General features: G+C 45.1%; 1 protein-coding gene and 2 pseudogenes across 1 annotated transcript; 2 read left to right on the top strand and 1 right to left on the bottom strand.

Annotated features, from left to right (window-relative positions):
• The first annotated feature begins 64,150 nt into the window (after positions 1-64,150).
• On the top strand, positions 64,151-100,403 carry LOC134366638 (H(+)/Cl(-) exchange transporter 4-like). The gene is given in 12 exon segments (XM_063082991.1): positions 64,151-64,288; positions 66,820-66,919; positions 73,068-73,256; positions 75,962-76,083; positions 81,056-81,261; position 81,293; positions 81,383-81,463; positions 89,332-89,764; positions 89,767-89,876; positions 92,545-92,731; positions 93,677-94,075; positions 100,183-100,403. Coding segments are annotated over 12 exon segments (2,175 nt in total). The 5' UTR covers positions 64,151-64,162.
• Positions 100,404-100,627: 224 nt separating this feature from the next.
• On the bottom strand, positions 100,628-129,716 carry LOC134367779 (G-protein coupled receptor 143-like; annotated as a pseudogene).
• On the top strand, positions 115,050-115,295 carry LOC134367739 (cytochrome c oxidase subunit 6B1-like; annotated as a pseudogene).
• Positions 129,717-144,179: the final 14,463 nt, after the last annotated feature.

The raw sequence follows: 144,179 nt of genomic DNA, 5'->3' as shown, positions 1-144,179 counted from the left end.
CTGTGGTGGGGCTGTCCTGTACATTGTAGAACAATTAGCAGCACCTATGGCCTCTGTGTACTAGATGCCGAGAGAGCCAGCCCCCACTTGTAACAACACGAAATATCTCCCAATGTTGCCAAATACCTTCTGGCGGGCAAAATCCACACACCCACCCCAGTTGAGACCCACTGGCATAGAGCAACCAAGACTTCAACAGGACGTACTGAAAGGGTCACATCCCTTGAGTCAAAACGAGGAGTGGCCACCCCAACAAAATGGGGACTCTGACGGCTTGCAAGGAGGGACTGCTCTTGAGAACTGTAGAAAATATTTTTAAAAATTCAGTGAAATACAGAAATACAAAATGATCATTATCAAGAAATAAAACCTGTCTCTACACACATAATTACATTCAGGAAACATTTATTGGGGACCTACTGTATGAGAGGTACTCTGTAGACAAAGAATGAAATCCAAATGAGTGCAAGGAAAGGAGATGACTTAAATTTTGTTTGTTTGTGTGGCGGCTGGCCCATAGGGGGATCCAAACCCTGAGCTTGGGGTTACCAGCACCATGCTAAATTTTAAAAACTTACAAATAACCGGATATCTGCTTGGCTCCCTCATTCTCCAATTTCCTTTTTTAAAACTTTTTATTCTGAAATAATTATAGATTCAGTGGAAGTTGTAAAGAAATATACAGACAGGTCCCTGGGACATTTCCAGATTTGGCAAATCTATAGAGATGGAAAGCAGATGAGTGGCTGCTAGGGGCCGGGGAGGAGATGGGGAATGAGTGCTGATGGACAGGGAATTTCTTTCAGGGATGATGAAAATTAGACAGTGGTGATGGTCACACAACCTGGGAAATATACCAAAACCCACTAAAGTGTACACCCTTAAATGGTAAATTTTATAGTACATGAACGATATCTCAATTTTTTAAGACAGGGATAACTTTCAGGGCAAATCCAGTTGACGCCACACTCCGAGAGGAAGTGGCAGAAAAGCACGTCGCCTGCTGTGGCTCTGTGCTTTCCTGGCCGTGTTCCGGGAGGCCCACAAAGGCCACGTCCGTGGTGGCAAGTGCTGTCTCTCCTGCTGGCCCTGAGTCTGGTGCACAGGAGCTGCTCGGACATCTCCCACCTGCCTCAAAGACCCACCCAGGGACACCGCAAGGCTGGTCGCCTGCAGGTTGGCACAGCCAGCTCCCCCTCCTCATCCTCAACATCAACATTGCCCCTCCTCCTTCTCACTCTCCCTTCGCCGCTTCCACTTTAAAGAAATAAAAAGAATACTCCCCGAATGGAAAGTGCTGGAGATCACACAGCACCATTATCGGCCTTTCCAGATTTCCTTGCTCCGGATTTCTAGACTTTCTGAGCAGAGGCAGGAGCAATCCTCAAAAGGCTAGGGGCATCTCAAGCAGCCTGACACCTCCTGTGCATGCATTCAGAAGGCCGGGCCAGCTGTCTAGGCTGCTGCAGATGGCTGAAGTGTGCTGCTCCTGTTCCACTGCACATGTAGACACTCTTGACAGTCAGTAAGTGCCTATTAATCAATGGTATGCTAGGAACTGAAGAATGCATTCGCACTAATATATGGTCCCAGTTTCACATAGTGGTTCAGGGCTTTTCATGTGAGCATATTTAACGTCCATTCTTCATGGAAACACAGCAATGCTGCCTCCATCGTCTTGCCCTCTGTTGCGCAGTATCTCAGAAGCTGACAATCTGCTTGACACAAATTTGGCTGCTAAAGATCAATCATCGTACCCAGGTAGACAGAGGTAGCTCAGAGATTCTCAATCAGGAAATACTGCCCCCAGGGGACATTTGGCAAAGTCTGGAGTCATTTTTGATTGTCAGAACTTGGCAGGGGGAGGGGGGAGTTGCTACCTGCCTCTAGATCGAGTAGGCAGAGGCCAGGGAAGCAGCTAAACACCCCATGCCACACAGAACAGTCCCCACAATAAGGAATTACGTTGCCCCCAAAATCACCAGTGCTGAGGTTGAGAAACCCTGGTCTAAAGTAACACTTTGCTGCTTTGGATTCCTTTTAGAACACTGCCCATCAGGAATACAGTAACTTGAATAACTCAACATGTTTCTCTATGTAACCAAGTTATTGAACACACAAAACAATAACAACAAACAACGAAGACCTCTGAGTGGGGTCCCTCGAAGGCCTTCCGGGTGGCCCCGGTGTGTCTCAGCTACTCCGAAGGTGTTAGCAAGGTCCCTTTAACCCCGTCCTGATCCCACCTGCCTGCGTCCAAGCATTGGTTAAGTCCTCCGCACCTCTCGTTTCCTTCACGATTTCCCTGAGGCTGTCCCTGCCTTTTCTAGCCCTAGCACCCCTCATCTCTCCAGCTCAGGCCCATCACCATCCAAGAAAACCTCCAGTAGTTTGCAACTGGCTTCTTCTCTCAGAAATCCAACCTGCGCAACACCCGTATTTGGTGAACTCATCAGCTGTGACTCCGTGTGTCGCATGTGACATGAGTCCCAGCGGAAGTGATTCTGCATGCTCAGTCCACAAGAAATGAGGACCCACTAGTGGTACTGTGAGCAGCCAGGGAGAGAAAATGGATGTAAAATGCTGAGCACAGTACCTGCCTAGGCATGTAAGGTCAGCTGTTGCAGCTGTTATCAATGACAAGAAACTGACCAGATGCTTCCATGCTCACTGGGAAAACAATGCATGGGGGTATGTTAGTTTCCTACTGATGCTGTAACAAATTGCCACAAATTGAGTGGCTTAAAAAAACACAAATTTAGACTTTGCCCTCGGCAGAAGAGGCTGCCTCACTTACAGGCAACAGCTTTGAAGTTTGGAGAAGGAAAAAAACTGTTTCTTAGCTGCAAAAGCGAGTATCTAAACAGGGAACACGGCGCCAGGGCTGCTGCGGATGCAGACAGGGTCCCGGAGGTGGGGGCTGCGCTGAAGGCGACCAGCTGCCTATTCAGGATTCGAGGTTTCAGGTCGGCATAAAAGAAGGTTTCTGGGAACGCCCAAGCCACGCTGTGGGACCGACAGAACAGCCCAAGGCAGCAGTGGCCGAGAACGGGGAAGGTGACAAACCAGAGGCAGAGAGTGAGCGCCCGACTTGGCACAGCCCTGTGAGTGACCCCTGGCCCAGCCCTGTTCGGGGGGCTGACGCCCACCCAGCTTCTGCCTGCATCACCGGTTCACTCACCGCCCCAGGGCAGCCTCCATTTTCCCAGGTGCTGGCAGATCCGGCCCGGCTCTGCTTGGTTCTTCACTGAGTCTTCCCACTTGCTTGGCCTGGCGCAGGGCTTCCGGGGGCCTGTGGGCCTGCTCCCCTTCTGAATCTCTCCGTGGTTCTCTGGTGGGGCTGGTGGCGTGGGGCATCCCCGGCCAGTGTTGGGAGGGCAAGGAAGTATGGGCGGGCCGACTGTCACTTCACCACACCGTAGACTCCGTCACCGGTAAACTCCCTGTTACTGTGAGGCAGATACCATCTCTGCATCCACCTGTTCAGAAAAACGCCTACCCAATTTCTGGTTGGGAACAGTATGGTAGGAGAGTTCCCAAGTTCGCTTGAACCTGCCGGAGAGCTGGCTGCAGGCGGGAGCTAGACTCGATCCATACTGGGGGGATACAAAGGTGAATAAATCCTGAGAAAGATCTACAGAGTGCTACAAAGGCACCCAGAGCGACCGGTCATCTGTGCCTACCAGAAACCTGGTAGAATTCCTGGGAGAGGCGGTGTCGCGCAGGGTCTTGAAAGCCCAGCTGATAAACGAGCGTTGCAGAAGACACATTCCAGCCCAGCCCAGTGCACACAGACTGGGGAGACGTGCGGCCAGGGAGGCGGAGACTCGACAGAAACCACACACCCTGTGCGGTCGCCACTGCACGATCCAACAGCCTGGGCCAGAGCACACGGAACAGGGAGAAGTCCTGCAGGGGAAGTGAAAGCTCAACAGGGATCACACACCCTGTTGTACGTGATCCAGCAGCCCAGCAGAGTCCAAGCTGACCAGAAAGGTGGCTCCCCCGAGAGGCCCAAGATCCGAGGCAACCATACACACAAGGCACGAGAGGCCAACTGAGCAGCCACGGAGGTAGCCATACGAAATTGGCAACCACAGCAACATCTTAGTGAGTCAATAGTCTCAAACCGGTGGACTGTGAAACCCCCTGCCACAATGAATAAACATAAAAAAAAATACCAGAAATACAAAAAATCAAGAAAGTACACCACGAAAAGTTAATAAATCTCAAACTCTAGATCCGATAGAACAAGAAGCCCTTGAAATGACTGACAAGGAATTTTGAGTGGTAATTCTAAGGAAACTGAATGAGATAGAAGAAAACTCCACTAGACATCATGATGAAATGAGGAAAAGTATACAGGACCTGAAAGAGGAAATGTACAAGGAAATCAATGTCCTGAAAAAAAATGTAGCAGAACTTGCTGAACTGAAGAAGTTATTCAGTGAAATAAAAAACACAACGGAGAGTTTAACCAGCAGGCTTGTCGAAGTTGAAGAGAGAACCTCTGAACTTGAAGATGGGCTGTTTGAAATAACACAAGCAGACAAAAAGAAAGAAAAAAGAATCAAGGACATTGAAGAAAATCTGAGAGAGATATCAGACAACCTTAAACACTCAAATATCCAAGTCATGGGTATTCCAGAAGAGGAGGAAAATGGAGATTCCATTGAAAACATATTCAACAAAATAGTGGCAGGAAACTTCCCAGGTATAGGAAAAATCACAGATCTTCAGATCCAGAAAGCTCAACGATCTCCAAACATATTCAACCCAAAAAGGCCTTCTCCAAGACATGTCATAGTCAAATTGGCAAAACTCAGAGACAAAGAGAGAATCTTAAAAGCTGCAAGAGAGAAGCGTCAAATCACCTATAAGGGAGCCCCAATCAGGCTAACATCAGACTTTTCATCACAAACCCTAAAAGCTAGAAAGGAATGGGATGATATATTCAAAATACTAAAAGACAAAGATTGCTAGCCTAGAATACTCTCCTCTATAAGGCTATACTTCTGAAATGAAGGGCAAATAGTATATTTCTCAGACAAACAAAAACTGCGGGAGTTCACTACCAGATGACCCCCTTACGAGAAATCCTCAAGGGAGTACTGGGTTGGTTCCTGAAAAATAACTACCACTGCCATAAAAACCCAAGAAAAATCAAAACCCACTACTATAATAAAAATGGCATTCATGAAGAGAAAACAAGCAAACAAAAACGCTATCCAAAACCTAAGGAACCAACAAACAGAGAAACCAAACAGTAAATCAGAAAGCAAGGAACACAAGACACCTAAGACAACCAAACAACCAATAAAATGCTAGGAATAACTCAACACCTTTTAATAAAAACCCTTAATGAAAAAGGCTTAAATTCCCCAATCAAAAGACACAGACTGGCTGACTGGATTAAAAAGGAGGACCCAACTATATGCTGCCTACAAGAGACAACATCACCCATAAAGATTCACATAGACTAAAAGTGAAAGATGAAAAAAGATTTACCATGCAAACAGAAAAGGAAAACGAGCTGGAGTAGCTATTCTTATATCTGACAGAATAGACTTTAAACTAAAAACCATAAAAAGAGACAATGAGGGACACTACTTAATGATAAAAGGACTGATCCATCAAGAAGACATAACAATCATAAATATGTATGCACCCAATGTTGGAGCAGCCAGATTTATAAAACAAACTCTATTAGGCCTAAAGAAGGAAATAGACACTAATACCATAATAGCAGGGGACCTGAACACCCCACTGTCAATATTAGACAGATCATCTAGGCAAAGAATCAGTAGAAAAACACAACATATAAACAAGACTCTAGACCAATTGGAATTGGCAGATATCTACAGAACATTCCATCCAACAACCTCAGAATATTCATTCTTCTCATCAGCACATGGATCATTCTCCAGGATAGATCACATATTAGGTCACAAATCAACTCTCAATAAATTCAAAAAAATTGGAATTATCCCATGTATTTTCTCAGACCACAATGGATTAAACTAGAAATCAATAACAAATGAAACTCTGGAAACTATACAAACACATGGAAATTAAACAGCAGTCTACATAATGACATATGGGTCCAAGAAGAAATCAAGCAGAAAATCAAAAAATTTATTGAAACTTATGAAAACAATGATACATCATACCAAAACCTGTGGGATACTGCAAAAGCAGTACTGAGGGGAAAATTTATTGCATTAAACGCTCACTTCAGAATAATAGAAAGATGGCAAGTGAACAACCTAACACTTCACCTTAAAGAACTAGAAAAACAAGAACAATCCAAACCTAAAGTTAGCAGACGGAAAGAAATCATTAAGATCAGAGCATAACTGAATGAAATGGAAAACCAAAAAACAATTCAAAAGATCAACGAATCAAAAAGTTGGTTTTTTGAAAAGATAAATAAAATTGACAAACCATTAGCATGGCTAACAAAAAAAAAAGAAGAGAGAAGACTCAAATAACCAAAATTAGAAATGAAAAAGGCTATATTACAACTGATTCATCTGAAATACAAGGAAACATTCGAGACTACTATAAACAACTATACGCCAACAAATTTGAAAATCTCGAGGAAATGGATAAATTTCTGGACACACACAAGCTCCCAAAACTTAACCGTGAAGACGTAGAAAGTTTGAACAGACCAATAACAATAAAGGAGATTGAAGCTGTTATCAGAAGGCTCCCAACAAAGAAAAGCCCAGGACCAGATGGATTCACAGCAGAATTTTACCAAACATTCAAAGAGGAATTGACACCGATTCTTTACAAACTATTCCAAAAGATTGAAACGGACGCAAATCTCCCAAACTCATTCTATGAAGCAAACATCATCCTGATACCAAAACCAGGTAAAGATATAACCAAAAAAGAAAACTACAGGCCAATATCCTTGATGAATATAGATGCAAAAATCCTCACTAAAATACTAGCAAACAGAATACAGCAACACATACGTAAAATTATTCATCACGATCAAGTGGGATTCATCCCAGGGATGCAAGGTTGGTTCAACATACGCAAATCAATAAATGTAATACACCATATTAATAAACTCAAACACAAGGACCATATGATCATATCTATAGATGCTGAAAAAGCATTTGATAAAGTTCAGCACTCATTCATGACAAAGACCCTCTATAAGTTAGGTATAGAGGGAAAGTATCTCAACATAATTAAAGTCATATATGCCAAACCTACAGCCAATATCATCCTGAATGGGGAAAAGCTGAAAGCTTTTCCTTTAAGAACAGGCACTAGACAAGGATGCCCACTCTCACCACTCCTATTCAACATAGTGTTGGAAGTACTAGCCAGAGCATTCAGAGAAGAGAAGGAAATAAAGGGCATCCAGATTGGAAAAGATGAAGTCAAACTGTCCCTGTTTGCAGATGACATGATCCTATATATCGAACAGCCTAAAACCTCTACAAAAAAACTGTGGGAATTGATAAATGATTTCAGCACAGTAGCAGGATACAAAATCAACACACAAAAATCAGTAGCATTTCTTTTCTCCAATAGTGAACATGCAGAACGAGAAATCAAGAAAGCCTGCCCATGTACAATAGCAACCAAAAAAATAAAATGCTTAGGAATTGAGTTAACCATGGATGTGAAATATTTCTATAATGAGAACTACAAACCACTGCTGAGAGAAATTAGGGAGGATACAAGAAGATGGAAAGATATCACATGCTCTTGGATTGGAAGAATCAACATAGTGAAAATGTCCATACTACCCAAAGTGATATACAAATTCAATGCAATCCCCATCAAAATTCCAAAGACATTTTTCTCAGAAATCGAAAAAACTATCCAGATATGTATATGGAACAATAAAAGACCACGCATAGCCAAAGCAATGCTGAGCAAAAAAAATAAAGCTGGAGGCATAACACTACCTGACTTTAAGCTATACTACAAAGCTATAATAACCAAAACAGTATGGTACTGGCATAAAAACAGACACACTGACAAATGGAATAGAATAGAGAATCCAGAAATCAACCCACACACTTACTGCCAGCTGATCTTTGACAAAGGCACCAAGCCTATTCACTGGCAAAGGGACGGCCTCTGCAGCAAATGGTGCTGGGATAACTGGATATCCATATGCAGGAGAATGAAACTAGATCCTTATCTCTCGCCGTATACTAAAATCAACTCAAAATGGATTAAGGATTTAAATATACACCCTTAAACAATAAAACTTCTTAAAGAAAACATAGGAGAAACACTTCAGGAAATAGGACAGGACCCAGACTTCATGAATATGACCCCAAAAGCACGGGCAACCAAAGGAAAAATAAACAAATGGGATTATATCAAACTAAAAAGCTTCTGCACAGCAAAAGAAACAGTTAACAGAGTTAAAAGACAACCAACAGAGTGGGAGAATATATTTGCAAAATATATATCTGACAAAGAATTAATTTCCAGAATATATAAGGAACTCAAACAACTTTACAAGGAGAAAACAAGCAACCCAATTAAAAAATGGGCAAAAGAGCTAAATGGGCATTTCTCTAAGGAAGATATCCAAATGGCCAACAGACATATGAAAAAATGCTCAACATCACTCAGCATCCGGGAAATGCAAATCAAAACCACATTGAGATACCATCTAACCCCAGTTAGGATGGCTAAAATCCAAAAGACTATGAACGATAAATGCTGGTGAGGCTGCGGAGAAAAAGGAACTCTCATGCATTGTTGGTGGGACTGCAAAATGGTGCAGCCTCTATGGAAAATGGTATGGAGGTTCCTCAAACAATTGCAGATAGATCTACCATACGACCCAGCTATCCCACTGTTGGGAATATACCCAGAGGAATGGAAATCATCAAGTCGAAGGTATACCTATTTCCCAATGTTTATCCCAGCCCTCTTTACAATAGCCAAGAGTTGGAACCAGCCCAAATGCCCATCATCAGATGAGTGGATACGGAAACTGTGGTACATCTACACAATGGAATACTACTCAGCTATAAAAACGAATGAAATACTGCCATTTGCAACAACATGGATGGACCTTGAGAGAATTATATTAAGTGAAACAAGTCAGGCACAGAAAGAGAAATACCACATGTTCTCACTTATTGGTGGGAGCTAAAAATTAATATATAAATTCACACACACACACACACACACAAAAAAAAACGGGGGCAAAGAAGATATAAGAACCACAATTATTTGAAGTTGATACGACAAGCAAACAGAAAGGACATTGTTGGGGGGGAGAGGGGGAGGGAGAAGGGAGGGAGGTTTTGGTGATGGGGAGCAATAATCAGCCACAATGTATATCGACAAAATAAAATTTAAAAAAAAAAATATTCTTTTTTGGAGACTGTATTAGTCTGTTGGTTTTTTTAAATATTTTTTTATTAGTCTGTTTTTGTTGCTTATAACAAAGTACACTTAACTGGGTGATTTATTTTATTTATTTATTTATTTATTTGAAAGATGACCAGTAAGGGGATCTTAACCCTTGACTTAACCCATGCTCTCCCAATTGAGCCATGGGCCAGCCCAACTGGGTGATTTCTAAAGAAAATGAAATTTATTGCTTACAGTTTGTGAGGCTGGGAATTCCAAAGTCCGTCTGGTGGTGGCGAAAGTGACCCAGGGATCTCACACTGCAAGATGGTGGAAGTAGAGAGAATACAGAGAAAGAAAGACAGACTTTCCTCTCTCTTCTTTTAAATCAAGCCCTCAGAAACACACCCCTGACCACCACTTTTAATCCATCCACCACTGCACGGTCCTCCAATCCAGTCACCTCTTCAAGGCTCCACCTTCCAATAACCATAAAAGGATTTCCCACCCTCTTACCAGTTACAGTGGGGGCTAAGTTTCTAATACATAAAACTTAGGGGGCACAATTCAAGCTGCATCGAGTTTTGGGGGGACATAATTCAATCCACTACAGAGACTGATTCGACTTCTCCTTATGTTCTGTGAAGTACCCCAGGACTCCTGTAATAGGTGCCAATTTGTTTGTTTACTTCTCTGGCTTAGGCCAGGGTTTCTCAAACAGGCACTGTTGGCATTTTGGGCTAGATAATTCTTAGTGGTGGGAGCTGTCCTTAGCCTGTCCTTTCAGAATTTGTTTAGTAACATCCCTGGCCCCCGTGCACTAGACGCCTGTAGCAACCCCACCCCCTAAGCGGTAGCAACAAAAAATGTCTGCAGACATTGCCAGATGTCCCCTGGGGGGACAAAAAATCATTCCAGTTGAGAACCACTGACAGCCTAACTCAAGTTGGTTTGGCTTATTTGTTATTAAGAGTCTCAACGGCCCTCGCATGCCCTAGAGATTCTGGGAGACACGATTCTCTTACTCAGGAGGGTCTCAAAATTGGCTGGGCAGTAACTTTTCCATCTAAAACACTCCAGCCATATTTCGGTCTGAGGGTGACATTCAGAGCAGTTCCTGTCGAGGATCCGAGGGGTCATGATTCTCAAGCAGGATCAAGGGCTGCTGCTCTGAAAGCGGAAGCGAGTCCTATTACGGGGACTCACAGGGCAGCTTCTGCCACTGCCAGTAGGGCCCGAGGCAGCCTTGCAGCCATCCACGGCCCTGCCATGCCTCCCTGTGCGGTGACAGGCTTCTTCCCGGGGGCTCCTTTTCTGGCCCAGCCGCAGGCCTGCGTTGTTGGGTGAACAGAGTGACCTCACAGAATTCTGCCGACTCCACCGAAACTGGCCTTGGGGACTGCACCCTACCCCCAGCCCTCACTCTGCTGGGGCTGATCTCCTCCCTTCTCCCCAGCGGTACAGCCATCACACCCCAGAATGCCTTGCAGCTCCCTCTGCCTGCAATGCCAGTCCTGCTAAGCAGCAGGTACATTAAAAGAGAAGTAAAACCTCATTAGCTAGATTGTTCCTAGAAAATTCTTGTAGGATCCTGAGGATTGCTATGGTTCTAGGACTACATACATTGTGTATCTATTATCATATCCTAACATTTTGCAGGTGAAATAAAAGGATGCTCGGCCAGCATTATTCATGAAGGAGAAGTAAAATCTATGGATAGAAGGTTGGGTAATATAAATGATGGTAACAGTCCAGGTGGCAGCAGTGGCGAGGGTGGCAGTAGCACCAACAAAAATGCGTCGGGAGATTCGCGTGTGCCAAGAAGTGTTGAAGAACTTTACGTGTTATTTCATTTAGTCTCTCAACAATCTTATGCAGACAAAACAATTACTACTCCAGTACTGCAAATGGAGAAAGCCAGGGACAGAATTAAGCAGCCAAGAGGACACGTTTGTGGCAGTTGAAGATCCCAAGCTCCGCCCTATGTCGGGGTCTGGTGCCCTTTCACTTCATGCACGTGCCAGCAGGAAACACCACAGACCCCGGCCGCGGGTGGCGCTGGGGTGCGGGCCACCGCTGCTTGTCCGAGGGTTTTGCAGGTTATATAACTGTGGGTCTGCTTGCTACGCTTCATTTACAACATTAACGTGGGATTTCTTTTTTTAATATTTATTATTAGCGTATTCATTCTTACAAATCGTGATATTTCTTTATGCCCTTTGCCCGACCTACCCCTTCCCTAACCCTTCCCTCCCTCCCTAACGTGGGATTTCCATTTTCTACTGTATACTATACAAATAAGCCCTGAATGTTTTCTGTGGCTTCCAAACTAGAAGTTTACATCCCAGGACCTCTGAATTTAGCATGGAATGACGACCCCAGCAAGACCTCCGTCTTGCACAGTTTGGGAGAAACCTGGGCCCAACTTGGGAAGCGTTTCTGTATCAGAACAGAGAGCGCCGTGTACGCGGTATATCTAAATAACTCCATTCCCAGGGAGGTCCTTCTGTCCCTGACATGTGACAGTTCTTCAGATCCCCGCCCTGACTTCAAACACTCAGCATAATATTGCTTCTCTCCGAGGCTTTCTCAAACAGCTCTGTGACTTGCAGCCCCTTTGACTCTAAGGCATTGGTTCTCAACGAGGGGCGACTTTGTCCCCACGCCACCCGACGGGACATTGAACAATGTCTGGAGACCTTTTTGGTTATCACAACTTGGGGGGGTGCTACTGGCATCTAGTTCGTGGGGATCAGGGAAGCTGCTAAACATCCCATCAGGCACAAGACAGCCCCCATGATATTTCTCTGGCCCCAACTGTCAATATTACCAAGGTTGAAAGACCTGCTCTAAGCCAAGGCTGAAGCCAAACGTTTTTACATTTACTGTTTCTGTTTCCACTGTGGCAGAGCCAGCATTTGAACACGGCCAGTTTGATCCCAAGCCCACTGGGAACCAAGCGCACTGGAGTTCCACTCAGCTGTTAATACGCATCAAATGAAAATATACGAACTAACAGGAAAATGTGCAGAGTGTGTGTGTGTGTGTGATATAGGATTAAGTGCATAATTATTTGCATGCTGTGATCTCATTTCTGTAAAAATGTGCACGTGTGTATATGTTAAAAAGAATGGAGAAGAATTTTTTAAGAGTGGATATAACTGCGAGGTGGAATTCAAGGGCTGTGTGTGTGTGTGTTCAATTCCGAGTCATTCTTTCGTTATTTATTTTAACTGACAAAAATTTTATATATTTATAGTATATAACATGTTGTTTTGAAGTATGTATAACTTGTGGGATGGCTAACAGCAGGTAATTAACATATGCATCACCTCACATATTTATCACTTTTTCTGTGTGGTGAGAACCCAAAATCTACTCTCAGTGATTTTCCTTTTTCTTTTTTTGCGGCTGGCGGGCACGGGCATCCAACCCTTGACCTTGGTGTTGTAACACCCAGCTCTAAGCAGCTGAGCTAACTGGCCCACCCCATGTCAGTGATATTTAAGAATACAACCCGTTGTTATTAACTATAGTCACTGCGTTGTACAGTAGAAAGATGTCTTGAACTGATTCATCCTAACCGAATTCTTGTGCTCTTTGACCAACATCCCCACCCCGACTCCCCAGCCTCTGGTGACCACCATTCTACTCTCCACTTCCATGAGTTCCACTTTGTTAGATTCCACAGATGAGTGAGATCGTGCAGAATTTGTCTTTCTGTACCTGGCTTATTTCACTTCACATAACGTCTTCAGTTTATCCGCGTTGTTGCAAATGACAGGATTCGCTTCTGTCTTTCAGGCTGACTAGTAGCCCATCGTGTGTGTACACCACGTTTTCCTGGTCCGTTCCTCTGCTGATGGATGCTTCTGTTGTTTCCATATCTCGACTATTGTGAACAATGCTGCAGTGAACATGGGAGTGCAGGTGTCTCTTGACGTAACGGTTTGAAGAGTTTTAGAAAACTGCATTATCGTGGGACCCCGACCACATTCCAGCTGTAGAACGTGCCCATCCCCCTAAATGCCTCCTAGTGCCCCCTCGAGCTCACTGCTCCCTCCACTCCCAGCACCAGGCCATCACTGCTCTGTTTCTGTCTGTGTCGTGCTGCCTTTTCTAGAAGATTCTTAGAAAGGGGATCATGACTCTGGAGTCTTCTCGTGGGTTTTCTACAGAGAAAATCGTGTTGCCTTTGAGAAATTATCGTTTTGCTTCTTCCTTTTCGTCCTTCCTCCTTCAATTTCTTCTCATTCTCTTTGTGTCTGTTTAGTGGTTACCCTTCAATTTTTAACATATTTATTCACTTAAAATCTAAAGATGATGAATGGCCCACAATAAGCAAAAGCATTAAAAAGCTTTGGCCCTCATTATCCTTCTCCTACTTTACACATTATATGTGCACACGGAACACAGACACTTACAAATTATAATCAGTGCTGGTTTAGATTTACCCACCTGCATATCAGTTTCTTTGCTCATCGTTGCTTCTGGATCCAACCTCATTCCCGATTCAATTATTTTCTTTTCCAGGTGTCTCTTTTCTGTAAGTTCTTGATGTGAAACTGCCTTCATTTTGTCCTTATTCTTGAGTGATCGGTTAGTAGATATAGAAATTACTGATCTATTATTACTTTCTTTCAGCACTTTGGAGATTCCATTTTTCATTGACATTGACATTGCCACATGTCCCCTAGGAGACGAAGCAAAATCACCTCCACTAGGCCACTGAGTTAAAGGCGGCCACTGACCCAGGCATATAAATGCTGTGCTGTATTGAGCTTGTTCAGTTTTAGTTGATAAGTTTTTCTCACAATCCTCTCAACATACCATAACATCCATTAGTCTGGGTCATTGACTACATTTAGCCCGGTGGTTCTCAATGGGGGGCAATTTTGGAAAAGGCCACGTGGAAAAGTCTGAACATTTCTGGTTGTCGCCACTGAGAGGAGAGGGGATGCTACTGTCATCCAGTGGGTAGAGGCCACTGATGCTGCAGACATCCTCCAGTGCCCCGTACAGCCTCCCTACCCCCGGAAGAACTCAGCCCAAGACGTCCATAGCCCTGAGGTTAAGGAACCATGCTCCGACCTAACCAAAAATAAGGTCTTAAAGATCTCTAAGCCCTAAACATGACTATAACATTTTCCTGTGTGTACATGTGAGCTTATTCTAAACTTTCATTCATCTTGGAGTTGGTTGTGTTTCTTGATGCGTACCTGAATTATACCAGTACTTTCCCTGCCTCTGGTTTTTGACAGTGTGTGTATAGAAGATATTCGCCTCCAGATTTCAGCAAGTAAAAAGCTTCAATGAAAGGAATAGATTTGTAAATTGGAGCAGAAGAGGAGAATACGAGAATAAGTTTTAGACACGCCCTGAGACACCAAATGAATATGTTTTATTCCAAATGAGTAGATGATGAAAATAATATTATGTGTAGGTACCAAATTTCTTCAAAAAGCTATTGGCAGCCTTTCCAAAAAGTAAAAGACCTCCTATCAGATCTCTGATTTTGAACATTTGGACATCACCATGTGTCTCTCTTGATTCAGACATTTTGTTTAACATGCCTCATATAAACAAGCAGGCTCTGAGGACTGAGAGGGTGGCAGCCATGATTCCTAGTGGAAACACATAGGTGCAGCGTTTCTTTTTCAGCATTTCTTTTCCTACCGGAAAGTTAGGTGGAAAGTCAAGGGTGGTTTGGCCGCAAAAGTCCATGGCAAAATTCCAGGTCACTGAACTAACCGTACAAACAGAGCTAACGAAAAGAAAGAAGGCAGAGATGTTGTAACAGGACTGGATAAAATATTGGTACGGGTCCTGGGTGCGGCTGAACCAAAAGGCTGTGGAGCTGAACAGCAGGACTGTTGACTTTATCATACTAGCCAACAATATCAGGGTCCGCCCATACTCAATTTCACTTGAAATGGTCCAGTTCGAGTTGAGAGTGCTGTGCACTTGCACATCAGTTACTGAACCAGAGATGTTAAGTATTTGAAAATAAAAAGCATCCCAAAGTCCAATGAACACAACGGGAACAACCTTGTTGTCGAATTCCCGTATGCGCCAGGATCTGATTTTTGGTAGGATTATACCAAAAACCCATGACACAAAGCTGAAAAGGAGGCCAATCAGTTTGTAGTGCAGCTGCTTCATCTCAGAGACTGAAGAGGAGGCAGAGTCATCATGAAGTCAAGCCAGGAACACCCAGGAGGGAACAAAGATAGATTGTATCAGCAACGGTTTAGAGTGCTAAATATTTGTGTCTTCCTTCTTGTCTGAAAGTGTATTTAAGTATTCTAACAAGTATTGGCCTTCAAATAGTGTTCTAAATATTTTAGATAACAATAAAACAATCCATGACCATGGTGGCAATATCAATTTGTAAGACAGTTTTTGGAGTACAATATGACAACATCTTTCAAAAGTTGAAATGTTCATATTTCTTATTCAGCAGTTTCAATTCCAGGACTTAGTACTAAGATATGTATACGTTTGCAAAGACAAATGTAAACAGATATTAGTTGCAGCACCATTTGCAATAGGGAAAATTGGAAATAACAAGTGTCTATGAGTAGAGGAAAGCCTAAATAAATGATGGGACATGCAAGATTACAGTGGAATATTACACGGCTATCGCCAAGAATGTGTTAATCTATATGAACTGTCTGAAGAAACCTTTGTATTATATCAACAAAGAAAAACAATAACACATAAGGTATGACCATTTGTGACAAAAGAAAACACATCTGATTTTTTTGATCTATACAAATAGATATGGATGTGCTTTTTTTTTAGAAGTTTAGAAGATGCATACAAAATGTGTAATTCTAGGGAGTTCATTTGGGTAGTGTGACAACTTTCATTCTTATTTGCATATTTCTCTATAATTTGTATGTTTTTAATGAAAGGCAAAAAATAGTATTATAATTAAAAATGGAATGAACTTGACCTTGGAGATCTACATGTTAAGCACAACAAACCATGCCTGTTTACATTTCTTACCCATCACTTGCTCACAATTTCTCTTTTAGATATTGGCTTCTTTGGGGTGCAACTTTTTTGTGTGTGTGTGGCTGGTCACAGGCATCTGAACCCTTGACCTTTATCAACACCAGGCTCTAACCAACTGAGCCGTCCGGCCAGAATGCAACTTTAAAATATCCTGATGTATTTTACATAAAGCAAATATCTTCTATGAAGCAAAATTTACATCGTGAACCAACTTATTTGGATCTCTTGTCTATTGGAATTTTTGGCAGTAAGTGGCACAGACAATCAGAAGATTATAACCCTGGAGCTTCCCCATGTTGCTCTGCAGAAAGGAGTGGGGTGAGATCTGCTCAGTCACCAGGTGTGTGGAGAATGTAGGCAGCTGCCCATGCGGAAGACCTCAGGGGCCTCCAAACTGTATCTCCTTGCTGGGAAGCCTGATATTTCTAACACTGTATTCCACTGTCCCCCAGTCTCCTTTCTAATTGCATGAAGGCAGCAGTTTTGCCTCTCAGGAAGTCACGCTAGCACAGTGGGTTTGAGCTTGACTGCAGGGTTACTAACTCACTATCTAGGAGGACTTCCTTGCCAGTGGAGGTCTGAGGGAGTGCCCACAGGATCAGTGAGCTTTGATGGAGGTATCAGGATGGGGATGCTGTAGTCGGCAGCAAAAGGTGCCAGCTCAGGGACGCTATTGTGCTGTCCATGTGGAAAGCAGTGGGGTGGGTGTGGATATGTTTTTCCTGAAGACCAAATTTGAGAGACTCATATACCTTATTTACAACGTTTACCCTTGAGCCTTGTACAAGAATTCACACATTCAGAAGATTAGTAAATAGTCTTCATAGCAGTAGGAAATTTTGAACCGGGAGGAAAAATGTCTCCAAAGAAAGAAATGAGCCCTCTGTAGTGAAAGAGGGACTGTTAGGGAGAGTTCGGGCTCTGAACACCGGCCAACAAATCCTTGGCTCTCACAAGATGTTGTTTCCATGATTGCCCTGTGCTTTGTATAGATCAGGCCCCATTCTAAACATTTTCTGAGTTCTAGTACCTTCAGTTCTCATGACAGCCCACTGATACATGTACAATTGTGATCCCCATTTTATAGACGAGGGAGCTGAGCCCAGATGAACATGGCATAGCTAGACTCCCAAGTCCTCACTGGCAGACGCAGTGCTTCCTGGCCCTCTCCATAGTGGATGGCATTTATTCACATCAAAAGAGTATCACAAAATAGAGAAATCCCATGTCAATTGTAATAAGAGCCATCTGTGGCCTTCTTTGTGTCCTGTAAAAAGATAAAAGTGACCCTCAAATGATAGCAGCATATGAGAAAGTGCAAATGCACACTTGCCTCCTTGTCTCCTCTATCCATTTGACTGAAGACCTTTTAAAAACTAGTACTTTTATTTAAAATAATCATCATTATAATGAATATATATGCACATATATAAATGTTAGTGAGGATGCAGAGGTTGCTGTGCACTGCTGGTGGGAATGTGAGATGGTTCAGGTACTGTGGTGAAAGGTCCAGCAATTCCTCAAAGGCTGAAACCTAGAGGCAGCACATGACCCAGCAACCGCACTGCTGGTGCACAGCGCAGAGAGCTGCAGTTGGCCCTGAGGAGCTGTGTGCACCCCCGGGCTCACTGCACTATTCACAAAAGCCAAAATGTGGGTCCAACCAAATGCCCATCGATGTATGACTGGCTAACAAAAGCGGTCTAAACATACATGCGATGGAGTGTTACTCAGCCTTACAAGGAAGGAGATTCTGATCACGCTACAAGGAGGATGAACCTTGAGGACATTATGTTGAGTGAGATGAGCCAGGCACAAAAGGACAAATACTGTCTGATTGCACCCATATGAGGTACCCAGAGGAGTCAGATCTATGGAGACTGTAAGTTGAATGGGTGTTGCCAGGGACTGCAGGAGGCAGGAATTGGGGACAGAGTTTTAGCTGGGGAAGATGAAAAAGTTCTGGAGGTGATGGAGGTGATGGTTGCACAGCCAATAAATGTACTTAATGCCACTGATGTGTACACCTAAACATGGGTAAGATGGTAAGTTCTGTGTTATGTATGTTTTCCACAATAAAAAGTATCACACAAAAGCAGATACTATATAAAGAGAGAATATGCATTCAGGTTTAGAGGAATGACACCCTGTGGTTGGCGATACTATCACTGTGTTTCTCAGACACGAATCAACCATTGACTTTCCCACACTCACACTCAGTCGCATGACTGCTGTCATGTAAAGTGAGCAGTGATGATGGAGATGACACTACCCAGAGCTGTGAGTTATCATTTACATTCCTAGTGACACTCAGGCGGCCTCAGTTAAAAACGCCAAGAGCACAGAGTCTAGAAGATCATGCTGGAATTGTGATGATAGTCATTTAAAGCAAAATCCAGGTGGCCTGGGCTGACCTGTCTTTGTGGGACGATCCAGTGAAGACCTTGAACTTCTTCACGGAGACGATGAGATGATTAATCTAAAGTGACTCCCGGGAAGTCTCAAGGATCTCCTTAACTTGGACAAAATGATAAACCGTGATGGTCTTTCCCACCAAATAAAAAAAGTGAGGAGGTGGGCTTCTCAGAAGTACAAGTGGCAGTAACTCTCCAGTTGTCACGAAAGCAAATGCAAACATTCTCATGTCGCCATGACCACCAGGGCTGGTGTGGGAATGTTACAATAGGGACACATAAAAAGTGCAGAGTCGTCTGATATCACCTTGAATTTGAGAAGTCTTTCTAGAACAGAATATTTATTTTTATGATTGCTGTTATTATTATTATTTTTAGGTCCTGGATCAAAAGGTCATTGCAATTTGTGTGTCATAAGTTGGAAAACCATAGGAAGACCCACACTGGATTGAAAAATGTTCTGTGACAGGGGCCAGAGGGCTTTGCTAGAATAGTCAGGGTCACCTGGCACGCACCTTCCTTAGGTTTTCTTAAACAAGGAACCGTGGTTAGATATTGATGGTCTGAAACTCTTAAGACACTCGTGTGATTTTGTTTTGTTTGGGTTGCAATGATAGATCCCATTCTTCCCCCTCTGTATTTAACTTTCAATATTGTGGCCATCTGATGATGCTTAAGGGTGTAGATGTATACAGTTTTAATTTAATACATACTGTGGCCAAAATGCCAGAAACTCACACACTAAGCACGGAGTCAAAGTACACTGGAATAAAAGTGGCAGAGAGGAGAGAAAAGGGCAGATGGGAGATAACAAAGAGAGAGAAACCTGCAGTTTGTGTTTTTGTTTTTATATTTTATTCCTTTTTTTTTTAGATTATACTTAGGGTAAAATTTACAAAGAATAAAATATACAAATCTGCAGTGCACAGGTCGATGAATTTTCACATGGGCAGACACCCCTGTCACCTCAAGATACGGGGTATTCTGTCTCCTAAAAACTTCCCTCCTGCTTCTTGCCAGTCCTTAGCCACCAGTTCCTGCCCTCACCCAGATCTAACCACTATCCTGACTCCTCTTCTCACAAATTACATCTGCATGTTTTTGAACATCATATAAATGGAAGCATGTGTATTGTATCTTTGGTGTCTGGTTTCTTTCACTCAACATAACGCTTTTGAATTTCATCTGTACTGTTGAGTGTAGCATCACCCGGCTCACTGGTACCGTCGCACTGCATTCTGTGCTCTGCACGGCCCAATCTGTGCGTTTGTCCTTCTGTTGAAAAACAATGGGATGTCTCTGGTTTGGTGCTATGACAGGGAGGAATTTTTTGGTATTTTAAAAATAAGCCATATGCTTTCTTCTTAATTCGGTGTTTGCAATCAAAGGTTGGAAGATTGTGCTTCGCAGAAATAGATTTCTGAACGGACTGCGGCAAAGTGGGAGTCTAGCTGGGCTTTTGACATTTCATGGAGAAACCACACACAACATTGCCGCTTCCCCTGGTTTTCTCTGTTGGGGCAGCCTTCCTCTTAGAAGAGGAAACAAGAGAACTCTAGGAAAGACAGACAGATGGAGTCTTTTAGGCTAAAAAATAGTTTTCTCTACACCTTTAGAGGAAGAACCCAAGAGGGCCACAGCCCTTAGATTAGAAGGACCACAGTCCTTTGGTCAGGGTGTAGGTTAGTAGGATCTTTATCTTAGTAGGGCAACAGTCCTTAGCTGTTAGAAGGGGCAAAGCCCTTTCGTTTAGGCTGGAGCATAGTAGGACCACAGTCCTTAGTTTTAGCAAGGCCAAAGCCTTGTAGTTTGAAGAATAACCTAACCTTTTAGTATTGCACATAGAAATGCTAAGCTTGGGAAAAAAACAGAAAACTTGCACAGGACTGAAAAGTCTCTGGTGTGGATATGAAAATTGTAACAAAGCAAAAGTGCTTGCTCTAAGGCCAAGATGCCCTTGGTGCAGCTAAACCTACTTATGAAAGAGTATGTGAGTTAAAAGCTTAAAGGCTACTCTCCCAATTAGTGGTTGGTTCCACATTTCACCTTCCTAGGGAACTAAGTGTTGCCATAACGATTATCTCATTGGTTCTTTTGCATGTCACATAGCTCAGTTTTATGATTCCTTTGATGGTAAATTGCTTAAACCTTTTTCAAGTTGCACCTGCTTTAATGAAAATTATGTACCCAGTTTGTTTATGTTCTCTCTGTTACTGATTAACCACCTGTGTTCTTTTCTGTAACTTTCTTGGCTAGACAACAAAAAGTGAGAAAAAACCTAGTTTGGTTTATTTATTTATTTTTTTTCCAAGGAATGCTTCTGTCTTGAAGAAGTCATCTTCTGGAATTAACCCATTCTGGGCCTCTCATTTGCTCAGGAAAGATGGGCTTTGAGGAATACTTTTGGTCTCCATCTCCATCACCCTGGGTACAGGTGACACTGGTAATGTCGCCGAGAACCGATAAGGCCACTGCGTGTGAAGACCAGGACTTTCATCTCAGCTCCACCTTTGACTGGTGACAAGTCACTTAGAATCTCTACATTTTATTCCTTCTTGTAAAGGACAGGAGACACCTGCCCTGCGTCCTGTTCCTCACCACAGGAATATGATACTTCCCAGCACACAGGCCAATCTGGTCCCTTCCCTGGGGCTGCCAACGGGTTGCCCACGATGTGGAAGGTGGAAGCTGTTCACGAAGCACAAAGCACTCAGCTCATTGGGTATAAGGGTGACGGTCACCTCCTGGTGTTCCCTCAGAGTCTGGTGTGGGACTGAGAATGAGATTGTGGGGCAGGAAGGGGTTGCCAACTCCAAGCTGGGCCCACCCCTCACTGGCTCCATTCAACTGTCGCCTTCAGGCCTGTACAGCAAGGCAAATCATAACTAAAGCCAAAATGTTTCATTTTTTTAGTTATTATGTTAGTTATACTAAGTCTCCATTTACAATGTTAGAGCTAGGGCTCAGACCCTTCAAACCCATTGTACAGACTGGGTCACCAGACCCCTCACACGCAGGTCCATGCTAGTTAATTGGAAAAGATTCCCAATTGGGAAAGATTCTAGATACCACGAGCTGTTGGCAGATGACATGAGCTCAGTCCTCAGCTTCTTCAGCAGCAGCAGGTTACTGGCATGGTAGCTGACAGGTCTGGCGGTGGCAGTGGCCTTGCATAGGGTCCCGGGGGCACTAGCAGCAGCAACCTCCAACAGCAGCAGTGGCCTCCCCATGGCACCCGCCCCAGGGCATCCTGTGACTGGGAGGCAGCCTGGATCAGAGCCACTCATCCTTTATACTTAAGTCCATCACCCAGGACACCTGGGTGCACAAGCACAATTACACTAGACAATAACCAAGGAACACTGAGCACACGTGCCTATTTATATCAAATGCTCAGCAAGATTCTGAACAACTGAGGGACCCTGACCATTTTCCTATATTCTCCCAACAAGCCCGAAGGCCATACAGCAACCTCGCGGCTCCCAGATACTTTAGAAGGCTCTCTAGTGGGAAGAAAGAATGAAAGAAATGTCACCAGCCATTCTAGCACACTTTGGTGTGTGTTGTGCCGACTGGAAATACACAGGACACACTCTCTTTGCTTTTTCTTGTAAATAATGGAGAAAAGAATCTTTAGTTCAAAAGGTCTTGAGACTCCGTTTTTCCTTTCTTCCTTTTACCCTGCTCTCCCAAAGCAAAGCATGCCACGGTGTCTTGCTCTCTGTTGAGACCGAAGGCAGAAGAGGAGGGTCAAGGGACCACTTCCCCCACCCTGAGCGAAGTCAACTTCCCCCTGTGACCACCAGGTGGCAGACGGGGAGCTGGTTCAAGCGAGAGCTGCTCAGAGTAGCCTTTCCTCATAAACCTGTCTTCAAGTTTCTGTTTTCCAAGTAGCATGTGATTTTGATTCACTTACATGAATCATTTGTCAAAGCTCCTTCATGTAAGGTTAGCCTTAATTAGACCTACTGTAGGGAAAAATTTTGTTGGGGAAACGTGAGGTTTACCTAGGAACCATTTTAGAAGCCATTCTTGTATTTACATGGAGAACACATGAGAATCTCTCCAAGACTAGCCCTGAAGGCCTGAGTGGGATTCAGACTCACCATCCAGCTCCTTTCAAAGGGGAAGGAAGCCAAGAATTCTAACTAAATGCAAAAGGGTGTGATTCCCTTCTAGTTCCCAATGCTTGAGAGCTGAGGATATTGTACAAATTAGAGTCACCAGGAGAAGCACATTTACTAAAGAATGCTATCAAAATTTTACAAAATCTCTTAGCCATAAAAAAGGATGAACTTCTGCCATTTGCAGCAATATGGATGAGCTTGGAGAATATTAAGTTAAGTGAAATAAGCCAGGCACAGAAAGAGAAATGCCACACATTCTCTCTCATAAGTGGAAGCAAAGAAAGAAAAAGAAAGAAAGAACACCATAATACATTGAATTTTCAGGAGAGAACAGACCTAGTGTTACTAGAGGTGGGAAAGGGGGAGGTGGAGGGGAAAGACATAAATTGGGTAAGGGACACAAAGAATAATTATGAATTGTAATGATAAGCATGCAAACAATATTTATTCAATCTCCAAATATTGTATCAGATTGTGGGGGAGGAAGGGGTTGCCAACACCGAGCTTGGCCCGCCCCTCACTGGCACCTTTCAGCTCTCGCCTCCAGCCCAAATGCCATACACCACCCTTCCGGCTCCCAGATACCCTAGAAGGCTCTCTTGTGGGGATAAAGAATGAAAGAAATGCCACCAGCCTTTCCAGCACCCTTTGGTGTGTGTTGCACGAACAGGAAATACACAGGACACACTCTGTTTGCTTTTTCCTTAAATAATGGAGTAAGTTGATAGTCAACTCTGTACTCCAGAAATATGTATAATCAATTATGTTTCAATTAAAAAATGAATTTAAAAATACTCTACAAAATCTCCATCAGAAAGGGGGAATTCCTTGTGCACAAATCAGAACACAAAGCCCAGAGGCAAAAGATTTGTTTGACGTTATATGAGCAAACCCACCCAGCTGGGTTCCTAGGCAGTGTTTGTGGAGCATGCATTCATAGCTGATAGACTGACATTTCACAGGGGGAACCAATTTTAAAATGCTCTCCAAGACTTAGATAAATATTCTTTGAGAATACGAACATTCCAGGTTTGCCTTTTGATCTCTCTTCTGTGGACTCAATAGTACCATTTGGTGTGTGGAAATCTGAGATAACAGTATGTCTAATGTTTAACCTATGAATCCCTTACATTTTCGGCCATTTATTTATTCTTGATTGAGGCCTTTTATACACCTGAAAAGCTGTGGGCAATCAAGTCGCACAAGAAGAAGGAATATGTTATGTCCCCATAGCTTTTGGTTGAATGTTTGGTGGCACTTCTCACATGAAATACATTGATGTTCGCTGAAGGACTTAATCGGCAAGAGAAAAAGCTGAAGTTGTCTGTCCCCCCTGGGCTGGCCTTAGGCATGGATTTGCAGTGGAATGAAATAAGGACAATTGGGGGCTTAGAAGTTACCCTCAGAGCTAGTTAGGCCACCCATGAAGTTTGGGATAAAAAAGCACTCCACAGCCCACAAAAGGCACACCTGTTGAGTGGGGTCCTGGGAACAGTGACCTAAATTTGTATAAACAAGACCTATACTCCTAGTAGAAGTTAAAAAATAAAACACAACAAAACCATTGTAACGGTTCCATTGATAATCACCAGAAGAGAGGAAGTATTTAACTCCTCCTCCCCACAACTATAAATGCAGAATGGAAAAAGTAACACTCTGCATGTGTTGAAAGTCTAAGAATACATTAGATTTGCCACACTCCCCAGCAATCCTACTCCAAGATATCTACCCAAGAGAAATGAAAACCTGTAGTCATGCATAAACCCAAATGCAAATGTATCAAATAGATTTATGGATAATTGCCCTGTACTGGAAACAACCCAATGCAAAGAAAACTACCTTAAGCTTTCCTTCAACTGCAAAATTAGACTTCAACAAAGGGAAAGACATCCCATGTTCTTGAATAAGAAGACTCAATATTATAAATATGTAAATGATCCCTAAATTAATGTATAAACTTGGCATTATCCTAACGAAAATACTGAGAGTTTTGTGTTTTTTCCAGTCTGGAGTAAGGCAAGTTGATTATAAAGTTCATATGGAAAATAAGTAGAAACAAGAAAGTTCTCAGGGTGGGGAAGGAATAAGATCCCAAATAACATACACACTATTTTAAAATAAGTCTCTGTGATACTTTTAGATGTTCACTAGATTAAGAAATACCTACAGAACTGGTAAAGCATTCTTTCTGGATGTGTCTGTCAAGATGTTTCCAGAGGAGATTGGCCTGTGAGTAGGTGAACTGAGAGGGGAAGATCCACCCTTAATGTGGGTGGGCATGGACCAATCAGTTTGGGGACCCAGATAGAATAAGAAGGCAGAGGAAAGGTGAATTCTTTCTTTCTCCTGGAGCTGGAATATCCTCCTTCTCCTGCCCTTGGACATCAGATCTCTAGGCACTCCAGCGTTTAAACCCGAGAACTTATACCAGCAGCCCACAGGGTCCTCAGAGATTTGGCTTTGGACTGAGAGTTATACCGTCGTCTTCCCTGATTCTGAGGCTTTTGGACTTGAATCGAGTCAGGCTACTGGGAACCCAGGGTCTCCAACTTGCAGACAGCTTGTTGTGGGACTTCTCAGTCTCTGTAGTTACATGAGCCAATTCCCCTTATGAATCCCCTGTCATGTATTGATGTCTATATATCTATCTCTATCTATGTCTATCTGTTGCTCTGCCTCCCACGGATTTGTCACCCCTATTGCCCTGGGTGATGGAGCTGCCAGAGATTACTCAAGGCCCATCTCTTATGAGCAGTGAGAAGCCCCAAAATGGAGTTAATCTCCCAGAACCCTCAAGATAGAGGCATTCCTTCCATTTGGGAAATTAACCACAAGCTGGGGTTCTCTTCCCACATTTATTCTCCAGACCAGGAAGTTACAGGAAGAGAACACAGGTGGGGTTTTTTCCAAGTACAGTTAAACAAGTTTACAGTAGAAGCTGGTAACATTCAGTAAGACAAGCAAGGTGACATTCTATAATGCAATTAAGTCGATCCACTAACAAAGGCTTGATCTTAGCAAACATTCTCTTCTTACAGCAATTTCCCAGTATCTTTACATATCAATCAGTAACCTGTCTGTCTTTGAGCCAGCAACCTTGCTGTGTTACAATTCTTTATCTTACAACAGAGGCTAGACAGCCTGGGGAAAAATTCCTGTCCTTTGCAAGGTCAATATTTGAAACTGAGAGGCTTTGGAAAACCAGGCCCTGTGATGTACATTTTCTTTATGCGTACTCCACATCTATCTATATATCTTATTGGTTCTATTTCCCTGGAGAACCCTGACAAATACAATCTCTACTCTGGTTTGAATGTCCCTCCAAAACTCAGACTGAAGCTTGATCTCCCGTGTAACCGTGAAAAGAGGGTGGGAAATCCGACTATGATCTTTGAAAGATGGTGCTTTGGGGAGGTGTTTGGATTGTGAGGGCTCTATCCTTATGAATAGGTAATTTATTCATGGAGTAATGGGTTAATGGATAAGGGGTTTATAATGGGAGTGGCACTGTGAGGCTTCATAAGGAGATTAAGAGAGAATGTTTACACGCTCTTGCCCTCCTGCCATGTGATGCCTGGTGCCACCTCGGGGCTCTGCAGAGGCTCCACCAAAAAGAAGGCTCTCACCAGATACACCCCATCAGCCTTGGACTTCCTAGCCTGCAAAACTGTAAGAAATAAATTTCTTTTCTTTATAAGTTACCCAGTTTCAGGTATTCTGTTATAAGTGATAGAAAATGGACTGTTAAAATCCCTGAAATTGAAAGCAGGTTAGGACCGGTACATGAATATACAAATGCACTAAAGGAGTCAAATAGGATGTCCAGAAATGAGCCCAATATCTACGGAAATTTAATATGGAAATGATAACATCTCAAATCATTGGAGAAAATATGGATTTTAAAATTCAGTGGTATTGTACAAAAAGAAAGTTATTTGGAAAAAATAAAATTTGACCCAATAGACTACATCAGGATAAATTGCAAATGAATACAGTAGGAATGGACCCATTCAAGAGCCAGGAAAAAAATGAACACAGGTCTTTATAAAATGTAAGTTGGAGAAATACACCTAAACTATGACTCAAATACCAAAAGCAATAGAACAAAGATTAAAAAATTTAAGAATAGGTAAGCATTACCAATACATTTGCATAACAAAAATACCATAAGCAAAGTACAAAACCAAATGACAAATTAAGAAAGATATTTGTGACTGAGAGCACAAAGGGAAAATATCCATAACATATAAAGAGCTTCTAAAAATCAAGAATACCAACAAGTCAGTAGAGGAAGGGGCTAGAAACATAATTAGATACTGTGGAGGGCAGCTTGTGACATGGCCCCAGAGATCCCCACCTTCCTCGTAGTCATACCCCTGACACCTTCCTGCAAAGTGTGGGCTGGACCTAGTGACTTGCTTCTATGAATAGGAAGTGGCAAAAGCCATGGGATGTGACTTCTGTGGTTCAGTTATACAAACATCATGACTTCCTTCTTCTTAGCACTCTCTCCATTGCTGGCTGTCCCTGGCTGTCTCACTTACTTGCTCTGCCATGTTGTGAGAAGTTCTATGGACATAGGCCCAAAAGGTAAGGAACTGAAGGCTCTGGCCAGTAGCATTTGAGGAACTAAGGAAATGAATTCCACCAACAACAGTGTAAGTGAGCAGTGAAGTGGATCCTTCCCCACTGAGTTTTCAGATGAGACCACAGGCCCAGCTGGCATTTTAATTGCAGCTTTGTGAGAGTCCATGAAGCAGAGGACCAGCTAAACTATGCCCAAACTCCTGATCCACAGAAACTGTGAGGTAATAAATGTGCATTGCTTGAGGCCACTCCGTGCTGCAGGAATCTTTTACATAGCAACAGACAACTGACAGACAATGCTGAGAAAAAAACAATAGCCACTAAACATTTGAAGGAGTACTCAGCCTCACTAAAAAAAAAAATGGTCCTTGAAATAACAGAGAGATAGCCTTTCTCACCAATCATATTGAAGAAAAATTCAGTATTTTTCAATGTATTCTTTGACAGGGCTGTGAGGAAGCAGACATTTTCATAGCTGGCTCATGGGAGTGCAAAATGGTTCCCCCCTGTATTAGTCCGTTTGTGTTGTTTATAACAGAGTACATGGAACTTGGTGATTTATAAAGAAAACAAAATTTATTGCTTACAGTTTCTGAGGCTAGGAAGTCCAAAGTGCATCTGGTGGTGGCAACAGTGACTTGGCGGTCTCACATTGCAAGATGGTGGAAGCGGAGAGAGCAGAGAGAGAAAGACAGACTCTCCTCCTCTTTTAAAGCCCTCAGAACCAGGCCCCTGACCACCATTTTTAATCCATCCACTACTGCACAGTCCTGCAATCCAATCACCTCTTCAAGACTCCACCTTTCAATTACCATAATAGGATTTCCCACTCTCTTAACAGCCACAGTGGCGGCTAAGTTTCTAATACGTAAAATGTGGGAGATACAATTCAAGCTTCAATGAGTTTTGGAAGGACAAAATTCAATCGACTACACCCCCTATAGTGGAAGATTTAGCAATGTTTTTTAAAATTACAAATGTACTGACCTTTTGATCCAGCAGTCCTAGGAATCTATCCCAAAGATATACTGGCAAAAATACAAAAATAGATATGCACAAAGTTATAATACGTACACATACACACACACACACGTTTATACATACATAACTGTTTGAATAAATCAGAGCACATCCACACAATAGAATGCTTTGCAGCCATGAAAACAATACGAAGGATGTTTACATATAGAGTGATCTCCAAGAATGTATTGCCCAGTGAAAAAGCAAGGTGCTAAGCTATATACTCAGTATGATAGAATTTTATAATAGATGGAATAAATGTGAACACATACCCTTTTGCACATATGTGCAAAAGAAAATACTGAAAAATAAAATTAAAGTGTTATCTACAGTGGGAGAGAATAGAATGGGGATGGGAACAGACATTTATTTAGACTTTTTTCTGAATGAACCTGATTATGTAAATTTGACTTTGAAATTATGTAAATATTTTACATATTCAAAAAGAAAACTATATAAAAAAGACAATATAAATCCCTAAAAATAGAAAACAAGCTGAAAGGAATAAACTTAATTGCTTATCAAGCTGGTGATATAACCATACAAAGAAAACTTTTACACCAAATAACCTTAAAATGCAGTGTTTTGACTATCGAAGCCTAGTACAATCAATTTTAGGGACAAATAGAGCTTCAAAGAAACCTTAACCTTTATCTATTATGCTTACTAATGATATTGGTAATATTTAAAAAAAATTTTCTATGTTACAGAATAAAGCAAATAAGTAATTATGTCAGTATTGTTGAGTTTTGAATCTTTGAGAAAGAAATGCAGAATATAATTGCAGCTAAACAACAGTTCTGTAAGTTAAGGACAAATTGAAACTCATAATGATTTTTTTCATCTCAGAAATTCATATATCCTAGTCTTATCCACTAAAGAGATCGAGATATGGTGACAACTCAGGAGAAAAGGCACCACCGGTGCCCAGCTTGTGGTTTCTAAATCCCATCCCCAAGTCCAGGGCTCACTGAAGGAACAGCAGGTTGGATTCGAGGTCTTCTGCCAGACATGTACAAGATACACCCGGGAAATCTTGTTGAGGGACAGAATAGAAAGCCTCAGAGATTAATAGGGACTGCTAATGGGTCTGGGGTTTCTTCCTGGGGTGATGAAAATGTCCTGCAATTAGGCAGTGGTGATGGTTGTACTATTCTGTGAATATACTAAAAAGCACCAAATTGTACACTTTCAAAGGTGAATTTTATGGTATGTGCACTGTACTTCAACCAAGCCTTAGAAAAATTATTTAAATAAACTATTTATAAAGCAAAACAAAAAAGATGAACGAGAAGCCCCGTACTGGCAGCATGCAGACCACAGGTGTCACGTCTATGAGATGCTTACATGATCTCACTGCATTTAGAATTTCCTGCACTCCTGAGATAGTCTTTCTGCAGCAACATCCTTCCCTTTCAAATATTAACTTGCATTTTAGTCATGTTTTTTGAAAGAAAGGAAAATGACTTTGATTTTATGAGAATTACAATTTTTCCTTCAACTTTAAGTATGGGAACCAACACTCATGGCTGTTTAAGAAAATGGTCTTTAATTTAGCACAATATATCTGTGCTCATTAATAGTCTAGGCATGTTTTCAACCGGTAAAGTTAATTTGTTTAAAAAATAAACTGAAGATTATGAGATGGGAGAGTTTCTAGCCCATACATGAAAAAAAAAAAAAAAAAGTTTGGGGAATTGTCACTTACTTTTAAATGAAGTCCATGAATAGGTTCCAAGAGGTTTATGAACTTGTGCATAATTTTGTGTGCATGGGCATTATTCCGGGGAGAATTTCCATAAGTTTAAGAACCTCTGCTATAAAAGGTAATTAGATAAGAGTAAATAAATATGTTTTAACTTCAGTATTTCTCTCCATAACACTTGATGAATGTAGTTATAAATTGTACTGTTATGTCTTTCTCTGTACCATTTTTTCTTTAGGAAAATCATTTTCATAGAAGAAATTTCATTGAGAAAGTGAGGAGTTACATGAGGCAAATAGAATGTTATGATTGTCTTGAATATAGATTTTTTTTTTTTTGCTCTTAGAAGATATCAATTGAGACAAGTCAACGGACATATGTGTCCCCATGGCTTCACTGCCAAAGATGCTACAATTTGATCATAAAAAGGAGTAATGAATGCAACTGAGTGAAACATTTTGAACATATACAAACCCACAAGTTGCTGTTAAAAACATTTATGAGACAATTAGGGAAATTTGAACATTGCGTATTTGAGTACATTAAGAAATTACTGTTGACCTTTTTCATGTGATACTGGCAATGTGGTTTTGTCAAAGAAAGAAGGGGTTCTTATCTTTTAGAAATATATAATGGAGTATTTATGGATAAAATAATATATTGCCAGTGATTTACTACAAAATAATCCAAGGCTGGGGTCAGAGCAGGTAGTAAGGGTAGGGATAAAACATGACTAATCATATATTAATAACTAATGAAGCTGAGAAAATAGAGACTACTTTTGAATGTATTTGAAAATGTCCATGATAAAAACATAGAAACAATCTCATGAGTTCAGACTCAAGAGTTATTGATACTCCAAAAAGAGAAAGAAAAAACTGAAATAGAAAAAACAAAAAACAAATACATTGGGCAGCACCGAAGGTAACTAGGACATTCTCCCTGTCTACTTGAGAAACCAACAATTAGAGGGAAAAAATAAAGTATTTACCCTGACTTTTTCATAGGCACTAAATTTTATTTGATTAATTTATTTTTTAAATAACGTAGTTAAGTTTCACTCCATCTTTTCATCCCCTATTCAGCAAAAATTTATTCTTGGTGGCTGGCTGTACAGGAATCCAAAACCCTGACTTTGGTGTTACCAGCACCACGCTCTAACCAGTGAGCAACTAGCCAGCCCTGAATTTTGGACGAAGCAAATGGCCACAGCTAATGAGGGAAAACTCTTTACAGAAGCATCCCAGCTAATAAATCCGGCAAGAATGTTCATGTTAGAATGTCACCGCTTGCGATCCTTACTGTGATCCAAACAAGGACAGTCAATAGATGATACCATTAGGGACAGAGAGAGGTGTGATGAGAAAATGTACAAGAGGGATCAGACTTCCCCTCCCGGATCCACCACTGATCAGTCTTTGCATCACCAAAAGGAACAAGGATGACGTGCCACCTGCTATGATGCGTTCAGTATGCAGTGCATGGCACCGGCTATGACATGGTCTTCCTCAGAGAGGTCACCAGGGATCTAATTGAGCCTCTAGCGGTAACAAGTTAAGTGACAGGACATTTGACCCTCTTTCTTCAGCAAATCCAAATCATGAAAAAACAAAACAAAACAGGCTGTGGGGGGAGTGCCGTGTGTGTGTGTGTGTGTCTGTGTGTGTGTGTGTGTCTGTGTGTGTGTGTGTGTGTTAGATTAAGACTTACGAGGCAGAAGGAGTGTCTTGTCACAAATAAAACTATAGAATTATATATGAGGTATTTAAAAATTCAGAGTATTTGATGATAACAAGGAATAATTGTTAGATTTTTGGTTTAATTCGTTTGCAAGAAAATGTCCATTTTTAGAGAGTGATATTGAAGCACATGGAGATGAAGGAACGTGATGTCTGGGGTTTACTTTAAAATACTTGGAGAAAAGAAACAGATTTAAAAGGGGGAGGCAAGTGGAGAGGAAGCTAAAATCTCTAATAATTGTTGGTAATTGTTGAGTCTGGTAATTCGTGTGTGACGTTCCTTAGACTCTTCTCTCTACTTTCGCACATTTTGGAAAACTTCATATGATAGTGAGACGTTATTACCATGGCATAGGATAGAAGGTTTATTATTGTTTCTGGCAGCATCTTATGAGGGAGATGCGAGAGCTTAATGTACTCAGAAACTCTTACTTCCATACAGCAGGTTTATAGTATTGACTATCTACTTTAGCCAACAATTAAAATCCAGATCCAATAAGACCAACTGACATGTAAGAAAGACAGAATTTTTTTGCTTGCTTTTTAATGGAAGCTCCCAATTTAACCACCTCATCTTATGCACAAGATAACAAAAAAGAAACGGTTGGCCAGGTTTTGTCACAAACTACATTTGCCTTGGTCTTGAGTCCTTGGAATTACTTGGTAGAGCATCTTGGTAAGACTTCCCATAAACTCCTGGGATTCTGGGATTTGCAAAGCCAATGCAACCTGGAAATGCATATTTCTCGAACCTTGGGATGTACTGGGTTGTCCAGGGGAAATTTGTAAGAGAGGAAAAGCAATCCACTTAAAAATATCAGGAAGGCAGCTATCATTGCCACTATAATGGCACTCACAATTTCCTGAGTATCTGGCTTGAAGGGCAAACGGTAAGCTGGTGGGAAGGCAATACCCTTGGGGTTCAAGATGGAGTAGTAATTCCAGAGCACAGCAATTAAGATACAGACACCAGCAGTTATGTTCAGAATTCCTGAAGCAATGAATGGCCTGCAGGTGGCATTATTCTGAAGAATCCCCATGTACACATTCCTAAGTGCAAAGATGTTGAAGGCTCTCCCCAAGAGCCCTAGAATGGCAGCAGCCACCAGGAGGTGTTGAGCGGCACGGATAGCAGGAGGAAGGAAGGTGTCATGGTAGGTGTATTGGTGGCAAACTTTGGCTTTGCTGAAGTTATAGTGGTAAACACAGACTCTCCAGATTCCCACACTGGCAAGGCAAGAGGTGGTGTGGGAGCAGTCATCTGTGTGCCACATTTGCTACTCCACAAAGCCCATGGAAGACATGCAGAGGATCCATCCTATGTTGGTAAGTGCGAAACCTGCTACTTGGCGATCGGCACTATTGATGAACAAGGTCATGGCAGCAACGTTCCCTGCGGAAATGAAAAGAAATACAGGGCGTCATGAGGGTAGGCTGCTCGAGCCGGGGACAGACGCCATGACTGAGAAGTACCAGGAGAGAAGTGCATAGGAGTGTCTGAGAAAGGAGACATTTGACCCTCTTGCTCTCCTGGTGGGGGCAGAGGCTGAGCAAACCCTGTGAAGGGCCATTTGGCAACGTTTGTCAAGAGCCTGAAAATGCACAATCCTTCAAACAGGCAAATCCACTTCTGGATATTAGTCCCAAGGTGTAATTAAGGTTGGCCACAAATCTTTAGTCACAAAGATGTTCATAACAGTTCGTTATATTGAAAAATGAGAAACAACTTTGAGTCCAACCATAGGGCTTGCTTAAATAATTTACGCTGTAGCCATGCAACGGAGCTATGTAACAACATGAAAAATAGAAATGGAGTCATATGAGCTGTAATATTTCGTGCTTTTCACTTAGCATAGTGTTTTGAAGGTTCATACATATTGTAGCATGTATGAGAAGTTTGTCCCTTTGCATTGCTGAGTAGTATTCTATTATATGGAGGTACACAGTTTCTTTATTCATTCATCAGTTTTTGAACATTTGGATTGATTCTATGTCTGGACTACTATGAAAAATGATGCTGTAAATGTGTGCATACAAAATTTTGTATGGACATAGGTTCTTGTTTCTGTTGTTTAGTTACCTGGGAATAGAATTGGTGGATCGTATGGTAATTGTATCCTTAAATTTATTTATTTATTTATTTATTTATATTGAATCATAATTGATTATACATATTTTGGGGGTTCAGTGTTGATGTATGTTGATCAAATGAATATACTAGTATGTGTATTGTTAAAAATTATACTTATTCTTTATGCCCCTTGCCCAATCTCTCCCCATCACCCTGTGCCTTCCCAATTTCCCCTCTAATTACCCTACATTTTTTGTCTCCCTCTGATAGAGTTGTGGTTATTTGGTTGATTTGTTGCCTAGATGATCTGTCCAATGCTGAGAGTTGTGTTCAGGTTCCCCAATATTATCATAGAGCAGATGCTTCTTCTGTCACTCTGGAATGGGCTTTGTGGAGAGAGACATCCTCTTCTTTTCTTTGGTCTCTCCTGATGACTCTTCTTGTGTCAATGTACTCCAGTGGCTGGTGGACCATCTGTGTGGTGGTTGTGGTGTCTAGTCTCTTTTGCGGCAGCTGTGGTTACAGTGGTGGCTGTGGCAGGCCACCCACGTGGAGGGCATGTTTTGGGCATGCTCCTTGGTGCTAGCAGTGTGCCTGGTTGTGGGATGGGTGTTGCTTTGCCCCCACGGATTTGTCACCCACCTCCCCTGGGTGATGGAGCCATAAAGGATTACTCAAAGCCCATCTCTTCTGAGCAGTGAGAAGCCCCAAAGTGATTAAGTACCTCGGGAGCCCTCAAGTGAGAGGCATTCCTTCCTTGGGAAATTAAACCACAATTAGGGTTCTCTTCCAGCAGTTATTTTCCAGACCAGGAAGTTACAGGAAGAGAACATAGGTGGGATTATAGTTTAACAATATAGGCTGGTAACTTTCAGTGAAACAAGTCAGATGACATTCCATTAGACAATTAAGTGATCCACCAACAAAAGCTTGATCTTAGCAAACATTCCTTCTACCCCCAGCGATTCTCCATGATCCTTACATATCAATCAGTAGCCTGTCTGTCTTTGAGCCAGCAACCTTGCTGTTTTAGAATTCTTTATCATACACCAGAGACTTCATAGCCTGAGGAAAATTTCCTGTCCTTCGCAAGGTCAATATTTGAAACTGCAAGGCTTTGGAAAACTAGGCCCTGTGAAGTACATTTGCTTTATGAATCCTCTACAGACGGGGGGTATGGTCCCTGGCTCCATGACTATATTTAACTTTTCTGAAATTGCTAAGTTGTTTCCCCAGCTGGCTGCAGCAATGGACAAAGGTTTTAGTTTCTCCATATCTTCTCCAACAATTTTTATTTTTAGTCATTTTGCTTATAGCCATTCTAGGTACCATTATATGTGACCAAAAGAAAGATGTTCACAATATATCAAGTATAAACAGCATATTACAAAATAGTATGTACAATACAATCATGAATATGAATTGAACTGGGAGGTTAACTGCTGTTATTAAAAGAAATTTTTAACTAGGCTTGAGAGATTATGAGTTTTTTAAAGCTATTTGTATTGTGAAGAATCACTACGTATAGAAAAGCACACAAGATCGAAGTGTATAGCTCGATGACCCTCGACAAGGCAAAGGCCCATGTAGCCCCCACTCAGTTTAAGACGTACAGAAACACCACTTCCTCGCTTTTCTTTATCGTTTTACCACCTCAGCATGCATCCACAAACAGCTCAGCTCAATTTTGCCTGTATTTCACAATGGGAATCAGGTGGTAGGCATTCCTCTTTGACTGGCTTTTCACTCAACATTGTGTTTATTTATGACACACGAATTGTGACTTCTTTTAATGGTGTCTGGCTGTGCACTAGTTTCAGATATTTCTGTCATAAGCATTATTTTTCAAAATAATAAAACAATAAATAGATTTCATTAAAAAGCTGTCAAGCAGTGGAGGATTAATTAGTTCTGGTATATAAATACACTTTTATACCTAGTATATGTTAAAGTGCAGTCATTCATTCACTGTAATATTTACCTGATATTAAAGCAGGAGAACATTGAAGAACAAGCGAAAATGTCCCTGTAGGGTGGAATCGAAAATGCAGATAACAAGACCATAAGAACATAGTATGATCTTATTTTTGCCTATCATAAAATAGGCTGGGAAGATAGAAAACAAGATGCATCTGAATACCGGGATTGCTAGTGATTTTTCTTTTTATGTTTTAAGGTTAAAGTCTATTACTTTTTTAATTGGAAAAAATGATGGAGCAAACAAAGATACAAACATAGAAATGTATTGGTAAATGATTACCAAGAATAACAAAAACATTGTGTCTTCTGACCCAATTTCTCAATTCTTGGAATAGATTGCAGTGCATAAATCAGAGATGTGGGATCAAAGTGTCTGGTGCCAGTGCTCATGTGCAGTGTTATTATACTGGGAAAAAGGGAAATCTGGAGACAATATATGAAGCAAGAGGGGATACACAAGTACATTTCATAATTCCAGATGATATACCATATTATTCAACCATATACAACGTATACAGCGTATGTTTTAATTACAGGAAATTTTCACTGTATTTTAAGTGGGGAGAGGATGCAAAAGAATATATGTCCGTGTCTGTGTTTGTAGTTGTAGGAGCCCAGCTTTGTTTTTAAAGACACCCGCGTATATATGGATAAACGTTTGGAAGGCAGTACTTCAAAATATCACCTCTGGGTGGTGAAATACTTATTTTCTTCACTCTTTTTGTGCATTCCAATCTTTCAACAGTGAAAAGATGTCACATAAAACGAACCCTTGACCGTTGAAAAGAAGGTGAAATTGTGAGTTTTTACGGGTTTTATCTTAAGGCAGCCTCTCCACATGCATCCCTTCCATGTGCGGCAGGAGGGAGTGAAGGATGGAGTCTCCGACGGGGAAGTCCGTGGTGCTTCCTCTGAGGGAACCCAGGAAAGAGATTTCCCTGAAGCTGATCATCTGCAAAATGAGCAGAACGTAACTCCTGGGAAAAATGTCTGAAGGCATCTCCATTTTCATTGCTCAAAGAAGCAGCTTTGAAATGCAACACAGTTATCTCATTTTTCAGACAAACATTTATTGATCCCAGAGATAAAATAAGATCATACTATGTACTTATGGTTTTGTTTTATGCATTTATTGCAAGCTGACCGTGTGCCAGCTAAAAAAGGTGGTCCCTCCAGGACTTTCTGCGTCAATGGGGAAAGGAGGCGTCGACACATGGATCACAACACAACACGCTGAATGCCACAGCTGGGGTGTGAGGCGAGGTCTGCACGGGCACCGAGGCAGATGGAGGATCCAGGTGGTCACTCAGTGGGGATCACACCAATGGGCTCTTTTACTAAGTTCTAATGCTGGTTGGATTGATTAGGAACCACCCTTTTAGGAAAATTCATCATTTACGGAAGCCATGGGTGTGTCCACTGGCATTTCCTTTTCTGAGAGCTAAAAGTACATCAGACAGGTGCAAACTCCTCCACTCACTTCATTCCCATGACTTCTAAAAAGCTCGTCTGTTAGCACTTCATCCTACTTGGAACCACAGAATAATGGGACAGCCGGCGCCTGCTTAAATCACTGGCTTCCATCTCTGGGTATGGCAAGCCCCGGATTCTTCCAGCAGAACACTCAGGAACTTCGCTTCATTACTCCTTACAAAGGAGACAACCTCTGTCTTCCTGGAGCCCTTCTCTGTGTCCACCTGTGTCTTTCTTCTACAGTGACAGTCCACAGAATTCCACACTGTTGGAAGGCTTTGACCCTGCCACGAAATGTATTTTAATCCCTCAGGAGCCATAAGATGTTCTCCTTTGAGACCAATTAAGGCCCTGGAAGTGGTGATTTGAAAATCCATTCACCTTCGGAGTCTAAACCGCATAATCTGGGTTCCTATCAGATAAGATGGTTCAAGTCAATCTCCTATGTGGGGCCCGAGATCCCCTGATCTTTCCTTCTTCTGGGAAGCAGTTGGGCTTAACAGGCTCATTATCGACACCGGTTCTTTAAGGAAAACGTCTCAATGGCCCTTTTAAGAAATAGGTTTTCTATCTAAAGTAAGAAAGCGGAAGATGCTTTCTTAAAGTTTTTGTCAGTAATTGTGCTCTAAGTATTCTTTGTAAAAAATCACCCTCTTCAAAAGTACGCTTGCTTGGGTTACGTGTGTGTGAAATGAATATATATTCACTTATACATTCATATACATACATTTCTATACAACACTGGGGAAAATATTATCTGTAATGAATATATACTACTTCTGTATTCATAGTGAATACATATGAAAAACATATTTATTCATATATATGTTTGTATAAAATATTGGGAAAATATTGTCTGTCAGTATCCCAAGTAAAATTTTGAAGTAAAACTGATTAGAGGTCAACATAGATCTTCAAATTCTATTTTGAGTAAAAATATGAGTCAGAACCTTCCCCACCCATGGCCTGTGTCCTGCCTCTCCCAAATGGCCCAGGGGAGGTTGACTGGTGGCAAACCCCCATCCCGGAATAAGATCCGCTAGTCCCCCACCCCAACACTGGAGGGGATGTGGTGGCTGCTCAGAGCCTTGAAGAATCCCACCTTCAATAGAGGGCGAGCAGCAAGATAATGTACCATCTGCCATTGCCACTAGAAGCTAGTGAGAGGAACATGAAAATCTTCCATCGGCATCTTTCTCTTGGGGACACAATATTTTCTCTTGGGCTCAAAAGAATCCAAGAACGGTCTTGTCCACAGTGGGGCAGAACCCCAGATTTGGCCACTCTTGAACGGTGTGCTATGGCTCATCTCTGCCTCTCCCCCTCCTCAAATTAAAGCTCCCCCTGGGTCTCTGTTATGCCGTCATTACGGGTAGCTCTGCAGCTTGCCTTGGAGATCCTCTACTGCTGATCACTGTCATCCCAGGTCAACCAACAACCCACCAGGAGAGAAACCAAGGCCGGTATGGACATTCATGGATTGGCCCAGGTGAAGAATCCTCAAAGTACGAAGGCTTATTTTCTCAGCATACTGTAAATCCAATATTCCAAAAGATTGTTTTCCCTGCTACATCCCGTCGTTATCTGCTCTGAAACAACTGGGGTTGACTTGGGCAGGCCAGACAATTGCAAGGTCTTAACATCTTTACCTAGAATTTTCATTGGAAAGTAAATACTAATCTTGGTTTTGAAAACTTGTTTTTGAAACTCTTTTTACACGTACAAAAAGTTGCAAAATTGTCCAGAGAATTCTTATATACCCTTTACCCAACTACTCCCAATGTTAAGATCTGACAGAACCAAGATGGTAATTAACATCAGCACAATACAATTAACTAAATTACAGATCTTATTTGAATATCATAACTTTTCCCACTGATGTCCTTTTTATGGTTAAGGATCCAGGAGCCCACATTGTCCTTAATTGTTGTATCTCCTTAGTCTTCCCCAACCTGTGACAGATCCTCAGTATTTCCTTGTCTTTCATCACCTTGAGACTATTAGATAGTACTAGTCAGATATTTTGCAAAATGTCCACTAATTTTGGTTTACCAGATGTTTCTTCATGAATGGAAAGAGTTTGTACATTTTGGAATAACACAGAAATTATGTGTGTCCTTCCCAGTGCATGAGGTCAAGGCGCTCACAATATCTGTATGTCTCATGACTGGGGATGCTGGGCCCCATCACTTGGATGAGGGAGTATCTGCTGATTTCTTTCGTGCAAAACTATTTTCCTTTGTATTTAATCTTTCTCTTGTAATTAATAAATATCTTGGGGGAATTATTTGAGACTATACGAATTCTTTCTCTTCCATCTTTCACCCACTAATTTGTTTGTCCAGAGTGACTTTATCACCGACTAATTTTAGCATTCATTGGGGTCTTGCCTGCAACAATTTTTAGTGTGGTATTCGAATGGCGATCTTGTGTCTCCCTTCCATATTTTTCAGTTGGAATTTCTTTGTAAAAAAAGAGTCTTTGTTCTCCCCCATTTACTGATTTATTCAATTATTTATATCATTGTGGACTTGTGGCTATTTATTTTCTTCTATGGGTTAGCATTCAGGGCTGGCTGGTAGCTCAATCGGTTAGAATGTGGTGTTGAAAACACCAAGGTCAATGGTACGGATGCCATACCCAGCCAACCATTAAAAAGTAACTAAATAACTGAATAAAATTCAATACTCCAGGTGTTTATTTTGTTGCTTGAATTGTTTCGGCTTTGGCCATTGGGAGCTTTTTCCCTGTGAGCTTCAGTGTCCCTTCCACATTGCTGCATTCTTTTTTCAGCACTTCCTTACTTGCTCGTACTACAAGGAGTCACCCATTTCTTCAAAGAGCCCTGGTTCCTTTCATTGAAGAACAGTAGGACTAAACTGAATTTTGTCTGCACACTGAGAATTGAACTGTTCGGAGGGGTTGACTCTTGTTAATTTCTTGGGATTCCAGTTGCCATATAAACCAAATGCCCTACTTTGAAGAATGCACATTAGGAAGATTAATTGCCACCTGACATCTCTTCTTGGTCACGTAATACGTACTGCAGATTACGACCTAAGCAAACTCCACAGCTCCCTTCCTCACCACGCTGCTTTCAGCCTTTGCCCTAGCATCGTCTTCACAGTGGGCCCTTCCTCACCAATCTTCCAAAGACGGCACCTCCCAGGCCATCACTCCCCACTCCCTCCTGGCTTTACTTTGTCACCATCTGCAATGTCTTACTTGTTTCCTTCCTTCCTTCCTTCCTTCTTGCTGGTCTTCCTCGCCTTACCTGTTTTGTTTACCACCATGCCGTGGCCCTTCCAGCACTGCTTGGTCACAGGAGGCACATGCAAGTGACTGAGCGAACAGACGGTACTATCTAGGTGCAGTGATGGCTCCGGATTTCCTCTGGCCACACAGAATTGCTTCCTGACTCCCAATCTGTGCCACCTTCCTGGTTAGGTGCAGCTTCTCCCCTTGTCCCACCTGCTTCTTTGGGGACAGAGTGTGGCATGTATCTTCCCATCACATTTCCCTCCTTCCTGTCTACGTTTCTCCCGAGAGATTACTGGGAACTAGGGTTTTTACAGAGGTAATCAAATTAAAGTGAGGTCATTAAGGTGAGCCCCAAACAATGTGACTGGTGTCCTTCTACGAAGAGAAGGTATGTACAGAGGGAAGACATTTGTGGAGCATCTACTATGTGCAAAACACTCTCCTGGGTGCTGGGAAGGGTCCAGAGGAATAGTTCACAGAACCCCATCACTTCAAGGAAGATCCATCTGGCCTCTGAGCGGCAAGGTGGGAGCCTGGATGGGAGAGGTGCAGTGGAGGCACAGGGCCAATGCCCGCGAGGCAGCGAGGATGTCACGGTAGCCCGCGGGGTGTCCCATGCAGGAGCCGGAAGGCTCGCTACAGGCTGAAATCAGAAAGCTCTACCAGGGCCAGAAACTTCCTGGCAGATGCCACATTTATAACAATCATTCTTTACGGCCAGATAATCCTGAATACATCACTCTGAAGGGAAAGTTGAACTGGCACCTTGGTAGGAATGTGAGAGTGGGGCTGAGTGACTTTAACTGACTTTGAGAATTCCTTTTGAGGTGACTTCAGGAACTGCCCGTTGGGGGGCAGGCTGCTGGAACGTGTGGGCTGGCAGGAAGCATTTAAATGTGCAAGGTAATTGCATCTGTTGTTAGAGAGAGGAATTCAGTGAGTGGAAGAGATGGCACGACACAGCCTCTGCTGGCACAGACTCTGCCACCCAGGGACACTGGGCAACTGAGCCCACCAGTCTCCAGTACAGTGCATTTGGGAGAACACTGTTTGGAAGGGAATGACAATTAATTAATGAGTTAAAGTTGTGGGCTCCCTCTGACGTCCCAGGGGTGGGCCAGAGATGGGGAGCGCAGACTCTGTCTCTAAAGGTGAGGGATTCATTGGTGCTTGCAAAGCCACATTAGAGAAGTCAATTTGTCCTCAACTCAGAGAGGTCCATGCACAAGAGAGATGAAGAAACTCCACTTTCCCAGAGCTGAGGGGCAGAGAATTGCCTGTAGGTGCAACAGTGGGACCGGAAAACCAGTGAAGGCACCTGCACCCCATATTTCCACACATATACACAGGTGTGTCAGTGTGTGTGTGTGTGTGTGTGTGTGTGTGTGTGTGTGTGTGTGTGAGTGTGTGTGTGTACATGCACACGCATGCATTGAGGAAGAAAGATCCATTACCAAGGGTAAATGATATAGAACAAAATGCATTTTATAATTTGTGTAAATATGAAAGGATACACATGTCTTCTTACCATACATGTGAATATGCATGGAACATTCTGGAAGGACAGCACGTGGAACCACTGAAGGCAGTTTCTGGGAGTTGGGTCTGGGATGGGAGGGCAATGCCCTGTTCACAGTATGCCATTGGGCACTATTTATGTACAATACACACACATGGTTTCCAATAAAGAAAGAGAGACACAGAGACAGACAGAGAGACTGAGAGAGACAGAGCAAGGGGAGGTGTCCTGGCAAAGAAAACTGTTCAAAATACTTTGCTAAGTAAAAACTTCAGTTGCAGAAGAGTTTGTATAGGAAGGTCCATTTTTGTAAAAGTTAATTATATGTTTTATATATTACATGTTTTTATATGTATTATATATATAAACATATAATTATAAAAATATGTGAATATATATCATAATAGCTATAAAACATGTTTGCTTATGATAGATAATGGGTGGAGGAAATGGTAAAAGTTCTTACCTCTGGGAATGGGGGCTGGGTTGGACACTGGTGGGATAACTTGCTCCTTATCTCAGGCGGCCTCTGTTGGATCAAGGGATGACCTCGACTGTGGAGGTGGGGACGGGGCTAGGAAAGAAAAGGCTGTCAGAGAAGCTGTTCAATATTTATAGAATGAAAAATCAAACAGACGGAAATCAGAGGGCTATTTTTTTACAAGTGTAGTTCTAAGTGTATTACTAATTGTTGCACACATATTTTTATCCTTAGTATCTGTATTGACATTTTCTCTGTTCTCTTTTAACACAACCTGCCTTAAAATATCTTGAGCACAATGTGCTATCACTTCACATCCATAAGGATCATTAAAAACAACAACAAAACCAGAAAATAACAAGTACTGCTGAGCACCTGAAGAAACTGGAACCCTTGTGAATTTCTGGTGGAAATGTAAAAAATGGTGCAGCCACTGTGGAAAATATGGTGATTTCTGAAAAAATTAGACATAGAATTACCATATGATCCAGCAATTCCACTTCTGGGTCTATGCCCAAAAGAAGTGAAAGCAGGAACTCAAAAATATATTCACACGCCCATGTTCATGGCGGCACTATTCACAGCAGGCAAGAGGTGGGACCAAGTGTCTGCCCATGGGTGAATCATAAGCGAAACATGGTGTATACAGACAGTGGAATATCACCCCTACTTACAGGCTTAAAAAGGAAGGAGGGGAATTCTGACACATGCTACAACATGGATGAGCCTCAATGACATCATGCTAAGTGAAATAAGCCAGACACACAGGACAAACAGTGTCTGGTACCACTTATGGGAAGTACGTAGAGGAGTCAAACTCAGAGACAGGAAGTAGAATTAGGGGTACCAGGGTCTGGGAGCGGGGGAATGAGGACAGAGTTAAGGTCAGCAGTGTTTAATGGGGACAGTTCCAGTTGGGGAAGATGAAAAAGTTCTGGAGGTGGATGGTGGTGATGGTGGCACACAATGTCAATGTCCTCAATGCCACTGAACTGTACATTCAAAATGGTTCAAATGGTAAACTTTGTTATGTACACTTTACCCCAATTTAAAACTACACAGCAAAGAAGGACTAAGACTCCACTAACCAGTGATGTGGTCTCCAAGTGAGCCATGAGTCGCGGGGAGGACAGCCAGCTCGCTGGATGGCAGGGCTGGAGTGGACACAGCTCCTCTCAGACGTCCGTCCCAGCCCTTTGTCACTGGCTTCTGAGCCACACTGTGGGCCGGTCTCGATTCTGAGGCCCTTCCCTCGGCCTTCCACTTGTCACGGCATTCCACCAGCCACTCTTCCCGCCTTCTAAATTCCCAGTTGCTAGTCACGGCCACCATGGCAGTGCCTGTTCTTCATTGGGCCACAGCACTGTCTTCGGTGTCTTTTCTTGGTCATGTGTCTTCTTTGTCTCTCTGTTAGCCTTGGGGGGCAGAGTATGTTTACCAGTGGACCATCAGAGTCCATCTCAAGTCTCTCTTGTCCCTCCCAAATTGTATTTAATTCATAACACAGGGAGGTAATGACATGTTTTAAAGCAATGGCAGTGTATGAATGCAGGTGTCAGTAGAGGGGGCACCCACCTCGGTGAGATGTAATTGTGAAAGGCCATCAACAATGAACACATTAGGAAAGACATGGTTAATTCATGGGAGATGACCTCCCGGTTGAGTCATGGGCTTGTTGGGACATAGTACACATGGTGAAATGGTGACTGGGCATAGCTTCAGATGGGGCTTCAGTAATAAGTAATGAGATGGCCAAAAAGGCCAATGATGTCAGCAAGCCAGTGCGGAAGGCTAGATGTCATGTGGAAGTCAAAACTCCACTTTGCCTCCGGTGTTCCCATGACAAGGAATTTCTCCTAAGCAAATGAGCAGAGATTGTGCAAAGCTTTGAGTGTAAAGCACACCCAAAGAACTTTACAACTGGGACAAAAAGGAAAACTATTAAAACTCCAAGTAGAGAAGAAATTCTTTCTTTTTTAAAATTTAATTTAATTTAATTTTATTTTATTTTATTTCGTTAATTTTATTGTGTCGATATAGATTGTGGCTGATTACTGTTGCCCATCACCAAAAGCTCCCTCCCTCCTCCCTTTCCTCCCTCCCCCCCAACAATGTCCTTTCTGTTTGCTTGTCGTATCAACTTCAAGTAATTGTGATTGTTATACCTTCACCCCCCCCGGTTTATTTTTGTGTGTGTGTGTGTGTGTGTGTGTGAATTTATATATTAATTTTTAGCTCCCACCAGTAAGTGAGAACATGTGGTATTTCTCTTTCTGTGCCTGACTCGTTTCACTTAATATAATTCTCTCAAGGTCCATCCGTGTTGTTGCAAATGGCAGTATTTCATTCGTTTTTATAGCTGAGTAGTATTCCATTGTGTAGATGTACCACATTTTCCGTGTCCACTCATCCGATGATGGACATTTGGGCTGGTTCCAACTCTTGGCTATTGTAAAGAGTGCTGTGATGAACATTGGGGAACAGGTATACCTTCGACTTGATGATTTCCATTCCTCTGGGTATATTCCCAGCAGTGGGATAGCTGGGTCGTATGGTAGATCTATCTGCAATTGTTTGAGGAACCTCCACACCATTTTCAATAGAGGCTGCACCATTTCACAGTCCCACCAACAATGTATGAGAGTTCCTTTTTCTCCACAACCTTGCCAGCATTTATCATTCAAAGTCTTTTGGATTTTAGCCATCCTAACTGGAGAGAGAATTGTTATCTCCGTGTGTTTTTGATTTGTATTTCCCGGATGTTGATCATTTTTTCATATGTCTGTTGGCCATTTGTATATCTTCCTTAGAGAAATGCCTACTTAGCTCTTTTGCCCATTTTTTAATTGGGTTGCTTGTTTGCTTCTTGTAAAGTTGTTTGTGTTCCTTTGATATTCTGGATACTAATCCTTTGTCAGATGTATATTTTGCAAATATTTTCTCCCACTCTGTTGGTTGTCTTTTAACTCTGTTAATTGTTTCTTTTGCTGTGCAGAAGCTTTTTAGTTTGATATAATCCCATTTGTTTATTTTTCCTTTGGTTGCCCTTGCTTTTGGGGTCGTATTTATGAAGTCTGTGTCCAGACCTATTTCCTGAAGTGTTTCTCCTATATTTTCCTTAAGAAGTTTTCTTGTTTCAGGGTGTATATTTAAATCCTTAATCCATTTTGAGTTGATTTTTGTATATGGTGAGAGGTATGGGTCTAGTTTCATTCTCCTGCATATGGATATCCAGTTATCCCAGCACCATTTGCTGAAGAGGCAGTCCCTTCCCCAGTGAATAGGCTTGGTGACTTTGTCAAAGATAAGATGGCAGTAAGTGTGTGGGTTGATTTCTGGATTCTCTATTCTATTCCATTGATCAGTATGTCTGTTTTTATTCCAGTACCATACTGTTTTGGTTATTATAGTTTTGTAGTATAGCTTAAAGTCAGATAGTGTTATGCCTCCAGCTTTATTTTTTTTGCTCACCATGCTTTGGCTATGCACGGTCTTTTATTATTCCATATAAATGTCTGGATAGTTCTTTCCATTTCTGAGAAAAATGTCTTTGGAATTTTAGTGGGGATTGCACTGAATTTGTATATCACTTTGGGTAGTATGGACATTTTCACTATGTTGATTCTTCCAATCCAAGAGCATGGGATATCTTTCCAACTTCTTGTATCCTCTCTAATTTCTCTCAGCAGTGGTTTGTAGTTCTCATTATAGAGATTTTTCACATCCGTGGTTAACTCAATTCCTAAGTATTTTATTTTTTTTTTGGTGGCTATTGTAAATGGGCAGGCTTTCTTGATTTCTCGTTCTGCATATTCACTATTGGAGAAAAGAAATGCTACTGATTTTTGCGTGTTGATTTTGTATCCTGCTACTGTGCTGAAATCATTTATTAATTCCAAGAGTGTTTTTGGAGAGGTTTTAGGCTGTTTGATATATAGGATCATGTCATCTGCAAACAGGGATAGTTTGACTTCATCTTATCCAATCTGGATGCCCTTTATTTCCTTCTCTTCTATGATTGCTCTGGCTAGTACTTCCAACACTATGTTGAATAGGAGTGGTGAGAGTGGGCATCCTTGTCTAGTTCCTGTTCTTAAAGGAAAAGCCTTCAGCTTTTCCCCATTCAGGATGATATTGGCAGTGGGTTTGGCATATATGGCTTTAATTATGTTGAGATACTTTCCCTCTATACCTAACTTATAGAGGGTCTTTGTCATGAATGAGTGCTGAACTTTATCAAATGCTTTTTCAGCATCTATAGAGATGACCATATGGTCCTTGTGTTTGACTTTATTAGTACGGTGTATCATATTTATTGATTTGCATATGTTGAACCAACCTTGCATCCCTGGGATGAATCCCACTTGATCATGGTGAATAATTTTACGTATGTGTTACTGTATTCCGTTTGCTAGTATTTTAGTGAGGATTTTTGCATCTATATTCATCAAGGATATCGGCCTGTAGTTTTCTTTTTTGGTTATACCTTTACTTGGTTTTGGTATCAGGATGATGTTTGCTTCATAGAATGAGTTTGGGAGATTTGCGTCCGTTTCAATCTTTTGGAATAGTTTGTAAAGAATCGGTGTCAATTCCTCTTTGAATGTTTGGTAAAATTCTGCTGAGAATCCATCTGGTCATGGGCTTTTCTTTGTTGGGAGCCTTCTGATAACAGCTTCAATCTCCTTTATTGTTATTGGTCTGTTCAAATTTTCTATGTCTTCATGGTTCAGTTTTGGGAGCTTGTGTGTGTCCAGAAATTTATCCATTTCCTCCAGATTTTCAAATTTGTTGTCACATAGTTGTTTACAGTAGTCTCGAATGATTCCTTGTATTTCAGATGAATCAGTTGTAATATCGCCTTTTTCATTTCTAATTTTTGTTATTTGAGTCTTCTCTCTTCATTTTTTTTTTGTTAGCCATGCTAATGGTTTGTCAATTTTATTTATCTTTTCAAAAAACCAACTTTTTGATTCATTGATCTTTTGAATTGTTTTTTGGTTTTCCATTTCATTCATTTCTGCTCTGATCTTAATGATTTCTTTCCGTCTGCTAACCTTAGGTTTGGATTGTTCTTGTTTTTCTAATTCTCTAAGGTGAAGTGTTATGTTGTTCACCTGCCATCTTTCTGTTCTTCTGAGGTGAGCATTTAATGCAATAAATTTCCCCCTTAATACTGCTTTTGCAGTATCCCACAGGTTTTGGTGTGATGTATCATTATTTTCATTAGTTTCAATAATTTTTTGATTTCCTGCTTGATTTCTTCTTGGACCCATATGTCATTAAGTAGACTGCTGTTTAATTTCCATGTGTCTGTATAGTTTCCAGAGTTTCGTTTGTTATTAATTTCTAGTTTTAATCCATTGTGGTCTGAGAAAACACTTGGGACAATTCCAATTTTTTTGAATTTATTGAGACTTGATTTGTATGTGATCTATCCTGGAGAATGATCCATGTGCTAATGAGAAGAATGAATATTCTGAGGTTGTTGGATGGAATGTTCTGTAGGTATCTGCCAATTCCAATTGGTCTAGAGTATTGTTTTGATCTGTGTTTCTCTACTGATTCTTTGCCTAGATGATCTGTCTAATATTGAGAAGACATTCTATAAACCACTCTCTCTGCTGAGTTGTCTGTAGTTGTTCTGAGGATCATAATATATGTATTCCACAGCCTACTTAGAATTAATATTTTGTCACTTCAAGGTGAATATACACACTGGAAGTTCCACAAGGCATGTCCCTTTTCTTCTGCCCTGTAGGTCATGGCTGTCTTACACATGGACATCTACACCACATTCTACTTCTTAGATATCATTTTGGGTTCTTTTTCGCTTAAATTTAGAAAGATGTTGCTGAAGAAACATACTTTTCTTATACACAGGATACTGTTGAGTATACTATAAAGCAAATGTACTTCACAGGGCCTCCAAACCCTTTAGTCTCAGATTTAGCCCAACCTTTTGGGATTACATATAGAAATGTTAACCTTGCAAAAGTCAGGAAACTTTCCCCAGGCTAAAGTCTCTGTTGTAAGATATAGAACTGTAGCACAGCAAGGTTGTTGGCTCAGGGACAGACAAATACTTGACTGATATGTAAAAATGCTTGGGAAATTGCTGTAGGGAAAAACAGTGTTTGCTGAGATCAAGCTTTTGTTGGCAGATTGACTTAACCTTTTGTAAATTGCATTATGGTATGTCACTTGGCTTATTTCAATGATGTTACTAGTTTTCCATTTGTTAGCCATAATTCTGCTGATATCCTTATTTTTATAATGGTTAAATCAACTGAATTTTCTTGTAAAACTTCCTAGTCTTTACAATAAAAGGGAGAGGCTAACTTTGGAGGTGGCTGCCACACTCAGTTTCACTCCTCCTGATGGAGAATTACCTAAGTGTTGTCTGTCTGGGCCTCAATGCATCCTTAGTGCTTGAGTATTTGAGTAATTCTTTTTCTTAGTATCCGTTACACAGAGAAAAGAGGTGTAACAGGATACCAAGAAGTTGACATCTGTTATGGACTGAATGCTTTTGTCCCCCACCCCCAATCAACATGTTGAAATGACCCCCCGGTGTGATAGTATGTGGAGGTGGGGTCTTTGGAGGGTGATTGGGTCCTGAGGGCACAGACCTCATGTTTGGGATCAGTGCCCTCTTAAGATGCCAGAGAGCTAGTTTGCTCTCTTTGTGACAGGTGAGGAAGCAATGAGAAGTCAGCAATAGGAAGAGTCCTTACCAGAATGGAACCGTGGTGGTGCCCTGACCTCAGACTCCAGCCTCCAGAACTGTGAGAACCATATGTCTGCTGTTTGAGCCACTCAGTTTGTTTGAGCCACCTATTCCACTCTCTATGATATTATCTATAATTCCTCACTCTGATTCCCTCTCTATGATATTATCGAAAAATGCTCCTCTATGATTCCTCTCTCTATGATATTATGTGTAATGCTCCTCTATGAATCCTCTCTCTATGTATTATCTTTAATGCTCTTTTATGATTCTTCTCTTCATGATATTATATGTAATGCCTCTCTATGAATCCTCTGTATGATATTACATGTAATGCTCCTCTGTGATTCTTCTCTCTATGACAGTAGGTGTAATGCCCCTCAATGATTCCACTCTCTATGATACGATCTATAATGTCGGGCTATGATTCCATTCTCTATGATATTATCTATAATGCACCTCTATGAATCCTCTCTCTATGATATTATATATAATGCTCCTCTGTGATTCTTCTCTCTATGACACTATATGTAATGCCCCTCTATGATTCCAGTCCCTATGATGTTATCTATAATGCACCTGTATGATTCCGTTCTCTATGATATTATCTATAATGCTCCTCTATGATTCCTGTCTAGGATATTTTCTATAATGTTCCTCTATGATTTTTCTATGATATTATGTGTAATGCTCCTCTATGATTTCACTCTCTATATTAACTATAATGCCCCTCTTTGATTCCACTCTCTATATTATCTGTAATGCCTCTCTATGATGTTATCTATAATGCCCCTCTATGATTTGGCTCTCTATGATATTTTCTGTAATGCCCCTCTATGGTTCCTCTTTCTATGATACTATCTTTAATGCCCCTCTCTAATTCCACTCTCTATGATATTATCTATAATGCCCAGATATGATTCAGCTCGGTGATATTATCTGTACTGCCCCTCTATGATACCACTCTCTATGATATTACCTATACTCCCCCTCTATGATTCTGGTCTCTATCATATTATCTGTAATGCTCCTCTATGATTGCTGTCTCTATGATATTTCCTATAATGCTCGTCTGTAGTTTTTTTCTCTCTAATATTATGTGTAATGCCCCTCTGATTCCTCTGTCTATGATATCATGTGCAAGGCCCCTCTATGATTTCGCTCTCTGATATTATCTATAATGCTCCTTTATGATTCCTCTCTATATCATACTATCTATAATGCCCCTCTATGATTCACCTCTCTATGATACTATGTATAATGCCCCTCCATGATTCCTCTCTCTATCATATTATCTATAATGCCCCTCTGTGATTCCGCTCTCTGTGATATTAACTAATAATGCCCCACTATGATTCTACTCTGTATGATACTATCTATAAAGCCCCTCTATGTTTCCTCTCTATATATTAACTAAAACGCTCCTCTATGATTCTTGTCTCTATGATATTATCTATAATGCCCCTCTCTGATTACTCTCTCTATAATACTATCTAATAATGCTCCTCTATGATTCATCTATGATTTTATCTATAATGCTCCTCTATGATTCTTGTCTCAATGATATTATGTGTCATGCCCGTCTATGATTCGGCGGTCTATGATATTATCTGTAATGCCCCTCTATGATTCAGCTCTCTATGATATTATCTATGATGCTTCTCTATGATACACCTCATGCTGGGTGAAGGCCCAGGGTTACCGGCTTCGTGCGGGGTGAGGCTGTGCTGCCTGTGGGGGTCCTGCTCCGTGTGGGGTGAGTTCACACTGACGACGAAGGTGGGCGGTGGGGCATGCTCCTGCAGGGTGAGGGCATGTAGCCCTCGAGGGGGACCAGCTCCGTGCATGGTGAGGGAGCAGGTCCAGCCAGGGTACCTGCTCGGTTCACCTTGAGGGCTCCAGACTTTATCTGTCCAGGTGACAGTGTGCGACCTGTGGTGGGGACTTGCTCAGTGCCGGGTGAGTGGGCGCAGGTCACGGGAGTTCCTGCTCTGTGGGGGGAAGGGCGCAAGAACTATCTTCTTGGGGTGAGGCATGGGGCTTGCGTGGGAACCCGCTCCATGCGGGTGAGGGCATGCGACCATCAGGGGGACCTGCTTTGTGCATGGTGAGGTCTCCAGACCTTATCGGTGTCTGGGTGAGGGCTTGTGGCCCACGGAGGGGTAGTGCTCCTTGCGGAGTGAGGGCAGGAGGCCCTCGGGGCAGGATCTGCTCCTGCATGGTGAGGGCCTGCCGTTCACGGGGGTGACGTGGTCCGTACGGAGTGAGGGCATGAGTCCAGAGAGGGTGGGACATGCTCCGTTTGGGAAGAGGACCGGTGGCCCGCGGAGTGTCCTGCATCGTATTGGGTGAGGGCGCACGGACTGCCTGGGGTGACCTGGTCCGTGCTTGGTTAGGGCTCCAACTTTATCTGTGTGCTGGTGAGGGCGCGCAGCCCACGTGGTGGACCTGCGCCTGGCAGAGTTAGGTCGCTAGACCTTATACTGTCCAGGTGACTGTGCGCGGCCCCTTGGCGGGACGACCTACTCCTGTGGGCTGAGAGCACGCGACCCACGTGAGGACATGCACCATCTGTGCAGGGTGAGGGCAAGCGGATGTAGTGGGACCTGCTCAGTGCGGTTTGAGGGCTCCAGGCTTTATCGGTGTCCAGGTGAGGCACGGCCCGCGGGAGGTACCCGGTCAATGCAGGATGAGGGCGCGAGTCCCACGAGGAGTGGGGGGACTTGCTATTGCTGAGTGAGGGCGCTCCATCGGCGAGGTGGGGACCTGCTGCTGCATGCGGAGCGAGGGCTCCAAACTGTGTCGGTGTCCAGGTGAGGATGTGTGTCCCGCTTGGGGGCCCTCTATGATTCCTTTCTTTATGACATTATCTACGATGTCCGTCTGATTGCCCTCTGTATGTTATCTATACTGTCCCTCTATGATCCCCCTCTCCACGTTATTATCTGTGATGTCCCTCTCCAATACTCTCTCTATGATGCTCTAATCCATAATGTCCCATCAGGTCACCCCTCTCTATGATATTACCTACTATATGTCCCTGAACGAAACCCTTTTGTATGATCCTTCTATGATGTCCCGCTATGATACTCCTCTCTATGATGCTATTATCTATAATGCCCCTCTATGATTCCTCTCTCTCTCTCTCTCTCTCTGATACTATCTAGGATGCCCCTCTATGATACCCCACTCCATGATGCTATTATCTACGATTTCCCTCTGATTCCCCTCTTCATGACATTATGAATGATGTCCCTCTATGCCACCCCTCTCTACGATGCTATTATGTATGATGCACCTCTATGATTCCGCTCTCTATGATGCTATCTATAATGCCCCTCTATGATTCGGCTGTCTATGATACTATCTAAAATGCCCCTCAATGATACCCTCGCTATGATATTATCTAATTATGCCCCTCTATGATTCCTCTCTCTCTGTTATTATGTATAACACCCCTCTATGATATTATCTGTAATGCCCCTCTATGGTTCCTCTTTCTATGATAGTATCTATAATGCCCCTCTCTAATTCCACTCTCTATGATATTTTCTATAATTCCCATGTACGATTCCTCTCTGTATGATACTATCCATAATGCCCGGCTACGATCCCGTTCACTGATATTATCTATACTCCCCCTCTATGATTCTTGTCTCTATGACATTATCTCTATGATATTACCTCTAATGCCCCTCTATGATTCTTGTCTCTATGATATTATCTCTAATGCCCTTCTATGATTCGGCTCTCTATGATATTATCTATGATGCGTCTCTATGATACAACTCGTGCGCGGCGAGGTCCGGGGTGATAGGCTTCGTGTGGGGTGAGGCCGGGGTGTCCTTGGGGGTCCTGTTCTGTGTGAGGTGAGTTCACGAGGATGAGGGGGTGGGCGGCGGGACATGCTCCTGCTGGGTAAGAGTGTGCGGCCCTCGAAGGGGACCAGATCCGGGCATGATGATGGTGCAGGTCCAGCCAGGGTACCTGCTCGGTGCACCTTGAGGGCTCCAGAGTTTATCTGTCCGGGTGACAGTGTGTGACCCACTGTGGGGACCTGCTCAGTGTGGATTGAGTGGGTGCAGGTCACGGGAGTTCCTGCTCTGTGGGGGGACGGGCTCAAGACCGATCTTCTCGGGGTGAGGCATGCGACCTGCGTGGGAACCCGCTCCATGCGGCGTGAGGGCAGGCGACCATCGAGGGGACCTGCTTTGTGCGCATTGAGGGCTCCAGACATCGGTGTAAACGTGAGGGCTGCGGCCCATGGAGGGGACTCGCTCCGTGCGGGCTGAGTGTGCTGGTCCCCCTGGGGTGGGACATGCTCTGTTTGGGGAGAGGACCGGCTGCCGCGGGGTGTCCTACTCTGTGCGTGGTGAGGTCTCCAGACCTTATCGGCGTCTGGGTGAGGGCTTGTGGCCTGTGGAGGGTTAGTGCTCCCTGCGGAGCGAGGGCAGGAGGCCCTCGGGGCAGGATCTGCTCCTGCCTGGTGAGGGCATGCAGTTCACGGGGGTGACCTGTTCCGTGCAGAGTGAGGGCACACGTCCAGAGGGGGTGGGACATGCTCACTTCCGGTGGAGGACCCGCGGCCTGCGGAGTTTCCTGCCCTGTGTATGTTATCTATACTGTCCTTCTATGATCCCCCTCTCCACGTCATTATCTGTGATGTCCCTCTCCGATACCCTCTCTATGATGCTCTTATCCATAATGTCCCATCAGGTCACCCCTCTCTATGATATTACCTAATATGTCCCTGAACGAAACCCTTCTGTATGATCCTAGTATGATGTCCCGCTATGATACCCCTCTCTCAGATGCTATTATCTAGGATGCCCCTCTAAGATTCCTGTCTCTCTCTCTCTGATATTATGTAGGATGCCCTCTATGATACCCCACTCCATGATGCTATTACCTGGGATTTCCCTCTGATTCTCCTCTCCATGACATTATGTATGATGTCCCTCTATGCAACCCCTCTCTATTGTATTATGTATAATGTCCCTTTATGACACCCTTTCTCTGCTATTATCAATGATATCCCTCTATGATGCTCCTCTCTATAGTACTATCAATAATGTCCCTCTGTGAAATCCCTCTCTATGGTATTATTAATAATGTCCCTCTATGACACCTTTCTATGGTATTATAAACAATGTCCCTCTATGATACTCCTCTCTATGATGTTATGAATGATGTTCTTCTATGACACCCCCCCTTGGTAGGATCTGTGAAGTCTCTCTATAATACGGCCCTCTCATATATTACCTATGATGTCCCTTGATTACACCCTCCTCTATGGTATTATGTATAAAGTCTCTCTATGATACTGCTCTCTATGTTGTAACCCAGCACGTCCCTCGGTGAACCCTTCTCTGTGATGCTACTGTCTGTGATGTCCTCTATGATACCCATCTCTCTGATGCTATGACGTCTGATGTCCCTCTTCAATGCAAGCCGTGTGGATTGAAGGCGCGGGTGGACTTGCACAGTGCAGAGGAAGGGTGCGCGACCCTTGGGATGGGAACCTGCTCCGTGCACGGTTAGGGCTCCATATCTTAGTGTCTGGGTGAGGATGCGCGGCCCATGGGGGGGACCTGCTCTTGAGGGGTGAGGGCGAGTGGTCCGCGGGGGTGGGGAGGTGGCGATCTGCTCCTGCTGGGTAACGGCTTGCGGCCCGCTGTGGGCACCTGCTCCATGAAGAGGGAGGTCGCACGTCCCGTGGTGGGGGAACATGGTTCATTCTGGTGCAGGGCCCGCAGCCCGTGGGCGTTCCTGCTCTGTGCTGATGCACATGGCCATGAGGCAGGAAGAAGTGCCACCTTGAGCCCTGGCCAGGGGGAGCCGAGGTCAGGCCAACAGGACCACTGGACAGTCAAAACAAAAGCACAACAGCCCACTGCCTCCAAAACTGAAAGTGACACTTATAACACGCGGCCGACCATTTTTCTGAAATGCATTTGTTCTCTCAAACTTGTCAATGCAAATCCCTAAGAGCGAGCCAGCAGCACTGGGCACCTGAGGCCACCTGAGCAGAGTTTGCCGCTGCCAGCAAAGAAAAACGTCAGGTAACTGGGACCTGTGTATTATGTGCAGAACTGCCCGGCCACCCATATCACTGGAACACTGCTTATGAGAATGCCATAGTGAGCTCCTTCTGCTGTCATAACCTCGAGTGCCCGAGGCCGGCTTCATGACAGCAGAGGGGACAGGACAGAAGTAAGGAATTACCCTCAGGTCCAGAAACCAGGGAAAGCCAAAGTGCCACACCTGCCTGACTTTTTGACACTGTAGCCCAGCAATCCAATCACAGAGAAGGAGACTGTAAGGACACAGGTCTTTTGGCTTTGCATCCTCCAAATCAGCAGCCCAGTGCCAAAGCCCGGAAATGACCTTAACTCAAAGATCTTCACCCTCCAGGCACACATAGCCCCTTTCCCTGGAGAGGCAGCCTCCCTACAAGCCCAGGCAATCCTGATCCCAAGACTGTGCTCTAAATCTTCACAGAAAGGCAAGTGACTTCAGATGCCACACCCCTAGTCACTGCACACCATGAAGTCAAGGATCACAGAGGTCTTGTGCCCCAGGACCTAGCACAGACCCTGGAGTGCACTATGCTCAGATGCATGGAGGACTGGAGGAATGGGGGGAGAAAGGATGGATGGATGGAGGGATGGAGGATGAACAAAGGGACAGAGAGAGGGATATGGAAAATGAGGAAGCTTGTTCTGGAGAGAACACCAAAGGGGTGGCTCCATGAAGTGGTTCCCCATGATGTCAACCAGCCATCTCAGCAGAAGCCAGGAATAGAGATGGGATCATACCAGCAGAGAGACTGCCAGTTTGAACTGCAGGGGACAGAGAAATTGGGACAGAATGAAAGAAGACTGCTGGACTTCTGGGACTCTACAGGATGTGACCACAGAGATATTCAGATGAGCACATGCACTATTCTTTAAGAAAACTGAGGAATGACGCTGAAGGCGATTCAGAGACCACGGGGCTGCTGCTCCTACCACAGGGCCAGGGAACAAGGCTGTTCCCTCCTCAGCTGCAGAGGGCAGGGCCCTCGCAGAGACAATGGGGGCACCCCCTAGAGCCATGAGGGTGATGCTGCCCCACCAGTGAGCTGGGAAATCTGGGCATCAGGCCAGAGAGGCTTGTTCTCCAGCCTTAAGAGCTGATGGCATTTGCCTTGCTAGGTTTCGTACTTGACTGAGACTCGTCACCCCCTCCTTCTTTCCTATCCCTCCCTTTTGCAATGGGAGTGTCTATCCATGCCTGTCCAACCACTGTATTTTAAGAGCACATAATTTGTCTGGTTTTGCAGGTTCATGGAGGGAAAAGAATCTTGCCTCAGGATAAATCATACCTTGAGTGTCACCCGTATCTAATTCAGATGATATTTAGATGAGGCTGTAGACTTTAGACTTCAGAGTTGATGCTGGAATGAGTTAAGAGTTTTTGGGTCTGTCGGAATGAAATAAATATATTTTGCATGTGAGACGGTTATGAGTTGTGGGGGGCCAGGGGTGGAATGCGACAGACTGAATTTTGTCTCCCCAAAATTCATAAGCTGAAGCCCTAACTCCCAATGTAACCGTACTTGGAGATAGGTCCTGTGAAAAGGTGATAAAGGTTAAATGAAGTCATAAAGGTTGGGGGCCTAATCCAACAGGGCTAGTACCCTTATAAGAAGAGGAGGAGACACCAGAGCTCTCCTCTCCACCTTGTGAGGACGCAGCAGGTTGTTCATCTGCAGGTCAGGAAGAGAGTCTCCATCAGAAACCAACCCTGCCAGAACTGGACCTGGGACTTCTGGCCTCCAGAGCTGAGACAAAATAAATATCTGTTGTTGAAGCCCCAGCCTGGGGTACTGTTATGGTAGCCCAGGCACACACAGAGAGCACTACAAGAGCTAAGTGCGATGATCGGTGCCAAGAGTTAACCGCAGGGGAGCAATACATAACAAATCGCCTCTACCCAGCAGATTCACTCGCTGGTGGGACACAGACAGCAAGCTATAGAAAGTGAGCGAAGGAAGCTATTCAACACAAATAGCAAGGATTTTTGGTCAGCAGAACATAAACCCTTACTCACACCCCCACTCCCCACCCCACTCCAAAGGAATAATACAGGGGCATTTGTAGCTATTCCACTTTTCTCTCTCCTTTACAAACACCAACGTTTCTAGTTTCCAGGGTCAAGGTACATTTGATCAAGCATCATGAAGAGGTTGAAATGATCAACAAATATTCATTGGTTATTGTGAGCAAGATGGAGTCGTGTGAGCAAGATGGAGTTGTGTAAGCCAGTGTATCTCCACCCTGGCTGGGGACATCATGCAGTGATTTGGACTTAATTGGAGTATGGTGCTGCATTTCTTAAATGCTTGCTATGAGTTGAATGTGACACCCCCCAAGTTTCATGTACTAGAAATTTAATCCCCACTTTGACAGTGCTAAGAGGGTGGGAAATTCAATCACAGTATTTGATAGGTGAGGCCTTTAAGAGGTGATTAGATTGTGAGGACTGTGCCCTCCTCAACAGATTGATCCATTCGTGGAGTAATGGCCTGGTTCTGATTGCTTCATCAGGAGAGTGACCAAGCAGGATAGTTCTCTGTCGCACATGCCATGTCTCTCACCGTGTGACACACTGCATTGCGCTCACCAGATGTTTCCCCTGGACCGGGTACTTCCCAGCGTCCAAAACTGTAAGAAATAAATTTTGTTTCTTTATAAATTACCCAGATTCAGGTATTTTGTTATAAGCAACAGAAAACAAACAAATACAATGCTCTTTAGATAATGTAAATTTGAAGTTGGGTTAAGAACCACTCATATAAATGACACGCAAAGGTAAATTTATTCATCTGTCTCCTGCATGCTGGGCATCTCATTGGAGAAGAAAGATTCGAGGTGAGCAGAGTCAGGAACTGTGATTTTGTGTTACATGGAGAAGTATGTATTTGGTTTCTTCCCAGATCCTGGCACAGAATTCCTAAAACCCTTGGAATTTCCTGAGCAATGGGGGTGCCAGGAGAACCTTTTTTTCTTATATTTGGTCTTTGGCTGTAGCTCCTGACACACAGCTCCTAATCCCTTGGAAATTCCTGGGTGATGGGAGTGTCTTTTGTCCTAACAAGGCAACTCTTGGTGGGCTCCTTGATGGGGGATGGTCACCAGAAAGACCAAGCCATGATTAGAAGCCTGGAGGAGAAGAGGGCTGGAGACTGAGTTAATAAAATCCTGCCTATGTGATGAAGCCTCCATAAACATCCCCAAAGTACAGTATTCAGACAGCTTCTGGGTTGGCAAACACATCCACGTGCTGGCAGGGTGGCACACCCCAACTCCATGGGGACAGAAGCACCTGCACTCAGGACCCTTCCAGACCTTGCCTTACACATTTCTTCATCTGGCTGTTCATCCGTATTGTTCATAATATTTAATATAATCAAGTGGTAAAAGTGTTTTCTTGAGTTTTGCAAGTAATTCTAACAAATTAATCAAAACTAAGAAGGGGACATGAAAGCCCCAAATTAGAGCTGGTCTGTCAGAAGCGCAGTGACCTGGGTGACCAGGTGAGCTGGACCATGCATCTAACTTCTTTAGCAGCAATGTTGTGCTGGGTCCAGGGTGGGCCCTTGGTTATCAAAGAAGCCTGGTCTGGTCGGGTCACATCGTTAGGTGTCATTACAGTGTCTCAAGATAGGGGATGTGGAGGCTGCCCTCATGTCCTGTAGCGCCTGGGTCAGTGACAGCATTACCTTTGATGTGCAGTAGCTCGCAGGGACAGCAAAGGAGGTGGTCTATACATCCAGCGTATGACACCAGAAAGGCTCTCCTTGCAGTGTCCTGTCATGGATGAAGTCACATGAGTGTTCAGGCTACTGTTTGTCCCTGGTGGTTCTTGGGGTCCACCATACTCATTCTTTCAGCAGCTTGTTTAAGGCCACACAGCTAGTAAGTGGCAGTGTGTGAAATTTGAACCCATGCAGTGCTGCCCCAGAGTCTGTGTTTTTGACCACAATGCAATTTTGCCTCCCATGATAAATGCTCAAAATATAGAGGGAAAAACCAGATGTATTATACCCCCAATTTGTTTAAAAAAATCTATGTGGAAAATATAGCAACAGGTTGTAGCAGTTCTCTATCTAGAGTGTGATGACAGGTAATCCTTATTTTCCTTTTGATACTTTTCGGTATTTGCCGAGATTTTTCGTAAGTTGAGTGGTTAGTTGTATTTTTCAAAAATAGCCACAAAAATATTTCTGATTTCTGGATGCTCCTGTAGAGGTTTGCCATTCTCCCATCAAGAGGTGGAGTCTACTCCCTCTCCCCTTCAACCTGGGTGAGCTTTTGTGACTGTTTTGAGGGACAGCATGTGGCAAAGAGACGCTGCCTGACTTCTGAGGCTCAGTCATGCAAGATGACACAGCTTCTCCCTGGTCTCTCTCTCTCAACGCTGGCTTTGGAGCCGAGAGCCTCCAGGTAAGAAGTCCTGCCACCCAAAGCTGCCGTGCTGGAGGGACCATGTGGGATGCCACATGGAGAGAGAGATGCCTGGGGAGCCCCAGCTATTCTAGTCTCTAGCTGTTGAATCTTCCAGCCCCAGCTCCTTTGAGCCCAGTCAAACCCTAGTACCAGGGGAGAGAGTGATAAGACTATTGATACTGTCTGAGCCATGATGTTATGGCGTTGGCAGCAGATAACCCAGACCTCGGTGTTATCAGCACCGTGCTTTAACCAACTGAGCTAACTGGTCAGCCCCAGGTTTCCTTTAAATGGTAGAGATCCCTGCTCTGAAGGTGAGCCAGCCCAATCAGAGTTGCCTTCAGAATCAGTCACAAATTGCATCATTCATGATGTCATAATAACACAGCCTTGTCATCACTGGCACTGGCTGAAGTGGGTTTCACTGGACAGGTTCGGTCGTTAGCAACTGCTGTTGAAGGCTGACCCTAGCCTCTTGGGGTCTTCGTGCTGGGAGACCAAACATACAGAGACTTTCTTGCCTTAAGGGATTGGATAAGGACCTAGGTGTCCTGCACGTCTTCCAGAGTCCCTTTGTAAGCAAATGTAAATAATGGCTGTGGTAAGAGAGATGTTATATTGTCAGGCAGGATGCCTCCGGCGTGGACTAGGGAGCGTTCTGGTCCGTCCTGTCTCTTCTGATAGCTTCGTCACCCCTTGCTACTCCACTCCTTCTTCCCTGTCGTCCTTTCTCCTCTCCCAGAGCCCAAGTACGTTCTGTCTGTTGTCCATTGTTATGATGCTGCTGTATAACAACTCTTTTGAAATACTCAGTGGCTTAAAACAATAACCACTTTGTCCTCACAAGTCTGTGGGTCTGCTGTGTGGTTTGATTGGGCCAAAGCTGCGGATCTTGGCTGGGCTCACTTAGGAATCTGTGGTCAGATGGGCCGAGATGATCCGGGATGGCATCAGCTGAGGTAACCCAACTCAGCTCCCTGTGGCTTCTCATCTTCCAGCCTTCTAGTGAGGCTTCTCATGGTGGAAACAGAGGCCCCAGGATAAGAGCAGAGGCTGCACCGCCACTTGGGGTCTAGGCTCAATTCATGTGTACTGTCACTTCTATTGCATGACAGAGGAGTAGAGAATAGACTCCCTCTTAATGAAGAGGAGCAGGAAAGTTGCATTGAAAAGGCAGTGGAGACAGGGAGGGCTAGAGAATATGGGCCACTTTTGTGGTCTGCTGCAGAGATCAGAGGTTAACAAACCTTTTCTGTAAAGGGCGAGATGGTGAACATTCCAGCCTTTGTGGGTGATATGGTCTTTGTTGTAACTACTCAACCCTGCTGTTGTAACGTGAACGCTGCCATAGACAATATGTAAACAAGTAGATATGCTTGTGTGTCAGCAAAACTTTATTTACAAACCAGGCAGCAGGCTGGGTTCGGCCCAAGGGCTGCAGTTTCCTGAGTCCTGACCTAGGTGATCCAGACCAAGTAGAAATCTTAGATCCAGGCTGTAGGATGCTTTTCTTCCTTGAACCCATGGCCTTGAGGACGTAAGCACAGGTGTCATCTGCCAGCAGAAATATTCTTGTTGGAGAGAAGAAATTAAAACAGGTGGGTGGTTCAAGGGCTCCCTTGTCAGTTGCAAATGAGTGTTTGCATCCATTTGGGGTTGTTCCTTGTACTTTATTGAACATACAGAGCTTCAGTTTATTTCTCAGTTAGCAAATCCTTGGAGTTCCCTCCCTGTGGCTCCCCTGCCTGGCTGGATTCTAGTTCCTCATCCATTTCACCTCCCAGGTGGATCCCAAATAGAATCCTTCCCATTTTCCCACCCGGGTCTTCTCTTCTTGCACTGTCTATGTTCTGGTCATCTCTTAACTCCAATTTCAGACATGACATCGCCATTTCCTTCCAGGCCCCCAGGAAAGTCCCCCGAGGCTTTGCAGATTATATCATGTTTACTTTCCTCTACCAATTATGTGTCTAATCATCATGATCATAACATGCTCCATCAAAGTTTAAAGATGTAAGTTTCTCCAGAGCGAATTTTTATCTCAAGGATTATTGCCTGGAGTAGTTGTTTGACTAGAGGTTTGGTTACATTTCACGCAGCAAATACAATATTCAGGTCTCTTCAATTATTCTATATGCCAGCTGGGTTTTTCTGATGAGAGCTCCCACTGTGGGCCAATAGCCTGTCATCTTATTTTTGCCATCAGAGATTTTCTTTACCACATGTAATAGGTTATTACCATCTTGTTTTTGTAGAGATGAGAATGAAATCTTTGCGCTCTAATTTGACCCCTTCCCTTATATTACTGGTTCTGTTATTGGCTGCTCCTGCCTTATGCAATGCGACTCTTCCCTGGATACTCATCAATGGGTGTAATTTTGGACTTGGCACTGCTCAAACTTCAAACTTTTAAAGTTTTGAAGCAGCCGAGTTGCACAGATGGTCAATAAATCAATCACTGTGGCCATTTTATTGCTTGGAAGGTGATTACTTTGCCCATAGCGACTTTTTGAGTTTATTAAAATCCAGTGTCATCAGGTCATGACTGAGTCCTCCAGATATAGAATTACAAAAGCAATGAGAAGTCTGCACTCAGATATTTTTATAACCACCCTTCAACATTGTAACCATCTATTTTGGCACTTTTGTGGCCCTCGTCCTATAATTCAAATTCCCATGCTCTTTACCAAGGTAGTTTTTATTTAGTGCATATTTCAACCTCCGGTCTCTGTAGGAGCATGTTATTCTTTCTGCTAACTGGTGGTGAGCACTGGCCTGCTCCAGATTAGCTCCCACGGGATCTGTAAATCAGGCTCTGATGGCAAGAGAGCCTGGCAGATGTGTTGGTTCACTTGCAATTGTTTTCCAGGCAAGGGGAGCTGGAATAGTGCGAGTGGAATTGTGATCTCAGACAGGAAAGGAAGAGACATTCACCTTTGCTACTACCCTGGCAGCAAGAGCCCTTCTGACGTATTTTAAGAAGAATTAAAAATGAGCGTCTGTGCCCAGAGCTTCTTGCCCAGGGCAGTGTGCCTCCAGCCTTGCATGGCTCTTGGCTCATGACGGGTTTTCCTACCTCCCTTATCCATGTCCGTGGTGGCACCAGGGATGCAGAGGGCCGCTGCCATCTGAAGATTGCCTTGGCTCCCAGCAGCATCTTCACTCCACTGGTGCTGTGCATTATGAATATCTGCGATGACAACCACATAGACTGTCTGCCAGAGTGGTCCACTTATCTCCCAGGGGAACCAGTTACCAGTTTGGCTACAATTATTTGATTTTGAGTGGTATGCATCAATCCTATTAGCCCTCGACACTCTCATTTTGACACCATGCTTTTGCAGGATGTGGGACTTCTCAGAAATGTATCTAAATGCTCCTCCTTTTTGGATTTCGTTTTTGCAAATTTGCCTGCTCACTCAAATTTATTTGTAGGCTCCGAATCAATACTTGTGGTGCTTTCAAGGTCATTCACAGACATGTGCACGTGCACAGTGGCAAAATATTGAGTTGCCAGAAGAACAAGTTTCCTCGCTGAGGTCAAAGAAGGCAACGCTCTGCCTTCTTGTTTTCAGTCTCATGCTGTAAACAAGTGTCCTTTCTTTGTTCTATTTAGTGCCACATTTTTCACATTTTTGTGCTTTTTGCTTGGTAATGTTGCTGTTTAAAATGGCCCTGAAACTGAGTGATGAAGTGCTGTCTAGTGTTCCCACGTGCAGGAAGGCTGTGCTGTGTTTTATGGAGAAAATACGTGTGTCGGAGAAGCTTCACCCAGACGTGAGTGGTAGTGCTGTTGGCCATGAGTTCAATGTTAATGACTGAGCACTGTCTATTAACTACAGTGTCTGTAGACAGAAACGCGAGATACAAGGTTATGTATTGATAGGTTGATGAGAATGTGAGCAGAGGCTCTCAGGGCCCTAACCCTGTATTCCCTTAGGAGCGGTCATTGAGTTTTTGCTAATGTAGTGTCTGAAGTGACTTTGTAGAACACATCTTCTACCTATAATGAGAACTGACTGTGTATATATGTTACTACAGCAGAGATGCCTATGCTGAGATAACTTCTGGTTGTGTAAGAAAATAGAGCCCATGGGTTATCTTCTGCCATGTCCACGTACATGTCCCGTTCACCTTTTCCATGACCGTTTTTCTCTCTCAGGTGTAACTAGCCTGGTCAATGCAGGAGCGATGAGTGGCAGTGGAAACCTGATGGATTTTCTCAATGAGCCGTTCCCCGATGTGGGGACATATGAGGACTTCCACACCATAGACTGGCTAAGGGAAAAGTCACGGGACACCGACAGACACAGAAAGGTAGTTGGTGTTGTGAAGGGACAAGCTGAAAGGGACCCCTGCAAGTGGCTGTGGCATGCTTGCATTCAGAAGTTGTTGAGTGGGGGCTCAGGTTCATGTGTCATGTACCAGGTTAGGTTCTAAAGAAGAGTGGGGCGAGGGTAGAGATGTGGACAGATGGCTGTAGCTCCCAGTGCTGGGGGTGGGAGGCTGTGTAATATAGAGGGAATGTGGTGCAGAGCACAAGCAGGGGACTCTGGAACCAGATGAATCTGAGGCACTTCCTGCCCTTGACACCTTCGGGCTAGGTGACTTTGGGGGTGCCATTTCTGGGCCCCTCATTTTCTCATCTGTGGGGACAGAGGTGATTATTCCTCAAGGGAAAGTGAGGCTGTGTGTGTGTGAAAGTACATGTTATGGGGCTGGGCATCTAGTTGGCAGTCGATATATATTTTAATGGGCTGCAGTGAAGCTACGTGTAAGTGCTATGGGATCCTCTAAGAGGGACGGTTGGAGAAGAGGTTCTCAGAGGCTGATATTTCAGTTGGGACTTGAAGGAAGACTAAGAGTTCACTGGGCAGACAAAGGGAAAAGCATCTAAACGCCAGAGTGGCCCTTTCTTAAGTCAGAGGCATGAAAGAACATGGCACACTTAGGCAATTCAGGGATCTCCAGGGGTCTGGTGGGAGATTCCTAGAAGGGGATGAAAGCAGATGAGTCTAGAAACGTGAGTAAGGGCTGGCCGGTTGGCTCAGTTGGTTAGAGCACAGCTTTGCAACACCAAAGTCAAGGGTTCAGATCCCCTTACCCAGATTTGTAGAAACATGAGCAATGGGGCCCATTGGGAGTGACTGAGTAGGCCATGGGGAGGAGTTTGTATTTTGTGTTGCAGGTGACAGAATACATTAAAGACGCATCACAAAGGGAGAAACAGAAGACTTGGAAGTGAGTTTGGGAGGAAGCAGAGGTCTGACTAAAGGCCGTGAAATAGAGGTGGATCGAGGGGAGCAGGATCCTCAGAGAGACATTTACAGGACTAGTGGAAGGGCTGGGGTCACGCAGGAAGAAGAGTCAAGGAATACCGGGCTATGGCCAGATGGGGGTGATGTCTTTGATAATGGGGGGCAGCAGATTTCAGAGGGAGCCAGTGAGTTCTGTTTTAGACGCTTTGAATTTGAGCTGCCCACCTCGCCTGCAGCTGGGGGTGGGTGGTTGGCAGGTGGAGGGAACTCTGCAGTTCCAGGGCAAGGTCAGGGCCACAGTGACAGGTCCCTGGCATGAGAGTGGGTGCTGAAGCTTTAGAGGTGGCCAGGGTGGCTGGGGAATGTGGAGGGAGACGGATGGCAGCGTTCAGGACCATGGGCAATGCCAGGAGTTAGGAGGTCTGGGGGAGGTAGGTGGTTGCCAGTGACAAACTCTGAGGAGAAGCAGGGAGAGGTGAGGGAGGGGACCAGCCGAGAGTTGTCCCAAGTGAGAAGAGTAGAGAGTGTTGAGGAGGGGCTGCTCCCAAGGTCAGCCTCCATGGAAGGGTAATGGTGAACCAACAACATGGGGGCTGTTGGCAACTTCAGGGAGAGCCGCTTCAGAGGAAGATGCGGAGGGACGTGGAGAGTGCGACTGTGTCACGCCATTTCATGAAGGTTGGCAGTGAAAGGAGGAAGAGCTTTGCAGGAGTGAGGTTCAGTCAAGAAGATGGCGCAGCCTCTTGTCTCCAACGTGGAGGAGCATAGGGGCAGGGCAGCCTTCCCTCTAGAGCAGGGCTCAGCAAACTATGGCCCTCGGGCCAAAGCCAGCTGGCACCTCGTTTTGTAAAGTTTTATTGGAACGTAGTCATGCCCATTCATTTACATGTTCTTTATGGCTCCTTTTGTGCACAGTGGCCGAGTTGAGTAGTTGCAACAGACACCATTTGACGTGCAGAGCCCCAAATATTTACTGTCTAGTCCTATATAGAAAATGGTTGCCAACCACCGCTGGAAACGGTTGTGAGGGGAATGGTGATCTCGGAGGATTTTGTGAACACAGGGAGGCAAAGGTGTGTTCTTACAGTGTGCATAGACGTGTCCATCTGCCATGGTCACTGTGATCCATGCTGCTAATTCACAGTTCTTGCTGTTAAAATTAAACCTTGAAAACAAAAGTAGGAAATGCAGTCTTTGTTGAAGAGGCTTTTTAATGAACAGACCTGATAATGTAAGTTAAAACAGTAGCTCATATTCAAGATAATGATACCCAGTCAGTGCCTCGTTCAGAATGGCTTTTAAATAATGAAAGCTCAGATCACATTCAGTATGTTTTTCTAATCAAGTGCAGTTTTTGCTACTCTTGTTTCTTGGAGACCACGATGGCACCTCCATAGCTCTATGAACTAGGAAGCCCATTGTGTCATTGTGGCACACAACTGAATGAATAATGTAACTGGGAATTTGGTTGCTGAATGACCTTCATTTTCTCTTAATTACCACCCTGTTTCCTGAGAAAACAGTTTCAAGGAGAAAAGCATGAGTTGAAAAATGTGTGCACGTCACCTGCTGTATCTGCTCTGCTTCCAGATAACCAGCGAAAGCAAGGAGTCCATATGGGGGTTCATCAGGAGCCTGCAGGACGCCTGGTCGGGCTGGGTGGTCATGCTGCTCATCGGCCTGCTGGCAGGTACGCAGGGCACGCAGCGCTCCCAGGCGAGCTGCGGACGCTGACGCCCCCGAGCCCCAGCCGCTTGGGATGATGTTCGGAATGTGGAGCGTTTCCCTTTTACCCCGTGCAAGAGATTTCTTACTTGAAATGTCTAAGAGCAGAATACATGACCATATAGTTTCCATCAAATGTGTCATCGATAAGGCTTCTGGAGAGCTGTCATTATAGAGCTGGTTGGCCCTTTCCACATAGTGCAAAGGTTTATGAGCATGCGGGAGTGTACTGAAAGCACGCGTTCTGCATTCTGCTGTCCTTGGTTATGTAGAAGCCAACGAAATATGAAAACGTTTTGAGCTGCCATAATCAAACACCACATGAGACTGGCTTTTGCTACTACTGGCAGGCCCTGGAATGACTTGTAAACACCGTAGGGCACTCAAAACAATGCTAGACACCCACAGGATCTGAGGTAGGCCCTGGGAGATCCCAAGCCCCGACATCGTTCTGACCCTCGGGGACTCCGTGTCCTTCCTTTTTATAATCCCAACACCGTGTTTGCCAGTAATAGATGTTTCCAGAGTAAATGGACGAATATCTGGAGGGGAAACCTGTCGTTTTAATGTCAAATGCACCAGCTCTTCATGGAAATTGTGTCCCCAAACTTACTTCCTTTGAGGAGGCTGGGAGGGTTATGTCTAAGAATTTAAAAATTTGAGCATGCTGAAGAGATCCCCTGAATAAAAATCCCCTACATGTAACAACTTAATCATTATGGCAGGAAAATTGATCAGAAAAGTGACTGTAATACAGGCAGAATATAGTAAGTGCTTTAAGAAAGAACAGTAATGAGACACATGATTTTGTAATTACAGGTGATTCCGATTTCCAGGCGACCTTTCATTTATTTCATGGGTAATTGTAGGAGAGGCTCGGTGGCCAGGGAAGGGCCCCATCTGCCTCGTCCGCCTCGGCATTCCAGAAAAAAGGAGCCAAGAGGAATGCTTGAGAGCAGCCCTTTCCTACTAGCCACAGCAGCTGTCTGTTCATTTCCCCAATTCTATTCTCCCTCCCCAAGCGGCGGCAACCAGGGAAGGGAATTAGTCTTGGCAGATACATGGTCTTCTGCCACCACATTTGCTTGACCGCTTCTGTGAAGACCTTTGAAGGAGGCGGGGGCAGGGCGGGGGAGGGGGAGGGGATGGAGTTTGCTCTGGATTTCGATGGGCCTACTTAGAATAGATTTATCAAACCTTACACTGTATCATTATTCTTGGCTCCTAAGAAGGAGAAATAAATAGGGTAAATGAAGACACTTGGAACAGATGTTCTGGTGTCTTGCTGGAATAAATGGCACAGCTTAGATTCATTTGGCTAGTGGAGGAGCCCAACTGGGCTATCTTTAGCTGACCCGATATTGACCAGCTGGTCTCACTATCAACTCAGTTGCTGTCAGTTCTCGCAGGAGGAATCACCTGGGGAGTGAAACAATATGTAGCAGTGCCGGGGCTCCAATTAAACAGCTCCTCTGGAGGGGGCGCCATGGCATTGAGTAAAGCCCCCTCTTCTCCCCTCTGTGATTCGAATATGCAGGCCGGGATGAGAACCGCTGGAGAAAGGAAGGCCCGTGAGCGCATCTGCGCATGAGTACGGAAGGAGGGCAAGAATGGGAGGACAGTGGAAACAGAAGTGGCTCAAGTGTTCTTCTGGCCTGGATGCACCAATTGTCTGGCTGGCTGTCCGTCCCCTCAGTGGCGCCCTGGCCACTCTATTCTGACCCCTGATGGAGAGGCCCAGCGGGATCTCCTCTGCAGGGCATTTATCGAGAGCTGCCACTCGGTGTCGCTGTTGTACCGTGGAATAAAGCTGAGGCTCAGTCAGCAACAGAATCAGCAAGGAGGATTGGGTGTGGGATAATGTGATTATGAATGAATGAATAAAGATGGAATTTGGGGTGATTATTGCGTCTTGCCCCTGGATATCTGCAGGACCCCTCCCCCACCTTCTTTGGGTCTTTGTTCAAATGTTACCTTTCATTTGAGGCCTTCCCGACTGCCTTCTCTAAAATTACATCCTTTCCTCTGAATCTCATCCCCCTTTCCTGCTCTAGGTATGTATATATGTGTGTATGTAACAGCTTTATTGAAATATATTTCACATGCTACACAATTCACTCATATAAAGTGTCCAGTTCAGTGGTTTTTAGTATATTCACAGAGTTGTGCAACCATCACCACGATCAATTTTAAAATAATTTTATCACCCCCAAAAGAACCTCTGTACTTTTTAGCTATCAAAGCCCCAGCCCCCAGTCCCCTCTCAGCCTCAGGCCACCACTAATCTACTTTCTGTCTCTATGGATCTGCCTGTTCTGTATATTTCTTATAAATGGAATCATACAGTACAATGTGGTCTTTTGTGATTAACTTCTTTCACTTAGTACAATGTTTTCAAGATTCATCCACGTCGTAGCAAGTATCAGTGCTTCTTCCTTTTTATTACTGAATACTACTCCACTGTATGGATAAACCACATTTTGTTTATCCAGTCATTCGTTGGTGAGTATTTGTGTTGTTTCTACTCTTTGGCTGTTTTGAATAATGCCACTAAGAGCATTTGTGTGCAGGTCTTTATGTGGACCCATGTTTTCGTCTTGGGTATATGCCTCGGAGTGGAGTTGCTGGGCCAAATGGTAACTCTGTGTTTAACTTTTTGAGGAACTGCCAGACTGTTTTCCAAGGCAGCTGTACCATTGTATCGAGCTATATTTTCTCTCTAGCACCTATCACCTTCTAGTGGAGTCTCTGGCTACTTACTTACTTGTCTAGAGTCTCTGTCCCCTCCGCGAGGTACAGCTCCATGAAGTCAGAGACTTGGGTCTGCTTTGTTTGCTGCTGTATCCCCAGGATGTGGACTAGTGACTGGCATGTAGTAAGTAGGTGCTCAATACATATCCCTTGAGTGAAACAAGGGACCTGAGTTTTCTGATTTTTTCCTTCATTTATTTACTGCAGTCATCCACTCAATGTGGACATATAGCTCCAACTATGTACCTGACATGGATACAATAACGGACAAGGCAGGTAGTCTCCTTGCCCACTTACAGTGGACACAGGCTCTGGACGACTGATCTAACCCCCTCCGTGGCATGAAAACCAGACAATGAAACCTTTTTTCCTGTGATTTATAGCCTGTGGAAGTACAGACGTATATATACCTATATTGCTAACCATGAGATCACGATACAGTAGGTATGGAGATGGGGCAAGGCCCGAGAAATACACTTGGGCCACACTTAGGAACTCAGAGAAGGCTTCCCAAAGGAGGGATATAAATGCTGGAATCTGGAACATAAGGAGGACCCTGCCCAGTGGAGGGAGGGTAACGCTTGCCGAGATGGTGCAGAGAGGAGCTCCTGGCATGTTCCAGAAACATGGATGGGGCAGAGGGTGGGGGTTTGTGATGGAAAAAGATGAGGTTGGAGAGATACGAGGTGCCTGCCATCGGGGACAGCAACCTGTTGAGGATCTGGGAGTTCTCCCAAGAGCAACGGGAAACCGTGGCAGGCTTTTCCATAGGGACTGGCGTGGGTCAGATCGGCAGCTTTGAAAGCCTGTTTGACCACAGTGTGGAGGACCCACCGGAGGGGGGCAAGTTGGGCATGGAGACCCGAAAGGGGGCTCCAGCTGCAGCCCAGACAGAAATGATTCTGAAACGGTGGCGTGAATGGCAGCAGAGGCCATGGGGAGGAGGGGACAGGAGCGATTCAAGAGAGATTTTGAGGTGGAGTCGCTAGGATGTGGTGATTGCCCGGAGAGGGATGTGTACGCAGGTTTCTGGTTTGCACAAGTACCTGGATGCTGGGCCCTTCTCTCAGCTGCGAGCAAAGCTGGGCCTGGGAGGGAGATGCTGTCGCTCAGCGTTGCATGCAGAGAGCTGGGGTGGAGATGTCCCACAGACCCGAGAAGCCAAATAGACGCGTGTCCTTTGACAGATGCTGCTCATTGGCTTTGACTGCCTGGGGCTCTGTTAGAAAGGGTGATTGAGGGTGATTGCACACGAGTCTCCCACAGTGGATAGGTGCTGTCTGGCAGGGGCATGTCAAAAGCATTGTGAAGGCGAATCCAGTAGAGTGTGTCAGATCGATGGGTGATGTTTGCCATGGGCAGTGGAGCTGGCGGCTGGGCTCTGTGGTGACTGAGCACAGTAGGCAGGAGCTCCTACGTGCCTGGAGGGCAGAGCTAGATATGCACAGCTACAGCTCAGTGGCAATAGAAGGACCTGAATAAGGTGGCCAGGGTTGAGAGAGTAGTGGAAGATGAGAGAAGGGTTTAGGGTCAAGCTTGGAGGAAATGTGCCTTTTAGAAGTTGGGTAGAGCAGAGATCAGGGAGACAGAGAACCAGAGAGCCAGGGGGAAAGCAGGGGAGTATGATGTTGTGGAAACCAAGGGCACTCGTGTTTCTAGAAAGATGGAGTGGTCAGCAGTGTCAAAGGATGCTGAGAGGTCTGGAACTGGGCTCGGCACACTTTTTCTGTAAGGGGCCAGGGAGTAAATATTGTCAGCTCGGTGAGCGACCCCCTTTCTGTGTCACCTCTTCAGTTCTGCCTCTGTAGCATGAAAGCAGCCACAGACGGCACCTCATCGAGTGGCACGGCTGTGCTCCAATAAAACTAGATTTACGAAAACAGGCAGTGGCCAGATTTGGCCCATGGGCTGCAGTTTGCTGATCTGGTCCTGGAAGATGAGGACTGAGCAAAGGCCATTGCCTGAGCTGCGGGTCTCCAGGTGGACAGAGCGGAGTGAGGCTGAGCGGACCGAAGAGACAGGCCGGTGGCTGGAGGGGAAGGTGGGGCCGGGCAGTGTTGACACTGAAGGCTGCTGGGAAGGAGCCATCAGAAAGGGGAGGTGGCAGGGACAGGAGAGAGAAAGGGTAACTGTAAGAGGGAGGGCCTGAGGAGGCAGGGGGTCTGGGAAGGAGGTGGGCCGCTGCGCACGGAGCACAGGACAAGGGACGCGGTGCGCCGATGTGGGGGTGCGGATGCTTTTAGGGGTGATGCGGCTGTGAACCTGATACTGTCGTTGAGGATTCAGTAAAAGTTTCACAAGTTAAGAAGCCGGAGAACATTCCTTGCCTTTGGAAAAGACTAGAATGAGTTATTCTGGAAAAAGACGCGAGGCAGCCTTTTGTGGCTCGCTGAGCTGCACAGTCTATTATTTATGTTTTCGTTGGGGCGGAAGTGACTGTACATGTGTGTGGGGCACAGCCTTGAATATCTGTAGCCGTGTGCAACATGCGATGCTCCGACCAGGATAATTGGTACACTCGGCATGACACCATGTCATCGTTTTGGGTGGCCCTTTACCAGTCCCTCCCTTTGCCATCTCCCCTCACCCTTTCCCACCTCTGGTAGCCTCGGTCCTGTTCTCTCCTTTGCAAAGTATTATTGGGATCCTTGTGTCCTTCCTTCTTTCTTTTTAAATTTATTTTCCAGCTCCCACTTAGGAGTGAGGACACGTGGTGTTTCTTTTTCTGCTGCACATTCTATTTCATCCCACTTCTATCGGCCTTTAAAGTCATTATCTACTTGTATAGACCCACGACCCGTTACCCAGAATTTAAAGAATCCGCAACATCCTAATAAGCATGGGTTTCCCAAGTTTGGTTCCTATTTGTTGCCAAAACCTTACTCATTTATGATGCGAGGCCGTCATAGCTGTTATGCCTCCAATTTGTCTGCATTATCGTGTTTCCCCAGAAATGTTATTGTGCGCACCCAGTATCCTGCCCCAGAACCTGCTGAGGGGGCTTTGTCTTTTACAGTGTACATACCCTATTTCCAAAATTTGGAAAGGGAGGAATTCGGAAAGTGCTTGGCCCCAGTGGCTTGAGATTAGAAAGTAAACCTGTGTGTCTCACTCTCCTACCTGGTGTAAGCCACTGAGCGCTTTGTATCTCTCCCTGGGCTGCTGCTGCCCTCACCGTATGTGTTCAGTGACTGCGAGGTTAATGAGAGAAGCTTCCTATGTAAGTGACAGCCCATGGCATGTTCGTTCCTGCTCTGGTGTTGGGGCCTGCGTGGTCGCCGCGTTCCTGCGTGGCTGCTGCATTGTGCGTTCCCTTTGCATCACGGGCGCCTCCTCTTAGTGGCTTGTGCTGCTTCCTCCAGGCACCTTGGCTGGGGTCATCGATCTTGCCGTCGAGTGGATGACCGACCTGAAGGAAGGTGTCTGCCTGCCTGCCTTCTGGTACAGCCACGAGCAGTGCTGCTGGACTTAAAACGAAACCACTTTTGAGGACAGAGACAAGTGTCCACGGTGGCAGAAATGGTCGGAGCTGCTGGTGAATCAGTCGGAGGTGGGTGTCTGGGCAGGGTCGTCCTGGGGACTCCCGCAATTTCACATGCCTTTGGAACCCTGCGGGGTGATTCGTGAGTGTCATTTCACCTTCAAGTGTCTGTTGCGATGATAGTCCATGGCATAATACTAGTGTGACTTGCTTTTCTCTAGGTCTAATGCAGCCACCCAGATTTCACTTGGAAAACCCTTCCTCACTGTTTCATGTGCTATATACATATATATTTTAAAGCCTTATATTTGGCTTCATTTTTCTTACTGAACGTAGTTTGTTGATCATGCTGAAGAAATAGCATTAATTTTTATAACTTTTAATTGAGGAGAAAATATGAATTATCTTTTTTTAGAATAACAGCTTTAGTGAGATATAATTCACATTCCATATTTAAAGTGTACAATTAACCATCATCCCAATCTAACTTTAGAACATTTTCATCAACCCCCAAGATACCTTGTACCCATTAGCAGTCACTCCCATGACCCCCCAACCCACTAGCCCCTGGTAACCGCTCTATTTTCTATCTCTATAGATTTGTCTATTCTGGAGATTTCATATAAATGGAATCATATAATGTGTGGCTTTTTTGTCTGGCTTCTTTCACTTAGCACAATGTTTTCCAAATTCCTTCATGTCGTAGAATGAATTAATAATTCATTCTTTTTTATGGCTGAATGATATTTCACTGTATGGATATACCAGTTTTTTATTTTAAAATCTAATTGATCACATTTGTGGGGAGATATACCACATTTTATTTATCACTTTATCAGTTGATGAACATGGGTTGCTTCCATGTTTTTGATATTATGAATGATGTTGCTATGAACATTTGTGTACACATGTTTCATTTCTCTTGAGTGTATACCCAAGAGTGGAATTGCTGGGTCAGATGGCAACTCTGTGTTTGACCTTTTCAGGAGCTGCCAGACTGTTTTCCACAGTGGCTGCACCGTTTTACCTTCCCACCAGCAGTGCATGAGGGTTCCCATTTGCTCTCCTTCTTGCTAACACTTATTATTATCTGCTTTTGATGTTAGCCATGCTAGTGGGTATGAACTGGTACCTTATTGTGCTTTCAGTTATCTTCCACTCCATTTTATGAGCTCATTACAGAGGATGTTCCGGGCCTTCTGTGAAGAGAATGTCCCAGGCACAGGGGATGTGGTGGTGAACCACAGACCTAGTGTTTGCCTTCAACGCACCTAGAGTTTCACATCTTTATAAAAATCTAAGCTCAGGAAAGGGTTAACTTTTAACCAAATTCAGTGGTTACCACAATGACTGGATTCTTGAATGATCAGAAAGCCAGGTGAGGGGAGCTAGGAGCCAAGCTTCACATTAGGGGTGATGTGAGGACCGTTCAATCTAGAACTGTTCTTGGAAGGTACATGTAATCTGTTTATACATCTCCTCCCTGCCCCACTTTTTTTTGCCTGACCAACTTACCACAGCTGAAGACATTTGGAATGCACTTTGCCATTTTGCTAACCCCCTTTCTCAGTGGAATTGAAAATGAATTTCTTCAAATCTAAGAAGTAGGCAGAGATCTTGAAATCTCACACATTCTCAGTGCTCTCTGTCACTTCCAAAAAGAAACTCTCTACTTGGGCCGATGGGTGTGGGCAGGGGGAGGTGGCTGGGTGCCATATTTTATTTCTTCTCTCCTACCTGCAATATGTGTTTTGGGGCAATATAGCCATCCATCTTTTCAACTACTTTTAATATTTATACGTTGGTTCAAAGAATTACTGTGAGTAGGAGTGAGAAGTTATTTTTAGCCTCCAAAAAAGTACATATTTAAGTGGGTGAAAGATATTCCTCTGTCCGAACTCTCACCACATAGGGTGTGAATATATGTGCTTGTAAATGCCAGAGCAGTCTTCTGGAATATGTTTTGCATTTAATAGGAACACATTTGGCTGTGTCCATGGCCTGACTTGTAGGTGACCTCTCTTTCCTTCCCCCCTCACTTGAGTCATCCAGATGGTACCAAGAAGCTGAGGCCTAAGGAAATGCGGACTCCACTCAGCGGACCAGGTCCTCAACCGAAAAGACCCAAGACCATGTGTTTGGTTCAGAAAAATGCTCCCCACATACCAGATAATTTGGAATCAGTGAAGTATTCTGAGGGAGATGATCAAGTCTTCCCTCAAGTAGTGCCTCTCAAGTGGGACCTCAGACTCTGCATTTCTGGCAAGCTCCAAAGGCATGCTGAGGCCACTGGGCCAGGCAGCTCACCTGAGTAGCAAACCACAGCTCCCACCCTTGCTCATCGCCATTGCAGTTGCTTGCTGGGGTGTGAGCGTGGCCTCTATGAAAGCTAGGAGAGACCAGTCCACCGCACACAAGAAAGACAGGCCTTCCAGGCTCTGAAGACAGAATTTTCTGCATCATACCGTTCATTAGCTCTAGTGCAAGTGGTGATTAAAATCGAGCATCGTTCATGGCTTCCGTTGCCTCTGAGACGTCAGCCGGTGGAAGGTGCACGTGAACAGCTCCTGGAGGAACACCGGTGCTGTGTTGTGTGTACCCACTGCAGCGATGGTGACAGCCGATAAAACCGACTCTGGCCTTTTTGTTTTTACAAGACAGGGACTGGGCCTGCCCGATCCCATCAAAGCGTCTGCTCTCCCGACAGAGGGGTGGCTTTGGTATGTTGCTCAGGTTTGCCATGGCTCATGTCCTCTTCCTTTGTGTCTGTTTACTGTGCCAGTGCTTACATTCTGAATTACTTAATATACATCCTGTGGGAGTTGCTGTTTGCGTTTCTGGCCGTCTCCCTGGTGCGCGTGTTTGCACCATATGCCTGTGGCTCTGGCATACCCGAGGCGAGTCGTGGCTGAATTTCTTTTGTAACAATAATAAGAATAGCAAAGACTTCCGTAGCACTGTTGTGCCAAGCACAGTTCCGAGCATGAACTCATTTTACTAACTCATTTACTCCTCACAGTAGACAATGAGGCAGGTACTATTATTGTGCATTTGGTAGTTGAAGAAACTAGCACAGAGAGATTAAGGAACTTGCCCAAGGTCACCAAGCTAGTCAACTGTGAGTTCAGGATTCATACTCTGTATCCAAGGTTTCTGCTTTATCGCTTATCAGATGATTAAACCATTGTCGTAGTAAACCAGGCATAACTCTTAAAGCCTGTGCAATCAGAGTTCATTAACCACACGCATAAACTGGCACTGGGATAACTCGGATGTGCGCCTATGATATAATGTGAAAAAAGGGCAATAGCGGAGGTTTGTTGCTGAGAAAGTTCACTGATGATTAAACTCCCCTGCCACATTCTGCTCTTCTTATGACCAGGTAATAGCAATCTTTACAAAACTTAATTTCACTTTCACCGCATGCACTGTGAATTTACCCTTGTGAATATAGCGTTCTTATAAGTAGTTTTCAGCACTTTCATGTAACTAACGTATGAGGGAAGTGAGCTCATCCATCAGGGCGAATGCGTGAGACTGAACTTGAAACCTACAAGGATCTACTGGGCAGAATAATGATAATTGAGGTGATTCGCAAAGAGCCCAGACAGTGAAAATTCTAGCTAGAAAAATTTTTTAAAATTCTCGTATTATCCCTCGAATCAATGCAATTCAGTTCTTCAAGTTGTTGCTGCAGCAAGGCCCACAGGCGGTAGAGATGAAGATGTAGTTGAGTGAGTTTGAAGATTTAGTTGTGCACCAGTTGTGACAACATGTCCCCACCCTTGGGTGGTGCCCTCCAGCACTGACGCTGGTCCAGGCATTTACAGGAAGGGCTGAGTCATTTAAAGATGGTCAAAAGAAAAATTCAATATGGTCTTGTTTCAGGAAAGTTAGGGAAAAACTCTTAATACGTCATGCTGAATTTTTGATGGTTTATATTAACAAATTGCTTCAGGAACACAAAAGCATGCCATATTAAAATCCTATTTTCTCAGTACAACCAGTACTGCTATAGTGTGACATATACATTCATAAACATCACCATGCCATGCAAAATCATGCAATTAAAAAAAAAGAGTACTTATGGAGAAAATGGGTTAGGAACACAATACTCGAAAATTTCATCAGTGATACATATAAAAAAATAGGCTAGGAAAAACAGCAGCACAGTTTTACACATTAAATGGCCAAGAAATTGTTCAATACTACAATAAGTATCTTTCTTCTTGATAACACTTGAAGTTGGCTGTGGAAGTGAGCATCAGAAGGGCTGCAGCTTGTGAATTACTGTGAAGGGGCTGCAGGAGGGTTATCTGGACCTGGAGGGGAAGCTGTGACAGCGGCGTGCACGGGTGTGGCTCCCCAGCACACGTGTGGACTGGTTGATGTTTGAGGCATGTGCGTATGTATGTTTTGTGTTTTCCTACATAGCTAGGTTCAGCTGGGTACGGTGTTCTGCATTCACCTCGTATTTCTCCCAGAGAAAATTCTGCATAAACAGACATGAAATTTGTGTTATGCTCAAATTCTTACCTAATGTATAGATAGCATTGGAACAAATATGCATTTTCTAAACAAGTATTATAGTAGAGCTGAGGGTAAGAGTCTCTCTTTCTGCTTCTGTTCGCTTTATCAGTAGAACCACTATCAACTATGCAAGGACTTCAAGAAATTCGTGGAAATATAGACTTAAAATACAAATCTTTACACGAACTTTTTGAAGTATCCTCGTATATGAAATCATGTCTTCCCAGAACTTATTCTGAGTTGATGTTTCCATTCTTTACAAGAAATGAACACTCTTACAAATATTTACTTACCAGAAAGTGCTCTGGTTGTAAAGTTAAAAATACCAAGTCACAAATCCAGTGCAATACACCTTGTGAAAGCCCTGCTTGCTTCAGTCTCAATGAATCCAAGTTAAAGCAAGTCATTGGATTTTGGCATCTATTGGGAATGAATTTGCCCTCTTTAGTCCCTAATTTGATCATGAGAATTTTGTCAAATCATTTTAGAGAATTACAAAATACCTATTAAACTGTTCAATTCACCACATGTCATGGCTGGCAAAGGCTCAGGTAATTTAGATGCTTGTAATTTTCTAAGTGGTATTACACTTTTAAACTGTACCCTGGGGTCCAAATCCACATTAACTAACTGACAAAAATTATAGAGAATTTTATTCAAGGCAACACAAAAGGGCAGGATTGTGGCAGACATAATAAAACATCCCTTAAATAAAGGGATCTGAGATCCCCAGAGCACAGGATCAATTAGTCCAACTACCACCTGTTAAGGCCTGGTTTTGCCACCACTAATTTGCCATCAGTTAAAGGCTCATTCAAGAAACACCAGCTGACTGCGCAGCTAGGAGGCCTCTGGCATGTCCTGCAGGGAGGAGCTCATTGAGTTCTTCAGGAAGACACGCACGACCTGCTCGTGTGGGCTCTTTCCCTCGCCTGCTCCCTCTTCTTGAATTAGGATACGGATCTGTCCGTAGTTCCTGAGAGGAAAATGGTCCTGTGCACACCCCTTTAACAATCTGAAGATTCACTGACTTCATGACCCTCCCCAAGTTACCACAGGTGACACGACGCTCAGTAGCAGGAATTTGTGAAAGAACCAAGAGTGTTTCAGGTCCGTCTCTTAAATATTGATAAATTAGGGCTACCTGTGCTACATTTTCCCGGAATGGAGCAGTGGTTCTCCACCTGGGCTGCATTGTAGATTCACCTGGGGAGGCTGTACAACTCCTCATACCCTGGATGCACCCGGGGCCAATTACATCAAATCTCTCTGGGGAGAGCCAATTCTTAATATTTCCTAATTCCCAGTGATTCTGATGAGTGCTGAGGTTGTGAAGGACTGTAATAGCTACTTGAGAAATTGATTACTTGGCAGAGCAGTGTCCACAAGGAGTCATTTTGAAGTTATGTAAATGGCACTGACAAGCGATAACACTGTCCCGTTATGTATTACACAATGGGAAAAGAAATCAACCACGAACTACATGGAGTGACTCACTTAGTGTCTAATTAATCTGTGATTACAGGCATGTAAATTGCCATCTCGATGGTAAACATTCACTCCATTTGAGCCAATTTTGGCAGAGGTTGGATGTAGAAGTTATGTAGCCATGGTAATGTTTCTGTATCCTAAAGGACACCGTTTTGGGGGAGAGGACTCCAGTATATGAAGTTAGTCACTGAGATTGGCACTGAGTTGAATTCTCAAAGCCTTAGGCAAAATGCTCAAGCACGCCTTTAGGAAGAAAGCCATTACTTGGCATTTACAAAATGCGGCAGGTCTGAAAATGGAGCAAGACAATGCTCCCTGTAGTCAAAGTCCTTTTCAATACAAGAGATAGGATTAGGTGAAAGAAAACGGGTTGCCATGGATTCAAACATCTGTATATCCCCCAAAGTTGCGTTATTAGAATGCTGAGCATCTTCCTTTTCCAACGTTGTGTTAAGAATACTTTCAAACATACAGAAAAGTTGAAGAAACTGGACAGTAAATACCCCTTTTACCTATCACCTCCAGCAAGGGCCAGCAAACTTTTCCTATAAAGAATAGAGAGTCAGTATTTTAGGCCTATGGGCCAAGAGGCAGGATGGAGAAACTATTCTCATTGAAAGGCTAGTAATTTTTTTCTTACTTTATTTTATATTTATATTACTATTTATATTACTTTAAATAATGTTAAAACCATTCTTAGCTTGTGGGTCATATAAAAATAGGGAACAAGCTGGATTTGGCCCACAGGCCATAGTTTGCCAACCCTTGACCTAAAGTTCAACTGACGTTTTGCTCTTGTGGGGGAGGCAGGATTTTACCTCTACCCTTTTAGGGGTTTTTGGCTGGGCCTGAGAATTAAATTGATGTAAGACATATCCATAGGAGAAAAACATACACATTTATTTAATATGTTTTATATGACATGGGACCCTTCATAAGGAAATGAAGACCTGAAGACGCAGTTAGAGTTGTGCACTTATATGCTGCATTGGACAAAGAGTAGTCAACTATGAAAATGTGACAGGGTAAAGGGGCTTGGGCTCGTGTAGTGACAGAGACGTGACTAGGAGGATAAGGGCTAGTCTAACAACGTTGGTTTGTACAGAATTCCTTCGGCCTCAACTTCCCATCCTTGATGATAAGAATGATACTGTCCTTCTCGTACAGGAAGGGCATCTTTCACATGTGAATTTCATCTCCTTCTTTAAAGAAACAAAATGAAGGTCAGAGAGATCTTGCACCTGCTGTTTTCTGAGTGCCTGTAACTCAAAATAGTCAATATGCCAGAGTGGCATACTTTGGGTGGCGTATTCTAAACTCCTTCACTCTGTTTGCTCTGTCACGTAGCTGGCCAGCTCTCCCTCTCGTTTCTCTCGGATATCTTTCAAGATTCAAAAAGGAGCAGTTAAAATCATAGGTATAGGAGGATACTTCAAAAAGTTTGTGGAAAAATGGAATTAAAGATAATACGAATCTTTCCATGAACTTTTTGAAGACCCCTTGTATGTCTCTTCTCAACACAGCAAAAGGTAATGTGAACAGGACAAAACATCATGAGTAAAATGAGACCTTAGAAGTGACTTATTCAGTCCTGTGATCTTTTAGTACTTTGGGAATTCTTAAGGTTTACTTGCATTGAATTTTTCAATGTTTCTGTTAATATAAAATTATATATTCATGTAAGTTTCTGTTAATATAATATAGACAAATGGAAAACTAAAAGAGCCTGTCTTCCACGTGACTTTGTGAATCAAAACTTTAAAAATGCCTCCCAGAGGAATTACAGCTATTTTCCTGGCCATGCATTGATACAGTTCATTCCCTCCCATTCTCGATCCTCTGTTTCAGATCAAGACCATTCTGAGCGGCTTCATCAACAGGGGCTACTTGGGGAAGTGGACCCTGCTAATTAAGACGGTCACCCTGGTGCTGGTAGTGTCATCCGGCCTGAGCCTTGGGAAAGAAAGGCCGCTGGTGCACGTGGCTTGTTGCTGTGGCAACTTCTTCAGCAGCCTTTTCTCCAAGTACAGCAAGAATGAGGGCAAAAGGCGCGAGTTGAGCCGACCAGCTTCCGCTGCAGGAAAGCGTTCTGCCCGCAGCCCCTCCATGGTCTCGCCTGCACACGCTGGTGTTCACGGAGGGCCCGGAGCTCATACGTAACTGTTTGCCTTGCAGGTGCTTTCAGCGGCGGCTGTGGCTGGAGTCTCCGTGGCCTTTGGTGCTCCGATCGGGGGTGTGCTTTTCAGTCTGGAAGAGGTGAGAAGGGGCAGCGGAGGGAATGCGTGGGGCTGAGAGGCAAGGACCCGTGGATGACTGGCATAGCAGTGAGCCTTCGTCTCCTGCCCTGTGAGGAGTACATTCAAAGAAGTGTTGCATAAGATTCCTGCAGTTAATTAAGGAGCTACAGTTTCTGCCATTTATTTTTATTTAATTTAATTTTTTTATATTTTATATTGTCGATATACATTGTGGCTGATTATTGCTACCCATCACCAAAACCTCCCTCCCTTCTCCCTCCCCCCTCCCCCCAACAATGTCCTTTCTGTTTGCTTGTCGTATCAACTTCAAGTAATTGTGGTTGTTATATCTTCTTCCCCCACGCCGTTTTTTTTTTTTTTTTGTGTGTGTGTGTGTGTGTGTGAATTTATATATTAATTTTTAGCTCCCACCAATAAGTGAGAACATGTGGTATTTCTCTTTCTGTGCCTGACTTGTTTCACTTAATAGAACTCTCTCAAGGTCCATCCATGTTGTTGCAAATGGCAGTATTTCATTCGTTTTAATAGCTGAGTAGTATTCCATTGTGTAGATGTACCACAGTTTCCGTATCCACTCATCTGATGATGGACATTTGGGCTGGTTCCAACTCTTGGCTATTGTAAAGAGTGCTGTGATGAACATTGGGGAACAGGTATACCTTCGACTTGATGATTTCCATTCCTCTGGGTATATTCCCAACAGTGGGATAGCTGGGTCGTATGGTAGATCTATCTGCAATTGTTTGAGGAACCTCCATAACATTTTCCATAGAGGCTGCACCATTTTGCAGTCCCACCAACAATGTATGAGAGTTCCTTTTTCTCTGCAACCTCGCCAGCATTTATCGTTCAGAGTCTTTTGGATTTTAGCCATCCTAACTGGGGTTAGATGGTATCTCAGTGTGGTTTTGATTTGCATTTCCCGGATGCGGAGTGATGTTGAGCATTTTTTCATATGTCTGTTGGCCATTTGTATATCTTCCTTAGAGAAATGCCTACTTAGCTCTTTTGCCCATTTTTTAATTGGGTTGCTTGTTTTCTTCTTGTAAAGTTGTTTGTGTTCCTTTGATATTCTGGATACTAATCCTTTGTCAGATGTATATTTTGCAAATATTTTCTCCCACTCTGTTGGTTGTCTTTTAACTATGTTAATTGTTTCTTTTGCTGTGCAGAAGCTTTTTAGTTTGATATAATCCCATTTGTTTATTTTTCCTTTGGTTGCCCGTGCTTTTGGGGTCGTATTCATGAAGTCTGTGTCCAGTCCTATTTCCTGAAGTGTTTCTCCTATGTTTTCTTTAAGAAGTTTTATTGTATCAGGGTGTATATTTAAATCCTTAATCCATTTTGAGTTGATTTTAGTATACAGTGAGAGGTATGGATGTAGTTTCATTCTCCTGCATTTGTATATCCAGTTATCCCAGCACCATTTGCTGAAGAGGCAGTCCCTTCCCCAGTGAATAGGCTTGGTGCCTTTGTCGAAGATCAGATGGCAATAAGTGTGTGGGTTGATTTCTGGATTCTCTATTCTATTCCATTGGTCAGTGTGTCTGTTTTTATGCCAGTACCATACTGTTTTGGTTATTATAGCTTTGTAATATAGCTTAAAGTCAGGTAGTGTTATGCCTCCAGCTTTATTTTTTTTGCTCAGCATTGCTTTGGCTATGCGTGGTCTTTTATTGTTCCATATAAATGTCTGGATAGACTTTTCCATTTCTGAGAAAAATGTCTTTGGAATTTTCATGGGGATTGCATTGAATTTGTATATCACTTTGGGTAGTATGGACATTTTCACTATGTTGATTCTTCTAATCCAAGAGCATGGGATATCTCTCCATCTTTTTGTACCCTCTATAATTTCTCTCAGCAGTGGTTTGTAGTTCTCATTATAGAGATTTTTCACATCCGTGGTTAACTCAATTCCTAAGTATTTTATTTTTTGGGTGACTATTGTAAATGGGCAGGCTTTCTTGATTTCTCGTTCTGCATGTTCACTATTGGAGAAAAGAAATGGTACTGATTTTTGTGTGTTGATTTTGTATCCTGCTACTGTGCTGAAATCATTTATCAATTCCAACAGTTTTTTTGTAGAGGTTTTAGGCTGTTCAATATATAAGATCATGTCATTTGCAAACAGGGACAGTTTGACTTCATCTTTTCCAACCTGGGTGCCCTTTATTTCCCTCTCTTCTCTCATTGCTCTGGCTAGTACTTCCAACACTATGTTGAATAGGAGTGGTGAAAGTGGGCATCCTTGTCTAGTTCCTGTTCTTAAAGGAAAAGCTTTCAGCTTTTCCCCATTCAGGATGATATTGGCAGTAGGTTTGGCATATATGGCTTTAATTATGTTGAGATATTTTCCCTGTATACCTAACTTATACAGGGTCTTTGTCATGAATGAGTGCTGAACTTTATCAAATGCTTTTTCAGCATCTATAGAGATGATCATATGGTCCTTGTGTTTGAGTTTATTAATATGGTGTATCACATTTATTGATTTGTGTATGTTGAACCAACCTTGCATCCCTGGGATGAATCCCACTTGATCGTGATGAATAATTTTACGTATGTGTTGGTGTATTCTGTTTGCTAGTATTTTAGTGAGGATTTTTGCATCTATATTCATCAAGGATATCGGCCTGTAGTTTTCTTTTTTGGTTATATCTTTACCTGGTTTTGGTATCAGGATGATGTTTGCTTCATAGAATGAATTTGGGAGATTTGCGTCCGTTTCAAACTTTTGGAATAGTTTGTAAAGAATCGGTGTCAATTCCTCTTTGAATGTTTGGTAAAATTCTGCTGTGAATCCATCTGGTCCTGGGCTTTTCTTTGTTGGGAGCCTTCTGATAACAGCTTCAATCTCCTTTATTGTTATTGGTCTGTTCAAATTTTCTACGTCTTCACAATTCAGTTTTGGGAGCTTGTGTGTGTCCAGAAATTTATCCATTTCCTCCAGATTTTCAAATTTGTTGGCGTATAGTTGTTTATAGTAGTCTCGAATGATTCCTTGTATTTCAGATGAATCAGTTGTAATATCGCCTTTTTCATTTCTAATTTTTGTTATTTGAGTCTTCTCTCTTCTTTTTTTTTGTTAGCCATGCTAATGGTTTGTCAATTTTATTTATCTTTTCAAAAAACCAACTTTTTGATTCATTGATCTTTTGAATTGTTTTTTGGTTTTCCATTTCATTCAGTTCTGCTCTGATCTTAATGATTTCTTTCCGTCTGCTAACTTTAGGTTTGGATTGTTCTTGTTTTTCTAGTTCTTTAAGGTGAAATGTTAGGTTGTTCACTTGCCTTCTTTCCATTCTTCTGAAGTGAGCGTTTAATGCAATAAATTTTCCCCTCAATAGTGCATTTGCAGTATCCCATAGTTTTTGGTATGATGTATCATTGTTTTCATTAGTTTCAATAAATTTTTTGATTTCCTGCTTGATTTCTTCTTGGACCCATATGTCATTAAGTAGAATGTTGTTTAATTTCCATGTGTTTGTATAGTTTCCAGAGTTTTGTTTGTTATTAATTTCTAGTTTTAATCCATTGTGGTCTGAGAAAACACATGGGAGAATTCCAATTTTTTGAATTTATTTAGACTTGATTTGTGACCTAATCTGTGATCCATCCTGGAGAATGATCCATGTGCTGATGAGAAGAATGAATATTCTGAGGTTGTTGGGTGGAATGTTCTGTAGATATCTGCCAATTCCAATTGGTCTAGAGTCTTGTTTAGATCTTGTGTTTCTCTACTGATTCTTTGCCTAGATGATCTGTCTAATATTGACAGTGGGGTGTTCAGGTCCCCTGCTATTATGGTATTAGTGTCTATTTCCTTCTTTAGGTCTAATAGAGTTTGTTTTATAAATCTGGCTGCTCCAACATTGGGTGCGTACATATTTATGATTGTTATGTCTTCTTGATGGATCAGTCCTTTTATCATTAAGTAATGTCCCTCATTGTCTCTTTTTATGGTTTTTAGTTTAAAGTCTATTTTGTCAGATATAAGAATAGCTACTCCAGCTCGTTTTTCTTTTCTATTTGCATGGTAAATCTTTTTCCATCCTTTCACTCTTAGTCTGGGTGAATCTTTATGGGTGAGGTGGGTCTCTTGTAGGCAGCATATAGTTGGGTCCTCCTTTTTGATCCAGTCAGCCATTCTGTGTCTTTTGATTGGGGAATTTAAGCCTTTTACATTAAGAGTTGTTATTGAAAGGTGTTGATTTATTCCTAGCATTTTATTGGTAGTTTGGTTGTCTTAGGTGTCTTTTGTTCCTTGCTTTCTGATTTACTCTTTGGTTTCTGTGTTTGTTGGTTCCTTAGGTTGTAGATAGCATTTACGTTTGCTTGTTTTCTCTTCATGAATGCCATTTTTATTATAGTAGTGGGTTTTGATTTTTCTTGGGTTTTTATGGCAGTGGTAGTTATTTTTCAGGAACCAAACCAAGTACTCCCTTGAGGATTTCTTGTAAGGGTGGTCATGTGGTAGTGAACTCCCGCAGTTTTTGTTTGACTGAGAAATATACTATTTGCCCTTCATTTCGGAAGGATAGCCTTGCAGGGTAGAGTATTCTTGGCTGGCAATCTTTGTCTTTTAGTATTTTGAAAATATCATCCCATTCCTTTCTTGCTTTTAGGGTATGTGATGCAAAGTCTGATGTTAGCCTGATTGGGGCTCCCTTATAGGTGATTTGACGCTTCTCTCTTGCAGCTTTTAAGATTCTCTCTTTGTCTCTGAGTTTTGCCAATTTGACTATGACATGTCTTGGAGAAGGCCTTTTAGGTTTGAATATGTTTGGAAATCGTTGAGCTTCCTGGATCTGAAGATCTGTGATTTTTCCTATACCTGGGAAATTTTCTGCCGCTATTTTATTGAATATGTTTTCAATGGAATCTCCATTTTCCTCCCCTTCTGGAATACCCATGACTCGGATATTTGAGCGTTTAAGGTTGTCTGATATCTCTCTCAGATTTTCTTCAATGTCCTTGATTCTTTTTTCTGTCTTTTTGTCTGCTTGTGTTATTTCAAACAGCCCATCTTCAAGTTCAGAGGTTCTCTCTTCAACTTCGACAAGCCTGCTGGTTAAACTCTCCATTGTGTTTTTTATTTCACTGAATAACTTCTTCAGTTCAGCAAGTTCTGCTACATTTTTTTTTCAGGACATGGATTTCCTTGTACATTTCCTCTTTCTGATCCTGTATACTTTTCCTCATTTCATTATGATGGATAGCTGAGTTTACTTGTATCTCATTCAGTTTCCTTAGAATTATCACTCGAAATTCCTTGTCAGTTATTTCAAGGGCTTCTTGTTCTATAGGATCTAGAGTTTGAGATTTATTAACTTTTGGTGGTATACTTTCTTGATTTTTTGTAATTCTGGTATCTTTTTTTTGGTGTTCATTCATTGTGGCAAGGGCTTTCACAGTCCACCGGTTTGAGACTAATGACTAACTAGGATGTTGCTGTGGTTGTCAATTTCTTATGGGTTCCTCCGTGACTGCTCAGTTGGCCTCTAGTGCCTTGTGTGTGTGGTTGCCTCAGGTCTTGGGCTTCTCTGGGGAGCTACCTTTCTGGTCAGCTTGGACTCTGCTGGGCTGGTGGATCACATACCACAGGGTGTGTGATCTCTGTTGAGCTTTCACTTCCTGTGCAGGACTTCTCCCTGTTCCGTGTGCTCTGGCCCAGGCTGTTGGATCGTCCAGTGGCGACCACACCAGGTGTATGGTTTCTGTCGAGTCTCCGCCTCCCTGGCCGCACGTCTCCCCACTCTGTGTGCACTGTGCTGGGCTGGGGCGTGTCTTCTGCACCCCTCGTCTTTCAGCTGGGCCTTCAAGACCCTGCTCGGCACCGCCTCGCCCAGGAAGTTTACCAGGGTTCTGGTAGGCTCAGATGACCGGTCACTCTGGGTACCTTTGTAGCACTGTGTAGATCTTTCTCAGGTCTTGTTCACCTTTGTATCCCCCCAGCATAGACCGAATCTAGCGCCCACCTGCAGCCTGCTCTCCGGCAGGTTCAAGCGGACCTGGGAACTCTCCTACCACACTATTCCCAACCAGAAATTGGTTAGGATTTTTTCCGAACTGGTGGCCGCAGAGATGGTATCTGCCTCCCAGTAACAGGAAGTTTACCGGGGGCCGGAGTCCAGGGTGTGGTGGAGTGACAGTCGGCCCATCCATACTTCCTTGCCCTCCCGACACTGGCCGGGGACACCCCACACAACCAGCCCCACCAGAGAACCACGGAGGGAGTGGGAGGGGAGGCTGGCCCGCAGGCTCCGGAAAGCCCCGCACCGGGCCAAGCAAGTGGGAAGGCTCAGTGACGGCCGAGCCGGGCAGAGCTGCCAGCACCTGGGAAAATGGAGGCAGCCCTGGGGCGGTGAGTGAACTGGTGATGCAGGCGGGAGCAGGGTGGGTGTCAGCCCCCCGAACAGAGCTGGGCCAGGGGTCACTCACAGTGCTGTGCCAGGTCGGGTGCTCACTCTCTGCCTCTGGTTCGTTGCCTTCCCCGTTCTTGGCCGCTGCCGCCTCGGGCTGTTCAGTCGCGGCGCGGCTTGGGCGCTCCCAGGAATCTTCTTTAATGCCGGCTTGAAACCTCAAATCCTGAATAGGGCAGCTGGCCACCTTCAGCATGGCCCCAGCCTCCAGGATCCTGTCTGCATCCACAGCAGCCCTGGTGCCATGTTCCCTGTTTCGAGACTTGCTTTTGCAGCTAAGAAACAGTTCTTTTCCTGCTCCACACTTCAAAGCTGTTGCCTGTAAATGAGGCAGCCTCTCCTTCTGGGGGCAAAGTGGCAGTCAGCCCTCACGACTGCACAGCAGCTGTGGTCCTCCCTTAAGAGATGACATGAGGAAGGTCCACAAGTTTCCTGGTTGCCTGAGGCCCAGTGGCCGCCATTTCCACCTCAGCTACTCCATGCCAACTGCCGCAGCCACCGCCTTCTTGAAACCCAGTTTCTGCCATTTAAAAATATTGTTTTAAAAATTGCCAACATGACTTTTTTTTTTTTGAAGATTTATAGTGACTTCTCTGTTTCTCAGAGCCAACTGAATTAAGCATTTTTGGTTTTGGTAACACTAATGGATCATTGCAAGGGTTAGCTGGTTGGCAAACGATTTCCGTAAAGGGCCAAATGGGAAATATTTCAGGCTCTGTGGGCCACACAGTGTCTGCTGCAACTGCCCAACTTGGCCATGTGGCCTGAAAACAGCCATAGACAAAACATAGTTCATGAATGGGCATGGCTATGTTCCCATGGGCACTGAAATTAGAATTTTCTTTTTTTTAATATCCTGTGTGTGTGTGTGTGTGTGTGTGTGTGTGTGTGTGTGTGTTTATCATTATGCAATTTTAACTTTCTTTGCGGCCTTTTACCATGAAATTAGAATTTTCTAGTTTTCACATGTCACAAAATATTGTTCTTCTAAGTAGTTCAACTCAAAAAAACCTTTTTTTTCTCCTCCAACCATTTAAAAATGTAAAAACCATTGTTAACTTGTATGCCTTATGAGTACTTTTGCTGGGTTGGAGTTGACCTGTGGGCCAGAGTTTTCCAACCCCTGAATCAAATCCAGAGGTTTATTTGCTTTTAGGAGGGTCTCTGTGCTATGAACAGAATTATGATTAACTATTTCTCTCTTTTAAAAAGTGGCTTAAGGCACCTTGCTCAGTATCCATTTTACTTTTAGACACAATTAGATCCCTTTGGTATCTTCATTAGTACATTTTGTCATACTTAAGCCTGGACAGACTGATGAAGTGAGTGCCGTTCGTCCATGTTTGTTCCTAGTGTGTCTCACGGTGGGCACCAGCAGGTGGCTCCTGACCAAACGGCCTCAACTCTGGCCAGTCTCTAATTTTCGACTTCTTCATCCCAGATCAGTTACTACTTTCCCTCGGAGACATTGTGGAGGTCATTTTTCACGGACCTGGTGGCGGCCCTCACTTTGCGATCCATCAATACCTTTGGGAACAGCCACCTCGTTCTCTTTTATGTGGACTATCACACGCACTGGCACATGGCTGAACTCTTCCCCTTCATCCTGCTTGGGGTGTTTGGGGGCTTGTGGGGAACCCTCTTCATCCGCTGCAACATCGCCTGGTGCAGGAGGCGCAAGACCACCCGGCTGGGGAAGTACACGGTGCTGGAGGTCATTGTGGTGACTGCCATCACTGCTGTCATTGCCTAGCCCAATCCGTACACACGCCAGAGCACCAGTGAGCTCATTTCTGAGCTGTTCAACGACTGTGGGGCCCTTGAGTCCTCCCAGCTGTGTGACTACATCAACGACCCCAACATGACCTGGCCTTTGGTGACATTCCAGACCGGCCAGCTGGGTTTGGCATTTACACAGCCATGTGGCAGCTGGCCCTGGCGCTGATCTTCAAAATCGTCATCACCTTATTTACCTTTGGCATGAAGGTAAGTGAAGGGTAAGAAAGTGAGGGTGGGTGCTGGCGGGGGGAAGAACCCATGTCCTTCTGGGGACAGCACCGTACTCTCCTGAACAAAATTGTCATGGGAGGAAAAGGGGATCTGACCTTTCTTGAATGTTCTCATGTGCTGGGCACTTGACATTCTTTCAATCATCAGGAAACAATTCTTTTAATAACCAACAAGCCTGTGAAATGAGTTTTTAATCCCATTTTACAACTGAGGAAGCTGAGGCTCAGAGACCCGGAGAGGCCTGATCAGACCCACAGCATATGGGAGACAGAGTTGGGCATGGAGCTCACTTCATCTCACTCCCAGACCAGGGGTGACCACAGCTTTGCCTGCTGGCAGGGTGATGCCAGGTGGTGGGACAATCCCGTGTGTGGCCCAGTTTGGATCGATGAGCATGCATTGAGCATCCGCTGTATCTGGGCACTGTACTAAGTCCAAGGTGTACAGCACTCGAAACAGAATGCTGCCCCTAAAGAGCACCTGCCTCTGGGAGAGACAGATGCAAACCCAGAGTTCTGAGACTGTGTGGCAGCACCTACGCTGCACACCACGTGATGGCCTCCCAGTCTGGGTGGGGCTGGGGCCACGACGGGGGCTCTTTGCACACATCGTCTCCTGATGAGGAGTGTCCTCAAGAGCTGTGGATGACACCGTGTGCTTTCCTCATTTTTTTTCCTAAAGCTGGAGAAGAGACAGCTTCTTTCTTCCTGCTTTTAAACACTGCGTTAAAGTCAGACATACTTTGAAAGCCCTTCCTAAAGAGCTTTCTTTTATGGAAACTGACATTAAGTTGTTATTGCTTTTTTTAAAAAAAATTGAGGTAAAGTTTACATAACCTGAAATTGATCATTTTAAAGTGTACATGTTAGTGGTATTAAGTACATTCACAATGTTGTGCAACTGTCACCTCGGTCAAGTTTCAGAACATTTTCTTCCTCTGCATAGGAGACCCCATGTCCATTAGCAGTCCCTCCTATTCTCTGCACCAGCAGCCCCTGGCAACCACCGATCTGCTTTCTGTCTCTATAGGTTTGCCTATTTCGGACAGTTCATTTTAATTAAATTAATTCATTTCGGACTGTCCTTGTGGGACTGGCTTTTTTCACTTAGCACAGTGTTTTCAAGGCTTATCCATGTTGTAGCCCGTGTCAGCCCTTCATTCCTTTTCTGGCTGAAGAGTGTTCCACTCTGTAGATTCCCCCACACGTTGTTTATCCACTCATCCTTTGATGGACATTTGCGTTGTTTCCACCTTTTGGCTATTGTGAATAGTGCTGCTATTGCTTACTTAAAAACAAAATGAAACTTTTATTAGAGTGTTAGAGTGTGATAAAAGAGTATCATATAGAGATGCATACAGCTTAATGAATTTTCACAAAACCCACATGCTTGTGTAACCAGCACCCAGGACCAGAATCACAACATTACCCAGCCCCCAGAGCCCCTGATGTGTTCCATTACTTTTGCTTTCTGTGTGGTATTTCTATGAATTGTCTTTTTTTAAAAAAGTCTAAGAAACGGTGTCTCTGGGTGTGTAGTGGTCAAACACAAACCCGAATCTGTGCCTTAAGAACAAGGATCGGTAGACTTTATTAAACAGTTGACTGTGTCTGATCCATCATCTCCTTGCAAAGGAATTTATTTTTGTGTCCAAGGAAGATGCTGGAGCATCTTCTGGTGCTTGCTGAGACTTTACTTTTAAGTTACATGGGATTAAATGGCGGTGGACTCAGGGGCACCCCATATAGGAGCAATTTCCTAAGGAATATTCCAAACTCTAGAAATCACACCCGAGGATCTGAACTTCAGTTCGCCTGGCATCCTCAGACTGATGACCACCTGGGGCGACATAAATGCAGCTGTGGCTCAGGGTCTGCGCTCACGTCTCAATGAACACAGAGTAGTTGGGAGTGTTCTATAGCACGTGTACGGTCACCAGACAAACTAAAATGCATTAGCAGCCAGCAAAGTAAGCAACACGCTACTTCTAAGATCATTCAGTTTACATAGTTTGTTTCTTCGCTGCCGCTAACGTGGCTAGAAAATATTCAGGATACTTCTCGGAAGATGTAGTTGGTTAGGAAGATGGAACTGCCTCCCTCGTCTCTCTCTGATGGGTATCCACTGTCTATAAACAGAGCAGGAAGCGTTTGAAAGCTTTTTGGAAGATCGGGGGCAGCAGCGATGGTGCGTTCAACTTCTTTATTTTACCAGGGAGCAGTTGCAGGCCCTCTTCCATTTTCATGCTGTGGCTTGGCATTTAATTTTAAAAGCCAACCTGAATGACATGGCAAGGGGAGAGAGAAAGTCACGAGTGTCTCAAGTGACAGATGTTCACTTTGAATGGTATTTGCACCGGGGCTTATCATTCTTTAATCCACAGCAGGCAAACTGGGCCAGACTTTGCAGGGGAAGAAATGAAAGTGTAAAAGGGCATTCTCTCCATGTTGCAGTAGATGCGACCGACTCAGGAGGTCAAATCACTTGTCCCACCTTTTCCCAGCTGACTGATTTTGAAGAGTTGTGCCTCCTTTGAAGGCTGAGCAAAATGCAAGCAGTTCGAGTGGGCACCGTGGTTCCTGGGGATCGGGAAGGGGGACTCAGCTTCCTTCCCTCATGCTGCTTTTCTCTGTGCTCCCTCAAGATCCCGTCGGGCCCGCTCATCCCCAGCATGGCCGTGGGAGCAATGGCGGGCAGGATGGTGGGCATCGGCATGGAGCAGCTGGCTTACCATCATCATGACTGGATCATCTTCCAGAACTGGTGCAGGCCCAGAGCAGACTGCGTCACACCAGGGCTTTACGCAATGGTGGGAGCTGCAGCCTGCCTAGGTACAACCATAGGTGGGGCAGGGAGGGGGTGGGGGCACTGAGCTGGCTTAGAGGACTGGCGAGAAGGAAGACGTGGACTTGATCATTTGCATTACTCAGGATAGGCTAGGTTGTGCTGCTATAACGAGAATTCCCCCAAATCTCGGTGGCTCACACACCAAGGCTTATATCTTGCTCACTATATATACACACACATATATATATGTAAAAAACATGGGTGAACAGAAGATTCTTCCCACCCAGTCATTCAGGGGCCCAGGCTGATGGAGTCTCCACCATCTTACAGCCATACCACCTAGAACAGTAGTTCTTAACCAGGAGTGATTCTGCCTTTCAGGGACACTTGGAAGTATCTGAAGACACTTTAGGTTGTCACACCTGGGGAGGGAGGTGCCACTTGCATCTATTGGGTAGAGACCAGAGATGCTGCTAAACATGCTATAGTGTACAAGACAGCCCCTGACAACAAAGAATGCTCCAGTCCCAAATGTCCCTAGTGGTGAAGTTGAGAAACCTTGGTTTAAACTCCCTGGAAGACCAGGAGTCAGTATGGATTCTCCCTTTGAATACCAAGGGACACAAAGCTGGGTCTCTCTCCTCTATCTAGTCCCTAAGAATCCTAAAATTACAAGGCTTATGGGGTTGCTTGTTCAGTCAGATCCACTCGCCCAAAAGCCAGACGTTTGGGCCTAGGTGAGTGGACTAGCCAGAGTCCCTCGTTGGAGCAGAGCCCCCAGCAGGTGTGACTTACAGCTCCCTGACGCAATGCCACGTTGAAAAGAACCTGGCATATGTTCCTGAGGCCTGAGCATGGGTGGCATGTGGGAATGTCCCCTTGGAAAATGTGTGAGGAGCATTTACAGCCGTCTATCCATTTCCACACATCATGCCCTCCCGAGACTCCGGGGTCGGGCTTCTGAATCTCACTTGTGTCTTGTGTTGCAGGTGGAGTTACCAGGATGACAGTGTCGTTGGTGGTCATCATGTTCGAGTTCACAGGTGGTCTGAAGTACATTGTGCCCCTCATGGCGGCAGCTGTGACCAGCAAGTTGGTGGCCAATGCCTTTGGGAAGGAAGGCATCTACGAGGCCCACATCCACTTGAACGGCTACCCCTTCCTGGATGTGAAGGACGAGTTCACCCACCACACGCTGGCCACCGACGTCATGCGGCCCCGTCGGGTAGAGCCGCCGCTGTCGGTGCTCACCCAGGACCGCATGACCATGGAGGACGTGGAGACGCTCATCAAGGACACCGACTACAATGGCTTCCCCGTGGTGGTCTCCAGAGACTCCGAGCGCCTCATCGGATTTGCCCAGCGGAGGGAGCTGATTCTCGCAATAAGTGAGTAAAGAGGGCAGCTCACCTTTTGTCAGGAGCCAAGAGGCAGCTCTGTGCCCCCCAGTGATCAGAGAGGTGAGAGAGAATGCGCGTCACGCCAGGGGCTCGCAAGCGTTCGTGTGTGCGTGGTCACCCGGGGATCTGGTGGAAATGCAGACGATGATGGAGCAGGTCTGGAGCGGAGCCCAGACTGCGCTCCTCATGGGCTCTCCATTGATGCCGATGCTGCTGGCCCCCAAGTCACTCTGTGAAGCACAAGGGCTCAGACTCAAGTCTTGCGTGGCTGGAAAGGGACCACGTGTTTGCAAGCAGCCCCCTGCGCCCGCTCCTCTGGGAGGCAAGCTGCAGATGCTGCCTTTTTGTGGAAGTGCTGGATGAAGCTCAGGAAGAGATGTGAGTAGCCCGGGCGAGCTGCTGCCAGAGAGCGACTTTCAGGTGGGCTGTGCAGCCGCTGGGGCTTGTGAGGTCTCTGCCCTGCCACCTCCCTGCCACTGCACAGGCTTTCCTTCACTTCATGGCTCTACATGTGATCCGGCTGTTAGCGGCCACAGGGGTAAATGATATCGCTCGAGTCCTCTCTGTGATTATTTTCCTCCTCGTGTTCCAACTGAAATCAGCTGCACCGAGGGGCAGGCTGTTGAGTTGGGGGAGGAGAGAAGGGGCAATGCCCAGGTGGGGGCACTTCAGAGGAGCAAGCCTGTGGGCCCCAGCAACCTAGGGCCGGCTGCTTTGAAAGGGGAGCAGGAGGAAGGATTCCGCAGACAGAGGGCACTGAGGGCCAGAGGCCTGGGCGTGAGTGTTTGGAAGCCCCGGGCAGGGAGGAGCAGTGAGCCTCGGAGATGCAGCCCTGCTGGACCTCAAGATGCAGCAGGGGCGGAGGCCAGCATAGCCCTTGCACCGGCACGTGGCCAATGCCTTCTGCTCAGCATCCTCGCTCCGAGATCTGCACAGCATCCAGCATCCTGTGGTAGTCGGGGGCCCATGGCCGGCTTCCGTGTGCATGTGATGATTTTTACTGTGCGTGCTATCTTCCAGAGTATTCGTAACGCTCATCAACGGGACTTGCCCTGGTCTCGTTGCCGATTGCCTCACCGCGAGCATGTCTTCACCAGAGAAACTGCTTGCTTCTCCCTGCCCTTTGTTTTTTATTTCTAAGGTGCTTCCCTTCAATTGCTAAATCCTCTTCCCAATATTAAGTAGCTTTTAAAATATCTTTAACGTATCTCCATCAAAGGCTTTATAAGATAAGCATAAGCTATGGCCTCTAATTTAGCTTGCTGTTCAAACATTTTTACTTCCCCCGAAGCAAAATTGATTTTGTATTTTAGACACCATAGCAAGTTTGTGCTTCACTGTTCAGTTTGTGTTCACTGTTTGTTGCTTTAATATAAGTCCTGTCCCTTAACAGGTAGGTGCTTTCAGGCCTAAATATTGCCTTCTAAATAACAAGTTTTTAAAAGTTGTTTAAGTAGGGTTGGGTTTCTTTTAAAGTAACGTATTCAGCAGCCTTTAAAAAATGTATTCAATCCCTGAAATCCTTTAAGCAAAGGTTGAAACTTAAAAACTAAAGTAATAAATGTCACAGCATCCATTATCTATTCTGTGGTTGCAGGCACAGCTGCTAAGAGACAGCTGACTAATTTCACTGAAACCCATTACTGTAGTCAAGGGGGAAGCACTAACTGTCGTCAAGTGGTTAGGGAAGACTCTTAGGCTTGCCCACTACACGCTCTCCTAGAAGCTGTGTTTGGAGCGTCTGAAGAGGCACCACACAGTGTCAATAGTACCTGTGTGCTTTCAGTCAGACCCGTAATAGTACAGAAGCAGCTATTTACACAGTTTGTGCCAAAGCAAGGAGTGTGTTGCTCTGAGGAATCACAAGAGCTGTTTTCCTGGTCTGTGGAAAGAGAAGAGTCCCTGTACTCTAGGGGAGAAATTCAGGACCTGTACTTGAGGAATTATCTGCCCTTTTATGAGTATAGAAATGTGACGTTCACATTTAGCCAGTGTCACTTTTAGGGGAAATGGGAGCAAAGATTACAGACAGATGCAAAATAGACGCGATAAAAAAAGAATGGTGAATGAGGTAAATGAGGAGTTTTCTTACACATCATGTTTACAATTGTAACAACCGCTCACATGAAGATGAAAATGTTTTATTTTCAATCCGTCTCTGGAATACCAAAGCACAGCTACGTCTCTGCTAGAGGGGGATTAGTTAGCACTGCCCGGGCAATGTGGCCATCTTCGCCACCACATGTTAACACATGGGGCAGTACGTGACCCGTGTTCCAATTCATGGTGAATGGGACTTGGCCTCTCGTTTCTCTTTGCAAGTATGAGTCTCTTTCTGTACTCAGCGGGGCTCAGGCTCTTCTAGTCTTGAGTTGTACAGTTAAGCCAGGAAGGCTTCAGAGAGGCCTCAATGGGAGCCACAGAGGCGATGAAAGGAGGGAAGGGTAGGGTGGCGGGGAAGAGTGGAGGGACCTCATCTCTTCGTCTGGTGGATGATTGAATGATGACTCTTCAGCACGTAGAAGATGCTCACTTGTAGAAAGTGGTCCACATCCAGGACTGAACAAGAGGATAAGTGTCACATCTGTTGGACAAGCTATTCAGAGGTACAGAGGTGTCTGCCTGGGAGGGCTGTTAATGATTGGACAAGATCATGGGGAACAGTAGTGCCATCTTCTTCTTTCTGCTGGGGATGTTAAAATATACATATATGTAAATATGTAAATATAGATATAGATATACAGATGGATGTGCAGGGGGACTTTTCCATGCTTTGGTAGACAATAACCTGTCATAAGATAATATGCTTTTTCTTCTATATAGTGTTTACTTTTTTATCCTATCATCTATGTACCAACCGCTACTGTGGTTGCTTCCAAGTTTTTATTTTAATCCTTTTCATTAATTACATCTGTTTTAAGGAAGCATTTCTGGTTAACAAGATGGTAGAGTATTTCCTCCCTAAACACATAATTACTCTAAAGTAGGGGTTCTCAACCTTAGCACGATGGACATTTGGGGCTGGATCGTTCTCTGTGGTGGGAACTGTCCTATGCACTGTAGGATGTTTAGCAGCATCCCTGGCCTCCACCCACCAGATGCCAGGAGCACCTCCCCTTCCCATTTGTGACAACCAAAAATGTCTCCACACATTGCCAAATGTCCCCTGGGGGTGGGGGTGGGGGCAAAATTGCTCCCAGTTGAGAACCGTTGCTTTAAAGCCACTTAATAGCTTACCAGATGTGTGATTATTTCTAGTCTTTTAAAATTTCTTGGCCTATCACAGTTTGTAAAATTCATCTTACAAACGCTATTGATTACGCCCTCTGTGTACAAGGGTACTTCAATAAGTTCATAGGAAAATAGAATTAAAGGTTGTATGAATCTTTCCGTGAACTTTTGAAGTATCCTTATATTGCTGCTAGAAAGTAGAATGTCAAGTTGAATAACCTCAGCGGCTGCTCATAAAATGTACATCATATTTCAGGGGCCGTGGTCACTGAGAGTAGTTCTAGTAGAATATATGACAAACCTCCTATGTTAAAGACAGTTATAAAAAAGTTTAACTACTTTAACTTTAAAACATTTAAAAATAAGGACTATTAGGTTTTTAAAAAAGTAAAAGTAATACACGCTCATAGAATATTGGGGAAATTAGAAAAAAAAAGGAAAAATTTAAAAAGGCATCCACTTTCTTATCACCATAGAAGGACATGGTTAATATTTACTGCATTTAGAGCATTTCCTTCCTGGCTCTTAAAAAATATGTTCATTTTGGGCTATATTTTTTTGGTTTCTTTCCCAACATGGGCTCCCAAGAGTCCCTGGGGCCTGTGAGTCTATTGTTTCCTACCACTAGCTCATCCCCTGGGTGAGGAGTTGGTTTATTCTTTCATACAGAAATATTTCTTGAGCGTCCAGCATGTGTTGGTGCTATCCTAGGAGCTGTGGGTCCGTGGATGACAATACGCAGTCTCTGTCGTCTGTGAACTTATGTGCTATAGTTTTGTTGCAGGCATTTTGGTGACTGACAAAGAATTCTGGTCCAAACTGGGAGTAGGTGGTTCACTCTAGTAGAGAGTTGCAAAAAGCTTTCTTGCCGGTTCTTCTTCCATTCACCAGCTTTTGGCCTATACATAGCACCTCTAACCCCAAAGTTAATATACGTGCTTATAAAAGAGTTCCAAAGTGGCCTAGCAGAGCCCTTCTGGAGAGAGCAACAGTTGCCGGTGTTGGAGCACAAGCTCAGATCTCTGGCTCAGACCCTAGCTGATGCCTACGATTCTTGTTTGGCAGTGAATAGCTCATGGGCTTTCCTTCCTAATGCCTCCTACGTGAAATAGGCTCTGTTCTACATGGCAGGCAGCACCAGATACACTGTCATTTGGTAGACCTACCACTCATTCATGCGTGCATTTAGCAAATATCTGTTTTGTGTCTACTGTGTGCTAGGCATTGTCCAGGCACTGGGAGTGCACTGGAGAGCATGATTTCATTGAAGTAGTGGTTGTTAGAATCAGAGCTTTAAACCCAATCAGTAAATTCAGAGGAAATATAAGCTTGTTATTTATTTTAGGAAGTAGATTGATGGTTCACTAAGTCATATTCGATTTTATAAGAGGTTCGGCATATCCATGTGATCAGTTCTTAATTGGGGTCTGTGGCTTGATTCAATCCTGACATTCAACCTGTTAAAATAGATGGAAATCTTGTTACGTGGGACATTATGGGAGTCAGTGGTCTACAAAAATGAGCAAGTATGTGTTGACCGCTGCCTCCCTGCCATAGTGCTTAAAGATGGAAGCATCTTGGTTTAGGAGAGAGGTATACAGTGTGTATCATGCACGATCTACATTTGAAAACATGTAGTGCATCAGTGTCGTCTGGTGTTTGTGGTTGAATCATATTCTATTTGATGTAACTGGATTTCACCTGACCCATATAATGTGCAGGCATTTGCCCAGCAGGCCCACTGTTCTGCTTTTAAACAGAGACCCCCTTTCAGACTCAGCCTGACCCCAAACACTGCCAGATTTCCATTAAAGTACTCTATTGTACTAAATGGCCTTAGAGGAGGCAGTTAGAATTTTATTTTTGAAAGAACAATATAGGTGAATAGTAGTCTTGAGAAGGCAAGAAATGTTATTACAGAAACCAGGATCCATTCTAAGGCTAGCCTTGCTGTATATTTTCCCTAAGCTTTTCTCATGAACCAAAAGAAAGATTAAAATTCCAACAGAAGGAAAATCGCCTTGGAGAAATATCTTGAGACCGATGGATTTATTTCATGCGTGACTTAAAATAGCCCGGGTTTCGAGTAGTGAATTAAGCTGTGTTTCTAATGAGTTCCTGTTACCCTACTTTTCTTCAGCTTTCTTTCACATGGCCTTGCCTACAGACAGAAACAGGCTAATTGCTACCATAACAGTTTTACTATCTTTCTTTGAGAAATCCACCAAATGGCCCATTTTTAAGACAGGAGATCCAAGGGGTTGGGGGATGTAGCTTTTCTGAGGTCGTTTCTTTGCACCCAAGGGCCATATTTGGGATTGAGCTGCATTTCTGGGCTGTGAGCCTGGGCTGGTCTTATTGGTTCCTTCTTCCTCTCAAATTTCATTATGCCATTTGGGCCAGTTATGATTGATTTTGTAAAAAAAAAAAAAAACGTAAAAACCAATGTATTAAGGTTATTGGGCAGCTAAGTGAGGTTTCTTGTCCCGTCAAACTTCAGCCTCTGAGCAGATGGAGGAGTGTTAGGAAAGCAAGAGTGGAGGGCCCTCAGCTATTAGGGGTTCCCTGGATTGCAGGAGGGAAGCCATGAATATCCCCAAAGGAGCCGTCTTGATCAGACCCATTTTGCAAGACTTTGGCAACCAAAGATCTGGTCACAGCAGGGGGAACCTGTCATAGCATAGCTTAAGAGAGATGCCAGTTTCACAGATCTTTGGCTGAAGCCCCTCATTAAAAATGTGCAGTTTGTCCTCTAAACCCCTTTTCTGTAGGATTCGAGGATGCCGTGTGGGGCTATGGGGTGGGGGGAGTTGCTCAGCCAGGATTTTTGTGTGGCTTATTGTTCCTGCTTGTCCCCGTTCTAGAGAATGCCAGACAGAGGCAGGAGGGCATCGTGAGCAATTCCATCACGTACTTCACAGAGGAGCCCCCTGAGCTGCCGGCCAACAGCCCGCACCCCCTGAAGCTGCGGCGCATCCTCAACCTCAGCCCTTTCATGGTCACGGACCACACCCCCATGGAGATGGTGGTGGACATCTTCCAGCAACTGGGGCTCCGGCAGTGCCTGGTGACACGGAGTGGGTGAGTGGCGGGACAAGTGTGGACAGAATGTGTACCATGGCCGGACTCGGGAGAAAAAGATGCATCGTCAGCCCTTAGGGAACTCACGGTCTGCTGGGGTGGACCAGTGCTTGCCAGGTGATGTCAGGGAGTCGTGGTGAGTGTATTTAGAAGGAAATGTACAAGGAGCTCTGGGACCTGGAGCCAGGATGGCCAGTGCAGCCCAGGAAGGCAGGAGAGGCTTGCAGGCTACACTCCTGTCTGGGCCGAGTCTGAGGGTGGAGTCAAAAACGGGAGGAGCCAGAGGAGAGGGGCTTGGTGCTGCTTTTCTATCACCCGGATGGTACTTGGCTCAGGGAGAAAGTATGGCCAATTCTGTCCTAACGCAACATAGGCGTTCCTCAAAATCACAGCGCTCTGCAAAAATGAGCAGTGCAGACCACAGGACTTATGGGGAAAATGGAGTTAGGCGCACAACACTCAAAAACTTCATCAGTGACATGTTTAAAGAAGAGATGGAAACATAATACAAATGGTAGTGCCATTTTATACAGTTAAAAAAAGGGGTGAGAGGAAGTAGAGAAAAGGAGAAAGGGGCAGGGCCAGCCTGTGGCTCACTTGGGAGAATTCGGTGCTGATAACACCAAGGCCATGGGTTCGAATCCCATATAGGGTGGTCGGTTCGCTCACTGGCTGAGCGTGCTGCTGACAACACCATGCCAAGGGTTGAGATCCCCTTACCGGTCATCTTTAAAAAAAAGAAAAATGAAAAAGGAGAAAGGAGGAGGGGAAGGGAGGGGGAAGAAGGGGGGGGAGGAGATCCATGTGACCCAGGCAATGGAACCAAGCACGTTCTCGCCTCTGCCTAAGGTGCTTTGCTCTCCTGTAGCTTTCTACCTTGCACTGTCAACTCAGAATTTGATTTAACAAATGTTGTTCAGGCAAAGGTGAGTCTGGGAAACATCCCTCCATTTGTGTGGTTCCCTTGGTTAACTTCATGTGTTTGGTTTGTTAGCTCCAAACCAAAGCACAGGGACTGAGGAGGCTAGTGCTGTCCTCATTTTAAGGTTCTTGTGAATCAGATCTTTCCCAACTCGGAAGCAACATAAGCATTAATTCTGTGCAGCACAGAGTGGGCCTCTCCGCCAGTGGAGACTTCAGCTCATGCATGCCTTTCTTATTGTAAATGTAATATAATCAAAACACCGGGGGAGAAGTCTACCCATGGCGCTTCCACCCTATTATCATTTCTTGTATTTCCAGCCAATATTTTTATAGACATATGTGTTTATGTAGTTGTAACTGGTATAATTTCATATCCTACCTTGTCCACTTAATATCAGAAATTTCATAAGAGTCATTTTAAAAATCTGGGTAACATTCCACCAGGATGAAAGACTATAATGTACTTAACCACCCCCCCACTTTTTTTTTTCAAATTTGGGTTTCCTATAATGCTTTATAATTATGGATAATGCTACTAGAAATTTCTTCATCCCTATGGCTTCTTCGTCGTCTGAAATACTCCTTCAAGATAAAAGATCTGATATTGTGAGTCTGCCTGACAGTTTTGATGCACTGTGCCAAATTAATTTACCAGAGTTGTATCCATTTAATAATGATCCCAATAATGAATGAAACCTGGTAGCTTAGCACACAAAGGCCAGATATAGGTAGCCCAGGAAACTATTCAACTCACTATATATTTATATGACAATACATCATACTTCTGCGTGTTTTTTCTTTCCAAGCTGAAAATTTTATATCTACCTACCATAATAAGCCACGTGGTCTTAGCTGCACTTCTCACACCTTTCAAAGAGCCTCCATTGATATCTGGTTGCATTTCAAGATAGAATAAAAGGCTTTCATTGATGATATTTGACAACCAACTGTTAGAAAGAAAATGGCCCATGGATAAAGAGAACATGCAACAAAATTCACTTTTAAATGCTGAGGTCAGGGAACGATTTCTACCAAGGCCTAAAATTCCTAATTCCTGGTGGAGGGAAGACCACTTCAGCAGTAAGAAACCACAAGGAACCAGCACACCAAGAATTTAATTTAAGAACTATGACTCCTCGCACTCTAAAGCAGAGATCAGCAAATCCTTCCAATGGTAACACTCAGTGCCACTTCAGGGTATAAAGTTCTAGCACTGTGTCAAATAACCCAGAATTCATTCTTTGATTGAGGAGTAACCCGAAGTTTCGATGTAGACCAAAACAAATCTTATTTTGACATTTTATGCTGGAACTTTAAAATGTTACTCTTGGGGGTCAGTGAAGTTTGATATGATGAGCTGAGTGTATTTTTAGTGAGAGATAATTTAAGTCTCTCCTAGGAGGGTGTTCAAACAAATCTCCTAATATCAGATTAGTTATTAAGACCACAAACGCTTGCCCTGTCCTGCAAAGTGTTGATTTGCTGCAGTGCAGGCTGTTCTAATTTCCACCTTTTTTGCACTGGCTACAGGTCTACTTTCAAAGCATCCACCTGTCCTTTTGGGTAGGACACCAGTGATGAGGAAAACTGAAGAGCAAAATTGCTCAGCCTGTTCTCTGCCCTTCGTGACTGAGGTATGAGTCTTTACACGGAAGATGTGCGCTTGCTCCTCTGTGAGATACAGAAATTCTGGTGTCACGATTGAGGCACATGGGTGGATTTAGAAAGCATGATCAACTGCTTCATTTCAGTTAATCCCAGCAATGAGATGAAATACTGGATGTATATGGCAGGGACATTTCAAAACTAAATCGGGGAGTTCTTGTTCTAAGAGCGTTATATATAATTTGAGTACATTTGGATATTCTTCCAGAAATTCATACACTCTGGACTTGCTCCCCTTTCCTCCATGTATTTCCTCAAAGGGCACCTACCACTGTTTCAAAGATTTCCTCTCCAAAGACTCTCCTCTTTGGAACTTCCAGGTCACATTTGGAAAAGCAAAAGGGAAAACCATTTGCTTATCCCTTACCACAAGCAATAAAAAAAAAAAAAAATAGAAGAAAGGTTACCAAATAATTAAACCAGCATTATTTTGAAAAATCGGATCTTGATCACAGCTCCCATCCATCGCTCGTTCTCCGTGTAAATGCCTTGTCGTCCTTTTAGTAAAGAGGCCACTGGGAGGAACAGAAGGGAACCACACACAGTGTTCATTATTTCGGTTTACTGAGTACAGAGAGCAGAATCAGAGCAGATGTGAGCCCATAATCAAAACCAGAGAGCATGAGGCAAAGCAAGCTACTGACCTCCATGCCTCACAACTTCCAATTTCGAGTCCTCCTAGACACTAAGGAATATATATTTTAAAAATTTTTACTTTGAAGCAATGTTAGATTGACTTAAAAATTGCAAAGGTAGCTCAGAAAGCTTCTGTATACCTATACTCTTTGCCCAGCTTCCCCCCAGTGTTAACAATTTACACAACCACAGTACGTTTGTCACAAATAAGAAATTAACAGTGATCTGAACTAAGCTTCCAGTTTTATTTGGATTTTACTAGTTCAGGGACTATATTTTTAAAGGTTTATTTTTCTCTATTATAAAATCATACACACCTGTTATTTTAAAATACTTAACTATTTTAAGTTTCTCCTTATAGACAAGTTAGAAAGTATAAAACTTTACAGAAGAATTAATGACCCATGGTCCCTCCATCCAGAGACAACCAATGTTAACGTTTTACTGTATTTCTTTTCAGTCCTTTTTTCTATGAGTCATTTTCATTGGTTTGATATACTTAAATCACTATTTTTTACTTAATTTTGTAAAAAAATTCCTGTGTTCAATACACCATATTTAAATGTAGATATAAAAAGACTGGTCCAAAGAGCCGCAATAATTTCCTGCTCCTAGTGGTAGAGTACTTTAAACAATGTTTTAAAATTCTAAAATCAACAGCTGATCCTCAAACAACCTTTCTGTTAAGGCAAACTTCCTTATGCCCATTCTGCCCTTGAGGGATCCACAGCAGCCCGAGGAAGCTGGACACTTGCTCCAGGTCACCCTTCCTTGAAGAGGTGGTAGGGGCTGGAATGGAAATCCCCAGTCCCAGCCCAGAGGTCTTTCCCTAACATTCTACTGACTCACGATACTCCTCTTATCCAGTTCTTCCCATTGCATCTGGCTCATTTCCTGTTTCCTGCCCATCTGAGAAAAGACACAAGCCAAGAGCATCATGGGACTGACCAGGCTCCAGACTCCTCAGTCTTTGCTGCATCCCTTCCCCCCACCCCTTCTCTCCCCTTCTGCTACTACCTCACCTCCACAGTTTCCTAAGGCCATTCCTGGGAGCCTCTAAGGCGTGCCAAGGGCAGACCCAGCATGAGCCCTGCACAGAAATGAAAGGCCAACTTGTCCTGGCCTTGAGATAACAAACGTTGACAGACAATGTGTGTGGTCCATGACTAAACAGGCTTGCTCATTTTCATTTCTTAAACCTGTTTACTTTATCCAACTGTATTCTGCTTATGCCTCTGGAGGATGATGAATGGGATCAACTGTCCTGGATAATTCCAGAAGGATGACATGCCATTATCTGAGCCCCAGACATGGGGTCCTACCCAGTGTCCATGTACCCGGAGAACTTCCCTATTATTTACCTGCCGTCACTGTCTTTTGGAACAGGATGGGGTTGGTCACAAGGACAAGGAGCAGTGGCAAGTACGTGGTGACATAGTGGGGGATGGTGTGGTCCAGACCCCTTTCACACCTGAGGGAAGAAAACTGAGTCATTCTTCTTGAATGCAAAGCTTTGGCTAAAACATGCAGACTTATCTGGAAGCCGATATAAGAGGGTGAGGGCGAAAAGGGAAATGCATAAATCTACTTCTGACCCTGCCAAAAGGAAATCTGACTCATTCCTCATGTCTGAGAACAAGCAATAATTTGCAGGAGAATAAGGAAATCAATCATGTTTCTGTCTCATAAATGGGAGGACCTGTAAGGCATTTAAGGAAAAGACACTCTGGGGTAGAGGATTCCCTACATGTGGTCTCTTCAAGGAAAAAATCACAAAATTCAAGTAGAAACAAAGGCACTCAACTAGTTAGGTTTTGAGCACTTACTACATGCTACACATTAGCCAGTAGCATGAATGACATCTCGTCCCTCTCCCTGAGCAACTCAAAATACCTGAGCTTCATATTTCAAAGGAAATTTGTTCTCATGATTATGGATATCAATTTTTTCTGTGATTCTTTTCAGGGAAAAGGACAAGGTTTTATACTGATGAGTCATAGGCATTGCCGGTCACCGTAGGATGTGTGGGGAGCCACACAGTGGATGTTACCAAGTAGGAACTATCAGCTAAGAAATGCATAATGTAGGAGAGAAGAAAAATGGTGCAGAGGCAAAGAGAACCAAGGCAAAGGGGAGAGAAGATGGAGCAGGCCCAACCAAAGGGGCAGGCAGAAAAGCAGATGACAGCCAGCCCCTGTGGCCACAGAAGGTGAAATGATAAAAACAAAAGCACTTTTAATATTCATGGAGCGTTCAAACCAAAAGGAAAAAAATGGCAGAAAATATGAAAAATCAGGCAGGAAAAATGCAATACCCATCTTGCCATAGGAAGGATTTCCATGCTGCCACCTCCTTTTTAACAGGCACTTTCATCTTCAGCTATGAAGGCTGCAATGCAGTCTGGAAAGGCTCAAGGGGAGAAAGGAAGACAAGGAGCAAGAGAAGTGACTCCACTGCCAAGACAGAAAGTACATGCAAATGAGAGTGAGCCTGCGAGCTTGAAAGACACCAAAGGCTCTAGGTTGGGAGATGTGAATACTAAGAGGTGATTTTGGATTAAGATGCTTCCTGAAGACCTGACCGCACCTCGGGGCACCTTGTGAGCCCCCCAGGAATCACGCCCTTAGGCTCAGATTCCACTTTGCCAGGGGTCTCCAGGGTCCCTCAGGTGAGGGCAAGCGACAGAAACTCCCTTTCCAATTAAGTGCGTTCTCTTATAGCAGCTGCTGACACTGTATCTGCCCTGTTCAAGTTCTCCAGGAAAGAGAGCGCACGAATGGATCTACACGGAGCTCCTGTGAGTATTCACCGTTGATAAGGCAAAACCAGTTTGGAGACCTCTAACTGAGTAGCTGAAAGAAATTGAAAAAGAAGGGGGAGAAATGATCTACACCGTGGGCCAGCAATTTTTTTCTGTAAAGGGACAGATAGTAAATATTCTCTGCTTTGTGGGTCATACCACAGTCTCTGTCACAACGACTCTACTCTGATGTTGTAGTGCAAAAGCAGCCATAGACAGTACATAAAAAAATGGGCTGTGTTCCAATAAAACTTTATGTACAAAATCAGGCAAAGGGCCAAATTTATCCTGAGGGCTGTGCTGTGCTGATCCCAGTCCACACAGCCCTAAAATCACAGGTACTGCTCACCTGTTTTCCAGTTTTCCATAGGAAGTTAGAGTATATGTCCTTGCAGGTGCCTTGAGGCCTTGTAAATGGTTGCATTGATGGGATTTTAAACTTGGAGAAATGCCTGAAACAGTTTCAGTGGCCACATCTTCCTGCATCTGTGTTCAGGGTAGCCAAGAGTGCAGGATGGAAGAAAAGGGAGAAAGCGCAGGAAGCAGAGGCACAGAATTAGCTCCTCCCAGAGCTCCCGTTTGCTTCTCATCTTGAACTCCTGCTTAAAATGTTAAACTCACCTGCTCCTCCAGAGGAAGTGTGAAGAATAAAAATTAAAGAGTGGGCATGAGGAAGCTTCACCAATACGGAGAGGATATACCAAAAGCTTTGCATACCTGCTGTGAGCACGCAAACGAGAAAAGCAGAGGCCGGGAAGGAAATCACGGGTGCAAGGCCCTGCAGCGAGCCCTGCAGGTCGTGATTGTGAGTGGCCTCACATGGCACAAGACAATGGCGTGACCTGCAAGGTGACCCCTGTGGCTCAGGGCATGTCCATTTCCTGCAGAACACAGAATGGGCCTGGGGTTGGAACACCTGGGCTGCCAGGCGTGCTGGCTTACCTGGACACAGAAGGGTAGTAAAGCATGACAGCTCCCTCCAGGCAGAGTAGGGTGGCCAGGCCCCAGGCCATGATGTGGTACAGCAGGATGGTGCTGGAGAGGAAAAAAGCAGGCAGCAACAGCATAGGAGGACAAAAAAGTCCCCAGTGAGACCACCAGACTGCTTCCATGCCCTGGAAAGGTCAGGGAAGTACACACACAGCAAAACCCTTCTACAGAGAGTGTCCTTATGTTGCTACTGAGGTTGTGGATTGTGGTTTTTTGGTTTTTTTCAATCAAGGTGAACTGCATGTAACATAAAATTACCTATTTGAATGTGAACAATTCAGTGGCACTTAGTACATTTGCAATATCATGCAACCACCTCTGCCTAGTTCCAATGCATTTTCATCCCCCCAAAAGGAGACCCCATACCATTAAACAGTCACTCCCCATCCCACCACCCCCAACCCCTAGCAACTGCTGCTTCCTGTTACTTTCCATCTCTGTGAATTTGCCCATTCTGGACATTTTATATAGATGGGATCATACAGTATGTGGCCTTTTGTGTCTGGCTTCTTTCACTTAGCATAATATTTTTAAGGTTCATCCATGTGACACAATGTGTCAGAACTTCATTCCTTTTTATTGGTGAATAATAATATGCTATACGGTTATATCATATTTTGTTTATTCATTCATTCGTCAATGGATATGTAGTTCCACCTGTTAGCTATTGCGAACGGTGCTGCTATGAACATGCATGTGCAAGTGTTTCTCTGAGTCCTTGCTTTCTTTTCTTTTGGGTCTACATCTAGGAGTGGAGTTGCTGGGTCAGATGGTATTTCTACATTTAACTTTTTGAGGAACCACCAAACTACTTCCTGTAGCAAATGTACCGTTTTACATTCCCACCAGCAATGTACAAAGATTCCAGTTCCTCCATATCTTTGTCAACACTTGCTATTTTCCACTTTTGATTTTAGCCAGCCTAGGGGACTGGCTGCTAATTTTGAGACTTGACCTAAATGGGACCCACTTTCAATAAAACCATGGAATAGACAATTCCATCTCTAGTACCCTCTGAACAAATTTTTCAGTTCCCATCTACTATATACTGAATGTTTGTGTCCCCTCCCACACATAAATTCCTATGTTGAAATTCTAACCCCAAGGTGATGGTGTTAGGAGGTGGGGCTTTGGGTGGAAATGAGGTCATGAGGGTGGAGCCCTCATGAATGAGATTAATGCCCTTATAAAAGAGAACCCAGAGAGCTCCCTCATCCCTTCCACCATGTGAGGACACAGTGAGAAGGCACCATCTGTGAACCAGGAAGTGTGCCCTTATCAGACACCAAATCTTCTGGCACCTTGATCTTAAACATCTAGCCTCCAGAACTGTGAGCAATAAATGTCTGTTATTTATCCACCCAGCCTGTGGTACTTTGTTAGAGCAGCCCAAATTAGCTAAGACAATATCTCACAGGCCTGGTACCTGTGCCTTGCTCCTCTCAACCCTCCAAGCCCACTCAGCCTCCCTCTTATCCACAGCCTGCTAGCCTAATCCCAGGAATATGCCCTGAGGCCAAAACACCTGGTGATTACTAGCAGCATGATCTGGGCCGAACCCTCTTCTCAGAGCCTTGGGTTGCTCTTAGTCACAGGAAAGATAAAACTCTCAATGGCCTGCCTGTGCCACTATAGTCAGGGCCAGTGGACATAAGGCCATGAAGCTGTCCCAGAACTGTAAACCAAATAAACTTCTGTTCTTTATAAATTACCCAGTCTCAGGTATTCTGTTACAGCAACACAATAATGGACTAATGCAGAAAATTGGTACCAAGGAGTGGGGTGTTGCTATACCTATAGCTAAAAATGTGGAAGCGCCTTTGGAACTGGGCAATGGGCAAAGGTTGGAGGAGATTGGAGGACCTAAAAGAAGACAAGAAGATGAGGGAAAGTTTGGAACATTTTAGGGATTGTTTAAATGGTTGTGACCAGAATGTTGATAGAAATGTGGACAGTAAAAATCATGCTGATGATGAGGTCTCAGGTACAAAAGAGGAACTTATTGGGAATTGGACAAAATACCACCTTTGCTACACCATAGTAAGGAACTTGGCTGCATTGTGTTCATGCCCTAGGACTTTGTGGAAGGTGAGACTTAAGAGCTGTGAACCAGAATGTTTGGCAGAAAAAATTTCTAAGCAGCAATGCATTCAGGAAGCTGCATGGTACTTGCAATAACCATAACTCAGCAGTTATGGCAGAAAAGGCATGATGTAAAGCCAGAACTTAAAAGAGAAGCAGAGCATAAAGATTTAGAAAATTTGCAGCCTGGACATGTGGTAGAGAAGCAGAGAGCAGGAGAAAAACGCAAGGGTGAAGCAGATAGACTGGTTGCTAAGGACATTAGCTTGGCGGTGAGGCAGCCAGGTGCTAACAGGCAAGGCAATGGGAGAAAAGCAATGATGACATTTCAGAAATCTGGAAGGGCACCTCTCCAACCACAGGCCTCTGAGGCATAGGAGGCCCAAGGTGTCCCAGAGAACAGACCTGGGGCACCACTTACATCAGGAACCCACTCCCTGCATCCCAGCTGCTCCAGCTGGAGCATCCCTGCCTCAAGCAGCCCCAAGTGTGGTTTGTGTAACACCTCTGGAGAACAGAAGCTGGAAACCATTTTGTGAAGGTTAATTCTAGGTGCCAACTTGGTTAGATGAAGGAATGCTGAGAAACCTGGTAAAACTATCTTTTCAGGTGCGTCCATGAGGGTGTTTCCAGCAGAGATTAGTATGAGAGTCTGAGTGGGCCGGGTGGGAAAGACCCACCCTCAGTGTGGGTGGGAACCATCCAATCTGCTGGGGACCCAGAGAGAACAAAAGACAGAGGAAAGAGGTGAAGCTCTCTTGATCTGCTGGAGCTGGGATAAACTCTTCTCTCCTGTCTGTGGACATTAGAGCTTGAGACTCTTCAGCTTTAGGGATCCAGGACTTACACCACGACTACCATCAGCTTCCCTGGTTTTGAGGCCTTTGAACTTGGAGTGAGCCACGCTACTGGAATGTAGCTTATAGACAGCCCATCGTGGGACTTTTCTTCATATCCACGTGAGCTAATTCTCCTAATAAATCCCTCTCATATAATTATAATGTTTTCTATTGATTCTGTCTCTCTGGAGATCCCTGACTAGTACACTTGGTGGCATCCACATCATGTTAAGTCTTCAGGCTGGCAGAACATGAGAACTATGGAGGTATGGCAGCCTCCACTCCAATTTCAGATTATGTACAGAAAAGCCTGGGGGCCCAGGCAGATACCTGCCACACATGTGGAGCCACTGCAGAAGCCATCTACTAGAGCAATGCCAAGCAGGAAAGTGGGATCGGAGCTCCCACAGAGACCCCCCCAACAGAGAAATGTCTAGGAGAGCCAACACAGCAGGGCTGCCACCAGGACCCCAGAGCTGTAGGGCCACTGGCAACATGGAACGCCCACCTGGAAAAGCTGCAGGCACCAGTGCAGCTCAATGGGCTATGCCTTGCACAGCACTGGGAGTGTGGCTGCCCAGTGCTTTGGGGGCCCAGATGCTCCATTGTGCCCAAGATGCAGGACTTGGAGTCAAAGAAGATTATTTTGGAGCTTTAAGACTTAATGTCTATCCTGATGTGCTTTGGGCTTGTTTGGGGCCTGTTTCTCCTTTCTTCTGGTCTACTCCTCCCTTTTGAAATGGGAATGTGTAGCCAGTGTCTGTTCCACTATTGTATCTTGGAAGTAGATGAATTTGGTTTTGATTTTTACAGGTTCGTGGCTGGAAGTTTTGCCTTTGGTCTCAGATGAGACTTTGGACTTTGAAGTTGGTGCTGGAACAAGCTAAGATTTTGGGACTGCTGGGATGGAATAATTGTATTTGTATGTGACAGTGACATGAGTTTTGGGGGGCCAGGGGCAGAATGATAGTTTGGATGTCTTGCCCCCACCAAAACTCACATGGAAATCTGACCCCAATGTGGCAGTGTTGGGAGCTGTTTGAGTCATGGGGTGGATCCCTCATGAATGGATTAATGCTCTCCCTGGGGCAGGGGGGATTAATGCGTGAGTTCTCATTCTATTAGTTCCCATGAAACCTCGTTGCTTAAAAAGACCCTGGCACCTCCTCTCTCTCTCTCTCTCTTGCTTCCTCTTGCCATGTGATCTGCTTGTACACACCAGCTGCCTGCTACTTTCAGCCATGAGTAGAAGGAGCCTGAGGCCCGTGTCAGATGCAGCTGTCCCAGAATCATAAGCCAAATAAAGCCCAGTTCTTTATAAATCACCCAGTCTTGGGTATTCTGTTATAGCCACACAAAAACGGACTAACAGGTCCCCACTGCTTTCTATTACTTATGATATGAGGCTGGCCATTGAGTTTGAGGACAGTAAGGACAGGAAATTTGAGGACAGAATGTAGGAGGACAGGGAGTGTGAGGACAGGAAGTTTGAGGACAGGAAGTATGAGACAGGAAGTGCAAAGACAGGAAATGTGAGGACAGTTTGAGGACAGGAAGTTCAAGGACAGTTAGTGTGAGGACAGTTGGACTACCAGAAATATGAGATAGGAAGTTCAAGGACAGGAAGTTCGAAGACAGGAAGTATGAGACAGGAAGTTCAAGGACAGGAAGTGTAAGGACAGTTGGAGGACAGGAAGTATAAGACAGTAAGTTCAAGGACAGAAAGTGTGGGGACACGAAGTTTGAGGACTGGGAGTTTGCAGACATTAAGTGTGAGATCAGTTGGAGGAGAGGAAGTACGACAGGAAGTTCAAGGACAGGAATTGTGAGGACAGGAAGTATTAGAACAGGAAGTTCCAGGACAGGGAGGAAGACAGGAAGTTTGAAGACAGTTAAGGAGACCCCAGCAATGGGGTCATCTTGTGCTCAGGAAGGTTGGAAATATTTGCTGGACCATCAGTATGGTCACTCTAGGAACTTCATTTGGCTGCACATTATTTAGAGAAGAGGGGCCAATGATAGGAGAGTCTTCCTACACTCTTAACCTATACGCACAGCCTTCAGGTATGTGCAAAGGTAATGCTGAGTTCAAAGGAATGAAGCATTGACACATGCAACAATGTGAATGGACCTCAAAACATCATGCTGAGTGAAAGAAGCCAGATGCAGAAAACCACATATCACATGATTCCATTTATATGAAATGTCCAGAAGAGGCAAATGCATAGACACAGAAAGTAGATTAGTGGTTGCCAGGGGATAGGGTATGGGGGGATGGAGAGTGACTGGTAATGGGTTCTGGGGTTGTGGAAATGTTCTAGGGTTAGTAGTTACACTCGTAAATATATTTTGTGAATGCAATAGACACCACTGAATCTTCCATTCTAAAGGGTGAATGTTATGGTATATGAATTATATCTCAATCAAAAGAATAACATAGAGTTGTGTCAGAGTGATGAATCTCACTCAATGTCCACTGGCTGAGTGTTTATTGAGCAAAGTTTCTGCCGGCTGTAGGCACTGGAAACACTAAGAGCAACACAAAGCCCTGCCCTCATGGGGTGACAATCTTGAGAGGGTGACATATAAGAAGCAATGTCCTTGCCCCTCTGGCTGGGGAGGGGGCAGCCACAGAAGCCCTGGCTTAGGTGAAGAAGATTTTACATGAAATCAAGTTCAGAGCTGTGATTAATCTAAGAGGTGAGCTGATGTTTATAAGTGAAAGTGGCCAAACACTTCGGATAGCCCCAGTAAGGGCCCCCAAAGACGTCCATGTCCTCATCTCCGGAGCCTGTGAATATGTTCTCTTACATGGCAAAAGAGACTTTGCAGATGTGATGAAGTTAAGGATTTCTGAGATGGAGAGATCAACCTGGATTATTCATGTGGGCCCAATGTCAACTGATGAGTCCACAAAAGCAGAGAGGCTTTACCAACTGCACAGAACGAGAGAGAATGGAAGTGTGAAGACTTGACCCAGCATTGCTGGCTTCGAAGACAGAGGAAGAGGCCACAGCCAAGGAATGGGGGCAGGTTCTAGAAGCTGGGAGCATGGTGTGGCTGGAGCAGGGAGAATGAATGAAGGAGGATAGAGGGAGGACTTGTGGTGAGGTCCCTGTGGGTCACAGGATGGTGTTGGCTTTTGTCTAAGTATATTGAGAATGCACTGGAAGACTCATCATTTTTTCAAAAAAAGTACTGCAATAAAGAACAGTTTTAAAGTTTACAAAAAACAGAATATGAAGGCTGGGTGGCTGGCTCAGTTGGTTTGAGCACAGCCTTGTAACACCAAGGTCAAGGGTTCAGATGCCTGTACCTGCCAACCACCAAAAAAACAAAACAAAACAGAATCTGAAGAAAAATTCAGTAAGAAAGTGGGGAGGAAGCTTTGGGAAGAAATCAGCCAGTGGCTGTGACTCCAAGTTTTGGGGGAGATGACAGAAAGGGAAGAAAAGGGAAGATTCTTGGTTTTGTCTGGTCTCTGTTTACCGCCTGAATCTCCGACATGGAAGTGAATCCAGTTGGGTCTGGAGCTAAACTTGCCCTAAATCTGGGGCTTCCCAGAAGAAGGACATGAACCAGCGGCCCTGTCCTTGGGCCCTGCATCCCCCAGGGAGACCTAAGGCCACATCAGTGCTGGCTTCACCTGATAAGTAAGGAGCTCCTATCCCCACTCCTTCCCAAAGCCACCTCTACCTAACATGCAAGTGCAACCATCTGAATGCTCAGTCCAAACAGGAAGGAGTCCAGACTCGAGAGACCGGTGGTTATTAGATCATCCACGAGAGCAGGGGTTCCCTTTCTTCCTTCCCCACCTCCCCAGTCCCCATTCCCTGCATAGTTAACATTCCTGGAAAGTCCGTATCACTCCTCTTTGTGATCCAGTACACCCCACCCTGTTTCCCCACAGGATCTGAGGCACCGCCTTGCACAAGCAGCTGGGAAGAGGGAGCGTAGCACAGGCAGAGCTGACTGACTGGTCCAGTACTGCCTTCGCTTTGCCTCTTCTGTCTGATGGGACGCCAGGGTGCTAGGGCTCCATCAGATGTGCCGGCCATCATTCCTAATTCCAGCAGACTCCTGGAAAGTAGCGTCACCCCCATCTCATTGGGATTTTAACTCAGAAAGATAAGCTGTGTAGACAAAGGGAGCAGTCAGATCTGAGTGGGATCGGATGCCCTTTTGTAATGAGATGAGAGGGAAGAGACACGGAATTGCACACAGGGGAATGAGCTTCAAAAGGTGAAATATTTTGTAGCAAGCTGTCTGGGCGGCCATAAGGGACCGACTCCAACATATTTTGCCTCCCACATTGGAAGCAGTGCCAGGAGGAGCCCTTCCGTGGCCTTCCTGGGGCTGGGAGCATGTCGGGTGTGTCTGAGCAATGCGGGGTCCTGCCCAGGAGGCGCAGATACCCAGTGGAGTGGCTTTCAGCAAAGGGCTGGAGCACTAAGAGTGCACAGTCTCTCATTCCAGACCCTACCCTTGGGCTGCACGACAATTGTGGGCTGAGGTGGGACAGCGGGCAGGCGTGAGGCCAGGGAAGTCTGGGGCTGGAGCTCACCACAACCCGGTCAATGGTTCCCTGCCCCCAAACAGGCATGCAGGATAAGGGTCAGGTGCGGCCCAGTTATGCAGCGGTAGCCACACCAATAACTTAGGCATCCAGCACTGAGCTTCAAGTGCTTCAAGAGCATCTTGAGGAGTCAGCACCATGGCAGAAGACATCAAGACCAAAATCAAGAATTACAAGATTGCTCCTTCTGACAGCCACTTCCCCATCCAGAACCAGACCAGAACTACCTGGACTTCCACCGCTGCAAGAAGGCAATGACCACTAAAAAGCAATGTTTCTGTGTGTGAGTGGTACCACTGTGTGTACATGTCCCTCTACCTGATAGCCTGAGTCTCAGCTTGGGATGACTATTGGGCTGAAGGCACATTTCCTGAGAAGATCTGATCTGGCTGCACCTCACCTCTCCTCTGTCTTCTGTCCTTCTCCTGGGGTGTGGTAAAGGGAGACCTACCCTGGGACCCTGAAGCATGACTTAACTAATAATAAAAACACATTGGAAACCTGTGAAAATAAATAAATAATAACTGAGGCATCTGAAATGCCCAAGGGGTGAGAGTCTGAGCTCCAACCCAGCTCCAAGCATCCAGGCCCCAGCTGAAGACCACAGTTCCTTAGTCCAACCCCTGGACAGCTTCCACGTCCAAGTGAGTGAAAGTCTTCCCTAGACCCTCTCTATTCTCACACTGTCATTTTCTTAGAGCAAGGAGTGACTTCAATTCAAGTCACTTTTCAAAGATCCCAAGCACCTTCTGTTATTGTTTAACACCTGTATATCCCACAACCTGAAACCAGAGTAGCAGTTTATATTTTTATTTTATATCTGCCTTAATGACATTTGTTAAGATTTGGATTACAAGAACAAATACTCCTGTGCCAAAGAAAATAGCTAAGTACTGAAAGGATCTAGAAGACAGTGCGGAGTTTAATCCAGACATAACTACATATTGCAGCCCGTACCCCGGAATACAGCAGGACATTACCGTCCCCACCAGCTGCGGTCTCTCAACAGCCACCTGCAGAATGAACCCCACCCCAGGCAAGCTGGCTCCTACAGAGAAGCTACGGAGGCTTCTGATCCCACACTGTCAGCTGTGGCTCAAACCATCCAGGGGGATCCTCTTGGAGACCCCACACCCAGGCTCCAGGAAGTACAACTTCCACCAGGTAGGGGTGAGGACTTGGTCTCCACAGCCACTGAGCAGCTGTCTTCTTTCTCTGCTGTGTAGCGTGTTCCTCTTTGATGGGAGAGCCTACGTCACTCGCAACAGACAGTCATCCTAGTACTGGAAACCTGCCCTTGCTCTTGCCCCTTGGAGGCAAGATGTCTGGATGTCTCACCTTGAATGTGCACCTTCTGAATGATGGTGGGTCCTGAGAAGCGAGGCTCTGCCCAGTATCCTTTAGTCTCTGGCACCCAGCATCCTGCCTACCTGAACACTGAGCTGCAAAATGTATTTGCAAACACTCTCCTGGGTGTGAGGAGGGCTTCCTGATTGCCTCTCCTGGTCTCTCAGGGCTCGTCTGTCCTCTGGGTACAGACAGTGCCCACCCTGTCTATTCAAGCAGTTGAATAGACATTTCTACAAGAAGGTATGCAAATGGCCAGCAAGCACACAAAAAGATGATCAACGTTATTAGCCACATGCTGAAATCAAAACCACAACGAGTTATCACCTCACACACTCTAGGACAGCTAAAATTAAAACAAATGAACAGATAAGAAGTGTTAGCAAGGCTGGGGAGAAACTGGAACTCTCATACACTGCTGGCAACATGGTGCAGTCACTTTGGAAGGCAGTTTAGCAGTTTCTTACAAGATTATACCTAGAGTTACCATGTGGTTCAGCAACTCCACTCCCAGGTGTATACCCAGGAGTATATGATGAAAACATGTTCACACAAACACTAGTATACAAATGTTCATTGAAGCATTATTCCTAATATTAAGCACAATGGAAACACCCTAAATGCTCATCAACTGATAAATGAAAAAACAAAATATAGCATATTCATACACCGGAATGTTATTCAGCAATAAAAAGGAATTGTCTTAGCCTATTTGGGCTGCTGTAACAAAATACCACAAACTGGGTGGCTTATAAACAACAGATGTTATATTTATCACAGTTCTGGAGGCTGGAGGTACAAGATCAAGGTGCTGGCAGATTCAGTGTCTGGTGAGGGCCCCCTTCTGGATCACAGATGACACTTTCTGTCTCCTCACACACTGGAAGGGACAAGACTACTCTCTGGGGTCTCGTTTATAAAAGCACTAACCACATTCACAAGGACTCCACCTTCCTGATCTAATCACCTCCCCAAAAGCCCTACCTCCTAACACCATTTCAACATACAAATTTGGGGGGACACAAATATTCAGATCATAGTAGGAATAAAGTACTGACACTTGCTACAACATGGATAAACCTTGAAAATATTATGCTGTTTAAAAAGCCACACACACAAGGTCACATATTTTATGATTCCATTTAAAGGAAATGTCCAGAACACGCAAATCCGTGGAGACAGAAAGTAGATTTGGGGTTGCCAGAGGCTGGAAGGATGGTAGAATGGTGAGTGACTGGTAACTGGCACAGTGATTCTTCTGGGGATGTTTAGAACATCATAAAATTAAATGATGGTGATGGTTGCATAACAGTGTGAATATACTAAAAACTGCTGGATTTTACACTTTTTAACGTGTGAACTTTATAAAATTGTTGATAGAAAGCACGCAGGGGCTCCATCCAAAGGGGACCTGATTCAAGCAGACCATGAACTTGGTGGGGGACAAATGCTTCCTGGACTTGGAGCCAGAAGACCTGGATGCTCGCCCTGCCCTTCTGCGTCCAGCTCGTCTGTCACACAAGTTCTCTTGTGTGTTGCTCTTTCCTCAACACACATTCACATCCCAGCTACAGTAACAGCGACACCTACGGAGAGCCTACTACGTGCCAGGCACTGTCCATGTACACATTTCACTGCGTTTACTTGCTCCTGCCAGTGGTCTTATGAGGTGGGTACCGTTTAACAGCTGAGAAAACAGAAGTCCAGAGAGGTTAAGCAATTTGCCAGCAGTCACACAGCTACCGAGCACTTGGGCAGGAGTTCAAAGCCACCAGTGCCCAACTTACTAACCACTGTGTGATCCCCTCCAGACAGCCACCTGCAACTCCAGGGTCTCAATTCCGTGTTTAGCATAAAGTGTCAATATATTCTCAGAAGAATGTTTTTCCTCTGACCTTTCTATACAATCAAAAATTGCTTATATTCGCACCAATCCTTTTATAGTATTTCTTCAGTTCCAAATATTTAATTTCCTGAATTACTTATTTTCTAGGTTTTGAACTCCTCAATATTTTGAATCTGCCTTTGGCCTCTGACACAAATGAGCTGTCATAGATGTTTCTGGGTGGAGGGGCCAGATGATAGTTTGACTGAGGGCACCTGCCCTACTGCAAAACACTTGCAAATGCTCGGTGGTAGCTCCACACTTCCCTCATGAGATGGAACTAGGGCAGAAATCCCTGCTCATTTGGGCAGCACATTCCTCAGTCCTGCCGATCTCCATATCACCAGGTAGGCATCCACTGCGTAGCAGAACAGCCACCAGAAGCAGGAGCTGTACAACAGCTGGATCCACATCTGCAAGCAGGAAGAGCCCAGCATCAAAGCTCCCGCAGACAGGCATGAGATGTCCAGCCCATCCGTGAGATGACAGGCAACACAGGAATGCTCCTGGCACACATGTAGACGCGGTCTCTGGAACTGAGGGCCGGCTGTGGCCTCTGTCCTCTGTCTGCTCAGCTGGACCTGACTGACAAACCCACTTTCTGGCACACTTGCAGGCACAGTAGACAAGGCTCCAAGAAGTGCAGTTTAAACTGGCATGAGGGTTCTAGGGGCCCGGAAGTAGAAGCTTTTTCTCTGGGAATGAATGAGTACAGGCAGAAAAGGCTCAGAAAGTCCTTCCAAGTAGAAGGGGATGGAAGGGGGCTCAGGGTGTTGGAAGATCACTAAGCCTTGCCGTTGTGGGCTGAGACAGATGCTTCATCAGGAGGCCATGGAAGGGAAGGAAGGAAGCGGGCAATTCTGCTACAGGACAGAGAATCAGCACCACCTGGGTAAGCTTTACATCACTCCCTTGAGCAACCACTTGGTGAACAGAGCATAACGTGTGCATGTGTATTATACATATTTATTTATTTCATGGTTTATAAACCATGAATATGTTTAGTATATGTTATTATTATATGTAACATAATATGTTTGAATATAAAATGTTTGTGTGATGTAAGTTAAACATAAAATGTTTATATGTTACCATTATATATATTTCAATATATTTCCTTCACTTAATTGATAATGTTTTTGTGTGCTTGTGGCTCCGTTTAGGGTAAGTAGGGTAAGGGCGCACACTTGTGCTTCCAGGGCTGAGGGTGGAGAAGCCACACTTGCGTGTGCATCAGCATCCCCTGGAGGGTTTATTAAAACACAGACCTGGCTGAGCTCCAGCCAGAGTTCCTGATCAGTAGGTCTGGGGCATGGCCTGAGCCTTTGCATTTCTAGCAGATGCCCAGGGGCTGCTGGGGCTGCCCTTTGAGGACAGCAGTGTGACAGGAACGCAGGTAGGGAGGAGAGGGGAACAAAGGTGGGCGCACCTACTGCACTCCCCACGCAGAAAGTGGCAGGCCAGATGTCTGTTCCGTTCACATCGGAGATGTTCTCAACGAAATCTGGGAGTCCTAACCACACCGAAGACCGGATTATGATACCTACGTGAGAATTAAATGATGCTTGGTGTCTGATCCTAATTCAAATCTAAAGCTGCCTTTTTTTGCTTTGTACAGAAAACAGATAGATAGATGGACAGACAGAGATATAGATAGATAGATAGACAGACAGACAGACAGACAGATAGACAACAGATATGATAGTGAGGAAGCTAGATAGATATGATAGAAGATAAACATGACACATAAAGATAGATGATAGATAGGAAGGGAGGAAGAGAGGGGAAGGGGAGGGGAGAGGATGGAAGGGACGAGAAGGGAATGGAAGGAAGTAAGAAAAATTCACACATATTGGAGTGTGCAGAGAGAGAGAAAGAAAAAAGACTGTTACTCAGAAAATAACTCTTATGATAGCAAAGCAATCCCAGGCACTCTGATTTCAAATTGAACAATCTTTGGCTACAATCTCGTCCCTAATTTTTTGTTTGTTTGTTTGTTTGCTTGGCATTGCAAAGTGATTTTGTGAATAGCAATCTGTACTTCTCAGCTGCAATTTTAATGTCTGTGTTAATTATACCTCATATAAAAACGAATTATTCAAAAAGCACAGTTTGGAAGTTTAAATATATAGATCCTTCATTCTTTTTTAAAAAACTAAATTTAAGATTTTCACAAATTAGCTCTCAATAATTTGCTTTTAACATTTATTATTTGTGAGTTTCCCTTGCTATTAGACTCAAATATCTAATGCTACTTAAAACAGCGCACACACTTACGGTACATATTATGTTTTTTTCATTAGGTAATACAATACCCTTTGTTTAAACATACACTATGTAATACACTACTAAAGGAGAACTGGGAACACCAAGACATACTATTTCTCATTATCAAGCCACTACTAACAAAAATAATGCCTTTCTTCTGTATATAATTTTTGGCACATTACACTCCTTTGAGCTCAATAAAAGCCCTATGAGGTAGGCATCGTATTTCTTATTTTTCTGTAAGGGGACAGGTCACCAGCCTTCTTCTGACTTCTGCTTTCTCCTCATTTGCCCACAACACTATCCACCACCCTTTCTAAGGCTAAAGGGTGTACGCATAATATTTCACTAACCATCAAAAGATGTCTGGGTACACCTTTACTTCCAGATATTCAAGTTATAGAAACTAAGTTACTATTAAGATGCTTTTCCAAAACGACTTAGCAGAATCAGGAAGAAAAGCAGTTTTGATTGAATTAGCCTGCACCCAAGTGATTTTACCCCTAATAAAAAGGAAATATTGCTTCCCTGTCTTATTCCTCAAGTCTGATAAAGTAACTTGAGGTTGCAAAGCATTTATTTGAAGTCAAGTTTCTTGAGCACCTTCAGTCACGTTTTTGGCACTCTGGGCAAGGGGACAGAACACCTGGGCCCTAGACACACAGCCCTGTGCCCAGAAACTTGCACAAGGTGGGGTATGGAGGGAAGTTAGCAAATACCTAACAGCCTTCAAGGACAAACATTCTGCAAATACATGATTCCAAAATGGTCAGCCCCTATCACCCAATTGCCAGTGTGGACAGTATTTTGACCCCGATTCAAAGAAATCTATTGTACAAAACAAAAGCAAAAAACAACAAAAACATTTATGATACAACTAAACATACATTGATGACATTAAAGAATTGGTTTTAATCATTTTAAAGTGATAATGACATTAAGGTTAAATATGTTTAAGACTCTTTGTCTTCTAGAGCTGTACACTGGAATCTGTAGGGATGAAATGATAAAAATTCTGGAATTTGCTTCAAATTAATCCAGTGAGGAGAGTGAGGAGGGGGTGTAGATGAGCTGAATGAAGGGTAAGGGGGATTTATTGTATTCGTTTATATATCATTTACTACATTTACATATGCTGGAAATTTTCCAACATAAAAAGTTAGACAAAATGGCAAAATCTAGCTTAGATATCTGTAAAAAGTGCCATGCTATAATTTAAAGCAGATGTTGGCAAACTTGTTCTGTAAAGGGCCAGATAGTAAATATTTCTAGCTTTGTCTGACCAGAACTTAACTTTGCATTTGCAGGGCAAAGGCAGCCCTAGACACCGCACAAACGCACAGCATAGCTGCGTTCCCATAAACTTTACTTATGAGCACTGACAATTAAACGTCATGTGACAGTCACATGGCAACATATACTATTCCTCTCTCGATTTTCAAAAACATTTAAAGATGTACACCCACTCTTAGCTCATGGGCCATAGGAAATGAGCAGCAAGCCGGATTCGGTCCTGGACAGCAGCTTGCGCACCTGTGGTGTAAAAACCAAACCTGAAAAACCGGGCCAGGGGAAGGATTTCAGGTTTCAGGTTTAAAAACACGCGCAAGAAAATATATGGTGTAAAACAGAAAAGAATACACACACGCACACACCACCTGGTGGGTTAAGTACAGATCCATTACATGTTTTGCATTTTGCTTAACTGCACTGAAGTTTCCCGAGTAAGCAAACAACAACAAACACCATAAACTGACTTTTTAAAACCAACGTCCCTGGGACATGAATTTTACCGACCATCGTATTTGCAGAATTCCCTAGAAAAGCACTCCTGGATGACTCCCTTTATCTGTGCTCAGATGTCCCGCCCAACCCACGACTGAGAGCCCTAACCGGGACCCCAGTACAGTCTGGAGCATTCACCCCACACAAAGCAGGGCCCCCAGCGGGGTGCGCGCCCTCACTACGCACCGAGAAGGACTTCTGCGAGGCGTGCGCCCTCACCCTGACACGGATAAGGTTTGGAGCCCTCGCCCCACACGGAGCAGGTCACCCTGACTTGGCACCCGCGCCCTCACCCCACAAAAAGCAGGAACTCCCGAAGGCCGCGCGCGCTCCCACCACACGAAGCTGATGCCCTGCCCAGCGACACGTGAGCCCCGCTCTTCATGGAGCACGTACCAACAGCGGGCCGCGCGCCATCACACGGCAGGGGCACATCACCACCTCCCCACTCCCGCGGACCGCGCGCCCGCACCCCTCAAGAGCAGCTCCCCGACAGTGGACCGCAGGCCCCCACCCCACAGGGAGCAGGACCCCCGCGGGCCATGTGCTCTGCACCTGAATGGAGCATGATCCCACACCTCGGGACGTGCGACCTCAGTCTACACTGAGCGGGTCCCGACCGTGGAATGCGCGTTTCAAGCAGACACCGATAAAGTCTGTAGTCTTCAAAAGCACGAAGCACGTCTCCCAACCAGCCGCACGCATGAAACCCGCACGCACGAAACCCGCACGCACGGGGCTTGTCCCCGCAAGGATCACGTGACCTCACAACGCAGGAGCAGATCCCCCCCGCGGGCCGCGCACAGTCACCTCGACACCTGAAAGATCTAGAGACCACAATCCGCATGAAGCATGTACACCGGCAAGACGCGCGCCCTGACCCGGCACGCAGGAAGTACCCACGTGGGCCATGGTCCCTCACACCACAGGAACAAGTCCCCCACTGTGCCTCGGACCGCATGCACTCACCGCGCAGGATCAGGTCGCCAACGTGGGTCGCGCGCCATTACCACTCATGGAGCAGGTCCCAGAATCCAGGGGAATGCCTTCACCACAGACGCCGAAGTTCCCCGCGCTGGCCATGTGCCCTTATCCCGCACTGAGAAGGTCACCCACCGGCCGTGAGCCCTCAGACCTTACGCTGGGCCCACGTTCCCGCCAGTGTCGCATCATCTCACTTCACAGGGAACGAGAATCCCGCGGGCCATATGCCCTCCCTCCAAATGGAGTATGCTCGTCTACCGCGGGAAGCACGCCCTCCCTCTGCACTGAGCGGGTCCCTACCATGGGATGCACACCTCGCCTGGACACCTGTAAGGCCTAGAGACCTCACTCCGAAAGGCGCAGCTCCGCACCGTGGGCCGCGCACCCTCACCAGGACAAGTATAAGATTTGGAGCCCACACACTTCAAGGACCAGGTCCGTCCTGCGCCTTCACCCTTCAAGAACATGTCTTCCCCAGCAGACCAGCGGGACCTCACCCTACAGGGAGCAGGACCCCTGCGTGCCGCGCGCCCTGCAGCCGAATGGTGCATGACACCCCACAGAGGGACATGCGACCTCCCTCCACACTGAGCGGGTCCCTACGGTGGGATGCATGCCTCAAGGAGACACCGATAAAGTCTGTAGTAGTCCAAAGCACTAAGCAGGTCTCGAAAAAACCGGGGGCCCTCACGACGCACGCAGGGAGCATGACCCCGCGAGGGTCACGTGACCTCACTACGCTTGAGCAGATACCCCCCGCCGGACGCGCACTGTCACCCGGACACCTACAAGAACTAGAGACCTTGATCCGCAGGGAGCATGTACCCCGGCCTGACGCACACCCGCACCCTGAACCCAGGAAGTACCCCGCGGTCCACGGGCCCTCAACTCAAGGAACAAGTCCCCTGCTGTGCCTCCGACCGCATGTCCTCACCGCGGCGGAGCAGGTCGCAAACGCGTGTCCTGCGCCTTTAGCCCTCACGGAGCAGGTCCCAGAATACAGCGGAATGCCCTCACCCCAGATGGCGCCATTCCCCGCGCTGGCATTTTCCCCTTATGGCGCGCTGAGAACGTCACCCCAAGGGCCCTGAGCCCTCATCCCTGTAAGCTTGGCAGATGTTCCCGCGAGTGTCACATGATCTCACATCAAAGGGAAAGAGACTCCCGCGGGCGTATGCCATCCCACTGAATGGAGTATGCTCGCCTACAACCGGAAGTGCGCCCTCCCTCTGCAGTGAGCGGGTCCCTAGCGTGGGATGCACGCCTCACCTGGACACTTGTAAGGCCTTGAGACCTCACTCCGAAGGGCGCAGCTCCGCACCGTGGGCCACGCGCCCTCACCAGGACATGTATAAGATTTGGAGCCCACACACTTCAAGGACCAGGTCCGTCCCCACGGGCCGAGCGCCTTCACCCTTCAAGAACATGTCGTTTCCAACACACCGTGGGACCTCACCCCACAGGGAGCAGGACCCCAGCGGGATGTGCGCCCTCACACCTGAAGAACATGTCACGTCCAGCTGTCTGCGGGACCTCAGCCCACAGGATGTAGGACTCCCGCGGGTTGCGCCCCTTCACCCCTCAAGAGCTGGTTGCCCCGAGGTGACCACAGGACCTCACCCCTCAGGGAGCAGGACCCCTGCGGGCCGTGCGCCCTCACCACTCAAGAGTTTTTCACCACCAGGGGACCGCGGGGCCTCACCCCAGAAGGAGCATGATGCCCGCGGGTCACGCGCCCTGCATCCAAATGGAGCATGATCCCCAACTGCGGGACGCGGGACCTCCCTCCACACTGAGCAGGTCCCTACGGCGGGACGCATGCCTCAAGGAGACACCGATAAAGTCTGTAGTACTCCAAAGCACTAAGCAGGTCTCCCGAAAGCTGGGCGCCCTCACGACGCACGCAGGGAGCATGACCCCCCCGAGGGTCACGTGACCTCACCAAGCTCGTGAAGATACCCCCCGCCGGACGCGCACTGTCACCCGGACACCTACAAGACCTAGAGACCTCGATCCGCATGGAGCATGTACCCCGGCGTGACGCACACCCTCACCCTGAACCCAGGAAGTACCCCGCGGTCCACAGGCCCTCAACTCACACGAACAAATCCCCAACGGACCGTGTGACCTCACCCAACAGGGAGCAGGACCCCGGTTGCCGCATGCCCTCACTTTGTATGGAGCACGTACCCCGCGGGCCTGGCGCCCTGACCCAGATACCGTTAAGGTCTGGATTCCTCAACCCGCACGGAGCATGTAGGTCCCGTCGAGGGCCACTAGCCTCATCTGGATACCGATAGGTCTTGAGCCCTCACCATCACAGAACAGGAACTCCCGTGGTCCCCTCTCCGTCACCCCTAACTGAGAAGGTCCTCACTGTCTCACTCGGACACCGGGGAAGTCTGGAGCCCTAAAGCTGCACGGATCAAGTGCCCCGACGGGACGTGCACCCTCACCCTGCACGGAGCAAGCCTCCCTGCTGGTCCCGCACCCACTCCCAGCACAGAGGAGGTCTCCACCGCGGGTCTCGCGCACTCGCCTGGGCACCAATAAAGTTTGGAACCCAAAAGCTGCACGGAGCAGGTGCCTTGGCGGGCCATGGACTCTCACCGCACATGAGCAGGTTCCCCCCACGCCTCGGATTGCGTGCCCTCACATCGCAGGAGTAAGTACCCAAACCGGTTCCAGCACCCTAAACTGGTCACCGATAAGGTCTGGAGCCCTCAAGCCACACGGAGCAGGTGCCCCAAACGGACGTGAGTCCTCGCCACACACGGTGCAGTTCCCCCCACCCCCCGTGGCCCCGTATCCTCAGCCCGCACCGAGGAGGTCCCACCGCTGGCCGTGCGCCCTAACCACGCAGGAAGAAGCTCGCCCAGATCGGACTGCCAACTCACTCTGCAGGAGGAGGTGTCCCAAACCCATGGGCTGCCGTGCCCTCAACGGGACACTACTAAAGTCTGTAGCCCTTCCCCGTAGGACCACGTCCCCCGCATTGGGACCAGAGCCCTGTTCCCGCACAGAGCAGGAACGCCCGCGAGCCACGCGACCTCCCACCCCACAGAGCAGATGCCCCGCCACGTGAGATGCAAGCCCGCACCCTTCAAGGAGTAGTTGCCCACAGCAGGCCACCCGCCGCTACCAGCAGGAACAGATCGCCACCTCCCCACCCCACCCCCGGCCGCGTGCCGTCACCCCTCAAGAGCATGTCGCCCCCAGAGGACCGCGGGACCTCACCGGGACACCGGTAAAATCAGGATCGCGCATCCCTTAGGAGCAGGTCCTTGTCACGTGGGCTGCACCCTCTCAGCGATGCGGAGCAAGTCCCCACCCCATCAACCTGACACCGACAAACTCTGGAGTCCTCACGCTGTACGGAGCCGGTACCCACCGCAGGCCACGTGCCCTCCCAGCGCACGGAGCGGATCCCCTGCTCCCCAAGACGAGAGCCCTCCCCCTCCATGGAGCAGGTGCCCACAGCTGGCCGCGTGCCGTTACCCAGCAGGAGCCGATTGCCACCTCCTCAGCCCCGCGGCCAGCGCGCTCTCAATCCCCAAGAGCATATCCCCCCGTCGGACCGCACCCCCTCACCCCACAGGGAGCTGGACCCCCACAGGCCACGCAACCTCCACCCGGATGGAGTATGTTCCCCTACGGCGGAATCATAGATGGTCCTTACACATGATATCATAGAGAGCAGAATCATAGACAGGCATTATAGATAACATCAGCGAGCCAATCATAGCCGGGCATTATAGATAAACTCATAGAGAGGGAATCATAGAGGAGCATTATAGATAATATAGAGAGAGCCGAGTTATAGACTGGCATTATAGATAATATAAGCAAGCTGAATCATAGCCGGGCACTATAGATATATTCATAGAGAGCCGAATCATAGACAACCCTTACACACAATATCGTAGAGAGCTGAATCATAGAGGGGCATTATAGATAATATAGGGAAGCCGAATCATAGAGGGGCATTAGAGGTAGTATCATAGAGAGCGGAATCATAGAGGGGCATTACAGATAGTATCATAAAGAGCCGAATCATAGAGGGGCGTTATAGATGCTATCAAAGAGAGCCGAATCACAGACCGGCCTTACACATAATATCATAGAGAGTGGAAAAATAGAGAGGCATTATACATAATATCTGAGAGCCGAATCATAGAGGGGCATTATAGAAAGTATCATAGAGAGCCGAATCATACAGAGCCGAAACACAGCCAGGCATTATAGATAGTATCATAGAGAGCCGAATCATAGAGGGGCATTATAGAAAGTATCATAGAGAGGCGAATCATACAGAGCCGAATCATAGCCAGGCATTATAGATAGTATCATAGAGAGCCAAATCATAGATGGGCCTTAAGCATATTATCATAGAGAGCCGAATCATAGAGGGGTATTATAGGTAACATCATAGCCGAATCATAACCGGTCATTATAGATAGTATCATAGAGAGCCGAATCATAGAGGGGCATTATAGATAGTATCATAGAGAGCCGAATCATAGAGGGGCATTAAATATAGTATCATAGAGAGCCGAATCATAGAGGGGAATTATAAGTAACATCATAAAGAGCCGAATCATAGCCAGGCATTATAGATAGCATCATAGAGAGACGAATCTCAGAGAGGCATTATAGATAATATAGAGGAATCATAGGGGAGCATTACTAGATAATATCATAGCGGGGCATTACAAATAGTATCATAGAGAGCCAAATCATAGAGAGGCATTATAGATAACATCAGAGAGCTGAATCATAGAGGGGCATTATAGCCAATATCATAGAAAGAGGAATCATAGAGGGCATTATAGATAATCTAGAGGGACGAATCATAGAGGGACATCATAGACAGTAGGGTCATAGAGAAGAGTTTCGTAGAGTGACGTCTTAGCTACTATCATAGAGAGGGGTGTCATAGTGGGGATATCATAGATAATATACATACGGGTATCGTAGAGGGGATATCATAGATAATGGCGTCATAGGGAAGGGTTTCATAGAGGGACTTCTTAGGTGATATCATAGAGTGGGGTATCATAGAGGGACATCATAGATATCATACAGGGGGTATCAGAAAGGGACATTATTGATAATACCATAGAGAGGGGTGGTATAGAGGGACATCATGCATAATGTCATGAAAAGGGGAATCAGGGAAATCGTAGATAACAGCATCATGGAGTGGGGTATCATAGAGGGGCATCATAGATAACAGAGAGAGAGGAATCATAGAGAGGGGTGTCATAGACGGACATCATAGACAGTAGGATCACACAGAAGGGTTTCATACAGGGACATCTTAGGTCATATCATAGAGAGGGGTGACCTGATGGGACATTATGGGTAATAGCATCATAGAGAAGGTATCAGAGAGGGACATCATAGATAATATCGTCCCTACCGCGGGACGCGCGCTTCATCCGGACACGATAATTTTGGTGCTGTCACCCGGCACGGAGCGGGTCCTCCCGCGGGCCACACGCCCTCACCCCACAGGAGCAAGTCCTCCCCCTCGCGGACCACGCTCTCACCCAGCAGGAGCTGGTCCCCCTGCGCGGGCCACGCACCTTTATACCGCACGGAACAGGTCCCACCCGCGAGCGGTGTACCTTCATCCCGGTTGGAGCGGGTCGCCACGCGGACAGAGCGCCCTCACCCGGACAGCAATAAAATCTTAGCCCTCACCCCGTAGGAGCAGGTCCCCCAACCTTGGGCCCCGCGCCCTCAGCGCCCTCATCTGGCAGAAAGAAGGAACGGCGCGGGCCGTGCGCCCTCCCACCGCACGGAGCAGGTCCCCATGTAGGCCGCCGCCCTCACCGCAGGAGCAGGTGTCCCCGGCGGGCAGCGCCCCCTCAGCTGCAGGAGCAGTTCCCCCTGCCGCTGGATGTGCGCCCTCACACCACACGGAGCAGGAGCCCCCTCTGTCGCGCGCCTTCACCCACAGAAGCAGGGACCCCGCCGCCGGCCACGCGCCCTCACCCCGCACGGATTAGGACAGCCTATGGACCCCACGCGCTCTCACCACGCAGAGAGCAGGTCCCTCCCGCGGGCCGCGCGCCTTCAGCCGGACACTGATGAGGTCTGGAGCCCTCACCCAGCAGGGAACAGGTCCCCACCGCGAGACGCGAGCCTTCACCCCGCACGGAGCAGGTGCCCCCCCCCCCAACGCTGGCCCAGGTCGCCCCACCCGCGGGTCGCGGCCCTTACCCAAGCAGCCGAGCAAATCGCAGGCAACGGCGGCACGCAGCATGCGCACGGGGGCGGGCGGGGCGGTCGAGGGGGCCGCAGGGCCCGCAGGCCGGCGGCCGGTTAGCAGCTGCAGGAGGCCGAGCGCCAGGCGGAGCGCGCCCTCGGCTGCCGAGGCACAGAGCGTGGAAGGCCCGTGGCTGGAAGTTCAGCACCAGCTGCGTGGCCGCGTCCCGCGTGGGGCAGCAGAAGGTCCCCAGGCGCGGGGAGGCCATGGGCCGTGCTGAGGGACGCAGCTCGGGTCTGCCAAGACCCCTCTGGCCGCCCTGCGTCAGGTGCTGGGCAGGCTGGCGGGGGCGGCATCATGTGCCCTGGGCCTCTCGCCCACCCCAACCCCCCGCGCTTGCAGAAAGGGCGCCAGGCTCGGTGGGGGCTGTGCTTCCTCTGCTAATGCCACAAGGCCTCACGAGGGTGATGCTTGGTCGGGAGGAGGGGGGGGGGGTGTGGCAAGAAGAAGCGCGAGAGGAGAGGTCGGGGAGGTCAGCTTTCTTCCCATTGTCCAAGCCTCCCCGGAGGTTTAGTTCTCCACAGTCCACAGCCCCAACCCTGCCATCTGGTCTTAACTGGCTTTGCTAGAAAAACAGGCCTCATGATGCTTTTCAGAACATTTTCATAAACTGTGGCTGGCTGTGACTGCATCTCTCCTAAGTTGGGACTGTTGTTAAAATCGTGCTTTTTTATTGTCCCTCTGCCCCACGGAAACAACCCCACAGAGGTAGGGTTTCCGTTTAAAGTTAACGAATGGACTTTAAGAGAAATCCTAAGGAAAGGGGACAGTACTTAGCATAACTAGACACACACACACACACACACACACACACACTCTGCACCTCAACTTTCAGGTTTGCTCCATTTCTACTCAGCTGCAACAATATAGGGTTGTTTTTGACACTGAATTAACTTTCAAAATCAATACTGTTTAAAAAAAAAACTTATTCAAGTGTATTCAAATTTTTCCTCACAATTTTTCGATATATTTCTCACACATTGCAAATCTTGGCTTAGTCAATACACATAATTTCAAATAATATCAGTGCTCATGATAACAATAAGCATAGTGCGTGAGATTGAAAAAGATCTTCAAGGTTAAAAATAGAAAAGACCCCTCTAGATTGTGGCTTTTGTTTCAAACAAAACTCCCCACCTCTGTCGTATTTGTCATCATCAATAAACCTAACAGGTTCCTTTGCCACCGCAAGAGACAGTTTTCCTCCTCTCTCCCGGTAAGACGGGCCCTTCTCTGGAATTTTTTTCCATCTGCCAAAGCTCAGGAGGCCCCATTGTTTTCGTGGGCTCTTGTCTTACTGGACACAGACGCAAACACTTACTTACCCTCCCACCCCAGCAGCTCCTCTAAATGTCCACCCCAGCTCTGAGATGCTAGAAGGCAACGTTTGAGCTCTGCTCCTGTGCTTTCTTCCTCCGGGGACCACAACCCGGGGCTTCCTGTCTGCTGGGACCCCACGGACGGCAGCCAGGAGGCTCCACTGCCAGACGGGAAGCGGAGCCTCATGGAACAATGGGCCGCAAACACCAGCACTTCAAAAGAATCAAGACATGGCACGTCTGCACACGCAGCCTACCCATGCTGCAGCTACCCTGGTGGGCGTCGGAACAGACCCGCATGGTCGAAAACCTTAACAGCTCCTCTATATTACACACATGGTTGTAAAAACAGTAGAAAGCACCAAACAGTAGGAACCCCAAATGTTGATATTGAAAATATCTAATTTGGACAGTGGATCTCCGTTTTCCTTCTCTCTGGATAAGCAGAGGTTGCTTCTGAAGGTTAGTGTACGGAATGTGCTTTCAAAGATAAAAACAAAATAGGAGCATCTGTATATCTGCCCCAGTGCTAAGGGTTTGTGTGGCCAGTCCATGCAAGGGCATCTGAATTTCAGTGTCTGTGTTATGTCCCTGCCGTACACACCTCCCCTGTCTGCTTCCCACATGCAAACTTGGGGGCACTGGCCCAGGGGCTCTGGCTGACTCCGATGGCATTCAAGGTCCAGCCTCCCACGGGGGTCAGTGGTCAATATTTCCTTAGGGAGGAAATTGTTGCGAATGCAGATTCTTAGGCCTGAACCGCGCAGACGACTATGCAAAACATGGGCCTCACAGACGACGTGCACAATCATGGATATAAGACTATTTTTAAACTGTCATCAAAGTAAGAAAGAACTTGAAATTAGTATGAGGAATAAAACTGAGATAACAGAAACTTTTTCATGAAACAGAGCAAGTACAAATATGAGAAACAGTAAATGAGGCAAAGCAAATACACACTCGTGTGCTCACACACTAAGTGGGAGGCAGAAACATCTGGAAGTACTGCAGATGTCAGAAATACAAAGATGGCATTGCTGAACATGAACTTTGAGATATTTTGCAGTAAAAATCAGGACTTCGAGTACATGAACATATGTTCATTTTTCTGTTTACTCTGCCTCCTTTTTCTCTCCCTTCCACCTGGATTCACTCTCCCTTTTCAGTCTGGGCTACCCTGGGCATCTGTCCCCTGGAAATGCCCATGGCGTTGGCTGTCTCTTCTCCCCACAATCCACATTTGCCTGCCATTCCCACTGGGTCAGATGTAATAACTGCTGGGAGAGGCTCAGTGGGTTTCTCTCCCAGGCAACTTATTTCTCACAGTGAGTCCCCTTGACATCCACATGTCTCAACCACAAGGACTGAGTTCATGGTAAGAATCTCAGGAATTCCAGAGTCCAGTGGAGGAGGTAGCTGGAGGTAGATGGATGGTAGGAAAGGCCTAAGCGAGGAGACTGTTATTCACAATAATGTGGATGTAAATAACAAATAAGATTGAAATAACAAAATAATTTATGCAGTATGTGTAAGCACCATGCTTCAAATTTTACTATCATCATCTTATTTAATACTCAAAATGAGCCTTTCAGGTGGATTTTACTGATACTTAAACTGATGTAGGTAATACAGAAGTGAATGGCTATATCTATGCTTCAATAAAACTTTACTCACAAAACAGGCAAAGGGCCATAGGTTGCAGTTCCTGTAAGCCTACTAACAGAGGCTCTGGCTTAATCCAGCAGCTGCTCCAAAGAAGGGCAGGGGGTTAACACCTAGTGGGCAGGCAAACTAAGGACATTAAGAGGGGGAAGTAGAGAGTCGCTGACAGATACGTTGCTCATCCTTCCTTCCTATAGACGTCTCCGGGGAGGGATTTCATTCAGCCCTGAGCAACCAGCTGGGGTTCTTGGGAATCTTTTGCCAGTTCATAACTGCACAGCTCTTAATTTGCTGTCTTTCCTCCCCACCTCACTTCCCTTTTTCCCTCACTCCTATAGTCCTGGGGTCTGATCCCAATAAAGCTTTGGTGCACAATGTGCCTTCAGCCCTGTCTTCTAAGGAACCCGGGCTCAGACATTTGCCTTCCTGATGAAAGATTTCAGCTGATCCAGCCACAGCCCTCCCTCGGGTCGATCTGGTGACCGGCAGCATCTCTGCCTTTCAATTCAGTTCAGTTCAATAGGGGTGCATTGAGTACCATCTGCAAGCTAATTGAGCAAAGATAAAGAGACAGTCTGTGTCCAATAAATAAGGGACTGTTACCAGACATTAATAAAGAACACATAAAGAACAGAGACATTGCCAGCACCAAATTAACTAACTAGTCACAGATACAGTATAAGAAAAGTGGAGGAGGTGGAAAGAGATAGGGATTGAACATAGTTTAAAATTAAATTGTACTTTTTAAAAGTAAGAAGACATTGAATTGACATCAGGCCTGAGACAGTACTTGCCAAACTTTCACGTGCACTCACTTGTGGATCTTGTTAAAAGGCAGACCCCAATTCAGTATGTCTCAGGCAGGGCCCATGGTCTGCATTTCTAACAAACTCCCCAGAGATTTAGATGCTGCTGGCCTGGGGCTCCTACTTTGAGGAGCAAGACCCAGAGCTTGTGTCTCACCTTGAAAAACAAAGGGAACTCTCAGCCCATATTTGAATTTTGGGGAGGGCTTAGTTCAATACAGATGCAGCAAAATTGATTAGCACCTAACCAAGTCAAGGAGCATTCTAAATGCAAAGGATGAGTCCAGGATGGAAGCATCAGTCTAGGGATGATGACCACCATCCTTCCTTCTAGATTCTGAAGACCCCAGTGAGTGAGAAATGCTTGGGACTAAGCCAGGACACAAGTCAGGATGATGGCTGGGAAAAGGGAACTAGTAGAAGAGGAAGACCACGGATAAGGACTGGGAGAAACAAACAAAAGTGATTTTGTGTTGAGGAACAGAGAATGTCCTGACGATATCCTCAGGTTGAAACCTGAAGTATAACTTTCTAGATACAGTAGGAAAAGCACTGTGATAGACTCCTGGAACAAGCTCTTTACGCCCAGGTGAGCAGTTCATTCACTGTCCTCAAAGTGACCTATCCGATCACTAACAATCCCACCTCATCATATACCACTTAAAATGCTTTCTTCACGACAGTCAACTAGCCAGCTGTCCACCGTGAGAATAAAGCTCAAATGGAATGCAAACAGGATTTGCCTTGCAGCGATCTGATCTTAGTTCACAACTCACTTTGCTGAAACACATCCATCCATCCTGTAGAGAAAGAACAATTGATAACAATCTGATGAGGTAAATGTGCCCAATGTAATAGTATGAATATAGCTCAAAAGAATAAACACCATGCAGAAAGAAAAGGAACAAAAAACACATTAAAAGCTGATTGTGATATGTGTGGCTAATGCTGTTACTTTAAATGGTTAATGACTGAGAGAAGAGAGTTACAAATAAATGGACAAGCAGAAACTAAAGATAGTTCAATGTTTAGTTCAATTAATGTCAAGTACGGTGTTTTACATGTAAACTCACATTTTGTGCTCTTTCAGATGTACATGAAAGGGTAAATGATTCTACATTCCTTCACGGTAAGGAACAATTGTGCCCACATGTGCATGCCTAAGGACATTTCTTGTCATTTTTTGTAAAAAGCAATGTCAGAGTTTCGGTTCAGTTCACCTTATTCTACATGCTGATATTTGGACTTTTCAGCTCAAATGCAGAAAAAGTTTTTGTTTTTCATGAAAATTTCCAACATCCAAACAGGTATGTAATAATTTTGAGATCTGATGCTCAACTATGTATTTGAGTTCAGTTGACAAACACTTGAGGCCCATTAAAGGCAAAATCTTTTACATACATCTGCTCTCTTTGGAGTGGCTTTGAAAGTATACACACAAACACACTTTTGTTTGAATGTACACACAAAATTAACTCTGCATAGAATTGTAGAAAAATTATGCGCACCTGATTGACAGCCAAATTCAACTTACAAAAAGTTTTATTTGTGCTTTTGAGATCATGAATGATGGATTCTCTCACCATGTGATACCCTGCATTGCCACAGGACTCTGTAGAAGGTTCCCACCGAAAAGAAGGTCCTGACCAGATACAACCCTGGACCATAGACTTCCCAGCCTCCAAAATTTTAAGAAATGAATTTCATTTATTTCTAAATTATCTATTTTCAGGTAGTCTGTTATAAGCAACAGAAAAGGGGTCAGAAAATCTGGGTCTTCGTCTGTTCCTTCATAGCTGTAGGTATGTAAGAAACTCTTAAACTCTCTGAGAATGAGACTCATAAGAGCACCTACCTTACAAGGATTGAATAAAAAGGACACACAAAGTGCTGTCATGATGTATGTGTCCGGCAATTGGCTGTTCCTGCTGTTACCAAGATGGCTCGGCTCCTCCATACTACTGCCTTGCTTGTTTGTCCCAGGAACACATTTCCACTTTAGTATGCTGTTGATGAACCATGTGTATCTGGAAACCCTACTTAACAATGAATTAAGGGCCAGCCCCATGGCTCATTCGGGAGAGCGTGATGCTGACAACACCAAGTCAAGGGTTAAGATCCCCTTACTGGTCATCTTTAAACAAACAAACAAACAAACAAACAAACAATGAAGTAATCTAACAATGTACACTATGAAGAGAGATGTTTATTGGCTAATCTGGATGAAATGCACTAATGAAATTATACGGCAGTCCCAAATGTGAAAGGTTTTTAAAAGACTCATTTCAAAGACTAGTTAAATGGTGGTGACCTTAATGCTGTGAGAAATATGGACAGTAAAGGCCCTACTGAGGAGATATTAGATGTAGATGAGAAGGAATTTATTGGAAACTGGGGCAGTGATCACCCTTGTTATGAACTGGCAAGGAACTTGGGCTACATTCTGTTCATGCACAAGGGCTTTATGGAATGTGGAACTTCAAAGCTAAAAACCAGGGTATTTGGCAGAAGAAATTTCTAAGCAACAAAGTTATTCAGGCAGCTCCATGGATACTTGCAGCAGCCTACACTGAATTATGGCAGAAAAGGCATGAAGTAAATGCAGAATTTATATTTAAAAGGGAAGCAGAGGGTAAAAATTGGAAAACTCTCATCCTGGCCACATAAAGAGTGAGAAAGTCTGTTTAAGAGAGAAAACCAAGTGGGTAGCCCAGTGAAATTCTGCTAAGGAGATTAGGACAGAAGAAAGGGATTATCAAGAGAATAGGAAAAAAAGACCTTGAAGGCATTTCAGAGGACTCTGAGGCTGCCGGTTCCATCACAGGCCCAGAAGCCTAGTGAAAGAGAACCGTTTCAGGGAACAGATCCAAGGCACTATCCATGAGCTCACTGCCCAGGGCCACCTTAGGATGCTGCTCCCCACACCCTTACTGCTTCAGCTGTTCCAGCCAAGGCTGAATTGGCCCTAGGTATGGCTGGACCTGCAGCTTCAGAAGATACAAACCAGATGCCTTGGTGGAGTGCATGTGGTGTTAAATTTGCAGGCTCCCAGAATGCCAGAGCTATGCCGATTCATACATCCCTGATTTCAAAGGATGTGTGGGAAAGCCTGGGGACCCAGGAAGAGATCTGTCACAGGGTCAGAGTCTTCCACATAGAGCCTTCACTAAAGCAATGCCAAGCGGATGTGGGGTTGGAGTTGCAGCAGAGAACTCCCATCAGGGCCATGCCTAATGGAGCCATGAGAGTGGGACCACTGTGGAGACCCCAGAACTGTAGAGCTACCAGAGCAGAACACCAGCCTGGGAGAATTGAAGCATGGCCAGAGACCAGGAAAGCCATCAGAATGGGGCTGCCTGAGGACTTGGGGGCCTAACCCCCATACCAGCATGCAGAGGACTCCAGACATGGAGTCAAGGTACATGATTCATCAACTTTGAGATTTAATGCCTGCACTGCTGGGTTTTGGACATGCTTAGGACCTGTTACCCCTTTCTTTTGGCCCATTTCTCCATTTTTACATGGGAATATCTACTCTATGCTTGTCCCATCATTGTATCTTGGAAGTAGATAAGTTTTGGTTTCACAGTTGGAACTGCGGACTTTGGACTTTTGAGTTGAAACAAGTTAAGACTTTGGAAATGAAAGGAATGTATGTGAAAAGAACATGAGTTTTGGGGGTCATGCCGTGGATTCGATGTCCTCCCAAAACTCATTGAAACTTAATCCCCATTGTGACAGTGTCAGAAGGGTGGGAAATCCTATTATAGTAATTGAAAGGTGCGGACTTGAAGAGGAGATTGGATTGTGAGGACCATGCCCTAGTGAATGGATTAATTCACTGATGTTTAATGGTCATGGGTGCTGTTCTGATGGTTTTATAAGAACAGCAAGTGAGAAAGTTAGTCTCTCTCTTGCTTCTGCTATTCTTGCCATGTGATATCCTGAGTCTCTCTGGAGAGTCACCACCTACCAACAAGGCCCTCACCAGATGCGTTCATTGGACTTTGGACTTGCCAGCCTCTAAAACTGTAAGCAATAAATATTGTTTCTTTGCAGATTAAAAAAAAAATCATGAATGACAGAAATTTGTTCAATCAAAAGTCAGTAAATCCATTCCGATTTGAAATAACATCCTAACAGATGAATATAATAATGATAATAGATTAATATTGTATTTCCTACTAAAAGCAAAAGACATCAGTATCATCACAGGGAAGGCTCCGCTCTCAAGCTTCCCCATTTATTGGCAGGATTCATTTCTTTGCAGGCTGTGGGCCAGAGGCTGCTGTGGGCTGCATGCCCTGCAGGGCCTCTCTGCAGCACAGCTCACAGCATGAGGCTCGGCCCACCAAAGCCAGCCAGAGACTCTGCCGTGGAGTGCGTCCACCACAGCCACTCCGAGGGCTGTCTGATGGGGCACTGGGGCTGTCAGGCAGCCACTGTGTGCTGCCCCAGGGCTGTGCTCACATCCCCAGGCCGTCTGGCCCCCAGGCTCTCAGAGAGCATCCTTAGAGTGAGTTCCTACCACCTGGGGGCCTCCTCCCACAAAGAGGTGCCAGGGCGCCTGATGGCAGTGAGGGCAAATGTCAGTGAAATGCGTGGATGACCACACCTCTCAGCCAGAACTGAATTTGCTTGGGTGGACCCTGTGGCTTGGGGTTGGCTACAAAGCTTTCAGAGGGTAAAACATGTTACAGTGGCTTCGTTCTGGGCACTGAACCCCTCCCTCTGCCCCAGGGGGATTCAGCAGTTCTGTGAATATTCCACACAAGGAATGGGTTTTGGACCCAGGCTTAGAAACCAGAGAGCCTGATTTGTGGTGGTTGTTGGGTACTGACCTCACCTGATGAAACACCAGAGTTTTGGACTGTGCCCTTCTTCTGAAAAACCACAGAAATTCAGGGATTGAGAAATAGTGCCTAAAGTAGAACTTCGTCTCTCACTGTTTCCCTTTCCCTGTCCTCTCCTCAGTCTCTGGTAACCACTGTTCTACTCTCTGCCTCTCTAATATCAACTTTTCATTTATTTCATTTTTTAATGTCCCATATTTGAGAGATCATATGGCCATTTTTCTTTCTGTGTCTGGCTTACTAGACCTGACATGATGTTCTCCAGGTCAGATGGCCAAATTTGGCACCAGTTGACTGCAACTGTGCTCTCAAGGAAGTGTGTGTTTGTGTGTGTGTGTGTGTGTGTGTGTGTGTGTGTGTGTGCACGCACACGTGTGGGGGGGTGATTAGGAAGGGCGTGCATGATACATGTTCCATATTTCAAAACTCTTTCATTTTTACCTAATGTTTCCTTTTGTAGCACACCATGCTAATATAGTCAAATGAGATGACTATTAGTCTGGGATGACTTTGTGCTCTGGAGTCCTCATTCACACAAGACTGTCAACTCTCAAAAAGGACTAAATTTGCTCATTAACCATAGACTTTGGCTAATGTTGAAATGACTGCTTCAGTGGCTCCCAAGTGGCTGAGAGCAGGAAGAGGAAACCCACATTAACCTCAGGGGCTTGGTTTGCGGTTGGAGCCAGCGTGTGAGCAGATAGCACAGCCTTCCCTCAGCCTTGTCCTGCACGCTGCACAACTCTGTCTGAGACAGGCTGGGGCACTCATCTCAGTATCAGCAGGACTGAAAAGTGCTGAGTAGAAAACGTGGATAAGTGACACTCCTCTGAGTGGTACTTGATAGTTTAAATATAATGGCCCTTTCTCGCCAAGACTTTGGGTCTTACTGCTCTGCCCTTGGTTGAACACCTAGAGTCAACCATGTATATAACCCAAGGTTCTCAAACTTGTCACATTTCTTTTTCACAGAAGTCAGAAAACTTTTCTTTAAAGATCCAGATGGTAAATATTTCAGCCTTTGTGAGCCACCCGGTCTTCATTGCAATTACCCAACTCTTCCATAAGAACTCTTCCAAAGTGGCCACACACAAGAGGTAAATGAATGGGCATGGTACTGTGCCAGTAAAACTTTACTTAAAAGATGTCCGTAATTGACCAACTCCTGGCCTTTGGTATCAAACGAAGTAAAACAAAACAATAACAGAAGAAATATACACGGGGTTTTGTAACGTTGTATTTGCTGAATTTTTAAAGAGTATTTTATTCTGCTTTAGAAAACAAGAGAAACTATGTAAAGAAGCAAGTATCTTATGAAAATACTAGACATGTAAGTTGAGTACATGTGAGCTATATAGGTAGGGATGGAAGAAGCAAGGTGGCCACAAGTATTCCTGAGATCTCAAAACAGTTACCATCGGTGACACCCATTCTGGCCACTCATACTTTACCTGAGGCATGCAGTTAATACCATGGCTGCTCAGCAAGCTCCAGCTGTGGCCAGGTGGTCTTGCTCCAGAATCTCCGATAGAGCGGTGGTGTGACTCCAATCACCTTCCATCTGCTAATCCCCCTGGCTCACCAATGGGAGTCCAGTTGGACTCACTGCATGATCAGCAGGACAGGATGAGGTGGCAGAGCAAGAGAGGGAGAGAGCGAGAGAAAGCAAGTCAGAGAGGACACACACACATCACGTAACTCCCAGCTGGCATCCTACCCTACACACATCCACCTGCCCCACCTTTCCCCCTTTCTTACTGTACGATTTATATTGATTTAATCAACTGTATGATCCAAGCATCTTAATCTTATCTCGGGAATAGCCTGCCAAATTAGGAAGTTGATGGCTACTGTTGAATCAAAGTGATTTTTCAGAGAACATCTTTGAATGGTAAAAATTGCTATGTTAAAAAAGTTAACCAGGAAGAAGGGAACTTTCACTGTAAATTTACAGCGAAGAAACCTGAGGGTGACCACCTTACCCACGTGATCAAGGCTACAGTTGCCAGCTGTAAGTTGTGCTGGTGAAAGGGCATGGCACCTCTCTAGAAATCTGCCCAGATCCCATATACCGTCTGCACGTGAGAGACATGTTGGACAGACCCAAGTGAGGGACATTCTACAAAATACCTGACCAGTCCTTCCAACTGTCAAGGTCATCGTAAACAAGGAAAGATGGAGAAGCTGACACGGAGTAGAGACACTAGGACTTGGTGTAACGTGGGATCTGGACGAGATCCTGGAATGGAAAGAGGACATCAATGGGCAAACTAGGGAAATCTAAACAAAGTCGGGAGTTGGTTAAAAGGCACAGACACATGGTGATTTCTTAGTTTTGACAAAAGTACCATAGTTAGGAAGGACAGTTGTGAAAGTACATAGTTAACACATGGGAAACTGGGTATGGAGGATACAAGATCTCTCTGTACTATCTTTGCAATGTTTCTGTAAATCTAAAATTATTCCAAAATAAACATTTATTTTTAAAAAGGTGAATCACACATTTCTTGCAGGCCTTCCATGTGGATAACTATGCAAAAGTAAATGATTGTCATGATCAATTCATTTTTTAGAAACTTCCTATGTCTCCTTGGAAGAGATCTGTCTGTTCCAAGAAAAATTCTACCACTTTCAAACAGTTGTCCTCCATTACTTACTTCCTGTTATTTCTACTGCTGGTCAGATATTTCTACATTCCTTGAAGTTCAGTAAAATAGATTCAATTGAAACAAATATTTTGGTCAGCAGCCAGCAAAGGAATTTCTTGAATCTAAATCAGCAGTCCTCCAACACCAAAGGTGCGGAAGCTTGGGTTTCCAGGCCCTTCCTTGCCACATGGAACCCGAATTATTCTAGCTCAGGGATGTGAAGATGGTCTCTGTTTCCCTCTGAGTGTTGTGTGTGGTTATAGCCCTGTAGTGGGTAGGAGGGAAGGATCCCCACAGTGCCTGAGGCATACCTGGGCATGCCCAGGGGACATCACTGGGTAAATAACAGGAAGCCTCCTGGAGGCGACTGGAAGCTGAAGTCAGGTTGCCTCGTCAGATTCAAGGTCAGCACTTAGAGTTGGCAAAGAGAGAGCCCAGGCTCTGTGAAGTGTGTCCTCAGACTCTGCAGTAGCTCATCACTGTGAAATCTTCGGACAGACGTCTTCAAGTAAAAATAAAATCAGCCTCTTCAAGGCACTCAAGACAAGACAAATAAATACAACGGGATATTCTAGATGCGTGGCTGGCACAGGAAAGGGACATTAGGGGAAAACTGAGGACATCTGAATAAAGTCTGAACTTCAATTAATAACAACATACCCATGTTGGTCTACTAATTGTATCCAAGGTGCCATCATAAGGCAAGATGTTAACAACAGGGGCAACGGGGATGGGGTGTATGGGAACTCTCTCTACTGCCCACTCAATTTTTTTGCAAATCTAAAACTATTCTGCATTCATTTCCTAGGGCTGCTAGAGCAAATGACCAGGAGAAGGCTGTGTGACCGTGAGGCAGAGATTGGAGTGATGTGGCCACAAACCAAGAGACAGCAGCTGCCATCAGAAGCTGGAAGGGACAACGGGACAGATTCTCCCTAGAGGCTCCAGAGGGGGTATAACCCTGCTCACACTCAGATTTCAGGCTTCTGGCTTCCAGAGCTGTGAGGGAATTTCTCTCACGTGTTCTAAGATACCGAGTTTATGGTAATTTGAACAAACAGTCCTAGGAAATTAATACAGTATCCCAAAGGCATCTCAAACTCAGCCTACCAAACAAAACTCATTGCCTCCCCTCTCCTGGTCCTCCACTTCCATTTTTCAGCAGCTCAACTCAGTTACTTAAGCCAGAAACCCAGGAGTTGTTTCGACACCCCCACTCCAACTTCATTTTGAATCCATCTCCAGGCGCTCCCCGCCTCCCCTCCTGCCTCCACCATGCTCCTAGGGTAAGGCCACCGCCGCCGCGTCCCGCCCCGCGCGGGCGCTCCCGTCGCCTCACCTGCTGCGCCCCATGACCCCCAGGCCACCCACGCCCCTCACGCCCCGAAGAGACGCCTGGCGTTCGCGCGCGACCGCTGCCCTTCCCGCCCCCGCCGGCCCCGCCCCCGCGCGCCGCCCGCCCGCCGTCCTGGCGTCCTCCAGCCCGGCCGGCACTTTCCTCCCAAGTTGCCCCGCAAGTTCTCCAGTGGCCTGCGGCGCTCCTCTCTCTCGGCCGGCCGAGGCTCCCGGAGTGCATGGGCCCCGCGAGCCCCGCGGGCTGAGCGGCCGCGCCGCCTCCGCGCCCCGCGCCATGTAGAGCGCCGAGCCCCGCGCGCGGCCTGAGTGCCTGGCCGAGGCCGACGGCGGGCGCCTGGTGGAGGTGCAACTGAGTGGCGGCGCCCCGTGGGGCTTCACCCTCAAGGGCGGCCGCGAGCACGGCGAGCCGTTGGTCATCACCAAGGTAAGGCGACCGCGGGGCCCGCGCGGTGACAGCCGGAGGTGGCCGTGGCGCGAGGGGCTCGTCCGGGGTGGGGGCGCCGGAGGAGGCGGCCCGATCGCACCCCTGGCTTGGGGGCGCGTGTCTGCAGGAGTCACCTGCGGGGACCGCTGCCCAGACGGGCATAGGTGTGTGGTCCTGGCGTCATCCCGACCGCCCTCCGGCGGCTTCCAGCGCCATTCAGAGTTTAAATGGCTCCTGTTCCCAGTCCCCTTCCCCTCCCCCTCCAGGAAAGGGCCTGGCAGGGTCCCCTGTCACTCGTGGCCTCGCCAGCGGCGGCCTGCACCTGCAGGGCTGCCCGGAGATCAGGAGAGGAACACTCCCAGAAGCCAGGGGTGGACAGAACCAGCCCCGCCTGTATTTGCCGCCCTAGGGTCTCTGGTTCTGCACCCTTATCACTAAAAAATCCAGGCTAGCAGCTGCCGCCAGCCTAGCCTCTCGATTCCCATCAGCCCGTCGATATTTACTGACTTTCGGCTTCCAGTCCTAGATCCACGGAGCACTGAATACGTGCAAAAACTTACAGAAACTTTTTAGTAGGACTTGAGTTTCAATAATAGCAAAGAAACTCCTGATGTGTCTCATCAGGAATGGGTGTGTTTGTGTGTGTGTGTGTGTGTGTGTTGCTTTAGAACTTTGAATTTTCTTGTCTCAAAACAAGAAATTTGCCGTTTTGAAATTTGCCAGCCAGACCTGTATAAACCTGTAAAAACAAACGACAATCCAATCGTCCTGTTTTCTTCTGGTTAAAAGTGTCTAGTGATCCGTTTCTCTGGGAAGAGTTCTTTAAAATGTAAAAATCCTTGGCTGCTAGAAGCGTTTGAAGGTGATTTACTGGTTTTCTCTGCTTTCCTGCCCCACCACAGCCGGAAGAAATTAAGTGACTTCTAACCCGCCCCACTGGTAATGAATTTGGGAAGTGGGATGACTTTGTTGCTCAAATAGCAAATGAGACAACAAACTTTTCTATTCTATATTTCCTTTCATTTTTGTATTTACAAAACTAGAGACTTTGGGGAAGTCCTGAGTAGCTATGCACTGAATTTATGTTGAACTCAGGAAAGAGGTTGTCATTGTTATTACAAATTTAGCCAAGGTGTAATCCTTTATCAAATTGGATTCTTTGTGAAGATGATGATCATAAAGTGTGTACACCTTGCCCAGCTAGGACACTCTGTTGTATATCTCTTAAAGCACATTAGCATGTGCCTTTTTAATAAAGGTTTTAGGGGCCATTTCTGATGGTAATCGTAAAAAGATATCACATAAATCACTCACACCTTCAACATTTCATGCATTTCTTAAAAATAAAACGTGCTAAAGATTCCACATATGTTCCTTAGTTTGTTCTTTACAGTAGATGGAATAAATAGTAAAACATTATTTAAGATGAAGTCTTCCTTTTTGGCCTTGCACATTATAAGAAAGTTGGAAGTCACTTTGTACTCTGAAGTCCAGTTATTTCACCAGAAGCTGGACGCAGGGACCCCCAGAGCCCCTCGTTCTTTCTACAAGTACCCCAAGTTCTAAAAACTCTGGTGTATTGTTAGTGGCCTCCTGGTTCTCTCTGTCCCAGAGGCTCACATTCTAGAAACTGAAGGAGGCGGGCTGTAAATCCTTG

Source organism: Cynocephalus volans, chromosome X (assembly GCF_027409185.1).
Source record: "Cynocephalus volans isolate mCynVol1 chromosome X, mCynVol1.pri, whole genome shotgun sequence".
In the NCBI taxonomy this organism is placed as follows: Eukaryota; Metazoa; Chordata; class Mammalia; order Dermoptera; family Cynocephalidae; genus Cynocephalus; species Cynocephalus volans.
The sequence above is the reverse complement of the archived record's forward strand: the minus strand, read 5'-3'. Positions and strand labels throughout refer to the sequence as shown.